The sequence below is a fragment of the Pelmatolapia mariae genome, linkage group LG18 (assembly GCF_036321145.2).
Source record: "Pelmatolapia mariae isolate MD_Pm_ZW linkage group LG18, Pm_UMD_F_2, whole genome shotgun sequence".
Lineage (NCBI taxonomy): Eukaryota > Metazoa > Chordata > Actinopteri > Cichliformes > Cichlidae > Pelmatolapia > Pelmatolapia mariae.
Window position 1 is genome coordinate 31395700 of NC_086243.1, and position 144179 is coordinate 31539878.

A 144179-nucleotide genomic window follows, 5' to 3' on the forward strand; every position below is an offset into this window, starting at 1 on the left:
TCAGATGCGGTTTGAAGTGTCTGTGTTGTGCAGCTGGTCTGGTCTGTCTCTAGACAGCTCAGGCTGCACCCATCAGTAAATGGTGGAGGCTCACAAGGACATAGTCAACACACACAAGTTTCTGGCTTTCTGAACTCCTCTGCACGAGGGTTTCTTCAACGAGGGGAGGGCAGTGAGGCACAGCCCCCCGTCCCCCGGTGACCCTGCTATGCCCCCCTTCTTTGGGAAACCCTCTGCAGAGGACGCGAGAGAGCCAGGAACTTGTGAGTTGTGTACGTCCACTCAGGCATCATTCATACTTGCTCTGTAGGCAGTTCCTGTCAGAAGAAAAAGGCAGAGCAGGAGCGCCGGGGGGCGGAAGACGGTGCCTCAGTGCCTCTCTCCTTCTGACATTGTGAAACAACCCCAACAAATTTCGAATTGTTTATATGTAGGTAATGTCCTCAAGTTCTTGATAACCACTTTTGCTCTGTCTTACGGAAACCCTTTGCAGAGAAGCTGTTTGAGTTAGGAATTTTATAGTTTTTTGACCTCTACATCATATTTATATTAAACTAAATTTTCAGTGAACATTTGAACCCCACTCGGTCGCGACAGATGACCACCCCTTTCTGAGCCTGGTTCTGTCGGAGGTTTCTCCCTGTTAAAAGGGAGTTTTTCCTCCCCACTGTCGCCAAGTGCTTGCTCATAGGGGATTTTGGGGCTTTGTTAAAACAACCGCTGATAAGTTCACTGGCATCAAATTTAGGACACAGCAAATATGTAAATGGGTGATTTGTCATCAAGTGAGGAATCATCCATTTAAAACATATTCGCGAGTCATATTTAGTTGTGTATAAATATGATTTTAGGTACACTAAGGCCAAACACAGACTAATTTGTACAATTTTGGGGAAAATAAATACAAAATTTGGTGGAAATAGATTTGTCATTGTGTCATTGTGCACACCATTTGATGTCAACACATCTTTGTTACATATGCAGTGATGGTGTAATATTCTTAAGATTTTGTTCATTTGATGAGTATATCTTTCTGCCTGGCTTCACATATTTACTGCTCCTTGGCTAGCTGTGGTCATGCTTGCATCAACACATTTAGAAACAGATACACATCAGAGAATCACAATGCATCGGCCTGTCTAAATGCAAATGGAAAACGACAAAAATCTAAATATAAATACCTTTTAGATTACTAAAGCTATCAATGGATCCACAGTTCCCATAGTGAAAAAACATTCATATTATGTTCAAGTCAGTTGTTATCCAATTTTAAAAGTATAAAATAGAATAAACACTATTTTTAGTTTACTTATTTAATAAAGAAATTTCTTAGAATTTTCAGAAAAACTAAAGTTATATATAGCAAATTAAGTAAGTACAAAGTAAGTAAAATTTTATTTGTATTACACTTTTCAACATAAACATCACAGAGTGCTTCACAAGAAACTAAAACATAAAAAAATAACCACAAGGAAATTTTAAAAGATGAGTTTTTAGCTGTTTTTTAAACGAGATCACGGAGTCCCTAGATCCCAAGTTCAAAGGGACAGAGTTCCAGACTCTGGGGGCCACAGTTTTAAAAGCTCTGTCACCTTTTGTTTTCATCCTCATATGATGGACAACCAGCAAGCCCAGCAAGATCTCTAATATATGTTGGTACCTGTTCATGCAGAGCCCTTAATGTCAAAGTCATATTCTTAAAGGGGACTCTGAATGTAATGGGGAGCCAGTACATCTGGATCAGCAGGGGTGTGACATGTGACATACTTGGAAGACAAGGTCAGAAGCCTTGCAGCAGCATTCTGAACACCCTGCAGACGTTCCAATGAGGCATTATGTTACGGGTCCCGAGGATGAAGACCACGATGACAAATATGTTACCTGAAAAAGCAGGTGAAGAGCGGAGTAATGAAGACACGATGCGTCTCTGCTTTCCTCCAGAACGTGTCTGAGTCTGATTTATTTCACACAAATAAATGCTATGTAAAACTAAACATGAGCTTTCAATATTCTTCTCAGCTGGTTCCTCATTCACATAAACTACATTCGCTTGTTTCTCAACCTCATTGAAATATGCTCTCTTTAAACTGGTTCAGTTTCTCAGATTCACACTTCTTTCCATAACAGTTACATTCCTTACTCATATCAGTAAACACATCACTCCACTTACTGCACCCCGAAACCCTGGAGCAACCACTAAAGTTCCGCCCTCACTGCTTTCTAACATAAAATGAATCCCTTTACATGGATTTTCTATCCTTTTAAAGAAACTGAAAATAAATACATATAGTAATGAAAAATGTCCCGTTACACGAGTGTTTTACACAAAATAATATTAATGTGGCCATTCCCTCACAGGGGTGCCACAATTACATAAAAAAGTGAACAAAGAATTGCAATAGTCCAAACGAGATGAAAGAAATGCATGTGTGACAATTTCAAGTTCTGAGCATGACACAATGGACTCAGCTTAGCAATGTTTCTTAAATGATAATAACAGGAGCAAACCAGAGATTTAACATGAGCGTCCAAAGTCAGAGCTGAGTCAAAGTTTACTCCAAGATCTCTAGCAGAGGATTTGGCAAATGTAGCAAGAGGACCTAAATTTTCCATAGCCCTGGGCACAAATTTATCAGGAGCACAAACAAGGACTTTGGTTTTCTCCTCATTAAGTTGAAGAAAGTTATCAGCTATCCAACCTCTAATGGAGTCTATGCGCCTATCAGAATTAGAAAGACTTTATTTATCCCCAAGGGGCAATTAAGATACAGCACAGAAGCATGTCGTTGAAGATAAGGACAGGGCAGAAACAGGCAATAAGGGTGAGATAATAAATATACAGTATATACAGTATACACAGTTTTAAAATTACAGTTCTAAAATTAAACTGACTGAAAGGTGAACTGTAAGTGACTAAAAGTGAGTAAAGTGTCAGCAGTATAAAAAGAGTGTAGAGTAGTTTATGTTTCTGGTGTGGGAAATGGTCTTATCTGCTGGAGTTAAAAAGCAGGGTGGCTTTGGGGACAAAAGTGGCTCTCCTCTTCTCAGTCCTGCAGGAAATGCAGCGGAGGCGTCGCCCAGAGGAGAGCCATTGAAATGCGGGGTGAAGAATGTGAGAGGCGTCACTGATGATTTTGACTGCCTGTCTAAGGGCCTGTTGACTGAAAACCTGTGCCAAAGTTTTGACAGGCAGGCCAATGATTTTAGCTCACACTGATGCAGTGTGCTGCGGTCTGTTCCTGTTCTAAAGGCTGAGGGAGTGGAACCAGCAGGAAATGCAGAAGGTCATGATGCTTTCCAGGAAGGCATAGTAAAAAGCAGGGCTGGACTGGCCATCGGGCATACCGGGCATTCGCCTGGTGGGCCGCTCGTGATTTTTCGTTTTTATGGGCCTATGGGGTTTTATTTCTTTTCTTTTTTTAACAGTATAAATGAATGGTGGTGGATTGGCCAGTTGGTCATGATCGATTCTGGGCTGGACCAATTACAGCCAAGTTGAGGTAAAAAGAAAGTTGCTAATTGAATCATGAAACTGATCAATGATCAGCTGATCGGCTTTTCTCTCTGCGCCAGAAAGAGGAAACCAGCGGAGGTCGCGCTAAACAACAGCAGCACGTTTAAGCTTGATCAGCTATTGTTAGAATTTCTTTAATATTACTTTCTAGTATCAGCTGATGTTTGCTGGAGCCACAGCTGTAAAAGCTGCTGGTCATGATATCCGTTTGGATATGTGGTGAGAGGGAAACATGAAGATGAAACCAGAAGATGTCCTTACTGAATCATCAGAGCTGAACAGGTGATGGAGAAACAGGTTTACCTTTTAGGTGACGTGAATGAATTCAAGGGAAGTTATGAACTGTTTCTGAGAGACAAATAACACCAGGATCTTTTTCTAAGTAGCTGACAGTTACGTGTGCAGGGGCGGGTCTAGCAAAGTTTTGCCAGGGGCCCAGGTAGGGCATTAACAGGGAAAGGGAGGCACAAAGAAATACTTTTCTTTCTTATTCTCATTTAAAATGTCTGGCTGTTATTAAATAATTATCTGAATCTTACAACCAAAGTTTTAATCTGATGTAAAATATATAGAAATCCATTGTTGTATTCAGTAAATATTAAGTCTGGTATATACCCTAGTAAGTTATAGTATACTTTCCTTTGGGAAGGTACCACCTGTGCAGTCTGCAATTCTTTTGAAGAAAGATGTTGAATCTATTTAATTACTGGAGAAAAATAATAGATTTCTGTGCATTTGTTTTATACGTGCATTAAATTAAAATTGTTTTTGTCAGTTAAGCATCTTGAGGCAGTGGGTGGGGGAGTCGTTCCCTATTTTTTCTTTTTTTGCTGGGAGTTGGCAACCCTATTAGTTAGGTATATTTAATTATAAATTAGGTTGTTTTATATTTTTTGCTAAGTACTGTTTAGAATACCAGAATAGGGAGGATGGTGTAGGTTTAAGTTTATTATAAAGGCTTTATGGCTTTTCCTATAATACCATGGTGGGCCGGTCACTAGTCAAAATGCCCGGGCTGATTTTTTGTCCCAGTCCAGCCCTGGTAAAAAGTCATCATGATGGGTGTGCTGACTCCAAAGGAGTTGAGTTTCCTAAGGAGGTATAGCCGTTGGTGGCACCTCCTGAGAATCTCATCTGTGTCGGCAGAGAATTTGAGGAGGTTGTCAAAGATGGTTCCCAGGTATTTGTACTCCTCAACTACCTCCACTGGCTTCCCATGGAAAATGCAGATTCTGTAGTTCGGAAACATCTTGGGGCTTAAAGGAGATATACAACTCAATATCATCTGTATAGCAGCGATAAGAAATGTCCTTAAGAGTGCTCAGAAGGCGCTGAAGAGGACGTAAATACAACAAAAACAACAAAGGTCCCCAACAGAACCTTGTGGCACACCTGACTGTAGCTCAGGCAGGTAGAGCAGGTCATCTACTGATCGGAAGGTTGGTGGTTCGATTCCTGGCTTCCCACTAGTCTACATGCCAAATATCCTTCGCAAGATACTAACCTTTTACATTACATTACATTGGTGCATTCATGAATGCACTGACAACTTAGGAAAAAGTGCTTGTGTGAATGGGTGAGATTGGGTGAATGAATTAGTTGTATAAAGATCTTTGTGTGCTCAGATAGAGTAGAAAATCGCTATATAAGAACCAGTCCATTTACCATAGGTAAGAGAAGTAGAAAAGGACCTATATTTAAAGATATGAAATAATCCAAAGCAGACCCAGGACACCCACCCAGTGTCTCGGCCTATCTAGCAAAATGTGATTAGCTACAGTATCAAAGGCAGAGGTCAGGTCCAACATCAGCAAAACAGAGCATTCTCCCACATCATATCTCATCAAGATGTCACTGGAGACTCTGAGAAGTGCAGTTTCAGTAGAGTGAGCTCTATGGAAGCCAGATTGGAATTTATCCAGAATGTTGTAGTCATCCAGAACAGCTATTAGCTGCTTAGCCACAACCATTTCTAAAATCTTAGTGATGAATGGTAGTTTTGAAATTGGTCTATAACAGCTAAGCAGAGAAGCGTCAAGCTTGGTTTTTTTTTTTTTTAAACAGTGGGTGAATGACCTGACCAGAAACCAGTGAGGTATTGATAATTGTAAGCACACAGGGACAGATAGACTGAAAGATATTTTTAAACAAAGATCCAGGTAAAATATCAAGAGAGCAGGATTATGCTTTCATCGAACTATCTAATTTGAACAGCTTAGATAAGGACACAGGTAAAAATCTTTCTAAAATAACAGGCCTAGCTTGCGTTGGAGAAGACAACAGAGACACAGAAAGAGAGATATTGTTCCTCACATTACTAACTTTTTCAATGAAGAAAGAAAGAAAAGTTTTACAATCTTCATTCAATGAAACTGGGCCAGCAGGTGGAGCAGGAGCAACAATATCACTAATGATGTCAAATAACACCTTGGTGTTACCTCTGCTCCTTGAAACTAAGTCTGAGAAATAAGTAGCCCTTGCATCTCAAACTGATGCGTTAAATGAAACTAAAAGGTCCTTTAAATGAAAGAGATTAACATGTAGGCAAGTTTTCCTCTATAATGGCTCAACTTTACAACAGGAATGCTTTAAACAGCAAATACTGTCATTTGTTCATGGGGACAGTTTTGAGAGGACAAACATTGCCTAAAATAGAAAGACAAAATTATTAAAAAGATTTGTTAGTAAATCAACATCGTTATAGGAAGGTAAAACCAAATTCAAAATATCAGAAATTTAGCAGCAGTAGAGGAATTTAAGGTGCGAGAGCTAACCACATGTCGAGCAGAAGAGAGGAACAGATGGAAAGTCAAGTTAAAAATAAATGTTTATTGAATCTTGTTGTTTTTTGGTTTTTCACTATGGCCGAATGTTAAATTAACTTTTCAATAGTTGATTGAGTGAGTGATTTTATTTTTGCATATTTGTCCATTTTGGATGTTTTTTGTTACTTTTCTGATTTAATGCCAAAACAGCCTATGGGACTTCTGAATTGATACCGTCTCCTTTTAGAATATTGAACTTGTTGCGCAACATCTACAGTTAAATCTGTTTTGTAGATATTTGATTGACCTTGAATAATGTGTATTAGCTTTATTGCTAATTTACTTTACCTTGATGGGACCCATGTGAATGTTTTTCTATAATATTATTTTGAATGAAATTCATTATAAAAATTAGATATTATGATTTGTTTGGTTATTGGTTTATTGATTGTTGTATGAAATATGGCAGGGCATACATGGAACGCCATAACAAAGTGGCCGGCATAGTATACAGAAACATCTGTGCCGAATATGGCCTGGAAGTTCCGAGGTCAAAATGGGAGATGCCCCCAAGGGTGGTGGAGATTGACTGAGCTAAGATCCTGTGGGACTTCCAGATACAGACGGACAAAATGGTGATGGCTAACCAACCGGACATAGTGGTGGTAGACAAACCGAAGAAGACGGCCGTAGTGATTGATGTAGCGGTTCCGAATGACAGCAACATCAGGGAGAAGGAACACGAGAAGCTGGAGAAATACCAAGGGCTCAGAGAAGAGCTCGAGAGGATGTGGAGGGTGAAGGTAACGGTGGTCCCCGTGGTAATCGGAGCACTAGGTGCGGTGACTCCCAAGCTAGGCGAGTGGCTCCAGCAGATCCCGGGAACAACATCGGAGATCTCTGTCCAGAAGAGCACAGTCCTGGGAACAGCTAAGATACTGCGCAGGACCCTCAAGCTCCCAGGCCTCTGGTAGAGGACCCGAGCTTGAAGGATAAACCGCCCGAAGGGGCGTGCTGGCCGTTTATATATATATATATATATATATATATATATATATATATATATATATGTGAACCAAATGAACCAGCTGCTAGTTAACGAGAGACACCCGGAATGGCTAACCGAAGGTCGGACGGTCCTGATCCCCAAGGACCCCAAGAAGGGACCGGTCCCATCCAACTACCGACCAATAACCTGTCTCAGTACTACATGGAAGCTCCTGTCAGGCATCATATCAGCTAAGATGAACAGGCACTAGGGTCAATACATGAGCGGGGCACAGAAAGGGATTGGCAAGAATACCAGAGGCGCAAAACACCAGCTACTGGTAGACAGAACAGTCAACCGAGACTGCAAGACCAGACTGACCAACCTGTGCACAGCCTGGGTTGATTACAAGAAGGCCTATGACTCAATGCCCCACAGCTGGATACTGGAATGCCTAGAATTGTACAAGATCAACAGGACCCTAAGAGCCTTCATCAGGAACTCAATGGGGATGTGGCGTACAACACTAGAGGCCAACTCCAAGCCCATAGCACAAGTCACCATCAAGTGCGGGATCTACCAAGGAGATGCTCTGTCCCCACTGCTGTTCTGCATAGGCCTGAACCCCCTCAGTGAGATCATTAACAAGACTGGCTACGGATACCGACTACGAAACGGAGCGGTTGTCAGCCACCTCCTGTACATGGATGACATCAAGCTGTATGCCAAGAGTGAACGAGACATCGATTCACTGATCCACACTACCAGGCTATACAGCAATGACATTGGAATGTCTTTCGGACTGGAGAAGTGTAGTCGGATGGTAACAAAGAGAGGGAAGGTAGTCAGAACTGAGGGGATTGAACTACCAGTGTGTGTGTGTGTGTGTGTGTGTGTGTGTGTGTGTGTGTGTGTGTGTGTGTGTGTGTGTGTGTGTGTGTGTGTGTGTATGTATATATATATATGGGGACATATTATGTTATGTCCCCATAAGATTTTTTTTTTTTTTTTTTTAAAAGCCTAGAAAATAATAAAATCTTCTTATGGGGACATAACTGCAGAAATTCACTTTAACAGAAATTCATTCTAAACGGCTTTAATGAGCATTTTGTTTCTTCAGGATCTCTATTTGAATCTTTATATCCAGATTTAAAACAGCTTAATCAACAGGAGGCTCTCTCTGCAACCACTCAAACCGAATCTGTGGTCCAACCCTTCAGTTTTTCTCGTCTAAATGTTTCACAGAGCTTTAAATCTCTTGGCTCTAAATAAATCTGCAGGACCAGATCAACTTGATCCCTATTTTCTTAAGTTAGCTGCAGATTTTATAGCAGAACCACTAACTTACATTTTTAATCTTTGCCTCTCGAATGGTGAGATCCCTGTAATATGGAAATCTGCCTATGTTCTCCCTTTGCTGAAAGGAGGTGATCCTTCAGATGTTAATAACTACAGGCCCATATCTAAATTGTGTGTTTTAGCAAAAGCTCTAGAAAAGTTCATTAGTGAACAACTGAAAGACTTTTTGGACAGAAATTCAGTTCTTTCCCAACATCAGTCAGGATTCAGAAAACAACACAGCACAATAACTGCTGCTATTAAAGTGGTTAATGACATCATTGATTCAATGGACTGCAAAAAATACTGTGCTGCTCTTTTTCTTGACTTTTGATACAGTTGACCATGCTATTTTATTAAATGGACTAAACAATATTGGTCTATCCGTAAATGTTGTAAGCTGGTTTTCAAATTACTTGTCAGAAAGAAAACAGTGTGTCCATGCCACTGGTCTTCTTCCTCTTTTCTCCCAAAGGAGTTCCGCAGGGCTCCATATTAGGACCATTGCGCTTTTCTCTTTATATAAACAACCTTTGTGATAATTTGACAAATGCTGCATTCCATCTTTATGCAGATGATACAATTATCTGTTGTTCGTCTCCTTCAGTAGCACAAACCCTGCAATTTCTGCAGTCTGCCTTTGATGTTGTTCAGTCCCATTTTAACCCAACTTAAGTTGGTGTTAAATCCAGAGAAATCCAAGTTCATGTTATTCTCAAATGGCAAAGAGTTGTTAGCCATGTCTCCTAAGATTAAAACAATTCAAGGAACTGAAATTGAAATGGTCACATCTTACAAGTGTCTAGGGGTCATTATAGATCAGAATTTGTCATTTAAAACTCACATTCAAAGGCTTGTGTCGAAGTTAAGGCTAAAACTAAGTTACTTTTTAGAAATCAATCCTGTTTCTCCCTCCAAGTGAGAAAACACTTGATTATGCAACTTTTTTTTACCTTTATTGGATTATGGTGACCTGCTTTTTATGAATGCACCTGCCCACTACCTAAAGAGGTTGGATACTGTTTACCATTGTGCTTCACGTTTTATTACTGGCTATAGAAATCGTGTACATCATTGTTCTTTGTATGCTGCTGCTAAATGTCCATCTTTGCATATTCACAGACTCTCCCATTGGTTGATCTTTATCTATAAATCTCTCTTTGGGCTGGTTCCATCTTATTTATGTGTTTATATGTGTAAAAACCACAACCAACACAGCCTTCGTTCTCACAATCATCATCATCATCATCATAGTTTATTTATATAGCACTTTAAAAACACACAAGGCTGACCAAAATGCTGAACAATAGAAATATAAGAGATACAATAAGAATAATAAATATGATAAAATAATAAACATAGCAAACTCAATAAAATATAAGTAAATACAAGTCAGTTAACCACTGAGTCAAAAGCCAGCAAATAAAAATGCGTTTTCAATCTGGATTTAAAAACCAGCACTGATATCGATTGCCTAATGTGAAGAGGAAGATTATTCCAAAGCTTTGGAGCCACGATAGAGAACGCTCGGTCTCCTCTCAATTTCAGCCATGATTTGGGGACTGAGAGCAAAAGCTGCTCAGCTGACCGGAGCGAACGAGTGGGGACATAGGGCTTCAGCAAATCAGACAATTATGCAGGTGCCAGACCATTTAAGGATTTAAAAACCAATAAAAGAACTTTAAAATGAATCCTAAATTCAATTGGAAGCCAGTGCAGGGAGGCCAGAACCGGAGTAATGTGCTCAAATTTCCTTCTACCAGATAAAAACCGTGCCGCAGCATTCTGTACTAATTGCAGGCGTGTCAGAGTGCCCAGTCCAACCCCTATTAAAAGGGAGTTGCAATAATCCAAGCGTGAGGTTATAAAAGCGTGGATAACAGTCTCCAAATCACGCCTTGAAAGAAAAGGTTTAACCTTCTACAGACGCCTGAGTTGATAGTATAGTAGATCCCTGTGGATTTCGCCACCCCATTCACGTGGCCATCAAAAGTAAGTGCAGAGTCGATTTTTAACCCAAGATTGGTAATCGAGCTCTTCAGGTGAGGGGTCAGAGCAGCAAGGTCAACATCAGGGATATCAGAGGAACGATTCGGGCCAAACAGAATTGCTTCCGTTTAACGTTCATTAAAATTTAAAAAGTTTAGAGCCATCCATGACTTAACATCGCTAAGGCAATCAAGCAGGAGTCTAATTGGGGAGCTATCAGAACGACTGAAAGGAAAATAAAGCTGGCAGTCATCAGCATATAGATGAAATGAAACTTTGTATTTACAAAAGATCGCACCCAGTGGCAGGAGATACAACGAAAACAGTAATGGCCCAAGAATAGATCTCTGTGGTACACCCCATGGCAGAGGGGCCACAGAGGACGATGACGAACCCAACTTAACACAATATCATACAATTGATTGTCCCAAAAATCAGAACAGAATTGGGGAAGAAGGCTTTTAAATATGCTGCCCCTGCTTCCTGGAATAATCTGCAGAAGGAACTGAAATGATCAGAATTGGTTACCTTGGGAGAGTTTAAGTCTGTCTTAAAGGAACGAGAGAATTACTCTTTTACTCAGTGTGATTGTTTTTAATGTCGCTCTTAATTTGATCTGTTATTGTATATATTTCACATGTTTGTATGGGATATTGTTTTGTTTTAAAGGTTATATACTTATGTGGTACGTGTATTTTGGCTTTTGTTGCCATGATGCCAGGTCTCTCTTGGAAGTTAGATTTTTAATCTCAATGAGATTTTTTTACCTGGAATAAATAAAGGACTAATAATAATAAAAAAAATATGCATATTTGTTTTTTCTATATCTGTCTATACATTCCACATCATCCTAACATACATAATATATTTATTTTTGAGCTCTATTTCTGTTTTCTGTGTTTTATCCACACACACTTCTGATTAGCTTATTATCCATCAAGCTGCAGCCAGGCGCTCTGGTCCTTTACAGCGTTACACCTACATTTTTGTAGAACTATTTTTAAAGGGTGGTGAAAGGGCTTTAATCATTTATCAGAGAGATGAAGTGATCAACTATTCATGTTTTGACACTTGTCAAAAAGGTTTGATTGTTAGTGTCTTTTGCACAGGTGAGTCTGTATTATAAACAGGGATGCACATAAGTGGTCCACAGGTGCGCATGCGCTGTCAAAATAAAAAAACGCGCACCAGATAAGAAGTTGCAACACGCGTTTGTGTACATAAGATTTTCTGGAGGAGGACAGACATTTATTTAGAACTCTTAAAGATGTCGAAGAAGCAAGCTCCTTTAAGCAATTACTTTGGTGTTCCTCCACCTCCAAAGAAATGTCAGGAGTCCGAACCGCAAAAGAAGCGCGTATTCTCGCAAAAGTGGTTGCAGGAGGTGAGCTGGCTTCAAAGTTTGAAGTAGCTGGGTAGCTGGGTAAAAAGGCACTGCAGCAGAGGACAGAATGGCTAATAACTGAAGAGGAGGAAATCAAAACTAAATAACACGGGTGAGGTGAGTGGCTTACTTGAATCTGCAGGCAAGTGGACGTGAGGGCACAGAAACTGAGTGTCTGGGAGAAAGCAAATTCCAACCTTTTTTTGAGGTCCAACTGAAATCTGTGGGCAAGTGAGACGGTGAAATCCAGAGGAGTGTGATGCCAGACAGGTGAGTATTCCAGAGTGAGATCAGTGGTCAATAGAAAAGGTAAGTAACTTAGTGTGATATCGGCTTGTGGCGTGACTGATCAGAGGGAGAAGAGATCAAAGTTTTGCTTCTATCAAAACATAGAATTTCTACATGACCTGGTGACAGCCATAAGGTAGCTGACGGCCTGGTGGAGAATTGGTGAAGACGCTGTTTATTACTACACCTTCTTATTGCCGGTAATGACAAACAGGTGGACAAGGCAGGTGTGGACTCAGGGCTCCACCCAGAATGCCAAAGGAGGTTGGTTACACAGATCTAATTCACTATAATGCCACAGAGGTAAGTGACGTGCAGGCTGGATGGTGTAATAAAAATAATAAACGTTATGAATTAGTCTAACACCTCTCAGATATTTCTTTTCAGGACTGGCCTATTTTTTTGATTTTTTGAACCCTTTTTGATTTGCTGCCTCAGATGTGGTCTGGAACCCATGTGACGGTAAGATTAGTGCTTCCAGTGACTGTGAAGATTGAACCTAACTCAGACACCAGTGTGGTTTAGACGATTCCTGTATTTTGATTTAATAAAGATTTTGATACAAATTGGTGTTACTCAAGCTCTGAGAGGGAGAGGTGTGTTATTTAAATAAATTGCACACTTGCTTAAATTCATGTTGGGTACCTCCTAAGGAATTGTGGACTGCATTAATTAAGTCCACTGTAATGTCTAATCAGCTAACTTAATCTGAAAATACCATTGCAAATTTGTTTGAAAAATCTGTTTTCACTTCAGTGATGGTGGTATAGAAAAGTGAGGTCTCAGACGTGGTCTTGGCCAAGAGAGGGGAGGTGTGTGTTTGATGTTTGGCATTATGTGCCCCACTTTTGTTCTTAAAAAACACTTTGGACAACATTGAGGGAGTATGGTTGAGGACCTGGAAAGTGAAATAAAAACATAGGCAGACATGATATAAGTTAGGAAAAAGAATCATGAAATTAGAAGATTTAAGTAAGAAATAAAAGAATAAAAATACTACAAATTCATTCTGATTTACAAGCCAAGGAATAAAAGTTGGTTTTCAGACAGGTTTTGAAACTGTCCAATGTTGGGGAGGTCCTGATGTCAAGGGGCAGTGTCACACGCACCAACCTTTCTCCAAAGCATACACCACACAGGATGGTCGATTTGGGCAGTAGCCCTTTTATTTGCCACACACATATACACTGTGGTTTTGCCTGGGACACAGACACTCCCCTGGTGGCTCACTGCTGCCTTCTGTGTCTCTGCTCCTCACTGCCAACATACAACACAACCCCACATTAATCACCTGGCCAGGCACACCTACTCTTCGCTCCGCCCCGCGTCACCCCTCCTCTGCAGCAGGCCAGAGACCACGCCCTCACCACAGGCAGTTTGTTCCATAATTTAGGAGCAGTCACAGCAAAGGCCCGATCTCCTCTGTGCTTTAATCTGGACCTCGGGACAGCCAGGAGCATTTGATCCGCAGACCTCAGTGATCTTACAGGAGTGTATCAATTTAAAAGATCAGAAAGGTATGAGGGAGCTAACCCGTGCAATGCCTTAAAAACAAATAATAAAATCTTAAAATTAATTTGAAAACTACCTGGCAGATAGTGTAATGAGGTATGGGCGATATGTGTTCTGGCTTGTGTCTTCAGGCCAGAAAGATGTTGATTCAGGCTTTTGGAACGCAATTTAAACCCAAACACAAAATTTACAGGAAATAAGCGAAGTTTGATATCAACAGTTTTATTGAACATATCAGATAAACAAAAATTTAGTAGAAAGCAAAGCCCTTTCTTGGCTTTCTTCCAATGACCTCTTCATCCATCACTTTTATAGTTTTGTTTTTTTTGGACAGGTTTATGGCCCGAGGTCAGCTCATAGGGTCAGGAATTATGACTGTTATGCCAGCCTTACAGTAAGAAGCAATTAATACTACAGATTTTTTATGCCTTTAAACCATGGTGTTTGCTGATACTGTGTCCCTGCTGTTTGTTCTCATCAACAGTCCTGTTCTGTTTTTAACATTCTATGCTGAAGCTGAAGGAAATGTTTCTACAATGTTAGATGATACAGCTCCAAACTAAATAAGTTACTAACTAATGATGCTTTGATCCAGTTTACCATGATCTATGACACAATGCACATTATGATAAAGGCTTTATTCAGCCTACAAACATGGCAGAATGTAAAACATGTGGACAAACTGAGCTGAGGTGCTTTAACCTCCTCTACATCCCTGTTAGCAGGATGAAGGCGCCCTCTTGTGTTGTGCATCACTTTCAGATTTCACTTGTTAACCTGCAGAAAGACAAAACTTCACTGAGCCTTCAGCAGCTTCAACATCATCAGTAAAGACAGATTTAAATATGTGTAACATTACACTGTGTCCGTTTGTTCACAGGAGTCACAACCTGTAACACTGATGCTGCATTCAAGGACCATTACAAACATCTGAAAGGACTTAAGAACATCAAGACAGAAGAAAAGACTTTGTTCAAAGTTTGATTTATAGTTAAACCTTCCAGTTTATTCACACAATAAAACATCAAAACAATATATGAATTCATTAAAATCACAGTTTTTCCTCATTTGATAATTTTGAAAAAACAAAAACACACAGTCTGCCATACTCAAAGAGAAATGTCGACATTTTTCAATACAAATATTCAAGAAACAGAGGAAAGAGAACTATTTTTGTAAATCAAAATCATGATGAGCAGTGACAGCCTCCATAAACAGTCACAGGAAAGAGCTCCTTTAAAAAGTCCAAAACATCAAGAGAACAACTAGAAGATGTGGAGGTACCACCCATAATGTTTGACTGACAGCTGATCTCTGTGCAGAAATGATGGAGAGAAAATGGCTGCAACCGACGTGTGTAGATCAACAGTGGAGTGTGGGAGAGAGTATGACCACGTAGCGTTTAAAGTATGGACGTACTTATATTACTTCAAGTTTTATTCGGTAAAAATAAGTGTATAAATGTCATTTAAAAAGAACAAACCCAATGGGAGTTGTGGCAGGGTGCAAGCGAACAGTTAATGGAACCGGTCCTTTAAACACCTTCAAACTGTGAACTTCAGAGAGAAAACTGATTTTAATAAAGGCTACCTCCACATGTACACGGGCAGTTTTTTAAAACAGTGATTTGTCTGAGTTTGTTTTTAAGAAATAGCTCTGACCACATGAAGACACAGAAGAATATCTCAAGCACTGTCAGGACCATGCCTTAAGCAACATTGTGGCGGAGGTGGACTCTGGCTCAGCTGCAGGGGAGGGGTAGTGCAGTGAGCTCAAGGGGCAGTGCGAGGGGGGTGGCAAGGAAAGGTGCACACGATGAACTAATGTTTCTCCCCTTTTTATAGTGAAGTCGGAGAGCAGAAGGAAAGACAGCTGGAAAGCTGATGGACCTAGGTGCTGAACCTGGAGAACAATAAACCAGTGTTGAAATCAATAAAGACTGTTAAATAAACATGGAACAGTGTGTCGGGTTGCGGTCCTTTCTAAAAACATGAAGAAATGTCAACCAATCAAAAGCCTACAAATAATAAAACAATGACTTTAGAAAAAAGTGATGAAGGCGAACAGAGGACAAACTCATTTTTTCAAATGCTTTTTTTAATCCACACGTAAACAAAAACTGAGCTTTAGAAAATCTTCACCTCTCATTTAAGGTGGATGAAAAGCAATGACACATAGAAAAAGCTATGTTTACCAAATGTACACGTGCATGTAGCGAGAGACACCATTAACATTTTCTAAGAATGAAACTTAGCATGTAGCATCGTTTTTCATATGCATTTTCAACTGTACCGAAGAACTGAAACTTTTTCCACATGTGCTACAACAATAAGGTTTTTCACCTGTGTGGCCTCTCATGTGTCTTATCAAGCTTGAGATATGGATAAAGCCTTTCCCACAGCCTCTGCAACAGTGTGGTTTCTCACCTGTATGACTTTTTATGTGACTTGCAAAATTTGCTGCGTCGCTAAATCTTTTCCTACAGGTGCTACAGTAATATGGCTTCTCACCCGTGTGAATTCGCATGTGTCTATTCAAATTTGTTTTTAAATGAAATCTTTTCCCACAAGTGATACAGGAATGTTGTTTTTCACCTGTATGAAAATCCATATGCATTTTCCAATACGCCTTCCACTTAAATCTTTTCCCACACGTGCTACAAGAATATGGCGTTTCACCTGTGTGAATTCGCATGTGTCTATTCAGGTATGTCTTCTGACCAAAACCTTTTCCACAAATGCCACAAGAATGCAGCTTCTCACCCGGGTGAATTCGCATGTGTCTATTCAAATTTGTGTCTAGATGAAATCTTTTTCCACATGTGCTACAGGAATATCGTTTTTCACTTGTATGATATTCCAGGTGCATTTTCAAATATTCCTTCCGATTAAATCTTTTCCCACAGGTGCTACAAGAATGTGGTTTTTCACCTGTGTGAATTCGCATGTGTCTTGTCAAGTCTGACTTCCAACTAAATCTTTTCCCACAGTAACTACAAGAATGTGGCTTCTCACCTGTGTGAATTTGCATATGTCGTTTCAAGTTTCCCGTCCTATTAAATGTTTTTCCACAGGTGCTACACGAATGTACTTTCTTGGAATTTTTAACCATGAGGTCTGCTATGATTTGATTCAAATTATTTCTGTGTAAGTCATTGTCCTTGCTTTCGCACTGATTTGTGTCAGGAGAGTTGTGAGAAAGGAGCTGGACACTGCTTGGTTCTGGTTCCCTGTAGTCACTTTCTTCACGAGAAGGAAAAGTTTCAGTCTCCTGCTTTCGTTCAAGCGGTTTACCCTCTTCAGTGGTACTGAGTTCCTCGTGTTCCTCTTTAATCTGTGAAGGATCCACCTGGTCCAGACTGGAGTTCGTCTGGTTGCAGACGTGCTGATATGTGAGCCCCTCCTCGTCCTTACAGTCATGTTGTGGAAAATCTGAAAGGACAGATCAAAAAACACACATTTGAGAAATTACAAGGTAACCTTAACCATTAGCAGGTCTCCACATGATAAGCATGTTATTCAGATATACCAGTGAAAGGCATGTTGTGGAGAGAAACTATTTTGCTGACTCAGTGAAAACCATTTTGGCTGCTCATTTACAAACTATATGAAAAAACACTCTTCTTCTGTAATCAAGTTAAGTTTAGAATCATATATTTCAGAAAGCCGAATATAAATATTTACCATACTTAACCCAAGCCGAAATCTGTTTGAATATTTTTTCCCTTCCCTTATTTTTTCCCTGCAGAGCAAACCTCAAATTCTTGAAAACCGGCAGAACAAAATCTACACCCAAACTTTGTTGGGTGTAGATTTTATCGGAGAAGTGGGTGGACATTTTAAACTTAAACTGACACTCACTTAACCCTAGAACACTATCGCAGGGTGATTTTCACCTGAGCAAATACATTTACATGATTTCCCTCTCCTGCAGCTGTTAGTGTGTCGAGGAGATTGTGCCTTCACCAGGGAAGTCTCAAATGTCCCAGGAATGGGTGTATCAAAGACCAGCTTTCCAGCATCTTTTTTTTTTTTAGGAATTTTTTGTTCTTGAATTCCAGATTTTTCTGTAATTTTGGAGCATTACTTTAGCATCCCCCCCATGACAATTTTTTCATTTTGTTAGACATGGCACAGTTGAAAGTAAAAGCTGACCACTCTGATTTGTCATGTGTTTGATATATTTTGATGACAAGTACTTTTAGTTGGTCATATTATATCGGGTAAAAATCACCCAGCGTTAGTGATTGTGTTACTATTTATAGCGATAGTGTTCTAGGGTTAAACTGACTTCTTACTTTCGCCTCAGTTTCTACATCAGTTAATAGTGGAAATCTAATTTTTGTAAACGCAACAATCACCTATCAGGGGAGATTTCAAAATAGCACAAAAAAAATCAGAGGTAAAAAAAATATTACTGTGTTGTACTTTCTGTGATATTAGGTGACTGTTGAGTCTTTGTTTAAGAGTAATCTATTTATATGTGTATGTAATCTCAGTGCTATCTAAAATCGGTTCAACTGACTTAAACTCTTGCCTTGAACATCTCACATGTGTTTCACCAAGATTTTTGCTCCTGTTCAAAACCTTATGCTCATCCCCAAAATGTCACATGAAAACTTTCTGCGTAAAACTGATATCAGACCATCTACCTCTTTCTTCTAGCTCCTCCACGGTTATCAACCTGCCTCCATGTGCTCCCAACAGAGAAGATGCCATAACCGACAACACAACACTGTGTGTTTGTGGTGGGGATTAGGGCTGAAAGATTCATATATTTATAACAGAAACAATCAAATATCAAAACTGTGCAAGAACAAAGATCAAAGAAAACATAAACAGATCACCAAGGATGAGAAAATAAAGGTGATTTGTAACAAAACAAACAAAATGTAGGAGAAAACAAAATACTTGATATATAAAGGCTTGTATTAAAGGTTAAACGGCAGAAAGCATTTAAATGTTTATTTAAAAATTAGTCAAAACCTTTACATGACACCTACTGCAGTATTTTTTTTATTTAGATTAACCATAAATTGCCTGAGCAGGCAATCAATAGGATTAGGCTGCTGGGGGCTTCCCATGATGCCTGAGTGTTTCTTCTTCACTCACCTCTTTTTGCTCTGTGTGTTTATACTATACCACTATCACATTTTATAGAATTTAACTCTGGCACTCTCTGCTTTCCTCCCCCTCCACTCATCTCCAACTGGTTGCAGCAGATAGCCGCCCCTCCCCAAGTCTGCTGGAGGTTTCTTCCTGCTAAAAGGTTGCTTTTCCTCAAAATTGCTCTTGGAGACTTTAAAAAAGCCAATGTGAGTCAGGAACTTCCCAAATATAAACAGTATATTACATACCCGACCAGAGAGGAGAGGACATTGAATCACAGTTACAGCACGATTAGTGAAGCCTATCACGCTGTGCCATGTGCTGCACTCGGACTTTCTGACCACGTCATGGTCATTCTGATGCCCGTGTACAGACAGAGGCTGAAGCTCTCCAAACCTGTTGTGAGGACTAAAAAAATGTGGAGCAACGAGGCTGTGGAGGAGAGTCGCACGGCTTGGAATCTACAGACTGGGACACATTGAGGGCTACTTCTAAAGGCTGGGATGAGTTTATGGACACTGTCACCTCCCATATCCACTTCTGCAAGGACAGCATTGTGCCAGGGTAAGTTTTAATAATGGCAAATCCTGGTTTACTCCTAAACTCAACCAGCTGTGGCTAGAAAAGAGAAAGGCGTTCAGTAGTGGGGACAGAGACTGCTACAGAGAGGCCAAGTACAGGTTCAGAACAGAAGTGGACATTGCTAAACACCAGCACTCTGAGAAGATGCAGCAGCAGATCTTTCCCGTCGTGTGGACAGCGAACCCGGAGCCTTTTTGAAAACGATGACACATTTTAGTCATGTGGTGCAGTCATGTGACCAATTAAACTATGATAGCGGAGCGCATTGTACAGCAGTTGTTTTGTTTGCTCTCAAGCCCTATTAAAGATTAATATCAGTCTGTACATGCTCCAGATAGCTTTTCTTTAAATTCTTTAATTCTCACTCGCTTTTGCAACTTTGGACTTTTGTGTTACTCGCAGCAACAACTCCACCTCATTGTTAGTCCATTTAAAAAACTCGGTGCTTTTCCTCAACATTTTGCCACGACGTTTCAAAGAGCTGGAAAGTAAATAAACGGCAGACAGAAATGAGGTTGGTTGAATCGTCTTGTGTTTCACGCATGCGCAGTACTGGAACGTAAGCGTTTTTGGCCGTTTCAATGTGGACACACAACTCTGTGAAAACGACCGAAAACGATAGCGTGGACGCGGAGCATTTTCAAACCAAAACGCTGTTTTCAAATTTATCTGGGCTAGTGTGGACGTAGCCTAAGAGCCTGAATGCCCGGAAAGCTCCCGCCACAGACTGTGTGTCTCCTGCCACTCTCAGACACTGTGCAAATGAGCTGGCCCCTGTTTTCTGGCATTTTGAATTCCTCACTGCAGGCATGTCATGTGCCTACTTGCTTCAAGTCCTCCACCATAATCCCTGTCCCCAAGAAACAAAGGATCACTGGACTAAATGTCTACAGACCTGTGGCTCTGGCATCTGTGGTCATGAAGTCTTTTGAGCGCCTGGTTCTATCCTAACTCAAGACCCTCACGGCCCCCCTTCTGGACCCCCTGCAATTTGCATACAGAGCCAACAGGTCTGTAGACGGTGCTTTCAACATGGCTCTACACTTCATCCTGCAGCATATCTTGACTCCCCGGGAAATCTACGCCAGGATCCTGTTTGTGCACTTCAGCTCTGCCTTCAACACCATCCTTTCAGACCTTCTCCAAGGCAAGCTTTCCCTTAGATCCCATCTGCCGGTGGATCACTGACTTCCTGATGGCCAGGAAGCAACATGTGAGGCTGGGGAAGAATGTCTTGGACTCCTGGATCATCAGCACCGGCTCCCCTCAGGTCTGCGTTCTTTCTCCTCTGCTCTTCTTCCTGTACACTAACTGCTGCACCTCCACCCACCAGTCTGTCAAGCTGATTAAGTTTGCAGATGACACCACCGTTATTGGACTCATCTCAGACGGGGACGAGTCTGCCTACAGGATGGAGGCTGAACGTCTGGTGTCCTGGTGCAGCCGCAACAACCTGGTGCTGAACGCCCCGGAGGACAGTGGAGATTATTGTGTACTTTAGGAAGCGCACACCCAAATTTGGGTGCACCTAACTTTTGTGCTTATGGACCTAAAAGAAAAGTTAGGCACACCAGTGCACTGTGGCAAAAAGTTAGTCTAGAGCCCTGATTAAAGTTTTGCATACCTATTCTTTGCAACTTTACTTCAGGGTTCCACATGATGCCCAGCTCCTGCCCAGTTAGGACGATGACATCTTTGGTTTTTGGCTTCAGTGAAAGCTGCTCTCTTTCCTGATTGAGGGAGATTTCCTCTTGTTCCTCTTTAGTCTGTGGAGGCTCTGGGTCCTGCTGGTCCAGACTGGAGCTCCTCTTCTGGTCACAGACCTGCTGGTCATCCAGAACTTCATCTTCAACTTAAGGACACAATAAAATAGTGACTAATGTCATGACAAGAAAATGTTGGTCATGTCATAATCAATATTCTGACCCTGAGTCTCCCTAAGCTTTAGCAACTTGACCTACTTCTTATATTTAACAAACCAAACATTTCACATTCTGCTTGCTTGTAAGCGAAGAGAGAGTCAATGTAATGGATGTCTGGTGGGAAGGAGTTCCAGAGGCCCACAATAACAGTGGAAATTTAATCAAAGAGATCTCAGGAAAAATCTCTTGGGAACACCGCATTGGAAATGAGAATTCTTGGGAATTTACATTTTATGACTTGGTTGAACCGACAGGAGCCAGAGAGAAAATATTTAAACCAGTTTAAGAGTTTGTCAGTGATTCTAACAGAGGCTAAACTGTCGAGAAGGGTGTTAGAGAGTGTTAAAGGCTGCTCTTAGATCAAGAAGGATGAAAGGGGTCACCATCCAGAATCAACCTTGTGTTTTCACAGGACTCTTACATTCTTGAAGACTGCCAAAAAAATCCCCATTCATTCAGAGTCATTTATTCATCGAGTCATTTTGTTAACCCTGCAGCTGTCCACCTGGGGTCTAATTTTTATGACTGCCAGTGATTAGCACACAATATAAAAAAAACAGAAAAAACATACAAAACCACACAAACAAATTAACAGCAGGATGATCTGAATATGATCATGAAAGCTAATCTTTTAATATTTTACTAATAACTATACACTCACTGGTCATTTTATTAGGTACACATTGCTAGTACTAGATTGGAGCCCCTTTTGTCCTCATAACTGACTTAATTCTTTGTGCAGATTCAGCAAAGTGCTGGAAATATTCCTCAGATATTTTGGTTTATATTAACCCGAGAGCTTCACACAGCTGCTGCATATCTGTCATCTTCACATCCATGATGCAAATCTTGTGTTCTACCACATCCCAAAGGTGCTCTATGAGGTTGAGAGCTGGTGACCTCCTAAGTACAGTGAACTCACTGTCATTTTAAGGTAATGGTGTTGTAACCCATTATACTAATCAATTGTGGTATCCCATCTGCTTCAAGATTCAACATGTTATGTGTATTCAGAGATGCTCTTTTACATATCTTAGGTGTAAAATGTGCTTATTGGACTTAATGTTGCCTTCCAGTCAGGTCGAAGCAGTCTGTTCATTCTCCTCTGACATCAACAAGGAGTTTTCACCCAAAGAACTGCCCTCACTAGATTTTTTATTTTTCGGACTACTCTCTGTAAATAATACAGATGTTCATGCTGGAAAATTTCAGCAGATCAGCAATTTCTAAAACACTCAGCGGAGCCAGTCTGTCACAAACACCCACACCGCGATCAAAGTGATTTAAATCAGGCCACACTTTGAACTTCAGCAGGTCATCTTGATCACATCTACATGCCGAAATTCATTGACTGCTGCAATGTAATAGGCTGATTACATTTTGGATTAAAGAGTAGCTGAATGGGTGTAAGTGTGTTCACAAAAATTTAACTGCATACATTTTACTGTGGTATAAAAAATACTGTAGATCAAAGCATTTATTGAATACTATTGAATACTAAGTTACACTGTGAGCATGTCTCTCAGATATGTGAGTGATATTTAAGGTGTTTTAAATATTCTCTCTCATGCGCTGAACAGCAAAGAATTCTGTTCATATGCAGAAAGTCATCATTTACGAGGCGTACAAATCGCTAGTCCAACTTGGTCCTTGTGGCCAATAATGCACATTTTTCATTGCCTCAACGTTTTTCCTACATTCTGCGTACAGAACAACATGACTTAAATCTATATGCAGGAAATAATATATAGATTTAAAACCCAGTTTTTATTTTACTGTACTAACACAAAACATGTCTTCAGTGAGGTATTATGCCAGGCGGAAATGCACACCGCCTGTCTTTGTGAACTCTTTTCATGAGGAGTTAACTCCGATATCATCATGTGATGTTTTTATATGAGTCATATTCATTTCTGAATTATGAAATCTGTATATTGCAGTTTTGCATACCTGTTGTGGTCAGCTTTACTCCAGGTTTACACAACAAATCCAGCTCTTCCCTTGTCCAGACATGAATGCCTTCAGCCTCCTGCTTCAGTTCAAGCTGCTCTCCTTCCTCACTGCTGCAGATTTCCTCCTGTTCCTCTCTAGTCTGTGGAGGCTCTGGGTCCTGCTGGTTGAGACTGGAGCTCCTCTCCTGGTCACAGACCTGCTGCTCATCCAGACCTTTGTGTTCAACAAAGGGACACAAGAAAATAGTGACAATAGTCACCTATTGAGAATTAAGTTTATGGTTTCATGGATTCTTCCATTCTTGCAGACTTTGCCAGAGAAACGTTTACTCATAGTCATTTGTTGATTGGGTGAGGTTGTTAACCCTGCAGCTGTACAACTGTGGTCCAATTTTTAGATGTGACTGCCAGTGATTACCACACAATGTAAAAAAAACATACAAACAAATGAACAACAGGATGACCTGAATATGATAATGAAAACCCAAAGTATTTTAAGAAGGCAGGTATATGTTAATGCTAATTTTCTAATATTTTACTAATCAATATACACTCAGTGGTCACTTTATTAGGTACACAATGCTAGTTATGTGTATTCAGAGATGCTCTTCTGCATATCTTAGTTGAAAAAAGTCATTATTGGACCTACTGTTGCCTTCCTGTGAACTAACAGCAGGTCATCTTGATCACGTCTACATGCCGAAATGCATTGACTGCTGTCATGTAATTGGCTGATTACATTAAAAACTATTGTAAATCAACGCATTAATTTATTACTAATGACAGAAATCCCCACACCTCCACAGGTTTACACACCGGTATTGTGTGACTTTATCCCGGGTCTGATATCCAGCAGTCTAAGCTGACTGATCTCCTCCTCATAGCGGACGATCGTTTTTTCAAACTCTGAGAAGATTTGTTCTGCAGCAGAAGTTAATCTCTCCTTGATAAACTCTCTCAGATACTGAACTGAATACATTATTGCTACAACAACCGATACATTCAAAATAAATTCTTCAAACAAAACTGGATCACGATGCAAGCTCTCAGTGGCGTCATTTCCGCTATTCTTCTTCTATTGAACTTCCGGTAGACTGGAAGTATCAAAGGCGCATTGCTGCCCTCATCAGGTCAGTCCAACAAAAATCAAGTCCTGACATAAAGTCTGGTACTTTCCAGAAAATAATTTATGGTTTCAAATGACCAATTCATTGTGCATAAGGTTTCTTTCTGCAGACCATCAAACCATGCTTAACCCTTTCTGACTTACATGCCTCACACTGTTGCTTTATTTTCATCACAGCAGCAGTAAAGTAGGAATGCTTTGTTGATAGAAAGATGAAAAAAATTTAAACATTTAAAGTCCCCCCCCCCCTTTGTTTACAATTTTTTGAGATTTTTAATGTGTTCAGGTTAAACCGTAGCTGCGTGATGTTACTGTGTGCCTGCTGTTTTCATCAACAGTCTTGTTCTGTTTTAAACACTCAGATTCTCTTAGCCTAGGTTGATATTTTTGCCATGCGGTTATAAGTGATATCCTGGAATAAAGAAAGAAGAAAATTCATTGATTAAAGTTTGATTTAATGGAAAAATCCTTAGTTTTTTCCAACATATAACATAACAAAAAATGATGTCCTCATTGATTATAATCATAACTATAATTATTTACAATCTGTTTGATAAAGGAGTGTCTCCTGATTTCTCTGTTAAGTCCATGAAGTGGAAGTGAAATAACAACATACAAATACATTAATATGAATATTCTACATACATTTAGAGCACAGAAATTTACATTTTCATGTGGAGAAGGATTTTTGTAATTAAAAAGATCACAAGCAGTGTTAGCCTCCACGGCCAAACAGACATAAGAGTTCCACCTAAAGCACTCAAAAACACCCATAATGTCTGACTGACAGTTGATGTATGTGCACAATATAAAACCTTCATGAATTAGAGTGTTGTTTCTTTCTTCAAACTGAAATAGACAATGTGTGGTTGTTCACACTACAAATAAAATGTGACAGCAAACGCTCTCTAGTGTGAACGGTTCACGGCCCTCAAAGCGGCCTGCATGTGCAAAAGAAGACGTCACACACAACGCGCTCTGTTTACGGAAGTAAAAATGGCGGCTACAGAGCTAGTAGGTGTTCTTGCAGCAGTATATCAATTTCTGCACAGTCGTAACCGACAGAATTTTGACAAATTAAATAGAGAAAGAAGGACACTGAGAAAAAAAGAGAGACTGTGCTTTAACAATGGCCTTGTTTGGAGCAGTGGCTGCTACCTCCGTGCAGAGGTATATATGGACACGGAGTCGGAACCAGGAGTGGTGGGGTTGGTTTGTCTTCTCCGGTGCTGATAATTGGCTTCTGTCTTTTGTCAGTGACGTAAAAGACGGATTTAATGTGACATGACCATTCAAACAGCAGTCCTTTCTAAAACATCAGATATGTATCGGATTCAGTACCAAATATGAAAGTGACCTAGGTCAGATTTGAAAATATCAAATTTGTGCTGTTCAAACTGTCATACCATGATTGGATATAGGGTCAAAGAAGCCTGATTTGATGTGCTTTTGCCTGCAGGGTGAACATAGCCTTAGTCCATATCCATGTCGATTCCCTGCTCTGCTGATATTCTTGTACGCAATTGCTCCCTCTCTCCACCTCCCTGTAGACACGTCCAGTCAGTGTCACAAAACGGCCAGAGGCCAAGTACCAAAACTGAACCCACGTGCAGAGAACCAAAGCGGAGGCTGAGAAAATGTTTTAACAGTGTTTTATTAACCAGCACAAGGATAAAGTTTACAATGGCACTCGACTAAAGGCTTGATAAACAGGGCGTGGGGTCTTGGCTCAGAGAGAGAGGAGTAAAAGCAGAGTGACGGGTCCAAGAAAGCAACGGGAGCTGGACTGGTGATTAGGTACCCACTGGAAGAGAGGAGAGCAGCCAGTGAGTTAAAATGGTAGCCAGTGAGGAGTTCTGGAGAGAGTGGAGGCTATGAATTTCTTTGTCTTACTGTGCAGGTGGGAGATGAAGCGTTGAAGGAGAGGTGTTGTGGTCCAGGTGGGATTAGTGGTGTGTGTCAGCTGTCCTGAGTGTTAAAGGTTTCGTGGTAGTGTGAGGGCAGGCAGGTGAGGCAAGGACATAATTCCAAAAAGCAGGCAGGTGAACCAGATTTCCAGGATGAGTTGTTCAGCACTGTGGAATATCCAGGAGCAACTAGAACACAAGGTAGGTAAAGCACTTGAGAATTACTGGCATGAAGCGTGAGGCCTGGTTACCAACATAGGGTTGTTGGTGAACTGGTGAGGAAGCAGCGTCAGGAAGGAGCTTAAATCTCCAGCCTAATTGCCTCAATCAGCTCCAGGTGAGGGAGGCTGCAGGCCTTGCCCATGGCTGGATACCAGGGAAGCTCAGACATCCAGTGGAATTTTACAGCCACACACCCAGACCATGACAGTCAGACTCTCTCTACTAAATATTGGACGTCAGATAGATGTGCAGATCATGTTTATATTGGGTCTGTCACTCCATGAAAAATTCTCTGGACATCTGTAGACATTTGAACTTGGTCGACAATTTTGACGTCCAACCATGACCCAACCTGGATGCCAATGTTCAAAATTTGAACGTCATTTGAACTGGATAATTTCTTTCGGACATCATGTGGATGTTTATGACAAGTGCTGTTTATTTACATGATTAATAAATGTGACATTTATTTTATTTATAATATAAACATTGTTGTTATCAACATGATACATATGAATATAGGTTATTTGTAAATAAACAGGATTTATTATGTGTTAGCCTATTGATTTATTCAATAAACGTTTTTTGTTTTGTTTGTTAGTTTACATTTTCCTGTTTTTCTTTAATCGATTTAATAATAATTCTTTGTAACCAGGTTAAAAATGTAATTTATTAAAATGTGTTGATATAATAAAACACTGAAATCCATGTTAAAATATAAAATAATAACGGTTAAAGTCTTTAGAAAAATTTTGATATTCCTTTTAAAAGGAGTACAATGTGTTTTTTATGTTTGAAAGAGCATTTGCATTATATATGGTCAGTGTTGGGAAGGTTACTTTTAAAATGTATTCCATTACAGAATACCGAATACATGCCCCAAAATGTATTTTGTAACGTATTCCGTTACGTTACACAATGAGGGTAACGTATTCTGAATACTTTGGATTACTTAATATATTATCATGCTGTTTACAACTACGTGAATGTACTATTGCTGTGATTTATTACTGTTACTGAAGGTCCGCGGCTCCGAACCGTAGTAAAGGGACATCTGGCTAATACGTCGGGTTCCATGTCGGGCTCGTAGCCGAAAACTAGCTTTACTTTGTTGTCTGGGTCAACTTTGCTAGCGAGAGACAGAGAGAGGCGTTGAAAGGCTGCTCCAACGGAACTTATTTTTTCTGGAGGAAAACACGAACACAGTGTACAGTCGAGTCTTAATAGCTTACTTACAACTGGGCTCGTCAGGCACTCTTCTTGGCTGCAGTGGTTATTATTATATTTACATGCTTCCAGCTCCCGTTTTTGCTCCGTGGCAGCTCGGACTTTTCCTTTCTCTCCCTCCCTCGCTCACAGACACATAACGTGTATGGTAGTCCATTCTCCCTGCAGCACGGACTACACTGCCCATGAGGCTACATTCTTTAGAGCTATGCCTGTAGCATTCTGCCTTTTAGCTTAGCACAACAACAACAACAACAACAACAACAACAAAGCGCTCTCTCACCCAGGAAACACGCAGAGAGAGAGAGCGTCACCCTGTAACCATGGCAACCGTAACGCTGCCGCCTGGAACAACAGAGCGTAGCTGTCAAACAAACCCAAACAGTCCTGACCCGCGACAATATGAAACAGGAAAGTACCGCCGTGTAATCCATTTATTTCAACAAAGTAACTGTATTCTGAATACCACCTTTTTAAACGGTAACTGTAACGGAATACAGTTACTCATATTTTGTATTCTAAATACGTAATGGCGGTACATGTATTCCGTTACTCCCCAACACTGTATATGGTTCTGTCCTGGTTCTGGGTCTTTTGATCCAGCATTTTGGGTTTTATGCCTTTTTGTATTATTATGTTCTCCAGGTTTCCCTATTTAGTTCTTGTCTGTTTAGGTTCCTTCCATGTCTGTGCCTTCCCCACTATGGTGGTTATAGTGTCGTGTCTTCAGTGTTTGAGTCTATCATATCCCCTGTGTTTAAGTCTTCCTCATCCTTTGTGTGTCTCAGTGATGGCTTTGTCTCTCTTCGTGTCTCTCTCACTCCGTTTGTGTTTTGTCTCCTCTTCTTGTTTACAGGTTACCCTTTGTGCGTCATTCCATCTGTCATGTGTGTTAATTTCGCCTTTGTCTTTTCTTTGTATGTTTTTTTTTACCAGCCTAAATAAACAACTCCCTTTTTGTTAAGTTCAGTCCTACCTCTTGTGCGTCTGCTTTTGGGTCCACAACTCACTGGCCACTCGGCCATGAGAGTCTGTAGACTCACTGAGTGCTGACAGTGAGGAGTATCCTTGACCATCTCCACCCTATTATCAGGCCAGATCAGGATCCCCTTTAGTTTGCTTACCAGCCATGCTTCAGACCTGAGGACGCAATCATCTACATGCTCAGTCGTGTCTATGCCTATCTGGGCCAGCCGGCGAGCACTGTGATTGTGACTTTCTGATGACTCCTCGGTGGTTGGATGCATCAGTGAGAGTGATGAGACAGAGTACCAGGCTGTGGTTTTTACAAATCTTTTGTGGCCAGTGCCATCCTCTATGCCAGCGGTCCCCAACCTTTTTTGTGCCACGGACCGGTTTATGCCCGACAATATTTTCACGGACCGGCCTTTAAGGTGTCGCGGATAAATACAACAAAATAAAACTAGTACCGGTACCGAAAAAAAGATTTATTCATAACACACGTGAAAAGACCCAGGAAAACCGAGTTAACGATAAAAACGATAACAAAATAACGCTGAAAACCGATAAAAACCCTGAAAACCATACATTTCACACCTGAGCCTCAACTCTCGCGGCCCGGTACCAAATGACTCACGGACCGGTACCGGTCCGAGGCCCGGGGGTTGGGGACCGCTGCTCTATGCTATAGCACGCAAGGGCAGCAGGTTGAGACATGGAAAGTAGGATGAATGCGAAGAACTCTAGGCAATTTAAGTTTAATGGCTAGTGGGTTGATAAAGTTAATAAAGTTGAAAGAAAGTTAATAAAGTTAATAAAGTTACGTTGAAACCAAGCACACCATTGTTTTTCTTCTGACATTACCAATAAGTTTGATGTGTCACATGGCCCTCTTCCTATTGAAAAAACAAAAGTTGTATCCAAGATGGCCGACTTCTAAATGGCCACCATGGTCACCACCAGTGTTGGGAAGGTTTAAAATGTATTCCATTACAGAATACCGAATACATGCCCCAAAATGTATTCTGTAACGTATTCCGTTACGTTACTCAATGAGGGTAACGTATTCTGAATACTTTGGATTACTTAATATATTATCATGCTGTTTACAACTACGTGAATGTACTATTGCTGTGATTTATTACTGTTACTGAAGGTCCGCGGCTCCGAACCGTAGTAAAGGGACATCTGGCTAATACCTCAGGTTCGTGTCGGGCTCGTAGCTGAAAACTAGCTTTACTTTGTTGTCTGGGTCAACTTTGCTTGCCAGAGACAGAGAGAGGCGTTGAAAGGCTGCTCCAGGAACTTATTTTTTCTGGAGGAAAACACGAACACAGTGTACAGTTGAGTCTTAATAGCTTACTTACAAATGGGCTCCTCAGGCACTCTTCTTGGCTGCAGTGGTTATTATTATATTTACATGCTTCCAGCTCCCGTTTTTGCTCCGTGACAGCTCGGACTTTTCCTTTCTCTCCCTCCCTCGCTCACAGACACATAACGTGTATGGTAGTCCATTCTCGCTGCAGCACGGACTACACTGCCCATGAGGCTACATTCTTTAGGGCCATGCCTGTAGCATTCTGCCTTTTAGCTTAGCACAACAACAACAACAAAAAAGCGCTCTCTCACCCAGGAAACACACAGAGAGAGAGCGTCACCCTGTAACCATGGCAACCGTAACGCTGCCGCCTGGAACAACAGAACATAGCTGTCAAACAAACCCAAACAGTCCTGACCCGCGACAATATGAAACAGGAAAGTACCGCCGTGTAATCCATTTATTTCAACAAAGTAACTGTATTCTGAATACCACCTTTTTAAACGGTAACTGTAACGGAATACAGTTACTCATATTTTGTGTTCTAAATACGTAACGGCGGTACATGTATTCCGTTACTCCCCAACACTGGTCACCACCCATCTTGAGGATTTTGCCCCCTCACATATATACTAATGTGCCACAAACAGGACTTTAACATCACCAACCATTCCCATTTTATTACGGTGTATCCATATAAATGGCCCATCCTGTAGTTTCAATTTCAAAAGGGCCTATGTAACGGGGTGCGTACTTGCATGACAGTGCTTTGACTTCGTTAATACCTGGGAGCAATGTTCCCTCTAATTTTTCATGTGTCTGAGCGAACACACAAACTCCCTGAGCGAACCCTTGGACCACTGTGAGCGACATCAGACGTGTGCACTGTGGTCACGCCAGCATCTAATCCATCCAAGTTACATGGTTTATTAAAATAATCAAATTACAGCATTTACATTTATGTTAGACTACTTTTAATTAACTGCTTTAGCCCACTTATAAATGAAAATTTAAAAAATCTTGTTCATGACCTGTGTAGTATGTTAACACTATTGGAAGTAAAAATAACTTGAACTCCGATTTTGAAAACACAACTTTCTTTTTTTCTTTTTTTTATAAAGCTCTGACTTGTATTATGAGTCTGTGGTCTGGGAGAGAGTCCTGTAACTCTCTATCTGAAAAATACAGTATATAATGACCAATGTTGGGCAATTAATTATATAGTTACTTCTTCAAAAACGTTACTGAGTTTTGCAAACAACAAAGTTTTTTGCAGCTATTTTTTTTAATGCAGCCAAGGCGTTTTTAAATAAACATTTCATCATCATCATCATCATCATCGTTTATTTATATAGCACTTTAAAAACACACAAGGCTGACCAAAGTGCTGAACAATAGAAACATAATAGATACCATAAGAATAATAAATACGATAAAATAATAAACATAGCGAAAACAATAAAATATAAGTAAATACAAGTCAGTCAACCACTGAGTCAAAAGCTAGTGAATAAAAAAAGTTCAACTGTAAAGTGAAAAAAAGTTGTAATTTTAATTTCAATTCAGGTTAGATTTTTTTTGTGCGCAACACAGATTTTCTTTGCGCAGAGACCGTGCCAGCAGTGCGTAATTGCGCACGTGCGCAGCTTAGAGGGAACATTGCCTGGGAGCAGGCCTCGAAGCATGGAGCAAAGGCTCCCAGGCACACACCCAGATACGCTGAGTGCATTTCATATGGTGTTGCACGGATGGAAGAGCTAGATCCAACTCGTTCTCTGGGAACAGTGGTGATTGGTATCCAAAGGTTATTTCAAATGAAGAAAAAACAGTGGCAGAGGAGGTGAGTGAATTGTGGGTGTATTCCACCAAGGGAGGTGTGAGGACCAAGTGGCCGGGTTATAGGAAGTGACACTTCAGAGAATGGTCTCAAGCTCTTGATTTAACCTTTCGGTTTAAACGTTGGTCTAGGGCAGAAGCTGGAATTTAAACTAACCTTGGTACCAAATGAGGTGCAGAAGGCCTTACAGGTCTGGGAAGAGAATTGTGGGCCGTGGTCAGAGACTATTTTATGTGGAATTCCATGGAGCCTAAAAACATGATGGATGAAGTTGCTGTTTCAGTGACAGTAGGCAATTTCTCCAAAGTTAATACTGCTTCCTCTCCGGAAACTTATACCTTACATTTGGTAGTTTAAATTGTTTTAAAGGAATAAAAATCTGAAGTAGTATTAAGAAGCAGTTAATACTACTTCAGATTTTTATTCCTTTAAAACAATTTGCACTACCAAATGTAAGGTATAAGTTTCCGTAAATAGGCTATTCTATAACTTTGGACAGTTTGGACCTCCAAATGACCCATATAGATAATTACTAACCTGTCAAAATGGAAAACAGCACTGTCAAAATTACACATTTTTTAGATCCAAATTATTAAAGCTCAAAACAACAGCTGGGTATCAACAGGTGCTCACATAAAAGTATGATATAAACATAGATACTAACTGACATAAGTATATGGGTCACAAACAATTCGAGTAAATGGATCAACAGCTTAACAGTGTCATTTCCTATAAATTCCCCTTCCATATACATCAATCCAGTGTATAAATGTAATAAAAAAAGAGTTTTCTTCAGAGAAAAAACTAAAGGCTACCTCCATATGCAGGGCAAGTAGTGACAAAACGAATTAATTAAATGAACCATTAAATAATTAATTAAATGTTTCAGTAATTAATTAAAATTGGAATTAATAAATTAAATAAATACCTAAATAATTAATTAAATGCCCATCTATTTGATTAAAATTGTTTAATAAATTATTTATTTATTTATTTTCAAATTTTATTTAATTAATGACACATTTAATTAATTACAGTAATTAATTTATTATTGACGCATTTAATTTATTATTTAATGATGTATTAATTTAATTAATTTTGGCATTCCTGAACCTGCGGCTGTCTTCAGGAATTCATTTTATCTGTCAGCCTCGCCCATCAAATTCAGGGGGCGGGTTTAATGTTGCCATGCAACTTGTCTAACATCGGATTGGTTACCTTGCAAAGTAAGTCAACACAGGTCGACCTTAGATAATCGACTGCAATGAAATGGTGGTATTGTGGACTTGGGGCAGCCAGGTATCCCAGAATACATTTCAAATCACAAGCAGCAATGGTCGTGGTGCTCTAAACTGTAAGTAAAGTTTGAAAATACCCCATTTTTTCTGTCACCAACTACACTTTTGCAAACGTTCTATATTGACAAGCTGACCAGACGTGAAGATTACGTCACTACATTTGCGGCTAAAACATTTTTAAAAGTGCTCCGATGTTTTCAGAGATGTCGCTGGCTCCACTAACAGTCCGCAGACAGAGTGTACCGAGCTCACAGCCCCGGTGTTCCAGGTTAACTGTTTTTTACGTTAACCAGTTAGATTTGTTTACATATTCCACTCTCGGTGTTCCAGATGTTGCATCCGCTGATTCTCATTTTCACTGAATGGTCATCTCTTGCTGTTAGTGTGTCATCATGTGGTTTAACAAGATTAAAGACCTCAGGAAAAAAGGTCTCCATCCTCTCCAGTTCCTACAAATGCATACATGCATCAATATTATGTTCAGAGAGCAATGAAATTATTTTAATTAAAATTCTGCCTGTCTCGCGTCTCTTTGTTTCTGTAACATAAATAACGAGCCAACATTTTCCTCAACACACCACCAAACAGCTCTACCTCGCCAGACCCTCAGTTTACCTGCATACATCACCTCACCTGTCAGCTGTTTAACACCTGCTGCTAATTCAAGAAACACGCCCATGTTACCTGGTGACAGTCACAGTTAAGCGTGAGCAGCTGCCTGCTCGATATAACATAATATCGGTGCAATATTGTGCACAAAATAAGTAAATGTCCTGAGTGTAGAGCTGCTCGAGCTTGTGTTTCCCTCAGAGTGACTGACCTGAGTTAAAGAGGACAAACAAAATTTAAAAGAAGGAGATGGACACGTAGAAAAACAGAGCAATTTGCCGGTCAGGGGCACTCAGGTTTAAAACCTCTGCTGAGTTTTAGCTCTCAGTGGTTAAACACTGGATTTAATTCACTCAGGTTTTGTCTGTCGGGTCACATTTACTTCACTGTTTTACAGTTTTTCTCAGTTGCTTTGGTGCTTTTCTCAGATCACAATGAAAATTCTCAAAACCATTAGTGCAACCTCCACATTCAGTCATTTGTGCACATCATAGTAGCAATTTCTCCTTCCTCTGAACAAATTGCAAATGCTCTTGGACATGTATCGGTTGCTTTCATACAATTCTCTACCGTTTTATCACATTATCATTTGCTTATGTCATGTCAGTCAAAATGAACTATACTTTTGGATGCTGAATAGTCGTTCCCAATAAAACTAATAGTTTTCATTTCATTGCTTGAGTCATTACATACAAAATTGTTGAATTAGTTATCAAATTCTGTCAAACACATTTTATATCCTTTGTTATTATTTTTTCCTGGAAATGTCTCCTAAATCCTCAGGTGAACTTCAGCTTTCACTGACGAGGAGATGTGTGAAGTATTAGTTGTAACCAATGACAAGCCACTTGTTCACAATCACTCATGGATCAATCCCATGCACCCTCAATTGGCAAGCATATATGAACTGAGCAGGACATAGTGTTTACCATTTCTACAATTCTGTGACACAGAAATGGAAGGTCAGGGGGGACAAAACAGGGGAAGAGGAAGAAGACGCCAAATACAGGCAGATTCCTAATAAAATTAGGGCAACACTTGTTGACCATGTTGTCAATCACGGCCTCACAATGGATGAGGCTGGTCGGAGGGTGTAACCAAATGTTGGAAGAACCACTGTGAATTCAATCATTCAAACATTTCGTAGGGAGAACAGGTATGTATAGTACTGGACAGTAATCCAACATCTCATAATATCTCATTTTTAGCATACATTACTGTAATTTTACTGTAATCTGCAACACAAAGGATTGAAAGACAACCTCACAGAGGTGGAAGAGGGCTCCTTTTTACCCCGCAGCAAGAGGAAGCCATTTGTGCAATGGTGAATGCAAACAATGCAATAAAGAAAGAAATTCAAAGCGCTGTCATAGAGGATAAAGGTGTATTTGGCAATATTGGATCTGTGTCAATTGCAACAATTGACAGAGTGCTCAAGAGAAAAGAAATGCACATGAAACAATTGTACAAAGTGCCATTTGAACAGAACAGTGAAAGAGTGAAGGAGATCCGTCACCAGTATGTACAGGTAAAAATCGTCTTCTATGTATACTCTAATGTTCAGCACTATAAACTGTTTTACTTTGTGTAGTTTCATGCAATAGACTAGCAATTCTGTATATATATTTACAGAACATACAAAATGCATTATGTTACACAGGAAAAGTTGTTACATTTCTCTCTCGCTCGCTCTCTAAAGCGTGTACTGGAGCTGGAAGCCAGGGAACCACTGCACACATTTATATACGTTGATGAGGCGGGTTTCAATCTGGCCAAAGGCAGAAGGAGTGGAAGAAATCGCTTTGGACAGGAGGGAATGTTACAATGTGTGCAGCCATCTCAGACAATGGCATCCTCACCCATATTCCTCTTCTTGGTCTATAAAATACACAACTTTTTTAGACACTCTTTACAGGGACATAGTGCCTGAGAATGAGAGGGGTGGAGGCCAACTCAACAAGTATGTTGTTATGTGGGATAATGTCCGTTTTCACCACTCACATCTGGTCAGACAGTGGTTGCAGCACATTCCTTAATCTGATAGAGGAGTTTTTCTCTGCCTGGAGGTGGAAGGTTTATGACCGGCATTCACATGCGCAAATGGTCCTGCTAGCAGCCATGGGTGCAGCATGTGACGACATCACAGAAGAGTCATGCAGAGGGTGGATTCGCCACTACAGGAGATACTTTCCTCGCTGCATTGCAAGGGATGATATCCATTGTGATGTAGATGAAAATATGTGGCAGACAGACAGGAACGTCTGGATGTGCCAGAATGATTCAGTTACAATATGTACTGTTATATTGTTCACATTTGTGCACAGCTCTACCAAAAGGGTGTTTCTTATGTTTATTCTAAATAAGTGACTGTAGAGTACTTTTCTTTTGCAAAATGTTGTAGAATTACAAACATCCTACACAGTAAAAATGTGAAACATACGTATTCAGTGTCTTGTACTCACTTACTTCCCTTATTACAGGAATGTCTAACTTTACTGTAGATCTTACTGTACATGGCTGTACAAAAAGTGTATAGCGCTGTCTTGAGCATTTTCAAGTAGTGTCACAAAGTTCTGACCTTTTTTTGCATTGAAAAACACACAGAATACTGTACACTGTCATTATGAAAACATGACAAAGCCATTTGACTATCTTGTTCATAAAGATGGTGTCACGACTTCTCATTTTGATGACACTGGCAGTTTCATTGACATCAATACTTGCTTTTGAGGAATGGATTACCGATTTTGAGCAAGTGACCTGCTTTTGCAGGTTATCCACTAGGTTTTGCAGTTTGCACCAATTGTTTTGAGAAATACAGTAACTGCTGTGCAAATGTTAATAGTGATGTGAGAAAAGCACCAAAGCGACAGAAAAACTGTATTTACAACTGAGCAAATCGGTTTGGCTCAGATTAAAGTTAAGTTTCATAACTGTATAGTCTTACTGAAGTTTAATGTCTCAGTGGAGCACATGTTAGACTGAACCATTTGCTTTTCTTTATTATCTGGTGTTCATATGTGTTGGATTTTCTACAGTGAAATTTGAGTTAAAACTAACATTAAAAACATGATTTATGTGAGGTGTTATTTTTTTAATGTTGGTGTTACTGTCATGTTACGTTCAACTGTAAAAGGCTTGTTAGAAACTATGAAACATGTAGACATCTGGATGTTAGAAGAAAACTAATAATGCTCAAGAATGAGACTAAAGGCAAGAAGGTGTCTTTTATAACTAAACATGTTAATAGCATCACCACAGTTATATATTAATTTATTATATATCACGTGTATTTCAGTAATAGCCTATTTACTTCAGTATAGTGGTTTAAAGTCACACAGCTCACGTAGGCATTATCGTTGATACTCCTAAACTATAATTTATCCAAGTTAACCAAGTCATACAGTTCTTTTGCAATGAAAAACAGAAACATTCATAAAGTTACCGCAGTGCCAGCTGTTTAATTCACAGTAGCTTATGCAGTAACCATGGTAACCTCAGGATCTAAGCAGCTATTTTACATATATGATCTTAAAAACAGGACACAGACACTGTAAGGGCTGACCTCATATCAAATGTGTACGTAGACTGAGTCTATGTTTGACGTTTGTTTTATATCTAATCTTTGCTCTCAAACTTTTAAACAGCAGCGAGTCTGCAGCTGACAGAACACAAACTTAAACTGTCGGAGCAGGTTCGATCTTTTCTGTTGAAAATCAACTGGAAGCACCACATTTTGGAGGAATGTGTTTTGAATGGGTATCGTTAGACTGAGGCAGCACCTGGACTACCTGTTTACCCTCATGATTAATATTCACAATAAACAATACTACATCATCAAACATCTTGAAGTCTGTATGTGTTTCATAGTGTCTAACAAGCCTGGTGCAGTTAAACCTAACAGTTACTACATGAAGGAAACACCAATGTTATCTCTTTTAATAGAGTTTATGCTTCATGCGCTTGCAAGGCGAGCGGGTCTATCACAGGCTTTTCCGTGAGACTGGGCTGGGCGGACATCTCCGAAATCATCGAAGGCATTTTGCAAACTGGCTCTATCTTGACAAACCAGCCGTATATCTGAAGATTAAACCACTACATTCTCGGCTAAAAAAAATATTAAAAGTGTACTTGGTGACACACAAACAGGGTATTTCAAAGTACAGTTCAGTTAGTTTCCACATGCCAGTTGCTGGTGTGGAGAAACGCCCAGAAAAAAAAGAATGGCAACCCGGCCAAAGCAATGGTTTTGACTCGAACAGTGTTTACCCCAACCCCCTGATTATTGACACATTGAATTTAATTATTTAATGGTGTATTTAATCAGTTCATTTTGTCACTCCTATCCCTCCATTCCTCGATATGTACACAGACATTTTTTTAAACAGCTATTTTCTAGTGTTTTCTATTTTTGAGAAATCTTTTGCATCAAGACACACAAAATATCTCAAGCACTGTCAAGGCCATACCAAAGAGAGTCTTTAGCCAAGACAAAGCCCACAAACAACAAAACAAGTTATAAAAAGATCCAAACACTTTGTGTTTTACCGTCAAAATTTTCTAACAATGAAACTTAGCATGTAGCATGGTTTCCTATATGCATTTTCAACTGTACTGAAGAACAAAATTTTTCCCACAGGTGCTACGACAATGTGGTTTCTCACCTGTGTGAATTTGCACATGTTTATTCAACTGCCCCTTCTGAGTAAAGCTTTTCCCACAGGTGTCACAAGAATGCGGCTTCTCACCTGTGTGAATTCTCATGTGTTCATTTAAATATGCTTTTAGAGTAAATCTTTTCCCACAGGTGCTACAAGAATGCGGCTTCTCACCTGTGTGAATTCTTGCATGTTCATTTAAATATGTTTTTAGAGTAAACCTTTTCCTAGAAGTGGTACAGGAATATCGTTTCTCACCTGTATGATATTCCATGTGCATTTTCAAATGTTCCTTCCGATTAAATCGTTTCCCACAGCTGCTACAAGAATGCGACTTCTCACCTGTGTGAATTTGTATGTGTCTAGTCAGGTGTGACTTCCGACTAAATCTTTTCCCACAGGTGCTACAAGAGTGCGGCTTCTCACCTTTGTGAATTTGCATGTGTATTTTCAGATTTGTTACTGCATTAAATCTTTCCCCACATATACTACAAAAATATGGCTTCTCACTTGTGTGAATTTGCATGTGACTATTTAACTGCCCCTTCTGACTAAAGCTTTTCCCACAAGTGGTACAATAATGTGGCTTCTCACCTGTGTGAATTTGTATGTGTCTAGTCAGGTGTGACTTCCTACTAAATCTTTTCCCACAGGTGCTACAAGAGTGTGGCTTCTCACCTTTGTGAATTTGCATGTGTATTTTCAGATTTGTTACTACATTAAATCTTTCCCCACATATGCTACAAAAATATGGCTTCTCACTTGTGTGAATTTGCATGTGACTATTCAACTGCCCCTTCTGACTAAAGCTCTTCCCACAAGTGGTACAATAATGTGGCTTCTCACCTGTGTGAATTCGCATGTGGGTTTTCAAACTTGATTTTACATTATATCTTTTCCCACAAGTGCTACAGGAATATCGTTTTTCACCTGCATGACATTCCATGTGCATTTTCAAATGTTCCTTCCGATTAAATCTTTTCCCACAGGTGCTACAAGAATGCGACTTCTCACCTGTGTGAATTTGCATGTGTCTAGTCAAGTGCGACTTCCGACGAAATCTTTTCCCACAGGTGCTACAAGAATGTGGCTTCTCACCTGTGTGAATTTTCATATGTCGATTCAAGTTTTTTGTAGTATTAAATTTTTTTCCACAGGTGCTACATAAATGTACTGTCTTGGAATTTTGAACTGACAGGCCTGATACGATTTGCTCCGACTTATTTCTGTCTGATTTACCATCCTTGCTTTCGTCCTGATCTGTGTCAGGATAGTTGTGAGAAAGGAGCTGGTCACTGCTTAGGTCTGGTTCACTGTGGTCACTTTCTTTACGAGCAGGAAAAGTTTGAGTCTCTTGCTTTCGTACAAACGGTTTTCCCTCTTCAGTGGTACAAAGTTCCTCCTTTTCCCCTTTAATCTGCGAAGGATCCTCCTGTTCTTTACAGTCATGTTGTGGAAAATCTGAAGGGACAGATAAAAAAGCAAAACATATATTTGAGAAATTACAAGGTAACCTTAGCCATTAGCAGGTCTCCACATGGTAAGCATGTCGCTCAGAGCCTCCCCACCTCCTTTTTTCAACCCAGACACTTTTTGTTACTTTCCCTCATCCCCCGGACCTTTTAGGGAAACGTAACACAGGGTGTTGTGTGTGATTGTTGTGGTTTCTTTCTAATATTGTAGAGTCTTTACCTCACAGTATAAAGCCCCTTCAGGACACTGTTGTTGGGATTATTTCCCTATATAAATAAAACAGATTGGAAATGAGTGAAAAAGGTTGTGTTACACAAGCTAAAGAATTATTTATCCACAAATCATAGTGGGAGTTGAGTGCTTGTTGATAGAGCTGTAGAAGCTGGTGATAGCCTAGCATACTGAGCAGGATGGTGGACATGTACGTTCTCATGCAAGTTAATCGTGTTTAAGTACTTTGCTCGCACGACACGTCTGCACAAGCAGCACACAGCTTTGGTTACATCCTTAGGTTTACCTCTTTCATCTTGTTTAAAGCCTTTATATTTTCTAGTGTTGTCAAAATCCCTGAAATGTCTCTGTCAACGCACTTTGGGTAGTTTGTCCAAAGTTTGTTCATTTTGTGCTCCAGATGGGTTGAGCGAGTTAAAAATTTTAACCACGTTAATCGCGATGACCGTGTTAACGCTGCATTAATGCTGCCATCCCTAATTTTTAGGGGGAAATTACTTTGTCCATGTTTGGACTAAGTCTGTGTTGTAAAGGTGCAAATCAGTCTATGCATGATTACATTGCTCTGCATATCAAAAACTCTGCGCATGCGTGAATATATCGCCCATCACCCTCAGGAAGTCCACCAATAACATCACTACACAGGGCTTGTGCTGGAATCCAAAGGGACAGAAGAAGAAAGAAAAACCCAGAAACACATGGCACAAGGACACACCTATCATAGTGTTGTGTGGTTTGCTAAAAGCTTAGTTTCAAATTGATATATTTTATTTTTAAATTGATCGTTCAGCCCTAATGGGGATAATTATGTTAGCCACAAAAGGTTCAGTGGATGTACTCAGTCATAATGTACAGGGGCGGCTCCAGAATTTTTTCATATGGGTGGCCATATGGGTAGGGATGGGTATTGATAAGATTTTCACGATTCCGATTCCATTTTCGATTCTGTATAATGATTCGATTCTTTATCGATTCCTTTTTTTTTTAAAATGGAGAACACTAAGGTCGATTAGCTTAAAACTTTGTTTTATATCTTCTCTTTGAACAAGATAGAAATTTGGGAGTAACATGGCCTTACAAACCCAACAGTGAGATCTTAAGAGATCCTTAAGAGATCCAGCCTATGGCTCTTCAATGGGGTGTCACAGGGTCCCCGGGGAAAAAAAATTGTAAATGTAAAATAATAAAATAAATATTCTTCTGTAGCAATAACAAAGTATAAAATAAATTATTTTGTAGCAATTACACAAGAATATCCAGTAATGTCCCTGCCTACAATTAAACACATTCACTTACCGAAAATCGGGGGCATCTAGTCTGGCAAATGCCTTTAACCACAAACTTAGTCACTGCTCGGTGACATTTGTCTGTCCTGGCCTGAAAGGAGACGCTACCGGTAGACTGCAGCGACAACTGCCAGCATCTGAGCCAGCCAGACTCTGTCTCTCTCATCATGGTCACCTAAATGCACAGTAATGGCAGGTTTTGTAATAAGGCAGATCGCGCTAACATAATATGCACTGTTAGTTGATTATTTACCTGCCGCATTAACGGGAGAGGACGTGCAAACGTTACCGCTGCTGCTGGGTTGAGATTCACGAGTCCGGAGCGGAATTAAAAACACGACGTTCATTTGAGGTCATCGCGTGTTTTGTGAGCAAATGCTTTTGCATATTCGTAGTGTTTCCTCCCTTAAATGAAATATCTGCTTTGCAAGTATTGCAAGTTGCCCTGTTGTCATCCGTTCTCGTAAAGTATGACCAAACTTTTTAGCGTTTGAGCCGCCATGTTTCCTGCCAGGTAAATGACGCTCCGAACGCGGTGACGTCATTCGGGGCGACTGGAATCGATAAGGGAATCGTTTGCAAAAATGGCAAACAATTCCAAGGAATTGAAACAGTGGGAACCGGTTCTCAACAAGAACCGGTTTTCGATACCCATCCCTACATATGGGGGCTACTGAAAACATTGAGATAGCACGCCAAAAACATAATTTAGAGTTTTATTTTATTTTTTATATGCTGTTGTCAAATATAGGTCACTTGAAAAATGTGGCCAAAAAAGAAAGAAAAGTATTACATGCCTAGTTTATTTCCTGTTATTAAATTTGATATTCACAGTAAATGTGCCTGCAGGTGCAGGGGCGCAGCACAGGCGAAGGAGTGACGACTGCAATTCGTGAGGGACAAACAAAGTGACACTATGAATGGCAAAAATGTATATGCAGGAATAAATAACAAGCTGATGTTTCAACTCAGTGTAGGGTGTCTTCCTCTTGTACTCAATTTAATTATTTCCAACATAGGACAGTCCTGACAGGGGCGACACTGTGAGGGCTAGACATTTTGGCTCTTAGAATATTACATCATGTTTCCTTATTGAAGTTGGACCTTAGATTCTCCATGTGTCTCTATAACATACTTCTGAGGTCTGATAAGGATCCAACAGGAGTTAGATTTCTTAACACAAAACTGAGTCTGTCTATTAAAGTTTTGCATACCTATTCTTTCCAACTTTACTTCAGGGTTCCACATGATGCCCAGCTCCTGCCCGGTCCAGACGATGACATCTTTGGTTTTTGGCTTCAGTGAAAGCTGCTCTTCTTCCTGATTGAGGGAGATTTCCTCCTGTTCCTCTTTAGTTTCTGGAAGATCTGGGTCCTCCTGGTTGAGACTGGAGTTCCTCTCCTGGCTACAGTTTTCCTTACAATCATGTTGCTGTGGGAGGTCTTGACGGACACAACACACAAGAAAAAAGTAACACTGTGAGCAGGTCTCTCAGATATGTGAGCGATATTTAAATATTCTCTCTCATGCAGTGAACAGAGAAGAATTCTGTTTACATGCAGAAAGTCATAATTTATGAGGCGTACAGCTCGCTACTCCAACTTGGTCCTTGTGGGCATTTTTCTACATTCTGCGTACAGTTCTGGGTCAACTTGACTTAAATCTATATGGAGGAAATTTTTGTTTTTTTTTATTAAACAACAGAAGATTTTAAACCCAGTTTTTATTTTACTGTGCTAACAGAAAACATGTCTTAGGTGAGGCAGTATGCCAGGTGGTAATGCACGTGTCATTGTGAGCTCTCTTCATGAGGAGTTAACTCTGATATCATCACCTAATGTTTTAATACGAGTCTTATTCATTTCAGTATTATGAAATCTGTATATTACAGTTTTACATACCTATTCTGGTCAGCTTTACTCCAGGTTTCCACAAAAAAATCCAGTACAAACAAAATAAACAAATCAAAAGCAGCATGAACTGAATATGATAATGAAAGCGATTGACCAAGCATCCAACAAATCCGTGATGCAAATCTCAAATTCCACCACATCCCAAAGTTGCGCTATTTTGAGCTGGTGACTCTGAAGACCATCTGAGTACCAGTGAACTCACTGTCATTTTGAGGGTATGCAGAACACTGTAGCCCATTACACTATTCTATTGTTGCAGCCCATCACCTGACTTTTTGATACGAGTCATATTAATGTCTGTATTATGAAATCTGTATATTACAGTTTTGCAAACCTGTTGTGGTCAGCTCTACTCCAGGTTTACACAACAAATCCAGCTGTTCTCCGGTCCACACATCAATGTCTTCAGCCTCCTGCTTCAGTTCAAGCTGCTCTCCTTCCTCACTGCTGCAGATTTCCTCCTGTACCTCTTTAGTCTGTGGAGGATCTGGGTCCTGCTGGTGGAGACTGGAGCTCCTCTTCTGGTCAAAGACCTGCTGATCATCCAGACCTTCGTGTTCAGCAAAGGGACACAAGAAATCAGTAACTAATGTGATGATAAGAAAGATCAAGAACAATTAAAAGGGAGTTGAGAACCAAGCTTATGGTTTCACGGCCTCTTGCGTTCTTGCAGATGTTGCCACAGAAACACTCACCCCTGGCCATTTTTTCACTGGGTGACGCTGATAACCTTAAAGTCGTCTGGGGTCTAATTTTTAAAAGTGAACGTCAGTGATCATCACAAAATGCGCAAATACAAACAAAATAAACAAATGAACAGCAGCATGATCTGAATATGATAATGAAAGCTATTGACCAAGCATCATTTAGGCCGCCTGGTAATTTTTGGTCATTTTGGCTGTAAACGGGCCAGAAATCAAACTAAAAGTAAATTCTTTTGCCCCCTTTTCAGAACAACCTCAGCTTTCAATATCTGGCACTCATTTTACATTATCGTATTGTTATGGCAATGAAACAACAGTTTAAAGTGAAAAAAAGGGGACTCTGTTTTTTTCAGATTTATAGTTAAGTGGAAACTGATATTCAACAGGAACAAAATGTAACACAACATCAACTTTAAACATGAACTATACTAAATATGTACAATAAAGTTTTTGAGCAATGGCCACTCAGTTTTCTAAATTTCGAGGCCTTTTTGGAGCGTTGCCACTTTTCCATATCCGCCTCTCTTCTCCGTGCGCCATCAATTCTTACATGTGATTGGACCATCACTGCTCGTGTTTTCTAATGATGCACCGTAAAGTTTCGTAAAGCTCTTCTTCTTGTCTTTCAGTAACCGTTTGAAATGTCTCCCTTGCCCAAATGGTCGAGGGATTAAGTTAGTGAATCTTGGTTCAGGCAGCAGTAGCTTGCGAGCGGTTTGTGCTACCGTAATACACCAAATATCCCCGTAAAACTCAGCCTCTCTTCTTTCAGTAACCGTGTAATTTCTTTTTCTAGCTTAAATAGTCGATAAGTTACGGTAGTGTGAAGCGCACATTGTAAAATCTTAGCAGAGTTGAGTTCCCGCGAGGATCCCGCAACCCCCATTCCTCCACAAGTTTACATACCTGTATTGTGTGACTTTATCCCGGGTCTGGTATCCAGCGGTCTTAGCTGACTGATCTCCTCCTCATACCGGACGATCGTTTTTTCAAACTCTGAGAAGATTTGTTCTGCGGCAGCAGTTAATCTCTCCTTGATAACCTCTCTCAGATACTGGACTGAAGACATTATTGCGACAACAACTGATACCGCCAAATTAAAGTCTTCAAACGTAACTCGCGATGCAAGCTCTCAGTGGCGTCATTTCCGCTATTTTCTTCGATCTTAGGCTGGAAGTATCAAAGGCGTAATACTGCCCTCATCAGGTCAGTCTAACAAAACCCAAGTCCTGACATAAAGTTTGGTACTTTGGAGAAACCTGGATAAATTTATCATTTAACATTAAAATATAGATCAAAGCTCAAAACATTATGAAAGCTTCGTGAATTAGAGTGTTTTCTGTTTCTTTGAAACACAGACAATAGTATTTTTAATAAATAGAAAAGGATCTCATTTCATTTTAATGAACTCAGCAGTGTCTCCAGCATTGTAACGAGAAAGTCCAGCAGACTCTGTGGAGGAGAGTCATGGTTTCAGAGATGCTGTAGAAGGAAAAAATACCTGCTTTGTTATCCAGGTACACTCCTACTCTGGAGAACTGAGGACCTGAGACAGGACTTTCAATGTTGATGCGCATTGTCCACATTGATTCCCTGCTCTGCTGATATTCTTGTATGTGATTGCTACAAATTCTCCCCCACTCCACCGCCCAGTAACAACATACAGTCAGACTCCCTCTACTAAACACTGGACATCGTTCAATGTTTATATTAAGTCTTTAAGTCCATGACCAATTCTGTACATATCCAAACTTCACTCAAAAAAATGAAATGTTGACTTTAAAATTATTTTGTCAACAGGTTTCACGAAATTGCATTGTGTTAGTTTAAAGCAAAAAATCTTTAGCTCATCTAATTTAAATAAACTACTTAAGATTAACAAGAGGTATTTAATACTACCTAAATCAAGTTATGTTGTATGAACATAAATAATATATTTACAGGTTAGATAGTTTAGATTAGTTTTTTTAAACACATTTCTTATTTGTGGCAGTAAAATGTTAAATTTAAGTTAGATTAATTCAAATATTATATTTTCAGCCACCTTGTGATTTACTAATTAGTTTTACATAAATCTATTTTGTCAACAGGTTCCACACAAATGAATTAAGTACATCCAACTTATTTTTTTAAATTTCCTTTATTGCCAACACATTCAGTGAGCATTTGTCTAAACCCAGTCCAAAATAAAACACAACAGCTCATTATGGTTAGTAACTAACAGTATGTAGACAGATGCAACATCAAGACTTTAAATTAAATGTCTGTATCTGCCAGAAATAGAAGAAAAAAACATTGAAGACCACATAACATGTTGATAAGATGACACTTGAGTTATGCACATGTGATGCTAGTAAGGTCTGTGGAGTGTTTTTTCTTTAAGTGTCTAAAATGGATAGCAAAGTTGCTATTTGCAATGATTGCTTAGGGTCAGTCCAGTAACACAACGCCAATGAAGTGCTTTCCTTTAACAATGCAAAGTGAAGTGTCCACCTCAACAGCCACAATTTAAAAAAAAAAGAAGTAATAATAATAATAATAATAATAATAATAATAATAATAATGATGATGATAATACTAATAATAATGATGATAAATAGTCCACTGATATTAGCAATCAAAGAAAATTATATCACCATCCCAAATAAAACTTTAATAAAACATGCCAGCATTATGGTCTAACAATAACACAGCTTGTCAGCTTTCAGTTTTTTTGCAACAGCACAACAGTAACTATTTAACACTTGCCACCGTCAACGTTTATTTTACCAGTGTTTGGGTAAAAAACTTGAATTCATCAACACTGGTTTTTTACCAGTGTTTGGGTAAAAAACTTGAATTCATCCTGCATTCCTAACTTACCCTTATTCTTAGTATGTATTGCAATTACCTTTACAATGCACACAATGTAGCACAAACAGATATATGAACATATTTCCACCTCATAACAATATGCCTTGAACGCTAATATACACACCACCCTTCAACATCTCTGGTGCAGTATCATCTCTCAATTAAATTCTTTAAATCTCAATACTTTTGATTGTCTCTTACTAGCCCCCCCACAAGAATAAAATCTCTCAAATTGTAGTAGTTTACAAACTTTTCAAAATTAAATTTCTCTTAAATGTAGTTTTTCCCTTTATCTGTCATTTTCAACAAATTACCATTTTATTCCCATTCAGCCTCCGAAAAACTTCTGTCCATCTGACAGAACATTAATCATCCAAATTAAGGGTTTGCTTATTCATTCAGTTTATTCTTGAGCATCTGTACCTTGGTCAAGAGTCTGCTGACATACAGATGAAGGAAGAGCTTCTGAAGTACTTCAAAGAAAGCTTTCAGTCTTGAGGTTAACTGAGAGTCAGTGCATATATCCCACCCATTAAGAGTGCACATGCAGAGGCCATGTCTTCCAGGTCATGCAGAACACCCTAGATGGTTATACCCACATCGGCTGGAGGAGTGTTGGCATCAGCTCTTTCAATGGTGAAGATAGCAAGGGTAATTTGTTCCAGCTCCCTCTGAACAGCTGTAGCTGTAGGTTAGACACAAAAACATAGAAAAATGGCGTCCAGTTAAAAAAAAAAAGAAAAAAAAAAAGCCAAAGCTACCCTTTAATGAAGTAAACACAATATTAGGAACATGCACCCCAGTGCGCCACTATTTTAGACTACAGATTCAACAATAAATATAAATAGTTTGGGTATACAAGAAGATTCCCCACAACATTTAAACAGGTTCCATGCAAATTACAACAACAACATTACAACATGCAACAACATTAGTTATTCAAAATTTGGTTTAATACAGATAAAAAACTAAACTAAAATTACCAACCAATTATTCTTTGAAGAGGATGCTTGGGTCTTCATTCAGGTAAAAAGGTAGTGCCCCAAGGACACACTCCCTCCCCTTTTCAATAGTTTGCTTCTGTAGAGAGTGGCAGAGATACAGGAAGAGGAAACAGATATACTTTAGGATGACACAAACTCACATTATACGCAAAATGAATGACATATCCACTGCACAGATAGACATGTACACAAGACCAACTAATCATCACATGGACATGAATAGTTAACCTGTTGGGCAGGGTTTCCACCACATTATATATGTCGATAATGGAGGTAAAGACAAACTAATACATCATCTTTTTTGCATTCAAAAACTGATCTTTAACATAAAAACATTCACTTATGGTTTAACCCGAAATTGAGGGATCAGATTTTACTTATGTTTAGGTCATTTTAATTTTCCAAAGTTTTGAGTACCAAACTTTGTCTTGCTTAATATAAATGTAAGTACACTGTGCAGCTACCATACACTAGCTGTTAAATTTGAAAGTGATCTTATTATCCATAATATTTTGCTACCAACAGAATAACGCACCTGTGTGGCTGGGGCCAAAATTTGTCTAATTTTCTTCCCTGCAGCGCCTCCTTTTTTCTTGAAGACTTTTATGAGCTTGTCAGTGTTTTGTTCAGGTTGTGCAAAAAGCCTTGGAACAAGTGGAGCAGTAGTAATCCTCACAAATTCTGCTTCCACCTGAAAACATGTCAACAAACACAACATACTGTACTGTAAATATACATACTATATGTACACAAATACATACTTTATAACTAAAACTGATGTAGAAAGACCTCATTAAAGCTATAATTTTAACACAAACATTTACACAAAATGCTAATGGAGCCATTACAGCTTTTATTGTTATTTATCAAGTTCCAAAAAATATTGATCACAGCTGATCTGAAAAGAATTTCATACCTCAGGCCCTTGAACTGCAACCTTTACAATGGTTCAGATCTGGAGAAGAAATAACAGGGGCATGTGATGGGTCACTAAAGAAAACTTAACTTATAAAACAGTTTTGTTTTTAAAAGTATAACAGTTCACATACCACATACAAGCTCAGCAGTACCACATACACCACATCAGTACAGGAGGGAGCAGGTAAAGGCCCGGATCTGAAATTTATAAAGTAAAACAAGAAATTCATTACTTAATTTCAAGAAGCAAATTATTGATTGAATTACAACTAAATAAAATACTACTCAGAAGAAAAGCAAGAGATTGACACTGCCATGTGCTAACTTTCTATAGAAGCAATTATCACCAGGTCTGTCGACCTCCATTGTCTGCCCACTCATATGTCGTGAATAATTTTATTTAAAAAATTAAGTGTGTGATTTAACAAACTGTAATTTATAACTATGTTATGTATAACTCCGCTAGGAAACATGCTGTATTTACAGACCATTTTTACATAATACAGATTACTGATAGAGCATAACAATTGTGTCACAGTGGCTTTCGCCCTCGACGTTTTGGATTTTAAATGTCACTTTATGCTATCCTTGCTATCCTCTTCGATATTTATGACTAGGGTTGCCAACCGTCCCTTAAAAAACGGAATCGTCCCGTATTTAGAAACAAAAGTACATGTCCCGTATTGAGCTAATAAGGGACGCACTTTGTCCCGTAATACAGTGAGAATCAAAAGTAGTCTATAAATGTTAATGGAATTAACGCTTTGTTTGAAAACATAATTCCCAGCCCCTTCCTGCTTTGTGACCAATGAGCTGACAGCACACTTATGACAATTCGAGTATGACAATTCAGATTACCGCTTGTCTCATTGGTCGAGGAAAGGTGACCACAACAAGAAGCATGGCCAACAGAGAAACAAACGCCGACACTGCGGTGCAAGTCTCGGACGACAGTACTTAGACCAGCAATGTTTGTTCCCCTCAGAGAAAGAAAAAAAAAGGCTGCAAAAGTACTGGGAGGAATGGGAAAAGGAAAACACCTGGCTGGAAAAGTGCACGATAACACCTATAAAGCGCACTGCACTGTGTGCACTTTTTCAATAGGTGTGCTTCTAATGGTGGGCACATGAAGAACATGAGGGGCGTGAAAGCTCGGGGAACCCTTAACCAATTTTTTGTCCACCAGGCCACGGCAGAAGCAGATATGGTATGTAAACACTGGTTTGTTTGTTTTTTTAATATGGGCATGTGCAGTGAATATCAGCGCTATGTGGCCAGAAGTGTGATAATATAATTTATTTTGTGTAATAAACAACTGCAAGGATAGATGATTACAACAAGTAGATGACTAATACATAAAAGTAATACATAGATGAATAATAATGATGAGTTATGATGCGTAATCATGGGAACAAGCGGGTTTACAAACGGCAGCAGCTGATTAGCATTAGAAAAGCTGAAATAATACCTCAACTGAAGTCAATTGTACTAAAAGCACTATATGTGCACTGTTACAAGAATGTTTTTCGTTCTATTGTTTTCTATTAATTTATATAATTTTAAGTTAAGCAGGACAGAGTTCTTTTAAAGAAAGATTTACTTATATTCTCAAAAGTTAAGCATGACAGGCTTCTGTTTAAGAAAGAGACCTGTTTTATTGTGTTAATGTTGTCATTTTGAGCTAAAAATAAATGGCTAAATGATCATTTGTTTCCCATATGGTCATATCACAAAGAATATGCATCTACTTAAATCAACTTCAAGTCAAATGGTTAAAAAATAATTTCACACACAAAAAAAAAGAGCTACAAAATTCACCACACTGGGAAGTAGTGGTGCAACGGATCAAAAATCTCACGGTTCGGATCGGATCACGGTTTTAAAGTCACGGATCGGATCAATTTTCGGATCAGCAAAAATAGAAAAAAAAGACAAAAATTCTACTCGCCGTTAACTTATTTAAATATTTTTTGTCTATTAAAAAACATTCAACTGAAGACTCATTCCACACACTTATATAAAAACAAATTAAGGTGCAATATGGACATTATGGACCATGCTGGGCATCCTCTGCACACGGCCATAAACAACCAGAGGAGTCTGTTCAGTGACAGGTTGCTTCTCCCAAAGTCAAGGACCAGCAGACTTAAAAAGTCCTTTGTCCCACAGGCCATCAAACTGTTTAACTCCTCGCTGGAGGGGAAACGGGGACAGAGGAGGGGGGAACAAGTAGCTGTAGTGCCTTTTCACTGTGCAATAGTTTTTGTTAATATCCAACGGTGTAATAGACTCACAATACTTGAAATGTGCCGTTCCCTTGTATTCTTATTCCTATTTATTCTATTTATCCCTTTTGTATTCTCTGTATTTATATATATATGTGTAAATATGGTATATTTCTGCTCACATTCTGCAACTTCTGTTGGTGCTGTGCTACTGGAAACTGAATTTCCCGGAGGAACCCACCCGAGGGACAAATAAAGTTTCATCTAATCTAATGTAATCTATAGGGCAGTGCAGGGCTTTGTATCTACCACTCCGCTGTGATATAACGAGCGGTCACGGTCACGTGGCTTTCCGTTGACCTGGAGCTCCACCCATTTGTAGTTTGAGCAACAGAAGATGCCTGGGACAGTTCAGCCATAACTTTAAACTTCTCCTGCTCATACATGCTTGGAAGGATCTTGTCACTGAAGTGGACGCGCAACGAGATATCATAGCGTGGCTCCAGCATGTTCATCACAATTTAAACTCCTTGTTTTGCACAACAGAGGACGGCCTCCCGTCTGCAGCTAAACACCCCATTAGCTTTTGTAATAGCTTTAGCCCGGTCGGACTGGGCAGCAAAGGGCTGCTTAAATGCCACAAACTCCTCTGCTCCGCTACTTGGACTGAAGCGCTGACCATAACTACCGCTTGACACACTGACCACCGCACCATACACATACTTTTTTCTTTTTCGAATCTTCGGATCACGTGCGTACCGAACCGTGGAGTGGGATCGGTTCGGATTTCGGATCAACCGTGATCCGTTGCACCACTACTGGGAAGGGTGAAGACAACTGGGTTGCCCTCCTAACTGGCGTTTAGATCAACTGGCGTTGGTCGAACAGATGTGTGGCAGACTTGCGTTTCAGGAGCTGCTACCGACAAACCAGCAAAAAAAAAAAAAAAAACCGCCAAATGTGTCATCTGTGACACTTGTGAGGTTATCTCAAACACACTCCGTCAGTCTTGATGCTGTTGAACAACAAAATGTTTAAAAATGTCGCGAGTTTACCTGGTGATAGTCTCATGCGCGACGCGATCGCGAAAACGGCAAACAATTAACACCACGCCGATGTTGTTCACAGGACAGCAAGAGTAAACGATCGGGAGACTCTTGTCGTCGTTATCGTTCCCCTCGCACGTTTTATTTCTCCGGTTTCAGCGTTTTTGCTTCACAACTAAAGCGTGCAGTTTACTTTGTGTGCACTAACATGGACTCGAATCAACCAGCGCCACCTCTGGCCAAGTGCCACAGCCTACAGCCAGATCAACTTGTGACACACATCTGCACCTGCTTCTATGATCACATTGAGTAGAGGCTGAGTGGCTGCACTTACACCTGGTGCATTCAAATCCACCTACAAACATGTTAAAAGATGCAATGCCAGCAATGTGGATTGACAACACTAAAAACAATCATTAAGCAAAGACAACAGGGATCTCTTTTTTCATGTTTATTTGGCATGCACAACATTTGTAGTTGCCTTCTTTACAGGTGAAGTCCACGAACACTGTATGGTACCAATTTGCACAGAAGGTACATTCAATCTGCAGGAAAAATTAGATCAGAGTCATTCATCTGACGTCAGGCTGTTGAGTGAAGCAGTTAAACATGTTCAGATGTGCAGGTACTGTAGATTTCTGTGCAAAAGCCTTATCTGTGAATCAGTCTATGTTTTCATGCGTCTTTTAGGTGCTCCAGTCTCTTTAAAGTGCAAAGGCATGCAGGTTACGTGAACTACAAGTTTTCTGTTGGTGCATCAAAGTGACATTTCACCCAGTGATGTTTAAGTAACCCATTCAAGGTGTTCCCGTCTTAGGTATCGATTTGGTGATCTTACACACTGATCAGTTTCTGCACCTGAGCTTCTCTCACCACTGGCACAACATACCTGGGAAAGGTCATTGAAAATATATTCCACAATAGGGATAGACATGCTGACTGTGCTGACAGAATGTGTTGTGAGAACAGTAGTCAAACATTAATGTGTAATATATTTGTTGAATACATATGTCTTTGCTGTGAAATGATATAAACAAAAGGAGCGCTGATTTTGGAATCTTCAAGTGTATGATAAGCTCAAAATAAGCAAAACTGCATGTCATGTAGTTGAACGGTTTTTTGGAAAGGATGGAAAACAATGCCAGTTACAAATGTATTGTGCATAAAACGAATTCAAATGTGGTGATAGAGCCAGCTACAGATGTGTGTCACAAGTTAATCTGGCTGGATAATAAACAGAAACAATTGATCCCTGTTGTCTTTGCTTACTGATTGTTTTTAGTGTTGACAATCCACATTGCTGGCATGTTGTCTTTCAACATGTTTGTAGGTGGATTTGAATGCACCAGGTGTAAGTGCAGCCACTCAGCCTCTACTCAATGTGATCATAGAAGCACGTGCAGATGTGTGTCACAAGTTAATCTAGTAGTAGGCTATGGTTCTTGGCCACAGGTGACAGCAGTGGACTCACCTCCATTGGAGACTGCTCCAGCTGCTATGTGATAGTCAGTAGATGGATTCCAAATTGAAGATCATATGCAAGTTTTGGGGACTGTTTATTACTAATTTCATTTCATTTCATTTATTTATTTCACACTTGGTCAACAGTTTCCACAGTTAGTTCTTTCAAACAAACCAACTACACTTTCTGTCAGTAAAGCACTGCAACCATGTGTGAAAAGGAGCAGGCAGAAGAATATATTCTTATTAAACACCCCCCCCATCTACAATCCAACTTATATTGCAAGTGGGCACCAAAAGTCAAGGAACAAACTAACATGAACACTTATTTCCAGTCCTAACTCAAACCAAACAACAAATTTACAATCAGAATATACCACTCCACATAGTAACAAGGAGAAAAGATAAGTAAATAAAATAAATGAAGCAAAAAATAATGGATCCTTATTCAATTAACTCCATTTTCATTCACATTCTTCATATTGAGTTATTGTTTTAGACATGTAACATTTTTTAAAACAATGTAAATTTATACAATTCTTTGAATTATAATGAAGAGAGTTCCACAGTTGTATACCCCTCACTGTTGGACTCATTAATCTTTGTGTTGTCCTAGCTAGCTGATGCTTAAAATAAAATTTCCTTCTGCTGTCTTCTCCCCCCGAACATGTTAAAAATACTCTTTCTAACTTAGAAGGCAAAATATTACTTTTAGCCTTAAACATAATTAATAGTGTCGGTAGTTTCACTAAATCTCCTAATTTTAATAATTCTGATTTTTATAAATAATTTATTTGTATGTTCTCTATATTTAACGTTATGTAACTGCTGTAAATTCACAGTAACTGCCATCTCCTTACAAATGTTTATTGGATTAACCACACTTATACAGACTGTATATAACTACCACCTCTAAAATGTTTGTTTGCAGAGAAAAGACAGACAGACTATGCTTACAGGATGTGATGTGACAACACTAATGAAATATTGATGTGTCATTTTTGTTCAAGACGTTTTTCTTATGGGCAAAAATATTAAGATCATGATGAACAGGGGTGGTGATTCCTATGACTTTGTGTATCTAATTTGGAATTTTTTACAAATGTGGTCCAAAATAGATACATGATATCATTTCATTCAGTTCAAAGGTTTATTTGCATGACGCACAAACAGACAAAATTGAAAAGGTACAAATGTATTGTGCATGAAACGAATTCAAACGTAAGACTGCCACACATCTGTTCGACCAACGCCAGTTGATCTAAACGCCAGTTGATCTGGAACACCGGCCCTGGCCACGAGGTGTCCCTTATTTATTTTTCAGGGAGTTGGCAACCCTATTTATGACTCTCGGATTACAGTAAAGGAATCCCAAGAAAGCAAATGAAACAATAACCCCTTGAACCCCTGTAGTTAATCCCTTAATAAAACAAAAAACAATAAAAATGTTTCTTACACAGTCCACAAAATAAGCATGTCCAGGACCCAGTAAAACTAATGTAGAACAAGCGCACGCAAACGATATAACATGTCTTGTAAGACAAACGCAAAATATAACCATGCTCGACATGTAGATAGTACACAGCATAGTCAAAGAAAAAAGTGGTCTTACCTCTCAAAGAAACAGCAGCTTGGCGCCAAAACAACGTTTTTAAGTTAAATTTGAAGTCTTGCGCATGAGCAGGCCCAAGCCGAGAAACCTTGTTGTTCTTCGCAGTTTCATTACAACTGTTTTTGCATTACTGCCACCTTGTGGATATACGAAGTATATCGATCCTAATTAACTTAACTTAAATGTTATGCCATCAAGTAACACATTAGTATTATGTACAGAGAATAATAGACACAATTACCCAGACTTGATTAGAAAAACATATGTTAACTTAACAAAAACATATATTTTAAGTAAAATGAAAATAAATAATTAATATACACTGAACAATCCACCTCATTCATTTTTTTGAGTGTTGGTCCACAGTTTTGACGTCCAACCGTGAAGTCAATATGATGTTCAACATTTTAACTTTGGACTGGTTAATCTTTTATGCACTTTTTATGCAAACTGAAGGTGAGCAGTAAAAATGTGATGTTTTGAGATTTACCCAGGTCTTAAAAATGAAAGATACCCACATATTTAACAACGTCTAACATTTTTAGTCATATTTGCTCAATTCAGCATACAATTTGAAAGAAACTAGCCTTTTCTTCAATTTTCTTACGAAGACACTTCATGTTAAAAGGTTTGGTACATATGTTATTTTCATGAGTTGTCCTATGCAGTTCCCCATAGTCAGGCCAGATCAGGATCTCCTTCAGTTTGCCTACCAGTCCCACCTCAGTTGTGTCTACACCCATTTGGGACAGCTGGCAAGCAGTGTGAGGGTCATTTTCAACTTTTCCAGTGCATTTATTACCATCAGGCCAACCGTCCTGGGAGATAAGCTGACTGAGATGCAAGTGGATGCCTCTCCTGTTTCCTGGATTTTTGAGTATCTAACACAAAATGTGCTTCTTCAACATTATGTGTCTCACAAGGTGATCAGCAACACAGGGGCACCACAAGGGACTGTCCTCTCCCCATCACAGAGTTCAGCCACTGCACAGAGACCTGCCATGTTCAGATGTTTTCTGATGACTCTGCGGTGGTTGGATGCTTCAGTGAGGGTGATGTGACGGTGTACCAGGCTGTAGTTGACTCCTTTGTCAAGTGGTGCAAGCAGAATCATCTGCAGCTCAAAGTGACCGAAGACCAAAAATTGATTGTGGACTTTAGGAGGACCAGGAAACCTGTGACCCCTGTTTCAATCCAGGGGATTGATGTGGACGTTATAGAGGACTAAAAATACCTTGGAGTATACATGGATAATAAACTGGACTTGGTTAAAAACATCACTACACTCTACAGCAGGGGTCAGCAACCTTTAAGACCCAAAGAGCCATTTGGACCTGGTTTCACGGAAAAGAAAACACTGGGAGCTGCAAATACTTTTTGACATCTAAAATGAAGATAAAACTGTGTATATATATTTTTTTACTTTTATGCTTTGCATAAACAACTACAGTGTGTTGCTTATTAAATCCATGAAATGCTAAAGAGAAAATTACATTTTATTTATGTAATGAATACACACATTTTGAACTGTTTAAAGAATTATAACGAAAAAGAAAGACACCCAGTTGAAAGTCTCTTAAATGAATTAAAATATCTGCATAAATGTTTATTTTACATGGTTAATGTGTGTGACGGGGTGTGGTCTGCAGTGCTCTGCAGTGGATGCGAACGTGCCTGAGCAGCATCCACAATCACTCCTCGCTGGCTTAAAGTCTGTGCTCTCTCTGCTGTTGTGTTGGTATGTGTCGGGCTGTGAGCTGGAAAGCTACAGCCGGGTGTGTGTGCAGCAAACGTGTGGGGAAAGTGGTCAATAAAGGGGTGCTGAAAAGCATGTTCATGCGAACACTTTCTTTTCTTACATTTCTTTCTTTTCATTTCTTCAATTTATTTTCCCAAGCCATGTGGAGCCGCAGTATAAGGATGAAAGAGCCGTATGCGGATCCGGAGCCGCAGGTTACCGACCCCTGTTCTAGAAGAACACATGGATTGGTCAACATTCAGTTCTTTTAGTTTCCTATATTTTTTCTGCATTTTTGAGTCCTCAGAGCTTCAGAAGTAATCTACTGGAAATTCAGGGGAGCGTGATGCCAGACAGGTGAGTATTCCAAAGAGTGAGCTTAGCAGCAAGTGGAAGAGGTGAGTAACTCAGTGTGACATGGGCTCGTGTCATGACTGCTTGGAGGGAGAAGAGATCAAAGTTAGTCTCAATCAAAACATACAACAGAGACTTCATGGCCTGGTGACAACCATAGGGTAGCTGACAGACTGGCGGAGAACTGGTGAAGACGCTGATGTTAAATACACCTCCTGATGATTGCCGGCAACAGAGATGGGCAGTAACGCGTTACTTGTAATGCGTTGCAAAAACGGTAATAGATTACAGTTACTTTCCCGTAAGAACACTGCGTTACTAAAACGAGAATGCGAGAATGTCTCATGACAGTGACGTAAGCGAGTGCGACGTTCGTGGCAACAGCTGTGTGCAGATCAACAATGGATAATATATCGAGTGCGGAGAGAGTTTGACCGTGCAGCGTTTAAAGCGTGGAAGTACTGACCTTACTTTAAGTTTGATTCCGTAAAAAGTGACAAAAACATTAGTGTCCGCTGCTCACTGCGTGGGAAGAAAACTTCTTTTTACAGCGAAAAAAACCCCTAAACTTCCAAACAAGCACCCAGTGCGCTACGACGTAATGGGAAATTCACAGAGAAACTCGCGGATTCTTCAACTGACTGCTGCGGCACACCTGCACCAGGGTAAACCTCCGCCTACCCCACTCCTGCTTTACAGGTGAAAATAGAACAACAGGACCGCTAGTCTTTGATTTTATTTATTTTCTGCTGTGTTTTACTTGCATCTATTTGAAAGAGTGAGTGTAAACACAAAAAAAATATTTTATTTTATGTGCTGGAATGTGCAGAAAATAGGTTTAAATGTTAAACAAATTTCTTCCAGTCAGAGAATGTTGCATATAATTACATTTTTGCTTGATGCATAAAGTTAAAAGATTAAAACTAATAAAACAAGTTTTAAAAAGAGACTTTTCCATTTGATTACATTTTGTATGATGGATTATGCAGAAAAAGTATAAGTGGGCTGAAAGATCTATCGCTTTATTACATATTCAGGTTGTAAATCGTGTTTTTAAAAAGTAACTAAGTAACTAAGTAATTAATTACTTTTGAAAATAAGTAATCAGTAAAGTAACGGGATTAATTTTTGGGGGAAGTAATCAGTAATTAGTTACTGATTACTTTTTTCAAGTAACTTGACCAACACTGGCCGGCAATGATGAACAGATGAACGAGGCAGGTGTGGACTCCGGGCTCCACCTGAACAGACCAGGCCGGAGCGGAAAAACACTGAACACTCACACAGACCGTGACATCAAGGACTTTGCAAAGAACCAGATGCTGGAAAGTGAAAAAGATACTGTGGAGGTATAGTACAGACGACACAGGAGCTATAACTCTTCACTCTGACTTTATTCATCTCCGCACAACAACTGAACAAGGCAGGTGTGGACTCCAGGACCAGGCTGGAGCAGAAAAACACTGAATACTCACACGGACCATGACATCAAGGGCTTTACAAAGAACCAGATGCTAGAAGGAGAAAAAGAGACACAGAAATGGGCAAAATTGGGACAACAATGAACTATGGAAAATGTGGGAAAAAGAAGGATTTTCTTCCACATATCCATGAGCACCACTCCCAACTAATGATACAACAGAAGCCCTACATCAAAAAGCAAATGAGGAACATGATAAGGAGGAGGAAGAAAGGCAAGTGGTCTAGAAGAAGCTGACATGGATTAAAAGAGAGATCGTCTGGTGAAAATAACAACAATGTGTCAAACGATGGTCAAAAGGAAGAGACAAAATCATGCAACACAAAGGCAGTGTTAAGGAAACTGAGGCCAGACTAGGACCACTCCTTCTGCATCCTTGCCAATTACTAAATGAACTCACCTCAACCAAAGAGAAAAGCAGAATAAAAAGCATTGAAGGAACTCCAGGAGCTTTTAATAGTTTAACAAAAGAGAAACTGACCAATTGATACAACAGTTGGAAGAAGAAGCAGCTCAAACACTGGAGATGGTTCAAAGACAAGATCAACATGAGGTTGATGAGGTTCAGCAGGTTCTAAAGTAACTGTTTACAAGATGTTGTATCCTATCCAAAGGTTCTTTGCAATTTTACATTGAGAAACATTATCCTTAACACGTTTGACCCGCATAAAGTACTATGGCCATCACACCGTCATTTAGAATTGTTTAAATAACTCGTGTCTTAAGTCTCATCATACAGAAAATAAAAAAGCCGCGTGGTTCACTTTTACATCACAAAATGTTAGAAATATAAGCTGTTCATAACAACCTGAAAGGTTGGGAGTTTAAAATGCAAACCAATGGAAGCAGAAGTAGAAGACTATAATGTCACAGACCACATGGTGTCTATTATTGTGTAGACATTTATAAATAAGAGCTTAATAAAGACGCTTCATTTCTTAAGAAATATGCAGGTGGAGTGGTCTTTATCAAAAGTAGAAGTTACATCTGTGGCTAAACCATTGTACCCAAAAATTTAAAAAATCTACTGTGTGAGGCTGTGTAAGTAAAGCTTGCCCTTCTCGCCCGCGTGTAACAAACCATCTGTTGGGGTTGTGGATTTGACACCTTAGTATTGTGAAAGTGGGGAAACACGCTTCTGGCTGTGCCGAAGATTTCTGCTTACAACTTAGAATCTCAGTTCTAAATGAAATTCAGATGTTTTTTTTGTAAGTATGGCTAATGTATTATTTGACTTCTAAGGCGCACACACACACACACACACACACACACAAAGAACAACAACAACTACGCATCATAAAAAACACAATCATTCATCTTCCAACTGTATCTTTCTGTTCTGACTTTAGAGTCCTTGTTTGTTTAGTGAGCCGTACTTTGGGAGTCATATTGTTGTGATACTGGGGAGAAAAGGGTAAGGTGTGAGAGACTAAACCGTTGCACACAAAACTTCAAAAATCTAGAGTGTGTGAGACTGCTAGCTGTGTTGTCCAGCAATAAACTTATGTACAATGTGTTAATAAAGAGTGACTTCTGTCCTGTTGAGCAATGGTTTAACAAATTTCACTGCAAACTATAAAAGGAATCTGGATTTAAATAGAACATAGAACATGTTTGATGTAAGTGCAGGAAACACTAGTATAAGGTGTCTATGGAACAAATCTCCTTCAACGTTCACAATGACCAAAGTGAGGACTACAGACATTTCTCTCGGTCAACTGATTGTGTTTAGGGAAAAAAGCAGCTAAATACGTTGAGATTGCTCCACATTGTTAGTGAGTTAACGCTAGATGTCTGTAGGTTTTGTCAAACTTGGAATGAACAAAAACAGAAAAACAGTAAAAGATGCAGACAGCAAAATGCTGGTTTATTTAATGAATACAATGAAACATTTTACAGTCTACAGAGCAAAGTAGCATACATGATAATGGATACTACAACATAACACGGACAGTGAGAAGTAAAACTCATCGTCTTACCAGATGCTATATTCTGTAAACTTAAAATAAACCTCTGAAATTAGAGTTTGGTGTTTTAAGTCATCCATTAAAAAGCATGAGTCAACACTTCTTTTTCCCAGCAACATTACTGAAGTGACACTTTAACGATGCTTCATATCACAGTCTTTATGATGATAAAACATGTTCTCTCGTTAGCAGATGTCTGCGCTGTCACTTGTCATGAAAATGTCCAGAGCCTGGGTTCAAGCTTCTTCTTCAATTACCATTGATCATTAATAGGGCCCACAAAAGATTTGTCACATTATCCCCATAAACAACATGTTTTTATAGAAATCACTGTGACACAAAGATTTATATTCTTGTTTCACAATGTGCATGAACTCAAAATCTTTAGAGTTTCATATTTATAAAGTATTGAAAAGAACACATTTATACCAATGTATGAGCTACAATTAGAAATTGGAAATGCATTTGAAAAAGCTCCTGCCATGACCTTCCTTCTGCGAGCGCGCACGCACACACACACACACACACACACACACACACGCACACACACACGCACACGGGAGAGAGAGAGAGGTCATTAATACAAAGGATTGCAGCAGGTTTTGGATTTTCAAATTCGTTGTTGGATTTAATATGAACAGTCAAATAAAATTCATTCCAATCTTTTGCCTTTGCTTCAATTAAAATGTGTCTTTAAATCTACCATAAATAAAGAGGATTTCATCATCTGCAGTTTGTGGGAAAAAAAAAAACAAAAAAAAAAACAAAACACGGACACGGTCGGGGCTCAAAGCCGACAGCTCACTGATTCTGATGTTTCGGTGGGTCAGCGCTTTGTGTTTACACCCTTTTTGCGCTCGATTCTGAAGCTGCAGGTTTTTATCTCTCTCCAAACAATATTGACTGAACCAACAGCAAAAGAAGATCCAAACTAAGCTTCACATAAGCATCGTCATGAATTCCCGTTGATTTTTGCTGTTTCGCTTCCAGGACGATAAAATCTCACTTCACGCACAGCTCTCTCTCTCTCTCAGTGTACTTCAAGAAAAGTTTCCCATCTAAACATCTCTGTTTTCTCCATTCTGCATTATTCGCTTGCTTATTATTAGGGCTGGGTATCGTCACTGATTTCTAGGATCGATTCGTTTCCGATTCACAAGGTCCCGAATCGATTCGATTCAATTCGATTTGAATCTGGGAAATTTTGACAGTCAGAAATATTATAATTCAGATCAGTACATTTACATATTTTTGTATCTATAAAAAGGAAGCTGACACACGCAAGACTTTATCAAAGGTGTGAGCATCACAGCAGATGCCTTTGTGTCAAAGTAGCTGAAGATAAAACACAGAAAAACATGAAGGTGGTTTTCCTGGCCTGGGATTTTATAAAAATATTCTGCAGTAGATCAAAAACGAAAGAAAACCATTAATCAACATATGAACCTTACTTCTGACGTTACAGCGGTTTTATTAGAGACACGGCTAAGCGTTTTGCATTTTGCATAATTTTAAAAAGTTTAAATTTGTTCAGTATTGAACGGCAGAAATTAGGTTTTCTTTTCGGAAGTATGTAAAACAAAACAACAACAACAAAAAAAACAGCGACCGACAGCGCTGTAAACAACGGTAGACTTGTGCGTAACAAGCAAGCGAATAATGCAGAAAACAGATTTTTAGACGGGAAACTGTTCTTGAAGTACAGAGAGAGAGAGAGAGAGAAAGAGAGAGAGAGAGAGAGAGAGAGCTGTGCATGACGTGTGATTTTATCGTGGTGGAAGCAAAACAGTAAAAGTCAGAGGGAGTTCATGACGATGTTTATGTGAAGCGTAGTTTGGATCTTCTTTTGCTGCTGGTTCAGTCAATATTGTTTGGAGAGAGATAAAACTAACAGCTTTAGAATCAGCGCAAAAAGGGCGTGAACACAAAGCGCGGACCCGCTGACAGATCAAAATCAGCGAGCTGTCGGCTTTCAGCCCCGACCGTGTCCGTGCTGTCAGGTGAGAAAGGCGATATCTCACTGATTCTGATCCGCGGGTCCGCGGTGTGTGTTTACGTCTTTGTGCAGAATCCGTGTTCCTGCTCTCATTTACTGTCTTAGCTGTTTGGTGGTTGTTGAAATTTTGTGAGGTTTCACCTGAGATTCTGGCATTTCGGGCAAAATAAATTTATATTAAAAAATCGATTCAGGATTTTAATGAATCGATTTCACGTTATCCAAGCCAGAATCGATTTTAATCAATAAATCGATTAAAAAAAACCCACCCCTACTTATTACTCAACAAGTCTACTGTTGTTTACAGCGCTGTCGACCGCTGTTTTTTTGTTTCCCTTTTACTTACTTCCAAAAAGAAAGCCTAATTTTTTCTGTTCAATAGACTACTGAACAAATTTAAACTTTTTAAAATTATGCAAAATTGCAAAATGCTTACCTGTGTCTCTAATAAAACCTCTGTAACTTTGCTCTGCTTCATTTCAGCAGTATCAGCTAATGTTCATATGTTGATTAATGGTTTTCATTCATTTTTGATCTACACAGAATATTTTTTTTTTTTTTTTTTTTTTTGTCTGTCCCATTTGTACACAGAATATTTTTAAAGGTCGTCTGCTATAAAATCCCAGGCCAGGAAAATTGCCTTCATGTTTTTCTGTCTTTTATCCTCAATTACTTTGACACAAAGGCATCTGCTGTGATGTTTACACCTTTGATAGGGTCTCGCAAGTGTCAGCTTTCTTTTTATAGATACAAAGATATGGATATGTACTGATACGTGATCAGAATAATAATATTTCTAACTGAGGCAAAATTTCCCAGATTCAAATCGAATCGTGGATCGTATCGATTCTAGAAATCAGTGACAATGCCAAGCTCTATTAATACTACGGATTTTCATGCCTTTAAAACAAGTTGCACTACTAAATGTAAGCTATAAATTTCACTAATTAGGGGATTCTACAACTTTGGACAGTTTGGGCCCTCTCTGTGACTCAGACTTCTCACCTGTGTGAATTCGCATATGTCTCTTCAACTGTATGTTTAGACGAAATCTTTCCCCACATGTGCTACAGGAATATGGCTTCTCACCTGTGTGAATTGTTATGTGGGATTTCAAACTTGATTTTACATTAAATCTTTTCCCACAAGTGCTACAGGAATATTGTTTTTCACCTGCATGATATTCCATGTGAATTTTCAAATGTCCCTTCCTAGTAAATCTTTTCCCACGGGTGCTACAAGGATATGGTTTCTCACCTGTGTGAGTTTTGATGTGTCTAGTCAAGTCTGAAATACAATGAAATCTTTTCCCACAGGTACTACAAATATGTGGCTTCTCACCTGTGTGACTTTGCATGTGTCTATTCACGTGTGACATACAACTAAATCTTTTCCCACAGGTGCCGCAAGAATGTGGTTTCTCACCTTTGTGAATTTGCATATGTCGATTCAAGTTTTTTTTTGTATTAAATTTTTTTCCACAGGTGCCACATAAATGTACTGTCTTGGAATTTTGAACTGACAGGCCTGATACGATTTGCTCCGACTTATTTCTGTCTGATTTATCATCCTTTCTTTCGTCCTGATCTGTGTCAGGAGAGTTGTGAGAAAGGAGCTGGTCACTGCTTGGTCCTGGTTCACTATGGTCACTTTCTTTACAGGCAGGAAATGTTCCAGTCTCCTGCTTTCGTACAAGCGGTTTTCCCTCTTGAGTGGTACTGAGTTTCTCCTGTTCCCCTTTAATCTGCGAAGGATCCTCCTGGTCCAGACTGGAGTTGTTCTTCCGGATACAGACCTGCTGATCTGTGAGCCCTCCCTCATCCTTACAGTAATGTTGTGGTAAATCTGAAGCAACAGATTAAAAAAAAAAGCAAAAAAACCAAACAAAAAACATAGATTTGAGAAATTACAAGGTAACCATTAGCAGGTCTCCACATGGTAAGCAGGTCGCACAGATATACCAATTAAAGGCATGTTGGGGGGACAAGCTGTTTTGCAGAGAACGCTCCTCTTATGTGATCAATTTAAGTTTGGAATGGTACATTCCAGAAAGCAGAATATAAAATCTGTTTAAATCATTTTTTCCATTCCATGCTGCAGAGAAAACATGTAATTCTTTAAACTGCCCAAAGAAAATGAGAATCGATTGGGTGGAAATTTTAAAGTCAAACAATTGTTTTCTTCCTTCCTTCTTCTCATAAATATTACTCTGTTGGAATTTGTGTGATATCAGGTGACTGTTGAGTCTTTGTTTTAATGTGCATGCGTCATCTCAGTAAATATCTAAAACAATTGAACTCTTTTCAAACTCTGACGTTGAATTACAGATATCTCACATCAATTAATATAAACAGATCATCTACAATGAGAAAATAAAGACAATATACAGTGAGGAACATAAGTATTTGAACACCCTGCGATTTTGCAAGTGGCTCCTCCCTGAGTCTGCCAGAGGTTTCTTTGCAAGTACTCCCACTTAGAAATCATGGAGGGGTCTGAAATTCACATTGTAGGTGCATTCCCACTGTGAGAGACAGCATTAAAAAAAAAAAAAATTTAGGAAATCACATTGTATTATTTCTAAAAAAAAAAAATTGTTTGTATTGCACTGCTCCACATAATACATAGACACCCTCTCTAATCTTAAGATTAGGTTCTGGAGTGGCCTAGCCAGTCTCCCGACCTACAGTGGCTTGCAAAAGTATTCGGCCCCCTTGAACTTTTCCACAGTTTGTCACATTACAGTCACAAACATGAATCAATTTTATTGGAATTCCACGTGAAAGACCAATACAAAGTGGTTTACACGTGAGAAGTGGAACAAAAATCATACATGATTCCAAACATTTTTTACAAATAAATAACTGCAAAGTGGGGTGTGCCCTTGAGTCAATACTTTGTAGAACCACCTTTTGCTGCAATTACAGCTGCCAGTCTTTTAGGGTATGCCTCTACCAGCTTTGCACATCTACAGACTGAAATCCTTGCCCATTCTTCTTGGCTAAACAGCTCCAGCTCAGTCAGATTAGATGGACAGCATTTGTGAACAGCAGTTTTCAGATCTTGCCACAGATTCTCGATTGGATTTAGATCTGGACTTTGACTGGGCCATTCTAACACATGGATATGTTTTGTTTTAAACCATTCCATTGTTGCCCTGGCTTTATGTTTAGGGTCGTTGTCCTGCTGGAAGGTGAACCTCCGCCCCAGTCTCAAGTCTTTTGCAGACTCCAAGAGGTTTTCTTCCAAGATTGCCATGTATTTGGCTCCATCCATCTTCCCATCAACTCTGACCAGCTTCCCTGTCCCTGCTGAAGAGAAGCACCCCCAGAGCATGATGCTGCCACCACCATATTTGACAGTGGGGATGGTGTGTTCAGAGTGATGTGCAGTGTTAGTTTTCCGCCACACATAGCGTTTTGCATTTTGACCAAAAAGTTCCATTTTGGTCTCATCTGACCAGAGCACCTTCTTCCACATGTTTGCTGTGTTCCCCACATGTTTGCTGTGGCAAACTGCAAACGGGACTTCTTATGGTTTTCTGTTAACAATGGCTTTCTTCTTGCCACTCTTCCATAAAGGCCAACTTTGTGCAGTGCACGACTAATAGTTGTCCTATGGACAGATTCCCCCACCTGAGCTGTAGATCTCTGCAGCTCATCCAGAGTCACCATGGGCCTCTTGGCTGCATTTCTGATCAGCGCTCTCCTTGTTCGGCCTGTGAGTTTAGGTGGACGGCCTTGTCTTGGTAGGTTCACAGTTGTGCCATACTCCTTCCATTTCTGAATGATCGCTTGAACAGTGCTCCGTGGGATGTTCAAGGCTTGGGAAATCTTTTTGTAGCCTAAGCCTGCTTTAAATTTCTCAATAACTTTATCCCTGACCTGTCTGGTGTGTTCTTTGGACTTCATGGTGGTGTTGCTCCCAATATTCTCTTAGACAACCTCTGAGGTCATCACAGGGCAGTTGTGGAGCTGTTTTACAAAGAAGAATGGGCAAGGATTTCAGTCTGTAGATGTGCAAAGCTGTTAGAGACATACCCTAAAAGACTGGCAGCTGTAATTGCAGCAAAAGGTGGTTCTACAAAGTATTGACTCAGGGGGCTGAATAATTATGCACACCCCACTTTGCAGTTATTTATTTGTAAAAAATGTTTGGAATCATGTATGATTTTCGTTCCACTTCTCACGTGTACACCACTTTGTATTGGTCTTTCACGTGGAATTCCAACAAAATTGATTCATGTTTGTGGCTGTAATGTGACAAACTGTGGAAAAGTTCAAGGGGGCCGAATACTTTTGCAAGCCACTGTAAATCCTCTGGAAGAACCTTTGGAGGGAGCTGAAACTCTGTGTTGCGCAGTGACAGCCCCACAAGCTGACAGATCTAGAGGAGATCTGTGTGGAGACCTGTACAAACCTGGTCAAGAACAACAGGAAGCCTTTGACCTCTGTAATTGCAAACAAAGGCTTCTGTACCAAAGATTAACACTGATTTTCTCAGGAGTTCAAAAACTTATGTGGATGGTATTGGCGCCATGGGTGGCTTCAAGCAATCCACAATCATCCCTGTGCCCAAGAACAACAAGCCCTCATGCCTGAATGGCTACTGAATGGCTAATGGCTACACCTTCATTACCACTGACTTCAGTGGTAATGAAGGTGTTCGAGAGGCTGTTGAAGAACATCGTCTCCTCCTCCAACCCAAACATCACAGTTCCACTTCAGTTTGCCTACCGAGCCAACAAATCCACAGAGGAAGCCATTGCCCATGTCCTGCACACCACTCTCAGCCACTTGGACATGAAACGGGACAATTATGTGAGGTTGCTGTTTGCTGATTACAGTTCAGCATTCAACACAATAGTGTAGACTGTTCACAAAGCTGAGGGACATAGGACTCAACAGCAGTCTGTGTGCATGGGTGTTGGGTTTCCTCACTGGCAGAACTCAGGTGGTGAGTAGATGGTGGGTAAGTGCGTCTCTTGACAGCACGGGAGCGACAGAGGGGGGTGTTCTCTCACCACTGCTCTACTCCCTCTATACTTCAGACTGCATGGCCACCCATGGATCCAATACCATTGTGAAGTTTGCTGACGACATAGTGGTGTTGGGCCCCATTTCCAACAACGATGAGGCGGCCTACATGGATGAAGTGAAGAATCTGGCATCGTGGTGCCAGGATAACCACCTCCAGCTGAAAGTCTGCAAGACCAAGGACCTGGTGGTGAACTTCAGAAGGAGTCAGCACACACTACAAGCCCATTATCATGGGCCTCTATCCCCAAACCATCCGGGTCCTAAATCAGAACATGCCGCGTGCCTATACTATACCACTATCATATTTAACTATCAGTAACTTTCACTCTGATACTTTTTGCTTTCCTCACACCCTAACTGGTTGAAGCAGATGGTGGCTCCTCCCTGAGTCTGCCAGAGGTTTCTTTGCATTAAAGTACCGCTTTTCCTTCCCCCCTTTGCCAACTCCTTGCTAACAGAGTGTTATGGCCCTGGAGGGACCTCCTGTGAATTGACCCTGTGTGGGCGTGTCCTGCCATCTCTCTGGTGTTAGGGGCCACCTTTGTTATACAGATGACTCTAATCAGCAATCAAGAGTATTTAAGGTGAGCTCTGACGCCAGAGAGCCTGGTTGGTTTTTATAACTAGTGAGCTGTGTGTATTAGTGATGGGATTTCCGGCTCTTTTTAGAGAGCCGGCTCTTTCGGCTCGGCTCACTAAAAAGAGCCGGCTCTTTCGGCTCCGAACCGGCTCTTCAGGTTGTTTTGTTGCCTTAATTAATTTATTATTACAATAATATAAAATTATGCACAAAAGGAATTACTAATGTAAAAAAAAAAAGTGGTTTTATTTATATATGTTTATATATAAATATATACAGTGGCCCCTAGAGACAAAACACGTACAAACTCCAAAAAGCACGTACAAACTCTAAAACACATTTCTAGCGTTAACTGAATTTCCAAAACAGAGCTACCTAGATCACTTAAATTACACAATTGAAAGCATATGTGTATTGTTTGTGTATTTATACACAAGCACTCATATATATTCAAATAATTAAAAAGCTTGTGTAGCCTCTAGGTAACAAAAGCTCAACACTGCGCCTAGCATTCTGGAGCACTTCTGTTGTCTTTAGTACATGTTTTGGAGTTTTTACGTGCTTCTGAGGCTACGTCCACACGTACACGGGTATTTTTGAAAACAGAGATTTTCTGTTTTCGTTTTAAAAAATAATCCCGTCCACATGTAAATGCAGAAATGAAGGAAAACGCTGCTAGGAGCATGCCAAAGCAACAGGTGCTGATATATTCCTAAACGTGTAGAAATGTTGGCCAATCAGAAGTCTAGAAGCCTCGGTGGGAAATAGTAAACAAAGACGGGGCGTAGAAGCAGAACCGAGTCGTATGTGTGGAGGGACAGTAACTGTGTGTTTATATGTAAGCATTTAAACACTGCACAGAGTACAATTAACAGTAACAGTATTGTAGAAATTCCTTTCACCGAAACAAAACGTGGCGCACAGTGTGACGTCAAAAAAGGCGCACATCTTTGACGCTGCGTTTTCTCCGTTTTCCTCATCGTAAATGTAAAAATGGAGTTTTCGAAAATATCCACCCTGACAGGCATTTTTAGAAATCTCCGTTTTCAGTGACCGAAAATGCCGTTTACGTGTGGACGAAAGGTGCAAACGCATAGAAAAATCTCCGTTTTCAAAAATACCCGGGTACGTGTGGACATAGCCTGAGTTTTTACGTGCTTCTGAGTTTTTACGTGTTTTGGAGTATGTACGTGCTTCAGGGTTTGTACGTGTTTTGAAGTTTGTACGTGCTGCTTTGTCTCTAGGAGCCACCGTAAATATACTTTTATTTATTCACTCCACATAAAATGTAATAAATAAATCATATAATACAAAAACTAACTAGTCACAGTTCAACTTTTAACTATTTATATTTTCAGCTTTTTCCTTTTAAACAAATTTAAAATGACACAACACAAAACACTGCAAACCACAACACAATTAAATATAAATTAAAATATGAAAAAGAAGATGCATGTTCTCTGTCATATGGGCCTGCATGAATAAACTTTCTGAATCCTTTATCATCTGCAACTGAAAATAGTTGTGGATGATTACTATACCTTTCTAATGTGACATTGTTGTCCCTGGCTCTCTTTTTCTCTCTCCCTCCCGCTCTGTTCCTGTGCTACTGTGACTGTAACTACCACCCCTCCCCCCTCTGCCCAGCGCAAAGCACAAGGCTCGCGTGCAGAGTGAAGTGGAAAAAAAAGTGCAAGAGAGAGGGTGAAAGAAAGAGGGAAAAAAAAAAAACAAACAAACCCACGGCTCGCGATAAGGAGCCGGCTCGCATCGTTCACGTCAAAGATCCGGCTCTAAGAGCCATTTCGTTCGCGAACGACCCATCACTAGTGTGTATGGTGGCTGGTTGCTCCTGCTCGGTGGAGATGAGTGTGTGTTTGACAACTAACCCTTTTTTATATTTTCAGTTTAATGACTAACTCCTGGGTTTTGTTGTTTTCTAAATGTGATAGTGGCTTGTCTCTCTTTTAGTATTATTAATGTTTCTATTCATAGAATCCTGCCTCCTTTTTTCAACCCAGACACCTTTTGTTACTTTCCCTCATCCCCTGGACTTTTTAGGGGAACGTAACATAGGGTGTTGTGTGATTGTTGTGGTTTCTTTCTAATTTTGTAGGGTCTTTACCTTATAGTATAAAGCCCCTTCAGGACACAGTTGTCCCCTTCAGGACAATTAAATAAATAAAGCTGTATTGTTGGGATTATTTCCCTATATAAATAAAACAGAATGGAACAGAGTGAAGGAGGTTATGTTACATAAGCTGAAGAATTATTTATGCACAAATCCTACAACGAGTTGATGAAATAGGATTATAGGAGACTTGTTCTAATACTACCATAAGACCTCACACAAGCAATGAGCGTTTCATGACTCTTAGTGCAATGGAACCCTGTTTGTATATTTTCTTGTCTCCTATGCATTCATAAGGTCAGTACTATTGGGGCAGTTAACACTCTCTTAAAGTCTCTGTGTGTTTTATTGTCTGGCACCTTCTTGTTTTTTTATATTATGGTTTTGTTTAAAAAAAAAACATAATTTAAACAAAACATGTTTGAAGCTCAAGAGTGGTCAGAACATCCACCAAGCTGAGAATTTTTAACATCATGGTCAAACCTATACTTTTCTATAAGTTTGTAAACATGGAGCAGGACAAAGGCAGTGCTCTGTATGTTGCAGACATTCATCAACAGCTGCAGAGGATGCAACAAATCCTCTGTATCTAGTGGCCAGAGAAGATTACAAACTGTGGACAAGAACAAACCAGGAACCAATAGCAATACCAATAAAGAGAAGAAAGTGGTGCTGGATTGGCCACACCCTCAGGAAGTCCACCAATAACATCACTACACAGGCCTTGTGCTGGAATCCAAAGGGACAGAAGAAGAAAGAAAGACCCAGAAACACATGGCAGAAGGACACACTTATAGTGTTGTGTGGTTTGTGAAAAGCTTAGTTTTAGATCGATATTTAATTTTTAAATTGATCGTTGAGCCCTAATGGGGATAATTAGGTTATCCACAAATGTTTCACTGGATATACTCAGTCATAATATACAGGAGCGCCTTCAGAATTTTTTCATACAGGGCTACTGAAAACATTAGGGTGGAACACCAAAAACAGCATTTACAGTTGTTTTTGTGCTGTTGTCAAATAAAGGTTACGTGAAAAGTATTGCAAAAGGACAAAAAGGATAGTTAATTTCCTGTTATTAAATTTGATATTCACTGTAAGTGTGCCTGCATGTGCAGGGGCACAGCACAGGCGAAGGAGTGACAAACAAAGTGACAATATGAATGACAAAAATGTATATGGAGGAATAAATAACAAGTTGATGTTTCAACTTATTGTAGGGTGTCTTCTCCTTCCTTGGGCTCATTTATAACAATTATTTCCAACATGTCTGTGAAGGTTCTCAGTCATCCAGGTCATCATAGTCTAAGGAGCTTGGAAAGAAAAGCGTCTGGACTTCTTTAAGTTGCCTGAAGACGTTTCACCTCTCATCTGAGAAGCTTCCTCAGTTCTAAGGTCAAATGGTGGAGAGTCCCAGATTTAAGTCCTACGGGACTGTCCCCCAAGAGGGTCATGAACCCCTTGTTGATCCTCTAATAGGGCTGCCACAAACAATTATTTTGATAGTCGACTAGTCACCGATTATTTTTGCGATTAGTCGACTAATCAGATCATGCATCCACTGAACGTAAAACGTACAGCTTATTGCAACAGCATACATCTGCTCTTATATAACTATCATTAGCTTAGAGCTTGAAGTGTTTAAGGTATGTGCTAACTAAAATTAAAGACAAGATGATAGTTTATTAAACCTTTAATGAAACTTGCAGATTGTCTCAGTGGCGTTTAATAAACTCAGCCGTCTGCTCCTTGCTATCTAAAATATAACAGGACACTGGAGTAAATTCTCTACCATCTCACATTTCTGTTTAATCAGTTTTCTGTTTGATGGTTATTTAGCTGTAAAAACTATAACTTTAATCTCAGCCAAACCGATTTACTGAGGAACAAATAAAACACTGAAAAAAGCCAAACAATAACTTTTTTAAAGTTATTTAAGTGAGTTATATAGCATGTTTAACCTGAGCTGTAGTGAGCCTTGAACCCCGGCTAGCTATCAAGCTGGTGGGTAACAGAGGTCTCCGAAAACGTCGGAGCACATTTGCAAATATGTGACGTCTTGATAAATCGAGCAGAAATTTGAAGTTTACAAAGCTACATTCTCACTTGAAAATATCTTAAAAGTTTATTTCGTCAGCCAGAAAGAGTAATATTAAAACTAAGTAGCTGCCACCATTGTTGGAAACTGGATTTGGCTGGGCCGCGCTACGAATTCTAGGATATGTTGGGCAGTGTTGGGACTAACGTGTTATTAAGTAACGCGTTACAGTAACTACGTTATTATTGTAGTAACGAGCACGGTAACTAGTTATTATGCCAAAATCAGGAACGCGTTAATCGTTACTGGGATTTAGATAGGCTCGTTATTCGTTACTTCGTGTGGTGGCTGTCGTGGAGCTTCCACAGATTCAGTAACATTAGCAAGTGGTGGAGGCCAGCAGGTGGATGAGGGAAAGGGGACGCAGGAGGAGGAGAGACCTGAGGGGGCCGCCGGTCCAAGTGTCAGGTGAACTGAACTTCAGGTAAGAAGTTATGACCTGCAGTCTATCTGGGTCAGATATAAACCAAGTTTAGGTGGAGTTTATTTTCGTTATGCTGACTTTTTCGTGCTGGGTACTAGCTAGCATGACGGAGTTTCTATACAGCTGGGTGGGTGCTATGATGTTAATGATGTTGAACTTTATTTTGTTCATAAGGTTAATGATTAGAGTTGCCAACCATCCCGTAAAAAACGGAATCCTCTCGTATTCAGAGAAAATATTACGCATTTCGTATTGAGGTGAAAAGGAACGTGATTTGTCCCGTACTTCAGCTACAATGAAAAAGACACAAAGCTAGAGTTAATCCGCGTCTTTACGCTGCAGCTGCCTCTTCTTCTCTCATTCTCTCCTCCTCCCTCTCCTGTTGCTACTTCAATCATGAAACTGATCAATGATCAGCTGATCGGCTTTTCTCTCTTGTTTGTTTATCGCCCACTTTGCGCCAGAAAGAGGAAACCAGCGGATGTCGCGCTAAACAACAGCAGCACGTTTAAGCTTGATCAGCTGTTGTTAGAATTTATTTAAAATTAATTTCTAGTATCAGCTGATGTTTGCTGGAGCCACAGCTGTAAAAGCTGCTGGTCATGATATCAGTTTGGTGATCTGGTGAGAGGGAAACATGAAGATGAAACCAGGAGATGTCCTTACTGAATCATCAGAGCTGAACAGGTTATGGAGAAACAGGTTTACCTTTTGGGTGACATGAATGAGTTGAAGGGAAGTTATGAACTGTTTCTGAGAGACAAATAACACCAGGATCCTTTTTTTTAACATAGCTGACAGCTGGTAACTGTGCAGGGGCGGGTCTAGCAAAGTTTTGCCAGGGGGCCAGGTAGGGCATTAACAGGGAAAGGGGGGCACAAAGAAATACTTTTCTTTCTTATTCTCATTTAAAATGTCTAGCTTTTAAAACAACAAATGATTGATAGATTGTTGCATATATACCATCAAAACAGTGTACATCACTGTCACAACAGCGTTTGTTTTCATTCAAAGGCTTTACGATTTTTCCCATAATGGCGGGCTGGTCTCTAGTCTAGTCTAGCCCTGTATGCAGCTCATCTGCAGTCTGGAGTTACATACATCTTCCTATTCGGAAGGCAGAATTTCCGAGTTCTGAGTACGTCCCAGGCGTGGGATTTCTCTCGTGGAAATATGCACATTATTTTTTCCTTTCTATTGGTAGGTGGCACAGTGCGCTTGTGGCAAGTAAGCAAGCTAGAAGACTGGCAATCTTGCTGGGTATCCAGTTACGGAAGCAACACATTAACAAGAGAATTCTGAGGAAAACCAAAGTTACTTTCCCTAGTAACTAGTTACTTTGAAAGTAACGAGTAACTTTAAGTAACTGAGTTACTTTTGATAGTAACTAGTAATGTAACTAAGTTACTAATTTGAAGTAACTTACCCAACACTGATGATGGGCCACGAAATATACACCCGACCCATCCTTCAAATCTGGGTAAAAGGAGGACACATTTGTAGGACGCATTGGAGTTTCTTTGACATTGGAGAGACCAAGCAACCACTTCATAAATGCATGGCTCTAAAAAGAGCCACCTCGACGGGACAAGACTTGGCTGGGAGGCCAGAAATTTTGGCTCTTAAAATATGTTTCCTTATTGGAGTCGGTCCTTAGATTCTTCATGTACCTCTATAACATATCGCTGAGGTCAGATTAGGACTCAACATGAGTTATATTCAGTTTTGTATTAAGAAATCTACCTATTACAATTTTGCATACCTATTCTGGACAACTTTACTTCAGGGTCCCACATGATGCCTAGTTCCTGCCCAGTCCAGACGATGCCGCCTTTGGTTTCGTGGTTACGTGCAAGCTGCTCTCCTTCCTGATTGGTGTACATTTCCTCCTGTTCCGGGTGTTCTTGGTTGAGACTGGAGTTCCTCTCCTGGCTACAGACCTGCGGGTCATCCAGGTCCTCATTTTCCTTACAATCATGTTGCTGTGGGAGGTCTTGATGGACACAACACACATGAAAAAGGTTACACAGTAAGCGTGTCTCTCAAATATGTGAGCGATATTTAAGGTGCACAAATGTTTCAAATATTATCTCTCATGCGGTTAGCAGCGAGGCAGAATGTCTGCGTAACTTCTGAGCTCCTCAGGGTCGAGCAAATTTCCCCTTAAATTCAAGTTCTTTTTACTACTTCTGTGTTTAAAAAATGCCGGGGGGGGGCAAAGACAAAGAAAAAGAACAAGATACATGAACCAACTGAACAGTATTTTCCAGAAGAGAGAGAGAACAACCATGCTGATATGGCTAACTCAGATAAAGAAAATGGCGAGGGGGCCAAACTTGAATCTTTGCAAGAGGGCATTAAAAATATCAGCCAACAAATCTTTGACCTCCGGACGGAGATGAAAGCTGACTTCAACGCATTCAAAGAAGATTTCAGGCGTTAGTTGAAAGAAGACCTGAATAAATTCAAAGAAGACACAAACCAGCAGCTAAGGGCTAATAAGCTAGCAGTCCAAGAATACGGTGAGAAACTTGAGGAAGCCGAAACACGCGTGGCGAAAAGCTAGAAGACCTTCAGTCTAGATCGAGAAGAAATAACCTGCGAATTTACGGAGTCCCAGAAGGAGAAGAGGGCAGCTCTGTAATAAGCTTTGTTGAAAATGTGATCAGAAGAGAGAGGCTAATGCCTGATGGCACTGACCCACAAATACAACGGGCTCACCGGTCTCTCGGTCCAAAGCCAGGTGCTGATGCCGCTCCCCGTTCCATTGTTGCCCGTTTTCTTCAGTTCAAAACAAAGGAAACAGTCCTCAGAAACGCACGGCAGAAGAAGATCCTCGTCAAAGACAAACCCATCGGTTTCGAACATGACTATACTGCTACGGTAGTATAACAGCACCGTGCATATAGAGAAATGAAAAGCGCACTTAAACAAAAAGGCAAACAATTCCAGTCTCCATTTACAAAACTCCGGATACATTCGGACACAGGCCCTGAGGTGTAACATAGTCCAGGGAGGTGGTACGAGAGATGCAGTGGAGAGGATTTATGATGGAGGAGGGACATGCGAAAGGGGAGGATTTGACTCTACGTCTCTACTAGAGCAACTGGAGCTAATGTCCCCATGGCAACCCGTGACCTGGAGAAGCAACAATGGAGCCATTCAGAGAGTGCACAACAGACTACAAGTGTTCTAGCGCAGAACAACTTAATTTCAGAGAAGGATTTGACTTTATAGATACTCTCTCAGTGTGGGGACAGATAACTTAAACACTCCAAATAGGTATCTGGCTCTCCCGAATAATTATTATGTTCTTTATGGTTCAAGTTGTATATAATCGCTCTACTTTGAGGTGGCCAATAACTTAAGATAGGATGAGTGTGACTCAGAACGGGGTTCTCACTGATTCAAAGAGAGGGCCCTCAATTTTTTGTGAGGCTTTCCCTCTCATCATTGTGTGGGGATGTCCCTTTTACCTCATATTGGGAGTCATACTGCAGTGTTGTTCAAGTTTTGGATTCTACAGTTTTGTTTAATTGTTCACCTATTTGTTCTACCACGGTTTGGTTTAGGTTTTGTTTATGGTGGAGGATCATTTTATTTTATGTTATCATTGTGAAGGGCAAAGCTTTAAATAGTATTTTGACTCTTGTCTGTATATATACACCACACAATAGCCCCAAATCATTCTTTAAAGATCTCTTTGACTTAATCTCAGTGGAGGCAGAGGGAATTTGTATTTGTGCAGGAGACTTCAATGTAATACTGAATTATAATTTGGACACAACTAGTCAAACTAGATACAAAACACATAAACAGACACTTAAACTTGAGGAAACGGTACTAATGGATGTCTGATGACCCTTCAGAAAGGGATTTCACACATTACTCAATTCTGCACTGAGTGCACACCCGGATTTATTATTTTTTAATGCAAAAGTAAGAATGTCACAGATTGTTACACAGTAAAATTGGGGTAGCGGATGTCTCAGATCATAACGCAATTTTTCTGACAATTCAGTTGGAATCACTTCCAAGGAACACGGTTTGGCGCCTTAATGTAGGGCTTTTTGATAATGAATCTATTACATATGATATTAAATAAGAAATAGATACATTCATTAAAGAGAATGACAATGGAGAAGTGAACCCTCTAATTCTTTGGGAATCAATGAAAGCTAAGGAAATAACAACAGAAGAACTGAATAAGGCAATCAGCTGACTGAAAGCCAACAAAACCCTAGGCAGTGATGGGTTCCCTGCGGAATGGTATAAGGTATTTCGGAAGAAACTAGACCCTATCTTCCTAAGAAATCTGAATTGGATAATAAAGAATACCCCCATCATGGAATGGTGCTATTGTGCCTTAATCCCCAAGTAGTAATAAATGGGATGCAGCTCTTGTTAGTTTGGATGCCGAAAAGGTTTTAAACAGGGTTGGGTGGGAATTCTTGTATCAGACTTTAGAAAGATTTGCTTTTGCTCAAGACCCAATAAAATTGATAAGGGCATTATATCACCAACCTGTACCTAGACTTAAACATGGAACAAGGCAGGGATGTGGACTAAGTCCCATACTTTTCGCATTATATATTGAACCTCTGGCTCAAGGAATACGACAAGAGTTAGAAATTAAAGGGGTCTTTAAAGGAAAAAGGGAACATAAAATAGGATTATTTGCAGACTATGTAATATTGTATCTGAGGGACTTGAACACCTCCCTTCCTAAGCTTTTGGAAGTAGCAGCAGAATTTCATGAATGCTCTGGATATAAACTGAATATCGCAAAAACACAAATGATTCACTTCAATTATGTACTGAGTAAAGAAATTAAAGAATGCTTTAATATCAATTGGAAAATTTAAAAAATCAAATATTTGGGAGTCTTCATAACAAGAAGTCCAGATTCATTGTACAGTTCAAATTATTTTCCGATCACAGATGATATTAGCTTCGACTTGTAGAGCTGGTCAACATACCCGTTAGACTTAAGCAGCAGAAGAAATGTGATAAAAATGAATATAATGCCAAGGCTACTGTACATTTTTCAGGCACTGTCGGTTGAAATTCCATCTCAACAGCTTGAGGCCTGGGATAAAATGTTGTCGGGATTCATATGGGGGGGGGGGGGGGGGGGGGGGGGCAAAAAGGGAAGAATACGCTTCTCCGCTCTGCAGTTTCCAAAGGACAAAGGGGGTATGGCTTTGCCTAATTTTAAATTATATTTTCAGGCAGCACAATTACGCCCTTTATGTCTATGGTGTGATAATTCATACACTGCAAAGTAGAAACAGATTGAGACACATGATAGCACGGATTATAATTTCCAAACACTGTTAGGAAAAGATACTTTAACTGACATTGTTAAGTCAAAACTCAATCCCATAACCCAGTTTTCACTTCAAATGTGGTATTCTATCGTCAAACATTTAAAACTGAAAAATGGTCACAAAAAGTTGAGATGGATAGCCTTGGACAATAGTTTTAAACCAGGACAATATGACAAGGCTTTCAAAGAGTGGACTAACAGGGGCCTGACTGCTTTCTGTTTAATTACCAAAAAGGACAAAGGTAGGAGCTTTCAAGAGCTTAAAGACATGTTTGAATTGAAAAAACAGGATTTGTTTCAATATCTATAACTTCAAGACAACTACAATAAAGAGATAGCTGAGGCTGAGATGATTAACCCTTCAATTAAAATGATGTGCAATGCCTACCAACAAAAAACTACCAAACTAGTATCTAAATTATACCTCAAATTGATGAAGAACCAAAGATTTACCTCATTATATGTAAAGACAAAATGTGAACAGGAACTAAAACTATCAATTACAGATGAAATATGGTACCAGATATGTGGTTCACTTCAAACATCTACAAATTCCCTACAGTGGCAGGAATTTAATTGGAAATGCTTTATTAGGTTTTTTATCCCTCCTCACATAAGGAGTAAGCAGGTGGGCATACAGCAGTCTTGTTGGAGTAACTGTGGTGCACAGCAGCTAACCACTCTCACATCTTCTGGTCTTGCTCTAAAAGTTACTCACTCTGGAAAACAGTGGGTGATACTCTACAAAAGGTTTTAGGTTACAAGGTTCCTGAGGACTGTACTGCATTATTTTTAGGAAATATTGATGATAAGTTTAAAAGAGAGGATTTATATTTAACCAAGATTCTTCTCACTGCATCAAGAAAAGCCATTACCAGGCTGTGGCTTAAGCCTGAGACTCCAACCTTCCTTCACTGGACAAACATAATTCAAATTTTTTGTTTTTTTATTAAACAAACAGAAGATGTTAAACCCGGTTTATATTTTACTGTGCTAACAGAAAACATGTCTTCAGTGAGGTAGTATGCTAGACGGTAATACACGCCACGTGTCTTTGGCTACGTTCACACTGCAGGTCTTAATGCTCAATTCCGATTTTTTGATCAAATCCGATTTTTTGTCTGCTTGTTCACACTACAAATAAAATGTGACAGCAAACGCTCTCTAGTGTGAACCCTCAAAGCGGCCCGCATGCGCAAAAGAAGATGTCACATACAACGCGCTCTGTTTAGACCCAGAGCAAATAATATTGTCTGACTGATGGCCCTTAATATAAAGACTTCGGACTTTACGTTTCCCAATTTTTGCTTTAAGTTATTTTGTTATTTACATAATAATGTAGATAACCTAATAATTATCCTTATTGCTGTTTTAGAGGAGCGGTGCTTCAAAGGATAGTTGCAGATTTCTGTCAGAATCTGCAGGTTATACAGTACAAATAAAATGTTCACGTTTCTCCAACGTTGTCTTCCCAACAGTTTCACTAACATCTACACTGGATGGCCAGGAAGCGTTCGCGATGTCTTCTCGGGCGCTTCTCCGGCGCTGATAATTGGCGTCTGACTTGTGTCAGTGACGTAAAAGACGGATTTAATGCAACATGACCGTTCAAACAGCAGTCGCTTTCTAAAACATCGGATATGTATCGGATTCAGTACCACAAACGAAAGTGACCCAGATCGGATTTGAAAATATCGGATTTGTGCCGTTCACACTGTCATACCATGATCGGATATGGGTCGCATAGGGTCAAAAAAAAATCGGATTTGATGCGCTTTCGCCTGCAGTGTGAACGTAGCCTTTGTGATGTCATCACCCGACCTTTTAATATGTAATCTGTATATTACAGTTTTACATACCTACTGTGGTCAGCTTTACTCCAGATTTCCACAACAAATCCACCTCTTCCCCAGTCCACACATTAATGCCGTCAGCCTCCTGCTTCAGTTCAAGCTGCCCTCCTTCCTCAGTGCTGCACATTTCCTCCTGTTCCTCTTTACTCTGTGGAGGCTCTGGGTCCTCCTGGTTGAGACTGGAGCTCCTCTCCTGGTCACAGACCTGCTGATCATCCAGACCTTCATCAACAAAGGGACACAAGAAAAGTGATCATCACACAATGTGAAAAAACAAACAAATAAATGAAAAGTAACATGATCTGAATATTTTAAGAAGGATTTTAAGAGGCAGATAACGAATGCTGTTAATTCTAATCTTTTAATATTTTACTGATAAATATACACTGACTGGTTACTTTATTAGGTACACGTTGCTAGTGTTAGTGATAGATAGTAAGTGATGATTCTGCAATGAATCATCACTTGTTATTAATCACTGGCTCTCTTCCAGAGCATGTGTATGTTTCCGTCTTCCTCTCTCACCCCAACCAAATGTTCCTCAGATACTTTGGTCCATACTGACATGAGAGTTTCAGACAGCTGCTGCATATCTGTCAGCTCCATGTCTGTTATTCAAATCTCATGTTCCACCACATCCCAAAGGTGCTCTATTTTGTTGAGAGCTGGTTACTCTGGAGACCACCCGAGTACAGTGCGGTGTCATTTTTAAGTGTGTGCGGAAAATATCTCAAACACCATCACGCCATCACCTGGTGTGGTAGCCCATTACACTATTCTATTGTTGTAGCCCATCACCTGGCTTTTTGATATGAGTCATACTTGTTTCTGTATTATGAAATCTGTATATTACAGTTTACTGAGCATGAACATGAACATGAAACTGAACATACCAATTCTGGTCAGCTTTACTCCAGGTTTACACAACAAATCCAGCTCTTCCCCGGTCCAGACATGAATGCCTTCAGCCTTCTGCTTCAGTTCAAACTGCTCTCTTTCCTCCCTGCTGCATATTTCCTCCTGTTCCTCTTTGGTCTGTGGAGGCTCTGGGTCCTCCTGGTTGAGACTGGAGCTCCTCTCCTGGTCACAGACCTGCTGATCATCCAGACCTCCGTGTCCAACAAAGGGACACAAGCAAATAGTGACTGTATGTGATGATAAGAAAGATCAAAAAGAATTAAAAGGAAACTGAGAATCAAGCTTATGGTTTCACGGCCTCTTGCATTGTTGCAAATGTTGCCACAGAAACAATCACTCATCCAGGATCTAATTTTTAGATGTGACTGCCAGTGATTATTACACAATGTGAAAAAACAAAAACAAGCAAATGAACAGCAGCATGATCCCAATATGATAATGAAAGATTAAAGTGTTTTATGAAACCAGGTACCACTGTCTGTAAATCATACAGGTGTTTGTGCTGGAAAATGCAAACAGATAAGCAGTCTCTAAAATAGTCAGATCAGCCAGTGCAGCACAATCACCCACACCATGATCAAAGTGATCACCGTAATTGATCGCCTACACGAGCCGAAACGCTAGAGTATTTGAACACGTCTACCAAAGAAAGTTGTCGGTAAGTCTGTTTACACAGATGTAACTTCATACACTTTACTGTGGTGTATTACTATTGTAGATCAATGCATTTATCCACACATTCCAAATGCTTCCAAAGCACTTGCAGGAATTGTCCACATGCCCACCAGTGTGGCCAACTCCTCAGCAAGGAAAATCACTATCCGGTCTTTAAGTGATGACGTGATAAATCCTGCTTCCAGTTTTCCAGATTAACTGGGTTTGGTCGAACAGATGTGTGGTAGACTTGCTTTTCAGGAGCCGCTACCGACAAAACAGCAAAAAAAAAACAAAAAAAACACCAAATATTTCATCTGTGATATTTGTGAGGTTACCTCAAACACACTGCGTCAGCCTTGTTGCTCTTGAACAACAAAATGTTTAAAAATGTCGCGAGTTTACCTGGTAATATTCCCACGCAGGAGGCGATCGCGAAAACAGCAAACAATTAACACCACGCCGATGCTGCTCACGGGACAGCAAGAGTCAACGATTGGGAGAATCTTGTAGTTGTTATCGCTCCCCTCCTACGTTCTATTACTCCGATTTCAGAATCACAACTAAAGCATGCAGTTTACTTTGTGTGCACTCAAATGGAGTCGAGTGAACTAGCTCCACCTGTGGCCAAGTGCCACAGCCTACAGCCAGATTAACTTGTGACACACATCTGCACCTTTCTCCATCGCCACGTTTGAATTTGTTTCGTGCACAATACATTTGGAATTTTCTATTTTGTCTGTTTTTGTGTCTTGCAAATAAACCTTTAAAATACATGAAATGGTATCATGTATTTATTTTTGGCCTACATCAGTAAGAAATGCCAAATTATATACACAAAGTTACATAAATCACCACTCAATCATGATGATTTCAGTATTTCTTCCCATAACAAAGAAATACGTCTTGAACAAATATATGACACATTCATATTTCACCAGTGTTGTAACGTCACATCCTGTAAGCATAGTCTGCCTGTGTCTTTTCTCTGGAAATGAACATTTCCAACCAAGGCTCAGAGGGTTGGGAAGCGCATCTGTAACCGGAAGGTCGCCGGTTCGATCCCCGGGCTCTCTGTCCTGGTCGTTGTGTCCTTGGGCAAGACACTTTACCCTCCCGCCTGCTGGTGTTGGCCAGAGGGGCCGATGGGGCGATATGGTAGCCTCGCTTCTGTCAGTCTGCCCCAGGGCAGCTGTGGCTACAAACTGTAGCTTGCCTCCACCAGTGTGTGAGAGTGAACGAATAGTAGCATTGTAAAGCGCTTTGGGTGCCTTAAAAAGCGCTATATAAATCCAATCCATTATTATTATTTTCAGCCAATATAGGTAATACATCAACATGGCTGGAGAGAGTTGGTAGTTATATGCAATCTGTATAAGTGTGGTTAATATAATAAACATTTGTAAGGAGATGGCAGTTACTGTGAATTTACAGCAGTTACACAGTGATTAGTAATAAACAGAGTCAGTGAGAGTGAGTGCATTTAAGAAAGTGAGTGACTCAGGTGTGTCAGTTGGTTTGTCATCTGTTTTTGAGTGTGGAGGAGAGTTACAAATATCACAGATGAAATATTTGGTGTCTATTTGCCGTTTTGCTGCTCCTGCTCCTGAAAAGCAAGTCATCTGTTCGACCAAAGCCAGTTGATCTGCGACGCCAGTTAATCTGGAACAAGTCTGCATTTAACAAAGCTGTTTTTTTTTGTTTTTGTTTTTGTTTTTTTTAACATTTTTTAATGCTTTGTATCTTGTTCTATTTAATCTCAACAAGCCCCTAAAAGCAGTCAGTGATCACTGTCGGCTTCTCTCGGTCACCTTAAAGTTCGATTTTTAAACCCTTATGATACAACTACACCCCAGCCCATGGCAGGAGTATATTAATGACTAACCTCGTATTGTGGATTGCTTATCTCGGTGGTTCTCCTGACTGACGTTTGGTCCGTTTACAGCATCCTGCCATGCGATTACCCTCACATTAACTTTTATCGAGTGGAAAAACGTCCTCCTGCGTTAGCGTTCTTCCTCCAGCTTTATTGTTAATGTTATGCTAACATAACATAAACATAGGACCGGCAAAAGTAACCCGAAATAGGCACTCTGGTGGCGTTACTTTGTGTGTGTGTGTGTTCCTGTCTAGCTATCTTTGTGAGGACCGAGATCTGCATTCTACTATACTTGTGAGAACCAACAGTCACTTGTGAGGACATACTCACCGGTCCTCACAAGTTTAAAGGCCTTTTTGAGGCTCAAAATGTTGTTTTAGTGTCAGGGTTACAATTAGGTTATGGTTAGGTTTAAGGTAAGGGTTAGGCATTCATTTTAAACGGTTAGGGTAAGGGGCTAGGGAAACCATTATGTCAATGAAGGTCCTCACAAAGACAGCTGAACGGGGTTGTGTGTGTTTATAAGTAGTTTTAAACCTTGTGATCCACAAAACAACAACAACAGTAAAAGAAGAACTGCCTGCGTTACAGTCCGTGCGGGAGCAGCGGCTTCGCTCATGCTCGATTCATTTGCAGTTTGGACGCGTAGGTGGCTCCTGCCCTGATAGCAGCTGGGAGACGACTATCCTCCGCCCGTGTGCGCTTTGGAACGGGCAGCACCCGCTGCTTGTTGCGAAGAGCGATACGCGCATTCATGTCAAAAATCGTCATAAATAAGTCTCCAATAACATCAGAAAAAGTTGCCAGATTTGTCGCTAGTCGCTTTTTAGAAAAAAAAAAAAAAGAAAGTCGCTAAAGGGGTCTGAAAACTCGCCAAATATAGCGACAAAGTCGCTAAGTTGGTGCTGATGTACAGATGAATCACACAATGATCCCGCAACCGCCACAAGTTTACATACCTGTATTGTGTGACTTTATCCCGGGTCTGATATTCAGCAGTCTTAGCTGACTGATCTCCTCCTCATACCGGACGATCGTTTTTGCAAACTCTGAGAAGATTTCTTCTGCAGCAGAAGTTAATCTCTCCTCGATAAACTCTCTCAGATGCTGAACTGTAGACATTATTGCAACAACAACCGATACCACCCAACTAAAGTCTTGAAACATGACCCCTCTTGCAACGCATTCTCATTGGCGTCATTTCCGCTATTCAAACCATCCTACTTTGGCAAAACGTCCTACCTTAAGTAGTTTATGCACGTTTCTGCTGTCACAGAGTAACTCCACCACAAATTCAAGTAGGTATGACGGTTTGCCACTTAACTTTGCTTGTAGCTCATATTCATAAAGTCAGGACGGTTTGCCACTTCATTTTACACATTAAAGTGTATGTTTGTAGGTCACATTCAAAGGTAGCATGGTTTGGCACTCAATTTTACCCCTCAGAGTATGTTTCTAGCTCAGATTAACAATGGTAGGACGATTTGCCACTTAATTTCGTGTTGTGCGCATGGGCAAAAACAACGGGTAGGATGGATTCCCAGAACAGAGAGCCTTGTTTCTTTTTTTTTCCTTTTTCCTTTCTCTCACCTTTCTCGCTTCACGCCGCACGTGAGCCTTGTGTTTGCAGTGAGGTGAGGGGGAAGGAGCGCAAACGCTGCCTTATGTTTGCCGAGCAGAGGGGGGAGGAGCGCAAACACTGCCTTATGTTTGCCGAGTAGAGGGGGGAGGAGCGGTAGTTACACTCGCAGCAGGAACAGAGCAAAAAAATTTATTTAATTTATGCACACATTTACAATCTCTCATTGGGAGACAACATTGGTGCAACAACATCTTGAAATGTTGAGTAAGAAACCAAACGAAAAAGAAGACAAAAAGAAAAAACAAAACAAAAAAAACCCCATATAAATATGTGAAGGCCATTCTTATGACATTTAACAGTTTCCTTTCTGTGAACACTTTAACATACATGTGGCTTACTTGGTACACCAAAACAAAAAACACATTCATTAAAAGGATAGAAACTGGGTCCCATTTTCACATATCAAAGCAGCATCATTACATGAATCCTTTAGTAATTCTAAAGATGACAAAAAAGATTTTAATTCAATCTTCAATGCAGTTAGGAAGGTCTTTTATTTTGCCATTTACTCTTGTGTATGTGGTATTTGCCCATAATTATTACCACTTTGTGGAGCATGGAAAGTTCCTTAGATGGATCACCATTATTGTATAAAACTTGTGTTAGAGTCAGTGGGGTCATCCCATCTATTCTTACACTCAACCAGTCTACCAAATCCTGCCAAAAGTCAGTCGTTACTGAGCAGGAAAAAACAAATGATCAATACTTTCTTCATTTTGTGAACAAAATCCACATGACTCCACCTCAAACCCAAACCTTTTTTTAAGCATTTCAGCTGCTGCGTAATATCCATTAATTATTTTAAATTGCATTTCTTTGACTTTGGGGGGGATAGGCCATTTTAAAAAGTGTGTATATTTGTTCGTTATTTTAACGTTACTCCCTTTTAATTTTGTGTTACTGTTAAAATCGTGAAATAATTCATTTTTAAATATTTTGTTTATGGTTTTATTATTACATTTTTTATCAGTCAAAGGAATCTGATTTAGCTGTAAAGAAGGTAAACTAATTTGTCCCTTAGAGTAATATAAATAGCCTTGTATCAAACTCAGAGGTAAGGGGCCTTACAAACCTTGTCATATTCTCTAAGGGAACACTGAATGTTAAACTTTGCATTAAAAACACCCACTGAGAGAAACTGTCCCTTTTCATCAAGTAAATCTGTTATAAAGATGTTTTTTCATACCACTCTTTAATGAACAATGACTTCCTATTAATTGTAATGGTCCTGTTATTCCACAAGGTGGAGCAATGTGGTGAAAAGTTATGGGCAAAAACCATCTTCCAATAAGACAAGACCTGCTTAATGATATTCTGACAGTTTCACAGGCAACTTCAATATATCAAAATCACATTTCAGGAGAAAATCCAACCCTCCCACCTTTTTGAAAATATTTTTAGGGATATGGAACCATATGGAGTCAGGTTTCAAGAGGAAGGCTTTTATCCAGTTTATTTTAAATACTCCAACCATTGATTGAAAATCAATTGTCTTTATACCACCTTTAGTGTAATCTTTCACAAGTTGTGATTTTTTAATGTAATGTGTTTTATTGCGCCAAATGAATTGATAGATTATAGAGTTAATCTTTTTAATACTTTTCGGGGTAATGTATAATGAGTAAGCTGGATAAACCGTCTTTGAGACGCGCTCTGATTTGGATAATAGATTGCGTCCAAAAATTGTAATATCTCTCGTTAACCAATGATTTAGTGTTTTGGACATACCATCAATTTTGTCTTTTAGGTTTTTTGATTCTCTAGTGTTGATGTCTTTGTTTAAATAAATGCCTAGATAATTGACTTCATTTTTCACTGGAATTGTCCTCATGCTATTTTCTAAACAATCATAAAGTGGCAAAAGTTCACACTTCTTTAGATTCAGACACAAGCCTGAAGCTTTAGAAAAAATTGAAATTACATTCAATGCTTTCTCAAGTATTGATTTATCCTTTAAAAATATTACTGTGTCATCTGCAAACTGACTTATTTTCAGTTCAATATCAAAAATATTTATTCCTTCGATGTCTGAATGGTTCACAATGAGGTAGGCCATTAATTGAGTGCAAAGAATAAATAATTTTGGAGAAATTGGGCAACCCTGTCGAATTCCACGGAATACGTCTATCCTAGGAGTTATGTTTCGCTCAATCCAGGCATAACTATAAATCTGCTTGTAGAACAGTTTTATCACTTTGCAAAATTTGTTTCCAAATCCGAAAAGTTCTAAAGATCTAAATAAAAAATTATGGTCTATTGAATCAAATGCTTTAAAGAAGTCAATATATAATATTAAACGTTCTGAATTAATAAAGGATCGATAGTCAATCATATCTAATATTAATCTTATGTTATTATGAATATGCCTTCCTTTAATAAACGCTGATTGGCACTCATCAATTAATTTGGTTAAGACGCTCTTAATCCTATTTGCATATACTAAGGCTAATAATTTGTAATCGTTACATAAAAGTGTTATGGGTCTCCAATTGTCTAGCACTTGTAAATTTTTGTTTGGTTTGGGCAATAAGGTTATTAATCCTGTTTTCATTGTTGGGGATAGTTCTTCATTTTTTAAACAATCCAAAAAGCCATTAAATAACAAATCTTTAATGTCTTGCCAAAAGGTTTTATAAAATTCAATCGTTAGACCGTCAATTCCAGGCGATTTTCCATTTTTCATTTGTTTTAGAGCTGTTTCTAATTCGGATATATTCAAATCTTCTAACCATATTTTATCATCCTCTTCCAATTTTTTTACCTGGTCTTTAATCATATCAAAAGAGATGTCTGCATTCTCTTTTTCGGTTCTTGGTTTATACAGATTACTATAAAATCTGTTAATTTCCTCACTAATTTGGTTTGGTTCCTCTATCATAGCGCCATCCTTACTCAATTTAGTTATTTTTTTCTTTGTTTGTTTTGTGGCTCCTCCAACCAAAGGCCGCGGCAGGCTAAACATGAGGACACAGATGACGCGCAACAATAAACGCATAAAATACACTTCTGTACCATTTGCTCCTTTTATTCCGCATGCAACTGTCCAATATACAAATCAGCACATGGGAATAACAATCAAACAAATGCACAGACTGCACAAACAAATAACTGCAACTCATAAGAACTGCACTAACTACTATGCCAAACTACAACTTGGCCTATGGCATCAATTAGTGCATAAATATACAAAAACCATCACGTTACAGTCAAAATACATCAAAATCGCTCAAGCTGCGGTCAACAGAAGGTTTTGCCTCATGCTCACCCTACCTTTCTGCTCATCAACATCAGGTGCGGTGAACAGGTGAGTGCAACCACATTTTTCATCTAACACACCCATGAGACACGCCCCACACCCGTGCACCAATACAGTGAGTCCATTTAAACCAACCCACTTAAACAAAAAAGAGCAACTCATATGGCTCCTACAGTTTGTCTACGCTTCTCTAGACTATAGAAATAAGATGAATTTTTTCCCCATGCTCAATCCACTTGGCTTTAGACCTTACATATGCTCCTTTAGCCTTAATCAAGTACACCTCATCTAGCTGGTTTTGTAAAGATTGTGAGCGTTCTGACTCTTCTGCAGTCATAGAAGGCTTACCACATAATAAATGTATTTGTTCAATTAGATTTTTCTGTTCACGTATGCGTAGGGCAGACACTTCCTTTCCCGTTTCTATAGCTAGTTGTTTAACACTATATTTAAACCATTCCCATTTACTGACATTAGTCATCCTCATATTGTTAATTTCTAATTTAAGTTTTTTAACTTGTGTACAGAAGTCTTTGTTTTGTAATAAACTATTGTTAAATTTCCATATGTTTTCAGATCTTTGTTGTTTACGTAGAGATAATAAGAGACTTATCAGACAATGATCAGTAAGTGGGGTTGATTGGGTCTCACATTTCGTAACATATGATGACACTGTTTGGGAGACAAGCCAATAATCTAATCTTGAACATACGTTTTTATTTGATGGACTAAACCAAGTGTATTTCTTCGTATTTGGGTTTGTCATCCTCCAATAATCCATCATATTAGTTGTACAAAAGTCACAAATAATGCTATCATGTTCTGGTTGTTTCCCTCTCTGTGGTTGCCTGTCAAGCCATGAGTTAGGAGCCAGGTTAAAATCGCCTCCAGTTATTACCTGGGTAGAACCATATGTATTACTCCAATTTGCAATTAATTCACTTAAGTTTGACATAATGTTTCTATTTAGAGACCTGTTATTGTATCCATACACGTTAATAAGAATAATTTTCTGTTCACAGACTTCTACCAACACCATGATCCAATGTCCCATTCCATCGCTTTTATGGTCAATAACTCTCCCTGAAAATTTGTTAAATAAAATCATCACTCCTGCTGAGTGAGTAGTACCATGTGAATAAAGAATACTTTCTCCCCATTGATGTTTCCAAAATGTTTCCTCTTCCTTACTAGAATGCGTTTCTTGTAAAAACAAAATGTTTGCCTTAATTTCCTTGCAGAATAGAAACATGGCCTTACGTTTGACATTGTTTTTTAAGCCTCGAACATTTAAGGAACTTAATAGAACAGCCATATATAAGATGAAGAAAAAAAAACAAGAACAAAATACAAAACAAGAACAGTATCGGCTTCTTTGGCACTTACTAGAAGAAAAGAGTGCTTGAAGCAGGAATAAGCCTAGTGTCCTACCTATGTAATCATAACAGTACTCAGACTCTATCACAGTACTACCCCCTTTATATAAGTAGCAATTTTAGCTCTCTATAACTCACATTTAACTAAGACATTGCTTTATGACCCTCTCATATTTTTTATTTATGTATTTTTAATATATATATATATATATATATATATATATATATGTACATATATACACACACATATATACACATACATACCCACATTTTTTAGTTAACTTGTAGTGACTTCTTCAAGTGCATCTCACGGATCGATTCTTTTACCGTCTATTATTGCATAACCCTCCTTCAGGAATGCTCTTCTGCCATTGTTTTGAGCTTCCTGCACCTTGGGCCACAGCTTGATCCGAGCTTCACGGTCTTCTTTGGAGAAGTCCTCTTTAAATTTTATGTTCAGTTTTTTGCAGACCCTGGCCTCTTTGGATTTCCTCCATACTTCATCCCTTGCCATCCTCATGCTGAACTGTATGATGATTGGTCTTGGCACCTTGTTGCTCACAGCATTGTCTTTCTTCCCCAGTTGGTGTACTGTATCAACCATGAGCTGCAATTTTTCCACTGACACAGGAACCACTCTTGTTAGAATGCCGATCACTGTTTCACATGTATTCTCGTTTTCTTTTTCTGTCAGACCCAGGAAGGGCTTTGGAGTTGACGTCACGCCGCAGTGCATTGTGGGATCGTGGCGCCATGTCAGTAGGCCAGAAAGCAAAACAAGCACACAGTGTTGGAGTGTTGGAATCGGGACTGCCAGAACCATGCTCAAAATCAGCGCAAAAGACAAAGGGCTTTATCGCGACCGATTGCGCCCAGATGCCAAGAGATGATACTTTGAAAAAATTGCATGCATCGGTAATGTGGACCCATATGAAATAAGGAAGTGGAGTGGAAACCCAGACGACCTACCGCCTTTGTCCTATCCCGATATCTTCGCATACCTTGTCTGTGGAGTCAGCGCATACACAGCAAACAAGTTTAAGAATTATAAATCCCTGGAGGCCCACATCCAATTCACAAACGGCTGGGTGCAAGATTTGTCCATCTTTAAGCCTCCACGCTGCGAGTACGTTGTCGTTAAGACAAAGGTAAGTCGGTTTGAACTTGATAACTTTCTAAACAACTTCCTTGTTACAGTTTTTGATTTGCACGTACAGCCAACCCATCTATATTAGCCATGGTTCATTACAGACCTTTTATTAAAAGTGGTTTTTGTGTGTTTCAGGTACTGCACTCACAACGACTGAATGAAACTGCATTACAGCCATGGGTCATTGTGAGCACCAATGGGAGGGTTGAGGCTGCTCACTGCACATGCATGGCCAGAGTTGCAGAGACCTGCACTCATGTCGCTGCTCTTTTGTTTAAAGTCGAGGCTACAGTGCGTATCAGAGGCACCAGAACTGTAACAGACGAGCCAGCATATTGGGTATTGCCCGGAATATGACCAAGATACAGCCCGAGGTTGCACATAACATTGACTTCTCCTCAGCAGCTGCCCAAAAACGTGGTCTTGATGAAAACATAAACACACCCTCCTTTTGCCTTTGAGAGGCAAAAGGAGGCGATCGCAAAAAAGGCAGATTCCTATTGCAACGCTGGAGGATTTGTCACCATTACTCGATACACTACTGTCAGGTACAAACACAAATCTTTGTTACCGGCGCCAACCACTGTGGCCTCGTTGTGTGGACACAGAGAGATCTTGCTGTGATACGCATCTTCCCTGATGTGGATTTCTGGGAACCACGTTTAAAGAAAGCACAAGACTTCTTTCTTAAAGTGTGTCTTCCTGAACTTGTTGGGAAATACTTCTCCAAACAACGTGCTGCTCTCAATAGCCTGTAATGTTTCATTTTGTGGTTCAAGATTGATGCCAGCTGTGTGTTGCCATGTAAATAGTTTGCATTTCATTTTTATGTACTTGCTAAGTACATGTGAACAGATCAAGAATAAAAAACAAACAAACAAATATACTATTCTTTTCTGTTTTATTGAAACTACTTCACGCAAAGTACAATTATTTACAATGAACTACACATGCAACACAACAGCTTTATGAATGCTCAACAAGAGCAAGTTTCATTTGGCCCTGGTTTGACAACCACACTGGGGCACATATTCACCAAAACACAGCAAACCTTAACAATCTTATCAAGCATTGTTGTGTTTATTTCTGCTCTGCCCTGTTCATTGCACACACAATACTTCGTCAGCTTCCGTGATGCTGTCTGTCCGATCGCCACTGTCCACATTTGCAGCTGGTACCTCAACCTCCACTTGTCCAACACAACTGCTGTCCACTGCCTCCATGACATTGTGATTTTGTTGTTGGTCTTCTGTCAGATCTTCATCGATCACTTCTGCACGGGGCACACCTTCAGACTCTGCAGCTGCATAACAAAAGCCTGTAAGATAAAATTAGTGCATACACATAAGGTAAATGTACACCAATATTCCAATGACAGGTGTGTGATTCATCTGGAAGTTATGTGCGGATTAGTGTACAATGATAGCAATTTAGTATGTTTTTAGAGGCCCATGTGCAGTGTTGGTGCCCAGTCTGGATTTGTTACATCCATTTCATATGCTGGTTTGCCTGCAATAATGCTAAATCATAAGCTACTCAGTCGACATGATGACATGACGTGGTTCTGCAGCATCACACATTAGAATAGAATAGAATAATCCTTTAATTGTCAAGGGGAAATTTGGTTGTAACAGCAGCAAAAAGACACATATACAAACAAACAGGACACAGAACAGAAACATACACAATTTTTCTTAAATATTTACATTAAGGACAATGGTTACTATATACAGAGTATTGTACAGTTATTAAATTAAATAAAAATAACTACAAGTAAGAGGCAAACCAGGTTGTAGTGCGAATCAGTTGGTTAACTTATTGCAGTTAGTGCTGATGTAAACATTATGTTTGTTGGGAGCAGTTCTGATTGTACAGTCTGACAGCTGCAGGGAGGAAGGACCTGCGGAAACGCTCCTTCATGCATCTAGGTAACATTAGCATGTTTTATCTCATTATCTGTGACCTCAGCACATTGAAAATAACACTAAAAGCCTTTTAAGAGTGATATGAATTAATTTAGAACTCACCGGAAAGAAAAGGCGGAGAGCAAACCAACAAAAAGCTGGGGATTGCACAGAACTCGATATCCGCTCGTCTCACCGCTGCAATGCAAGCCTGACGTCTTTGTTTAGTAATATCGGATACATGGGATCCCTCACGTTGCCTCCAGGATGGAAAACGATGAAAAGAGAGCCCATTATCCAGCTTCTTGCCTTCACGATCGTGTGATCTAACGTTGCAACTGACAACACAACACGTACGAACCATAGCTGAAGCTGTATCCTGTGTCTGGCCTACTGTCATGGCGGAAGGGGGTGTGACCCACCTCCCGTGACATCACGCTCCAAAGCTCTATTCTGAGGTCCCATCTTCTGTGGTACGGTGCACTCTCCAGACAGCTCTCCTTTAATTCTTTGTATTCCTTTATCAGTGACTCCATCTTTGTCTTTAGCTTGACAATTTCCTCTCTGTTTTTTTGGGTTGCTTGTGTGTTTACTTCAATGCGTTGTTCAAAGGCTTCCAACTTCTTTTCAAGCTAATCAAACCTTTCCTCGCATCTCTTTGTGAAGCCAAGTAAAACTTCATATATATTCTCGATGCACACCTGCTTCCCGGTAGTTTTGCTTTTCATTTTTTTGGGATTGGGACTTGGTAACGGAGTGTGGTCACCCATGGGTCTTGCGATCTCTTTCTGAAGTTCCATCTCTTCTATATCTTCCTCCTCACATGCTTCTTGCATAGCAGCAAGGTTGTAATCGTGGTTGGAAAGGCTACCTGCTAGCTTGGGGTTAGCCATTTTTATCGCTCTAAATTTATCTTTGTGTCCGTCTGAGGGTCTTTCAAAGTAACTTCCAGGGGGTTTCGCTTGCGTTCTACTTCCTTTTGGAGTAACTGTTTGTCAGTAAAGTATTTTTCAGGACATCAAAATCACGTTTCCTAATCAGACCCGCAGATTGTGCAACCGCTTATTCCGCCATCTTGGCCCTCCCCCTCCAATTCAGGGTCTGCATGCTTGAAGTACGCATTTTAAGTGCGATTACGTCACCGCCACGCGACAACAGCTGTCCCAATCCGAAGTGTACTTCAAATGCGTACTCCAAATGCGCTGTCGATTTCCCCAAATATTTTTTTTTTCAATTTCCCCAAATATCAAGCGTGGTCCGGTGCACGCTTCGTGGTCCCATATATCCCACAATTCATAGCGCAGCGGTGGGTGTGGATAATTTTGCCGAAAAATACGCCTAAAGCGGAGCGGCCGAAGAGTAAACTTTCAAAAGTAAGTACTGAATATGATGTCACTTATTTATGCGCAAATGTTTAATAATGAAGAACATTAAAACATTACTGTTGGCCACATGTCGGCAAAGTTATGTGACATTAGCGATGTTTGTACTTTCAGCGTCAGCTTGGTTTTAAAGCCTTTACTTTAAAATATACGCCGTTCAATAGTTGACCTTAATCTTACAGAGAATGTGATGATTTATGGATAATTAAAGTCAGTCATATATCCACAAACACAACAAGCTGAAAGTCAGTGAATGCTGCTCGGTTTGCAGTCCTGAATATCACGGCACAAGCAGGATTCACTGCACTGTTAATGTTAGCTATGTTATATTGCTGCCTCTGTTCGGTGGTGTCGAGCCAAACGGACTTTAACGTGTGTTTGAACGAGCTGACGGTTCACTCGTTAAGCTGAAAGAAAGATGCTTTAATCACAGGAGTCACACATGTGTCCACTGTACCATCTGGGAACGCTTCTTGTTTAGCACTCGTAATAACACAAACACTAAATCCTCCTTCTCTTGTGCTGTTTTGTAGCAGTGTATACACCTGAGACTGTCACCTGTCTGTCTGTCCTGCACTCTCTCTCTTTTCCTTTCTCTCTGATTGTGTAATAAAAGTATGAACATGTATTTATTAGGGGTGCAACGATACACAAAATTCACGGTTCTGTTCGGTTCGATACTTTGGCGTCACGGTTCGATATTTTTTCGATACAAAAAAATGTTCATGCCTTTTTGTCACTTATTAAAATTACAAATATATATTTTAACTCAAAAGTACAGTTTTTAAATTTAATGTTGCTGAAACAACAAAGTAATAAAAAAATAAATATCTGATGGAGAAATCACTCATCTTTGGAAAAAGAGAGTTTATTACAGAGAAATGGCTCTTTCCAAAATAAAAGCTATACTATACGCTTCTTCTGGGGTATACTCTCAGCAGCATATTAAACATATCAGGTCCCCATAATGAGAATCATGTGCTAACGGCTGTCTAAATGACTCGGGTAAAGTTTGTAGCATGCGTGCTTGTTGTTTTTGTCTGCTTCCACTTGTCTTTGCACTAGGATGATGTCGGAGTAAATGTGCAGTGATATTCGTTGTGTTCCCACTAGTGCTGTCAGCGTTAATCTCGTTGAAATGACGTTAACGCCACAACACGGCAAATCTCCGTTAACGAGCTACCGCGGATTGCCCCGTGTGTGGGGCTGGACGGCGTCAACACGTTAATGAGCTAACTGCGCTAACGCAGTAGTTCCCACCAATGTAACTGAGCATTGTGTGGCACATCCGACATACTGTTTTACTTTTGTCCATGACGCGCTTACCTTCAGGGTCATACTTCACATGAAGACCAAAATAGTTCCAAACGCCAGATCTGAATTAGGGTGGGGGAGGTTCAATTTGCCATGTTGCAACAGCTTAACTTCTGTCTCGCTAGCTTGCGCTGCGCTCAGTGGATCTGCGCTCGACGGTGCAGCCTAGGCGGATAAGTCGAACGCAGATCCACTGAGCTCTCAACACAGACAGCATCGTCAGAAGAAAAGTTGATAAAATAAATTAAAAATTTTGTATTGTTCGATACATATGCGTACCGAACCGAAAGCACTGTATCGAACGGTTCAATATCGATACGAGTATTGTTGCACCCCTAGTATTTATAAGTTACACTTGTGTTTGAATCCTGCAGCTTATCACACATTTGATTTCCATGTGTGACAACTGCAAGTGTCCAGAGTGAGGACAGACTGAGGGACCTGCTGCTGCACATCATCTGTGAGGCTTTGCACCCCTGATGATCCACCAGGACAAACTCAGCAGTGTGTGAGGAAGACGAGGAGGAAGAGCCAGCAGCAGCTGACAGATGGAGAGAATAGACAGACTGTTCCATGTTTGTGAAGGACTGCTAGAAAAGTTTAACATAACTGATTGTCTGTCCTGATTCAGTCTTATTAGGTAATGTTCAAATAATTTTATCATTCCAGTGTTTTCAGTGTGGGAGAAAGTACTCAGGGCCTTCAAGTTAAACACTATGAAAGGCAGCAACAAGTTTAATATTCAGAAACCTAAAGTATGTATCAGCAGCAGAATGGACCTAAAAATAAATGTTTGTTTCAGTTCTATGAAGCTTTGAGTATTTTGGATTAGTAGCACTGCTGTGTTTGTTGCATCATATTGCTGTACTTGTTTATATGCTTTATATATTCTGAGCTAAGTTGATCTATAGTGTTACATCATATTCTGTAAGGATGTTATGTGTTTGTATACTTTCTGCCCAGTTTGACCCATTTAGCAGAAGTCAGCCTGTTTAAGGCTCTGATATCTATTCTGTATGATTGAAAGCAGTTATGACATGGTCTGATTTTCTCACCCAATAAAGGAATATTTAATATATCAGTCTACTCTTCATTCTATCAGAAACAGAAACTAGCGAAATTTCATTTTCTTATCGTTGCCTAGCATTGTACCAGTATTACCGTGAACGGTATAATATGGCCCAGCCCTATGTGATATCAAATAATATAAACAGAATATCCATGATGAGAAAATAAAAACAATATATAATCAGTCTGTGAAGTTTCTCAGTCATCCAGGTCATCGTGGTCTAAGGAGCTTGGAAAGAAAAGCGTCTGGACTTCTTTAAGTTGCTTGAAGACGTTTCACCTCTCATCCGAGAAGCTTCTTCAGTTGTAGGGTCAAATGGTGGAGAGACCCAGATTTAAGTCCTGTGGGAGTGTGCCCCCGAGAGTGACAAAAGGACCCCCTAATGATCCTCTACCTAATCACATGAGCTAAGGTGTGAAAGCGGGTGTAGGTCACAATCAGCCAGGGTTTCGGGTCAACTCATTGTGAAACCTAACCCCACCCAATCATGTGATTTCCTGAGGTCAGATGGCCCAGGATGTGAGTGGGAGTTAAGGCGTCTGGGAAGGGATTTCAAAATTGGATGATACATGGCAGACAGTTGGTGTCATAAGCCACCACCTCTGTTCAAAGATGGTCACTCACAGTGGACATAAATGGCCTCTTTTACTCCTCTTTCAAACCATCTGTCCTCTCCATCAAAATGTAAACATTGGCATCCTTGAAAGAGGGACCTTTGTCCTTTAGATGCAGAAGGACTGCTGAGTCATGTCCCGTGGAGGTGGCTCTTCTATGTTGTGCCATGCGCTTGTGAAGTGGCTGTTTGGTCTCTCTAATGTAGAGGTCTGGGCATTCCTCGCTACACTGTAAAGCAGGGGTGCCCAATCCCAGTCCTCGAGAGCTACTGTCCTGCAGCTTTTAGATGCATCCCTACTCCAACACAGCTGAATCAAATGGTTTGATTGCCTCTTCAGCATGCCATCAAGTTTGGCAAATGCCTGATAACAAGCCATTCATTTGATTCAGGTGTGTCGGAACAAGGATCCATCTAAAAGCTGCAGGACGGTAGCTCTCGAGGACTGGGATTGGGCACCCCTGCTGTAAAGCATACACTACATTGTTAATTTTGTGTTTAGGAGTTTTGTCAAACTTAATGTTATGTTTGTTAAGGCGCTTTTTTATGTCTGATACAGATATCATTAATTTGGATATCTGCTGATACCAATATGAATCTGATGTAGTGTATTTTATAATCAATAAAAACTTTTTTTTAAATATCTTGCTGCCTTTCGTACAAGTTCATACTGAAATTTTAAAAAACAAAACACAAACTATTCTGTTATACCTTTATGCAAAAAAATTAATGTCAGTTCAAACAAACCATTATTTGTCACATGCAAGTTTGCACCTGCAGTGAAATTGGACACCCCCCCCCCACCCACACCCACACACACACACATCACATCACATCACATTGGAAGACAGGTAGTAATTGGAAGAACATTGAAATGTACAATACAATGGGCAAGTGGAGGATGAAGAAAAACAGACCTCTACTCATACTGGGCTCCTTGTGGGAGGTCCGCATGAGAACAAAAAACAAAGAAGAAAAAACTCCTCTGCACAGACATCTTCACATCACAACACCATAAACCACATGACAAGCAACGGGGGTGGGTAAGGGAGTGAGAAGTGAGCCGATGTAGACACAGCCATCTTGCCAAGCAGCTATTAATCCAGCACTGGGCCCAGACCCGCCGTCTGGCCTTGGCCTTGGAGATAAGTGTTCGAAGGCGTTTGGAGTCCAGGATGGGGACAAAGAGTCTAAACAGTCTGTGATCAGGGAAGAATTTTGTTGTTCAGCTCCAGCCTATAGACCACGGCTGGCGCTGATATGGTAGCTGCATGAAATGATGGTGGTTTCCTTTAGTGCGAACAACTGCATGTTGATTTTACAGTCAATCTAAATGTCCATCACTGGTCTTTCATTCTCCCGTTGGAGAGCCGTGAGCTTCTCCAAGATGTTATCAATTTTGCGCTCAAAGAGCATAGTCTGACTCACTACAGCTTCGAGCTTCTCCAACATCTTATCTGTACTGCGTTCAATGAGCACATTTTGAGAAGTCACGACTAGTCCCATCGTTTCAATCACAGCAGGGAGCCTTGTGGAGGTTTTTGAACAGCCGTTTCCGCTTTCTTTAATTTTCGATAAGCCAGGGCCAAGCCAGCTCCGATCAGCAAGAACCCTGTCATGTTTCTGAAAAGGTAGGTGTCTTCAATGTCCTCGATTGACAGTCCCACCAGGCACACGACCCTCCAGTTCCTCCAACCGTCCATCGTGTATCCAGCAGGGAACGTCCCTCCCAGACATTCGGGCTCTCCCGAACCTAGGCTTCTCGTTGAGAAGAGGCTGTCAATTGCATTCAGGGACCACTTGATCAAATCCATAATCCTCTTTTAGGTTTTAGAGAACAGGCCGTGAAAGTCTTCCAGAGTAAAAAGTATAAGTAGACAAGACTAACCAAGGACATGAGAAGCCAAGCAGGAAAGATAAGGAAGAGGGAGAAAACTGCACCACCAGAAAACTGTCACAAACTGTTTGTAAGAAGGCAAACAGTTTGTGACCGCTGCACTGTTATGTTAAAATCTTGTTGGAATAACCACCAAAAATGACAAGATGAGAAGTGCTAAAGTTATTGGACTGTTTAATTAATTCATGTATACCAGTGACATCGCCCGCGTTAACAAGATTACAAGATTATTAAGATTCACATAATTATTTATTAAATATGGAGGACCACAAGAGCCACGCGCATTGAAATAAAAAATGATGTGCTTAATTAATGAATTGTAGAATAAAATCTGCATTTGTAAATTCATTTTTGAATTCCAATTTAATAAACTGATTTTTAAAATGCTTTTTAAGTCTTCATTTCAAAAACATTTTCGAATTCCACTTTAATAAACTTCATTTCAAAAAACATTTTCGAATTCCACTTTAATAAACTGCACTTCAAAAACCTTTTTCGAATTGCACTTTAATAAACTGCATTTCAAAATCCATTTCCCTTTCCTGTTCGCTCAGGGATTAACATGTGGATTAGCAGTTGGATTAACAACTTCATTTTAAAAATCCTGCTGCTATTCAAATTAGCCACACCGTGGGATGTAAGGAGCTCTCTGATTGGTTGGACAGACACGGGCTGTCTGCCTGGATTTTTCTAGCTCATAGCTTCGCCCTGCTAAGAAGCGTGTGTGCTTGTACAAAGGCCGTTCAGCCTCGGGATTTACACTCGGCTCGACACGGATATGTGAAGAATGAAGGGACCCTGCAGCGAAACGGAGAGCGCAACCTCTGACTGAGTGCCTGTTTACGCAGTCTGACCACCTGTTGAAGGTAACGTGCTAACGTGGCTAACGTGGCTAACGCTAGTATCACCTCACGTAGCCCCGTTATTTTAAAGTCATTTTAGCTTATGAAAATTTTACGTCGCAGCTGTACGAGCTAGCTGCGTGTTTTGTAAGCTGCTGTGCTCTTCACAAATAAAGCTGGAAGCAGCTCAGACTGTTAGAACCAGCACTGAGGCCTGTTACATTTATACAGTGTTAGAGCAACGGCTGCAACCTACAGCCTTTAAACTAGCGATTAAAATGCTGACAGTAAACTCGTCAGTCCAGATGTTACCACATTACTTTGTGATACTAAGAGTTAAAACAACTGAGACAGGCTGATTAAAATAACAGCTGTCAGTTCTCTCATTCCTTATATCAAGACTGGAGATCACACTACTGATTTCAGTTCATTTAATATGTGAGTGCACAGATTCATTCTCAACTGGACATAAATGATGATCAAAGGTTGTATATATGATGAATTCATCAAATCCCAGCCTCTAACACAGTACGCTGAATCTTAGCTTTGAATGTCCAGTATATTCTAATCAGTGCAATTTAAGCATTCACTGAACCTACAGTATCTACACCTGTGTGGCAAATGTGTGGTAAAGACACAGATAATGAAGTTTAATTATTAATACAATATACATCATGAGAAACGAAAGCTGAAATTAATTCAGTTTAGTACTTTTCTCTGTGTGCTCTGTGATTATAGAGGCCTTAAATTCTGTGATATATACTGTAAATGATTTTCACAGAGGTCTTAAAGTACTTAAATCACTGCTGATAGTCTGGTTGTTTATATTTTCACGTTTTTGTGTCTGTAGGGCTGTTTGATGACGATTTGGACTCCTCTGGGAGACGAGGACACACCCACATCTGTTCCATACTGCAGCCATGGATGGTGTTACGGCTCGGAGTCAGCTTTAGGCCATTAAATGCACACACTGGAAAACCAGCACCTTCATGCAGGAGAGACGGCCTCAGTGATTTAGGTTCATAAGCTAGTTCAAACATTTCTGGCCTCTTATCACTTAGATTCCTTAAGCTTAAATGTGAATGCATTTAAAGCAGGAACTGCACACCTAGCCATCAGAAGTTTGGCAGCATGAGTACTGTAAAGTTTTGTAGGGTCCTTGTTAAAAATTCCACAAGCACCACACCACATTTGTCATATATAGTTCCATTTTGTACAGGACATTGTTGAAATTATAAACTATATATTCTAGTTGTCCACTTGTCAGTATTTTTTGAGTAAATGGATGTCACTGATAAATCAGTGGTGATTCACCTGCAAATGTTTTTAACAAACTTTGTTTTTTGTAGAATTCATCAGCAGCTGTGGAGAGATGCATTTGAATATCTTCTGGTTCCACTTTTCCTAACCTGGAAGCTGAGGATGGCTTATTCCTGACAAGGAAACACACCTCAGCGCTTATCATGGGTGTTACATCCTCTGTGCAGCAATTCCAGAGAAAACGAGAGAGCAACGACCACTCATTAAGACCAGCCAGAAATCTGTCCCTTTCTGGCAGCTGTGAAAACTTCCAATAAGAAAGTTTGCATTCTTAGAACAATGCTGGGTCGTGTGTGATGTGTCATCATATGAGGATATTACATTTTGCCTTAATTCTGCTCAATTAGTGTTTTGATCGTTGATCCAGTATAGCAGCTTTGTGTTGTGCTGCAAGTTAAAACTCATTGTCCTCATGAGCACAGCATCAAACAACTCTGCTTAAAAAAGTCGATTGACTTTAACTGGACACAATGGTTTCCAGTGGGAGATACATTCATCACTCATCCGTGACACTGGAGAAGTCACCTGAGTGAGTGATAAAACAATTTTCCATGGAAAATCCAGAGGAACTAAACTTTGTTGTTGTTTCTTTGGGCTCAATTTCAGCTCTAGCAGCATCTCTCAGAAGAAAACATTTTGCCAATAATCAGATGATTATTGGCAAATGAACTTCAGTTCATTTAATATCACATATTAAATGAGCTGAAATCAGTAGTGTGATCTCCAGTCTTGATATAAGGAATGAGAGAACTGACAGCTGTTATTTTAAATCAGCCTGTCTCAGTTGTTTTAACTCTAAGCATCATAAAGTAATGTGGTAACATCTGGACTGACGAGTTTACTGTCAGCATTTTAATCGCTAGTTTAAAGGCTGTAGGCTGCAGCCATTGCTCTAACACTGTATAAATGTAACAGGCCTCAGTGCTGGTTCTAACAGTCTGAGCTGCTTCCAGCTTTATTTGTGAAGAGCACAGCAGCTTACAAAACACGCAGCTAGCTCGTACAGCTGCGACGTAAAATTTTCATAAGCTAAAATGACTTTAAAATAACGGGGCTACGTGAGGTGATGCTAGCGTTAGCCACGTTAGCACGTTACCTTCAAAAGGTGGTCAGACTGAGTAAACGGGCACTCAGTCAGAGGTTGCGCTCTCTGTTTCGCTGCAGGCTCCCTTCATTCTTCACATATCCGTGTCGAGCCGAGTGTAAATCCCGAGGCTGAACGGCCTTTGTACAAGCACACACGCTTCTTAGCAGGGCGAAGCTATGAGCTAGAAAAATCCAGGCAGACAGCCCGTGTCTGTCCAACCAATCAGAGAGCTCCTTACATCCCACGGTGTGGCTAATTTGAATAGCAGCAGGATTTTTAAAATGAAGTTGTTAATCCAACTGCTAATCCACATGTTAATCCCTGAGCGAACAGGAAAGGGAAATGGATTTTGAAATGCAGTTTATTAAAGTGCAATTCGAAAAAGGTTTTTGAAATGAAGTTTATTAAAGTGCAATTCGAAAATGTTTTTTGAAATGAAGTTTATTAAAGTGGAATTCGAAAAAGGATTTTGAAATGCAGTTTAATAAAGTGCAATTCGAAAAAGGATTTTGAAATGAAGTTTATTAAAATGCAATTCGAAAAAGGTTTTTGAAATGCAGTTTAATAAAGTGGAATTCGAAAATGTTTTTTGAAATGAAGACTTAAAAAGCATTTTAAAAATCAGTTTATTAAATTGGAATTCAAAAATGAATTTACAAATGCAGATTTTATTCTACAATTCATTAATTAAGCACAGAATTTTTTTTTTCGATGCACGTGGCCCTTGTAGTCCTCCATAATTAAAAGCTAGACATGTTAAATGACAATAAGAAAGAAAAGTATTTCTTTGTGCCCCTTCTTCCCTGTTAGTGCCCCAGCAGGCCCCCTGGCAAAACTAGACCCGCACCTGCACAGTTACCAGCTGTCAGCTTCATAGAAAAGGATCCTGGTTTGGAAAGTAACATTAAAGAAATTCTAACAACAGCTTAGCAAGCTTAAATGTGCTGCTGTTTTTTTATCCGCTGGTTTCCTCTTTCTGGCGTAAGCAAACAAAAGAAACAGGACTCGTGACAGAAAAGCCGATCATTGACCAGTTTCATGATTGATTTAGCAACAGGAGAGGGAGGGAGAGAAAGAGGCAGTCGCTCCATATATCGGTTGTTAAGCTAAACGTGGGAATGCTTTACAAACATTCAGAGTTGAACTTAAACACTTGCTTTACTTCTCTGGTATAGCTTTCTCGGAGATGAAATGCTGGTTTGGCAGCGAGGCTCCAACCAACAACCAGACCGCCGACAGGTCTTGCGCGCCACAGCTGCTCTATCATGTGACGCATACTGCTCCGACGTGCTAAAGTCATGAGCTGGGTTACGCCATGTCGCAAGTTTTGTGAGGTGCTTTTGTGATATTTAATGGATCGGATTACATTTTTTATTTCTCTCCGATATCTGATCCAGTAATTTAGGTCAGTATCGGACTGATACCGATACGTAATATTGGATCGGTCCATCCCTATTACAGACATTCATCAACAGCTGCCTCCAACAAGTCCTCTGCTCTATTGACCAGAAAAGATTACAAACTGTGGACAAGAACAAACTAGGAACCAATAGCAATACCAATCCTGAAAAGAAAGTATTGTTGGATTGGCCTCACCCTCAGGAAGTCCACCAATAACATCACTACACAGGCCTTGTGCTGGAATCCAAAGGGACAGAAGAAGAAAGAAAGACCCAGAAACACATGGCACAAGGACAACTATCATAGTGTTGTGTGGTTTGTTAAAAGCTTAGTGTCAAATCAATATTAGGGCTGGGCCATATTATACCGTTCACGGTAATACCGGTATAATGTTAGGCAACGATAGGAAAATGAAATATCGCGATAGAATATGAGTAAAACGCGCATGCGCAGTGCCTTTGTTTTCATACGCACATGGCCGATTGTTGAGTGAAACAGATGAACCAGAATTGGTTTGTAAAAATGGTGCAACTTCAGTGATGTGGAACTGGTTTGGAGTTTGTCCGTCAGATACACGACAAAGCACATTTTTTTGCAGAACATGCAAGCGGGCCGTCGTTATTGCCGTATTTGTCGGACTAAGATGCTCTTAAATCTGGGAGTAATCTGGGTCCTAAACTCCGTATGCTTCAGGTCAAACGAACACTGCGGCATCACTGAGAGTTAAAAACTGTCTAAATTCTTTCATCTTTAATAAAACGATCAGCGTTGCTGCTTTACCAGGTGTAACTATGAAGTTTAACTTCCAGGCATCCATGAAAACAGAATTTATTACATTTAACGGAGTTAGAAGTTAGCAGGAAGCTAGCGGAAGTTAGCTCGCTAGTTTCGCTAGTTACCTAAGCATGATATAGCATGTTCTGACTGAGAGATTTCTGAAAAAATTCAAACGTACAGCTCTGCTATCACGTCCAACATAAATGAAGACAGGAAACTAAACAGCAGTGACGTTTGTAGGGTTACTGAAGTTGGACTAGCTGGTATATAATGATGTGCTACGTTAGCATAACATAAACAGTGAATCTGGAGGAATCAACGCTAACACTTTTCCACTCCATAAAAGTTAACGTGAGGGTTCCTGATGGCTAGAGACAAATGCAATCATGGCAGGATGCTGTAAATGGACCAAACTTCAGTCAGGAGAACAACTGAGATAATCCATCCACAATATGAGGTTAGTCATTAATATACTGCAACAACATGGGAATAGAGCAGCTGTGATAGAATACAGCATTAATGAATCAATGGTACAGAAGTGGAGGAAGCAAGAAGAATGAGTTGAATAAAGTTTGATTTATCTGACTGCTTTGTTTCGCTTAATGTGCCTTATAATCCCGTGCACCTTATGGTCCGAAAAATACGTACTGCACACTGCAGTTTAATGTTGCAAAGCACCTCTTTTTAACTGCAGTGGATATTATACATGGTTATGCTCAGGATATGTCAGCCCATTTCTACTGGAAATGCCTTTTGGTTAAACTTTCAGCAAGGAATTTGCATTTACACTGTTAAATTTTTATATAGCTGTAATGCACATAAAAACCAGCTTCTTGTTTAAGTGAAAATAAATGGAAGGTTGTCTTTTTGCGCTAGTAATGTTGTGGAGATGTATTTTGTCTCGCATCAATTATATCGTCAGTTATATCGTTATCGCAAATTTTCAAATATATATCGTGATAAATATTTTTGGCCATATCGCCCTGCTCTAATCGATATTACATTTTTAAATTGATCATTGAGCCCTAATGGGGATAATTATGTTATCCACAAAAGGTTCAGTGGATGTACTCAGTCATAATGTACAGGGGCGCCTCCAGAATTTTTTCATGTGGGTGGCCATATGGGGGCTACTGAAAACATTGAGGTGGCACACCAAAAGCACAATTTAACGTTTTGTTTTTGTTTTTTCTATATGATCTTGTCAAATATAGGCCACTTAAAAATGTGGCCAAAAAAAGAAAGAAAAGGATTACATGCCTAGTTCATTTCCTGTTATTAAATGTGATATTGCCTAGTTTGTCCCTCGCAGCTGCAGCTCGTGAGGGACAAACAAAGTGACAATGCGAATGACAAAAAATGTATATGCAGGAATAAATAACAAGGTAATGTTTCAACTCATTGTAGGGAGTCTTCCTCTCTCTTGGGCTCAAGTTTATTACAATTATGACCAACATAGGTCAGTCCTGACAGGAGCGACACTGGAAGGGCTAGACATTTTGGCTCTTAGAATATTACTTCAGTTTTCTTATTGCAGTTGGTGCTTAGATTCGTCATGTGTCTCTATAACATATCTCTGAGGTCTGATTAGGACCCAATATGAGTTAGACTCGGTTTTGTATTAAGAAATCTATCTATTAAAGTTTTGCATACCTATTCTGTGCAACTCTACTTCAGGGTTCCACATGATGCCCAGCTCCTGCCCAGTCCAGATGATGATGCCCTTGGTTTCCCGTGTCAGTGCAAGCTGCTCTTCTTCCTGATTGCTGCACATTTCCTCCTGATCCTCTGTAGTCTGTGGAGGCTCTGGGTCCTCCTGGTTGAGACTGGAGCTCCTCTCCTGGTCAAAGACCTGCTGATCATCCAGACCTTCATCAACAAAGGGACGCAAGAAAATAGTGATTAATGTGATGATAAGAAAGATCAAGAAAGATTAAAAGGGTAATCTATTGAGAATCAAGTTTATTGTTTCATAAGCTGGGGTCTAGTTTTTAGATGCGACTGCCAGTGATCATCACACAATGTGAAAAAACAAACAAGCAAACAAATGAAAAGTAAAATAATCCGAATATGATAATCAAAGCTTAAATGATTTTAAGAAGGTAGATAATGACCGCTGTTAATTCTAATCTTTTAATATTTTACTAATAAATATACACTGACTGGTTACTTTATTAGGTACACGTTGCTAGTATTAGTGATAGATAGTAAGTGATGATTCTGCAATGAATCATCACTTGTTATTAATCACTGGCTCTCTTCCAGAGCATGTGTATGTTTCACCCCAACCAAATGTTCCTCAGATACTTTGGTCCATACTGACATGAGAGTTTCAGACAGCTGCTGCATATCTGTCAGCTCCATGTCTGTGATTCAAATCTCATGTTCCTCCACATCCCAAAGGTGCTCTATTTTGCTGAGAGCTGGTTACTCTGGAGACCACCCGAGTACAGTGTGGTGTCATTTTAAGTGTGTGCGGAAAATATCTCAAACACCATCACCTGGTGTGGTGGTGTAATGGTGTTGTAGCCCATTACACTATTCTATTGTTGTAGCCCATCACCTGGCTTTTGAATACGAGTCATATTCATTTCTGTATTATGAAATCTGTATATTACACTTTACTGAGCATGAACATGAACACGAAACTGAACATACCAATTCTGGTCTGCTTTACTCCAGGTTTCCACAACAAATCCAGCTGTTCTCCGGTCCAGACATGAATGCTTTCATCCTCCTGCTTCAGTTCAAGCTGCTCTCTTTCCTCACTGCTGTAGATTTCCTCCTGTTCCTCTTTAGTCTGTGGAGGCTCTGGGTCCTCCTGGTTGAGACTGGAGCTCCTCTCCTGGACACAGACCTGCTGATCATCCAGACCTTCGTGTTCAACAAAGGGACACAAGAAAATAGTGACTAATGTGATGATAAGAAAGATCAAGAAGGATGAAAAGCGGTCAGCTATTGAGAATTTAGCTTATGTTTTCACAGTCTCTTGCATTCTTGCAGATGTTGCCACAGAAACATTCACTCATGTTCATTGGGTGATGTTGATAACTTTACAGCTGTCTGGGGTCTAATTTTTAGATTTGACTGCCAGTGATCATCACACACTGTGAATAAACAAACAAATGAACAGCAGCATGATCTGAATATGATCGTGAAAGTAAAGTATTTTATTATGGCAGGTAAGATATGCTATTAATGCTAATCTTTTAACATTTTACTAATAAATAATAAAGTGCTGAATCTCCGCGAAGAGATATTTGTTCCTCAGATATTTGTGATCTATATTATCCGGAGAGCTCCACACAGCTGCTGCATATCTGTCATCTTCACATCCATGATGCAATTCCGCCACATCCAAAGGTGCTCTATTGGATTGATAGCTGGTGACTCTGGAGACCACCCGAGTACAGTGAACTCACTGTCATTTTAAGGGCACTGCATATTTAGTCTTTTTCGGACTACTCTCTGTAAATCATACAGATGTTTGTGCTGGAAATTTAAACAGATCAGCAGTTTCTGAAACACTCAGACCAGCCAGTGTGGCACCAACACCCACACCACGATCAAAGTGATTTCAATCACCGTCACTGATTGCTACATGCTGAAATGCATGGGCTGCTGCCATCTGATTGGCTGATTACATTTTGGATTAAAGAGTAGCTGAACAGGTGTACCTAACAAAGTGGCCGTAAGTATGTTTACATAGATGCAGTGTTAGGACGTAATGGCATACATGTACCGGCGTTATGCATTTAAAATACAAAACATGAGTAACTGTATTCCATTACAGTTACCACTTACATTGGTGATAGAATACAGTTACTTTGTTGAAATAAATGGATTACACGATGGTCTTTTCCTGTTTCACATGTTAGGTTATCCCCTCTCTAATTTTGTGAATTTCACACATTGCCGGAAACTCAAACAAAACATGCAATAAGAGGCTCTACTGCAAGTGTCCCGGTAATGTTGTTGGCTTACACAATGGACCCAGCAAAACAAGCTGCTATCTGCTCTAAAAGCTCCACCTCCAACCTAAAGAAACATCTGTAAGTAAGTTCTATTTTAAAGACTAAGACCAAAATCTCATATCCCAATATAAGACATTTCTCATGATTATTTGCAGCTAGCAGGTTGTTAATGTTATCCATCAAGTCTAACCGCCTGAAGTCTATGAACAAACCTTAGCTCACGCCAGCTAACAATGTTAGCTCGGTGGCGAGTAGCCTCCATTAATAGTAATAAATCCCACAGCAATAGTACATTCATGTAGTTTTAATAAGCATGGCAATATATCAAGTAATCCAAAGTATTAAGAATACATTACAAACGTTGAGTAACTTAACGGAATACGTTACAAACCCCATTTTTGGCCCTGTATTCTGTAATCTGTAGTGGAAAACAATTTAAAAGTGATCTTCCCAACACTGGATAGATGTAACTGTGGTGTAATATTATTTTAGATCAATGTATTTATTCTCTACTGATTATCAAATGTCAGAGCTCTGTTCTCTATCCTCACATTCCAAATGCTTCCAAAGCACCTCCAGGAATTGTCTACATGCCCACGTGAATCAAACGATGATCCCGCAACCCCCACACCTTCACAGATTTACACACCTGTATTGTGTGACTTTATCCCGGGTCTGATATTAAGCAGTCTTAGCTGACTGATCTCCTCCTCATAGCGGACGATCGTTTTTTCAAACTCTGAGAAGATTTCTTCTGCAGCAGAAGTTAATCTCTCCTTGATAAACTCTCTCAGATTCAGAACTGTAGACATTATTGCAACAACAACCAATACCGCCAAACCAACGTCTTCAAACTTCACGCAGGGTCGCGATAGAATCTCTGAGTGGCGCCATTGCCGCTATTCTTCTTCTTCTGTTCTACTTACGGTAGACTGGAGATACCAAAGGCGTAATACTGCCCTCATCAGGTCAGTCCAACAAAATTCGAATCCTGACATAAAGTCTGGTACTTGATTTAACCATGGTACTATAACCATAAATATAAAGATAAAGAATTTATGGTTACCAATGATCCAAGTTGAAGAATGACTGTAATGCCCATCTCTCACAATTCATTATGCTTAAGGTCTCATTCTGGGGACCATCAAAACATGCTTTTCTGACTTACATGCCTCACATCACACTGTTCCTTCATTTTCATCACAGCTGTAGTAAAGTACAGATGCTTTGTTCATAGTAAGGATAAGAAACAATTAAAATAAGTCATTAAAAAAAAACATTTTATCTGATTTTTAATGTGTTCAAGTTAAACAATGCTGCTTGGTGATTCTGTGTCCCAGATGTTTGTTCTTATCAACAATCCTGTTCTGTTTTAAACACTCAGATTCCCTCAGACTATTTATATTGTTGGCATGAGATTATTAGTGATATCCTGGAATAAAGAGAAGAAAATAGTTTAATTTAGGTTTGTCTTGATGCATTCTCAATCATCCAGGAAAATAAATCTCCAAAAGTTGATTCTGTTCATCTGGACGTAGCGTTTTGTGGGAGAAACGTTTCGTCACTCATCCAAGTGACTTCTTCAGTCTCAGCTGACTGCAGGTCTTAATCATAATTATGCAAATTCTTGCATAATTATGATTAAGGAAGTCACTTGGATGAGTGACGAAACGTTTCTCCCACAAAACGCTACGTCCAGATGAACAGAATCAACTTTTGGTAATTTAGGTTTGATTTATTGGAAAAACCTTTAGTTTGTTCCAAGACTCCTGATTTCTCTGGTACGGTGCATGAAGAGGAAGTGATAACAATTACAGTATACAAATACATTAATATGAATATCCTACACATGTTCTAAATTTTAATTTTCATGAGGAGCAAATGATCATGGACAATTAGAATAAGGCTGTTATTTAATTGTGGTCACCTTTCTCTTCCCCTCTGATAATAACAGCTGTTTGTGTGCTGTCTTCAGGATCCAGTGTGATTTCACATGAATATTTTAAGAATCCAGCTCTGGTCTTTGGCTCTGGTGGATCTGACAGTAAAACATCCACTTCAGTGACTGTCAGTGAGATGTTTGTCCATTCCTCTCTCAGAATGTCCTGTAGTTTATCTCTGACCTCTGACACAGCTGCTGTCACATCCTCAAAGTAGCTCAGAGGACGGATATTGATGCTGGATGAGTCTGTAGACTCACTGAGTGCTGACAGTGAGGGGTAGTTGTGTAGAAACTGGATGTGATCCTCTGTGTGTGAGAGCTGCTTCAGCTCAGCATCTCTCCTCTTCAGCTCAGTGATCTCCTGCTCCAGCTTCTCCTGAAGCTCTTTGACTCGACTCACTTCAGTTTCCTGCTGGGATCTGATCTGCTGCTTCACATCAGAGCTTCTTTTCTGGATGAGATGGATCAGCTCAGTGAAGATCTTCTCACTGTGCTCCACTGTTTGATCAGCAGACTGATTGATGGCCTCCACCTCCTGTTGAAGCAGCTTCGCATCTTTCTCTCTGTCCTGGATTCTCTGCTGGATGGTTTGTTGACTCACCTCCAGCTCTCTCTGCCTCTCAGTCCTTTCTGCTGCAGCTGAGACTGTGTCGTGTCCTTAACGTTCATCCACATCCACAAAAGAGATAACAGATAATCTGCTGATCAGTACGGCAGAACACCTTCATCACCTCATCATGATGAGAGCAAAATACTGGCAGATGCTAGTGCTACCCTTCAGCCTCCTTGTAGATTCACCTATTCACCTATGGTATAAATTTGAAAATCCATGGTGACTTACTTCTTAAGTTATTGCATTCAAATGATTTTCAGAAATTTTATTATTAGATGCACCTCTTGTATGAATGTCAGAATCTTACCCTTATCCTTATCACATTCACAATCTTGATAAATGGACGGGCATTAATGGGTTAATTTTCAAAACAATAATCTTCAAAACTACTTGATGTATGAAGATACAATTTCACAGCAATCACTGTTTATGTTCAAACATTCGACCATAACTTTTTATGCAAATTGAAGGTGAGCAGTAAAAATGTGATGATTTGAGATTTACCCAGGTCTTAAAAAATTAAAAATACCCACATATTTAACAGCATCAATGTCCATTCACTCTTAACAACAAGAGAGAGAGAAATTACAATGGCAACTAGTATCCCTGCAACATTCAAAGATGATGACCCAGCACTGCCTAGCAATATGAGACAGCTCAAGTATTAGTGCCAGGTGGCCGGAGAGAGAGAGTCTGGCCCCAAATGCGAGGCACAGCAACAGAGGAGAGAAAAGTTAACGACTGGAGGGGAAATCTGAGTGAGTGACCAGGAGAAAACAACTTCTAATCTGTTATCCAGGCGTAATGGAAACCGGTGGGCAGGAGAACCAGCAGGTGAGATGGTGGAAATCCAGAGGAGTGTGATGCCAGACAGGTCAGTATTCCAGAGAATGAGATCAGCGGCCAATGGAAGAGGTGAGTAACTCAATCAAAACATAGAACAGAATTTCTGCATGGCCTGGTGACAACCATAAGGTATCTGACAGATTTGCGGATAACTGGTGGAGATCCTGTTCTTAAATACACCTCGGAACTCCAAGCTCCATCCTGGCGGACACTGCAGGACCAGGCCTGAGTGGAAAAACACTGAACACTCACACAGACTATGACATCAAGGACTCTGCAAAGAACCAGATGCTGGGAACAGAAAAAGAGACGAAGAAATTGTCAAAATTGGGAAAACGCCTCGAAATGAGAAATATGGAAAATGTGGGAAAAGAAGGATTTTCTTCCACATATCCAGGAGCACCAGTCCCTACTAATGATGCAATAGGAGCCCTGCATCAAACGACATGTGCTGCCTGTGACGGGGAGCCATTGTACAGTGAGGGGGGGCTAACTTGTAAGACAGGTGAGTAGCTCTGTGGGGGGGAGCCGAAGAAGGTCGGGGTGTCGGTGATCCGAGACGGGGGCGTCCTTCCAAGCAAGCAGGAGGGCAGGCAGGAGTAAGTAAGTAAAATTTATTTATATAAATATATATAAATAAATATATATATATTACAAAGTGCTTCACAATACAAAGAATGAAGTACAACATAAAACAATGTAAAACAATAAAATGCAACATAAAAACAGTTATAATAAATAAAATAAAAATAAGAAAATAAGAAATAAAAAGAAATTAGTTGAAAGCTTGTCTATATAAAAATGTTTTCAGCTGCTTGTTAAAAGAACCAATGGAGTCTGTACAGTGCAAAAACAGTGGAAGAGAATTCCACAAATGTGGTGCCACTGCTTGAAGGGCCCGATCGCCATGAGTCCCTGGGGCCACCAGCAGACTCTGACCTGATGACCTTAGAGCTCGGGAAAATGAAGGAGGTTTCGGCAAGTCAGATATAGGCTGTGTCCAAAATCAGGGGAAGGATGCTTCAAATGCCCTATTTGGAGGCAATGACGTCAAGGCTGTCCAAATTCGAAGAGTCCTCCAAATGTGGCGACAAATGCGTCCTTCCTTTCCCTAAAATATGAAAGATGGGTCGGGTGTATCCTTCATGTCCTACCGTATCCCAGGATTCATTGTGGGTCATACAGGAGAATTTTTCACACAAGCACCTCATGGATGAGTTGATCAGACAAAGCCCTTCCATTAGGCCTCCTGTCCTACTTTCCTCTGTCCCTGAGGACACTCCAGGGCCAAGCGCAGAAGTGGGTGACCAAAACGAAAGCAATGAGGAAGATATTTATTTGATGACAATAAAGTTAATAACAATAACAATTAAACAAGAATATTTATAATACACCAACAATATCTAAAAAAGGAAAAACAACATTCACAGTTGTTCACACAGGATTAACCTGAGTAATCTGTTGCTGGACCGTTTCTTTAACAACTGTAATAGATTACAGGAAGTCTCTAGCAGTGTCGCTGAGTCTGCTGAAGCAAAATCAGACATGGATGGGGTGCTGCAACTGAGACCTGCGGTTTGTCTTTTCTGGTCAGTGAGTGGAGAATCACACAGGGTGGTTTGCAAAGAGAGCTTTAGGATGCTTCCTCCCAGCCCTGCAAACCACTGCATCGTCCATCCACAGGGTTTGCAGGGCTGGCTCAATCGACGGCTGCCACAACACTAAGATGTGGTATGCAAGAAATATGCAAGCAGGAGATGATGGATGCTATATTACTACTAGTACAATACTTATAACTCTGTAGCAGACCACAGTTTGATAAAGTGCTGTGTAAAAAAAAAAAAAAAAGTGACCAAAAGATTAGATTCTATAAGTTTCAAAGACATTTAGTGTATATATTTTATATAATACAGTAAATGTGTACGAATGACCGGCGATCATTCAGTCAGTGAAATTATCCATGAAATTAGCTAAGTAATTTCCACACATGTGTAGATTAAAGAAAATTATTTTACCTGGATAGGATTGTCTCTGATGAGCCTAAGGTACTGTTAGAGTGAATTGTTAAATGTTTGTCATTTTTAAGCTTACTATCGGTGCATTGTTTAACTGTGTGAGGAAAGGAATTCTTTCCGTCCTCCCCTCCCCAGATTCTCGAGACTCTGGGTGGGGGCTGTAGTGTTTTTATCACAGGCAACATCCTTGTGAAGGTTTGTTTGATGTTTGGTAAAACTTCCTGCCCTTTGTATGGTTTCACTGTGTTATCTATGGCAAAAATCAAATCAAATCAAATCAAATCACTTTTATTGTCACATCACATGTGCAGGTACACTGGTACAGTACATGTGAGTGAAATTCTTGTGTGCGAGCTTCACAAGCAACAGAGTTGTGCAAAATACAATAATGTAAAACAAGCAAAATATAAAAATGGCTAATCTAAAAAGTAATAAATATATGTACAATATGTAAAGGTATATACATTACTGAATGTGTATACTAAATATGTTTTTCTACGTGTGTGTTTGAGTGTGTATATAGTATGTATATACATGTTTTACAAATGAAATAAAGTAAACAATAAAATAAGATATATAAAATATACAGAGGTTGGTATGTGCAAAACAGTGGTATTTATATACAGTATGGAGTGCATAATGTTGAAGTTCCAGTAGTGAGGGTGAGGTGTCTATGAAGTGTTCAGCAGTCTGATGGCCTGATGGAAAAAGCTGTCTCTCAGTCTGCTGGTACGGGACCGGATGCTGCAGAACCTCCTTCCTGATGGTAGTAGTCTGAACAGTTTATGGCTGGGGTGACTGGAGTCCTTGATGATCCTCCCCGCTTTCCTCAGGCACCGCTTCCTGTAGATGTCTTGGAGGGAGGGAAGCTCACCTCCAATTATCCGTTCAGCACACCGCACTACTCTCTGGAGAGCTTTGCGGTTGTGAGCGGTGCTGTTGCCGTACCAGGTGGTGATGCATCCAGTGAGGATGCTCTCAATGGCACAGCGATAGAAGGTCCTGAGGATGCGGGGGCTCATGCCGAATCTTTTCAGTCTCCTGAGAAAGAAGAGGCGCTGCTGCGCCTTCTTCACTGTTTTGTTTATGTGTACTGACCACGTAAGATCCTCAGCCAGATGTACACCAAGGAAGCGGAAGCTGCTCACTCTCTCCACAGCGGCGCCGTTGATGGTGATGGGGGTGTGTACTCCTCTGCACCTCCGGAAGTCCACTATCAACTCCTTTGTCTTTGCGACGTTGAGGGTGAGATGGTTGTCTTGACACCAGTGGGTCAGGGCGCTGACCTCCTCCCTGTAGGCCGTCTCATCACCGTTGGTAATAAGACCCACCACTGTAGTGTCGTCCGCAAACTTCACAATGATGTTGGAGTTTCTAGTGGCCGTGCAGTCGTAGGTGTAGAGTGAGTACAGGAGAGGGCTCAGTACACACCCCTGTGGAGCACCAGTGTTCAGTGTGATGGGGGATGAGGTGGTGCTGCCCAGCCTGACCACTTGGCGTCTGACAGACAGGAAGTTAAGGATCCAGCTGCCGAGGGAGCTGCTCAGTCCTAGATCCTGCAGTTTCCTGTCCAGCTTCGAGGGAACGATGGTGTTGAATGCTGAGCTGTAATCTACAAACAGCATTCTCACATACGTGTCTCTCTTCTCCAGGTGTGACAGGGCAGCATGGAGTGTCAGGGCTATGGCATCATCAGTGGACCTGTTGTGGCGGTATGCGAACTGTAGAGGGTCCAGTGAGTCGGGTAGTGCAGAGCAGATGAAGTCCCTGACCAGCTTCTCGAAGCATTTGCTCACGATGGGGGTCAGGGCTACGGGTCGCCAGTCGTTCAATGAGGAGATGGTGGAGGATTTGGGTACAGGGACGATGGTGGCCATTTTGAAGCAGGCTGGGACTACAGACAGAGAGAGGGAAAGGTTGAAGATGTGTGTAAACACTCCAGCCAGCTGAGCCGCGCATGACTTGAGGACGCGGCCGGGAATCCCGTCCGGACCAGTAGCTTTGCGTGCGTTCACCCTCCTGAAGCACTTCCGCACATCCTCCTCAGACACAGTGTGCGCACTGACGTCATCCGCAGTGCGCACACTGTCCGGTCTCGTGGTGTACGCTGTGTCGAATCTAGCGTAGAATACGTTTAGATCCTCACACAGAGAGGCCGTGGTCTGCGGTGTGCTGGTTTTCCCTCTAAAGTCTGTGATCGTGTTTAGTCCCTGCCACATACTCCGAGGGTTGTCAAACTGTTGCTCCACCCTGTCCCTGTACTCACGTTTGGCTGCTTTGATCGTCTTCCGGAGTTGGTAATGTGTGTGTTTGTAGTCCGATGTGTTCGCGGAGGCAAAAGCGGTGCTCCGTGCCGCCAGTGCTGTGCGAACATCTCCGTTAATCCAGGGTTTTTGATTTGGGAAGGATTTAACTGTTCTGGATGGGACGACATCTTCCACGCATTTTCTGATAAATCCGCAGACTGAGTCTGTGTACTCATCAATGTCTTTAGCAGGCACGTGAAACATTTCCCAGTCCGCGTGATCAAAACAGTCCCGCAGCGTAGACTCCGATTGGTCCGACCAACGGTGCACCGCCCTCAGGGTTGGAGCTTCCTGTTTCAGCTTCTGCCTGTAGGCGGGCAGGAGCAGGATGGAGCGGTGATCTGATTGGCCGAATGGGGCGCGGGGGAGGGCTTTGTATGCATCCCGGAAAGAGGTGTAGCAGTGGTCAAGAAGCCGGTCTCCACGAGTGCTGAAATGGATGTGTTGGTGGAGTTTTTGTGAGACTTTCTTCAGGTTACCCTTATTAAAGTCCCCGGTCGTGATAAACGCCGCCTCTGGGTGTGCGGTTTCCTCACTGCTGATCGCGCTGTACAGTTCCCTGAGTGCTCGGTCAGTGTCGGCTTGTGGGGGAATGTAAACCGCCGTAATAATCACTGCTGTGAATTCCCTCGGTAGCCAGAATGGCCGGCACTTAATCATCAGGTACTCCAGGTCCGGTGAGCAGAAAGATTTGACCGGGTGCACGTTCGCATAATCACACCAGCTGTTGTTGATCATGAAACATACACCACCGCCTCTGCTTTTCCCAGTAAGCTCCTGTGACCTGTCCGCGCGGTGCACAGAGAACCCCGGTAGTTGTATTGCGGAGTCCGGTACCTTGTCCGATAGCCAGGTTTCTGTGAGGCAGATCACGCAGCAGTCCCGCATCTCTCGCTGGAATGAGATCCGTGCCCGAAGCTCGCACAGCTTGTTCTCCAGAGACTGCACATTAGCCAGTAATAAACTGGGTAACGGTGGTCTGTTAGTGCGCCGTCTCAGTCGAACCAGAACGCCAGATCTTCTCCCTCTGCGTCGGCGTTTGCGGCCTCCACGGGCCCAGAACAAAGGCGTCTCAGGTGAGATGAATGGGGGGTCTGCAAACGGAGGGTCCGTGTTGCAAAACTTGAACTCCGGAAAGTGATGAGAAAGTCCATCTTTTATGTCCAGTAAGGTTTGTCGGTCGTACACAAGGAGACATGTGCTACTCGTGAAAAAATAAAGAAAAAGTAAAATTAAACACAAAAAACAGCTGTTGCTTGGGGGAGCTCGCGACGAGGCTGCTATACTCGGCGCCATCTTGAACATATGGCAAACCATACATTGGGTGTGGGGGAGACTACCCTCTTTATGACCAAGGATGTTGCCTGCTGCTCTTTATGACCAAGGATGTTGCCTGCTGCTTTTATGTTTTATGACCCTTTGATCAGCAGGAGAACACACACACACACACACACACACACACACATATATACATAGTGCCTTGTCTTTGTAACCAAGGGGGGTTATGAGGGGAGGTGTTTGTAAACTATTGTTTGAACTGTTTTCAATAAAAGGCAGCGAGAGGAGGCCATCGTCAGGGTCATTTGTGATGAGCTGAGATACCGACGAGACCTCCCTTGCAAATAAAAATGATCGAATGCTGTTGCCTTGTTTTTCTTTCACGGGAATAAGTCCTGGATACAGCGGGGTCTGAGTTTAGACCCAACAGGTACAAAACCTGCCGGCGACGACAATCAAGTTTTTCTAGCTCCTCGAAAATTAAAAATGTACAAAATAAAAACGGAGCAGCCTTTCTGGGTCCATTTTAAAGTTTTCGCACTGTGGCGCTAGCGACCGGAAAAACACTGAAGTAAGGGTGGACTTGAACAATGGCTAGAAGGACGTCCAGTTTCACAGCTGCTCACTTCCGTCCTACCTGGCGGTCAAAGGATCCTACATACATGATACAGGAAGGTAGGATCCTTGGGAGCATCATTCCCCTAAATGTGGGCACAGCCATATACCGGGGAGCTTGACCATGTAGGGCCCTAAAGGTTAGAACTAAAATTTTGAAGGGAGGTCAAAACTGGAGTGTTATGTGATCTTCTGTTGGTGCATGTTAAGAGTCTTGCTGCAGCATTCTGCACAATCTGAAGACAATTTAAAGCTGAATTGTTAAAACAAGTATAAAGACCTTTGCAATAATCCAAACGGAAAGAAATAAAAGCATGAATAATCATCTCAACTTCAGCCTTTGACATAATTAGTCTGAGTTTTGAAAAATTCCTTAGATGATAAAAACTGTTCCGGACCAGCCGTTTGGAATGTTGCTCATGTGACATCGAACTGTCAAATATGACACTGAGATTTCTAAGGCTTGATTTAACAGAAGGGTCTAAGAAGCTGATATGCTGCCTAATTTCTGAAATCATATAGTCGGGAGCAATAATTACAGTTTCTGTTTTATCAGAGTTAATCTGGAGGAAGTTGTTTAAACATTACTTGATTTCTGTCAGGCAATTACTTAAACTACACAATTTATAAAACTCAGAAACTTTGAAAGAACAGCATAACTGTCATGGTCTGCGTGGCAGACCGTGGGAGTGTGGGGAAGGAAGACCCAAAATGCAGGACTCTGTGCGATGAATGCAGTGCGTTTATTTATAGTGAAGTAAATGGTACACAACATTAAATCCCCGTGCTATTCCAACTCCTGTGCCGTGTCCTCTTCTCAGTGCTCGTGCTCTGTGTCTCCGCTCCCCTGATACGTGAGCTCGCTGCCCTCCCGTTCCCACACTCCTGCTGGAAAATCCACAGAGGCAGCCATTAACACACAACTAAACAGCGACAGACTAGCACTCACTGATTTGGCTGAAAACACTGACGGGTAGTCACTCAACTATCCAACGTCGAGGAGCTCTCAGCCACACTGCTTTGTAGCTCCCCCCACGATGCTTGATCAGCTGCAGGTGTGTGTGATCATTTCCTTGGGTGTGGCCAGCCACCTGGCAGGGCACACCCGCTAGGCCTGAAGATGCCTGCAAACAAATGTGTGTCTGCCTGCATCCACACCCAGACACACATACCTGGAAGCAGGAAGAACGAGGGACAGCAACGCAGAGTAGCAAAAACACATAATAAAATACAAGTCCATAACTTCTCAGGGACCCTGGGTCGCTCAGACCCAACAATGGATAATATGGAGTGCGGGAGAGAGTACGACCACGCAGTATGAGTCTGTACAAAGTGACAAAAACATTAGCGTCCATTGTACATTCTTTTTACTTCTTTCTACAGCGAAAAATTAAACTTCAAATCTCCGAAAGCAGCTAGCAAGCTGCCACAGAAATGTGAAGTTCACAGAGAAACCCCCGGATCCCCCCACTGATATGACTGCTGCAGCATCAGGCAAACCTCCACCGGCCCCCCTCCTGATAAACAGGTGAAAATAGACTTAGTGCTGCTGAATCTTTGATTTCATTTATTTATTTTTTGCTTTGTTTTATTTGCATCTATTTGAAAGAGGGATTGTAAACAAAACAAAAAAAATTTATATACTGAAATGTGGAGAAAATTGGTTTAAATGTTAAACAAATTTCTTCCACTCAGAGAATGTTGCATATAATTTAATTTTTGCTTGATGCAATGTGCATAAAATTATAAGATTAAAAGTAATAAAACAAATTTTAAAAAGTCTTTTTCATTTGACTCAGTTTTATATCATGAAATATGCAGAAGAAAGATAATTTGGCTATTACTTTATGTAATTGCTTTAATGTACTCAGGTTGTGTACCAATTTTTTTTTAAAGCAACTAAGTAATAAAGTAACTAATTACTTTTTAAAAAGAAGTAATTTGTAAAGTAACAGGATTACATTATTGGAAAAGTAATAAGCAATTAATAACTAATTACTATTTTCGAGTAACTTGACCAACACTGCTCTTCACAACCACAAATCACGGCCCAGCTCCAGTTGCAGCTCTTGCCCCTCCTGAATATGCTGAATTATTTTAGTTGGAGGTTTCTGAAAAAGGTAGTGTTGTCACTGTCTGTCATGGTCTGGGTCAGTTCTGAGGCTTTCTATGCCATTAGCATCTTCGCAGCTCTTTTCCACAGACTGGCAACAGGCAGTAATTACACTGCAGGGATTTAAGACCAGCGCTCACAACCATTCCTCGCCAGATCGTCTGCCTGTTCTGTTTGTGTATATATGTTTGGGGGTGTTGGTTTCTTTGCTGCTGTTACAACCAAATTTCCCCTTGTGGGACAATTAAAGGATTATTCTATTCTATTTTCCTGTGCTGACCTTGTGTTTCTCTGCTCAGAGTAAACTTCTGGATGTTTGTTGCTCTACATAACCATAACATGCCTTTGTTCAGTTGCTGATCCACCCGCAGCTTCTCTGTTTAGGTTCACCTGCCCGCCTTCCTGTCCAGCACTCTGACATTCTTGGATTTTACTCCTTGGATTTCTTCTATGCCTCACCTGGATCACCTGACCCTCTATGCAACAAAGTAAGACTGTTTACTAATTGCAACCTACACTCTGGATCTGCAGCTGGAATAATTTCTAACACCTGTTTTCCTTGTTTTAGTGACTCTGAGAATTTCACCACGTAACTTCCCTCTGCCCCACTCCTCACGGTTCCTGCACTGCATGTTACCCAGTGTCGGGTTCCCAAGGCTCCCTCATGGACCCCCTCACAGTTCATGTAGTGATTACTTGCACCTTGTTTCACAGTTAATGTTTGTGACTTTAGTGTTGTTATAGTGTATCATAGTAGTACTCTCATTCGTAGTGATTCATAGAAGTGTTTAAGTTGTACTTACAGTTTTGTAACAGGAGCTTGTAGTTCCACAGTAGTATTTTCATTCACAGTGAAACATTGAATTGTCTGAGTAGAAGGTTCATGGTTTACTTATGCGCTTTAAGTTTACGGTCCTCTTGTTTAGTGCATCTTTCGGTTCACTTTGTATGTCTACACAAACTCTGTAATAAAAGTTTATTTTACTCCCAGTCTCTGTGCTTCCGAGTGCTGTCTGCATTTGAGTCCATTTTCTCACTTTGGCCCCTCGGCTGTGACACTGTCCTTTTTCTACAAAGGAGAAAAACAGAATTACTTTTACATGAGAAAAATCCAGTAACATTCCAGAAAAACCGACACCTTCAATATTTTGACGCAGCAACACTGTCATACCCTCGGGTGTTGGTGATTAGCATTTAGCTTTCCTTCCTGCTTTAAGAGCAGCCCACCACTGGGTGTTGTATTCAGGGCTCGATTCTGCTTCTCTTCACCTGCAGCTTATTTTACTAACAGGGAAACTTGTAGAGCCCAATTTCAATAGACTATTCAAAACCTAATAGCTTATTTTAAACTGAAAAAAATACTGTGGTGGCGCGAATGCGGGGTAACTGGGGACAGTAACTAAAATGTTGACAACGCCACCTGGGGGAGGGAGTTACACTCCAGGAAAGATTTCTCTAGCCAATGTAAGTGTTACACTGGCTACCAAAGCCCACAGACTCGTTATTAACGGCAGAGGTGAGACAGATGAATTTTACAAATCAAAGTTTATTAAGAAGAACTACTAAGAGCATAGAATTATAAAATCAAAAAGGCACCTAAGGTAGCAGGGTTGAGACGGCAAAATAGTTAATTAAAACACTTTATTAACAACCGATGATTAAAACGACCAGACTCCCTACCACGATGCTACCCTAAAAACAATCACAGCATGATAAAAGAATAACTAAAAAAAAAAATGGTGGAGACCGGCCACTTGAGGAGGCAACCTACAGGGAGGAGTGCCCAAGGGTGCCACCAATTACTCACCCGTGTGATTTCACTGCAGACCTCACTCACACTAAACTCTAAATGGTGCAATCTACCTATGCCCGGTGTGTACACTCGCATGCATCGGGGAGGGGATTCCACCTCACGTGCCTAGCCCCTCAACAAGCGGCCGCACCTCCACTAAAGCAATAAAAGAAAGCATAAAACGTTAAACAAATTAGTAAAAGATCTACATAAAACAAATACACCCCAAATTACTGTTCGTTATAAAAGCATCGCATAACAACAAAACAGCATGACAAGACAGCAGCAGTATAGTGCAAACCACTCTCTAAAGGGCAATACTAAACTGAGTAGCTTTCCTTGAGAGATCTGCAGCGCTTAACTGCCTAATGCTCACAGCCACCTTGGATGGACAAGACTGCCAAATGACTCCTTCTGGTAGTGAAGCGCAGCTGTTTCTTATAAGCCTGCTAATTGTCAACTGGGAAGGTGTGGATGTCAGTGGTGCGTTTGTGGACATCATGTAAAATCCTACCCCAGAATCTACTTCACTACAATACAATGAAATTAAAATCCTGAATTTAAATGACACTAAACTCAAAACAACAATTCTTAATGTTTCATATTCTAATATGAGTCAATATACAAAACAGGACTGAAAGGAAAAGCAGTTTCTGTTTTTTTCTCCTTCAGTTTTTCATTTTAAATAATTGCACTTTGGTTTCCTGCAACTGTGAATTTCCTAAATGTTTTTTCTGTTGTTTTGCTGCATTGCACTAGAACAGCATACAAATGTTGGAGGGTCAAATCCTAGGTCAGTGATTCAAGTAAAATCCCTGTCACTGAACATATATCATGCTTTATTAGTAACAAATTTAGAAACCCTGTTTTCATTTGTTTCTCATTTGAAGCCAAGGATTGCAATCCTGTGCTTATATCTTAAAGAAGTGAACTTCAATTTTTGACTAAGAAATTACTTGAATTTGTATATTATATCACAGATGAGCTTTTCTACAGTAAATTGTTACACCACGGCCTAGAGGAAACAGGAGCGCAACACAAAAAAACAAAAACGAAGGAAAGATATCGCCCCTGCTCCCAAGGAAAGACCAACGCTGCCACAGGATTGCGCTTTCAGAGCAACCAGATATTTTATTAATTTCAAAAGGTAGTGAGCGTGGGGGTGGGCATCAATGTTCCCTCTAAGCTGCGCACGTGCGCAATTGCGCACTGCTGGCACGGTCTCTACGCACAGAAAATCTGCGTCGCACACACACAAAAAAAATCTAACCTGAATTGAAATTGATACTTTAACAATTCTGTTTTGCAGTGTTAGTCTGTAAGTGACTGGCTGCTCCAGTATGGGATTAGAACGATGCCACCTTATCCCATAGTCCAGCCAATCACGCGATTCACATTCGTATATACGCAGCTAATCAATGTCGTTGACAGGCTATGACAGCATCCTTATGTGCCGACACCGGTGTTTTAGCTAGCAAAGCGGCTTGGCTGATGTGGAGTGAAGCCACGTTAATGACAACGTGTACAACCATTGGAGATGTGAGCAGGACAGACTGAACAATTGATGGAAAATGTGTGGACTTTATAGCAGTTTTTAAATTGTGTTGATAGGCCACGTAAAACCAGAGTTATGATAAAAATATTTGCAATGTTTGGTTTTCTTCCTGGATACTATCGTTGTTTATATTTACTGCAGGAAGAAATGGTAAAAACTGCGTTTTATAAGGAAAACGCTCAAAAAGACTCTCCGCCTGTGAGCAAAACCAAAACCAAAACCCCACCCTTTCCTATTGGTCGAAAAATGTACCATGTCGACCAATCAAAAAAATGATATGGCAACGTGGCATCTAGTTGTTAAGAAACGGGGGGAAGTTTTAGGAGTGACGGCGGTGTTTTGAGATGTGAGAGATTTGCGACGTTTAGTGCAAATCTTGTGTAGTCAGTGTGTTGTGTAGTCAATAGTTTTGTTGTGTGTGTCAGAACAATGAGGCAAATGCTGAATGTTACAGGAGTGAAATCTCCTGTTGTCAGGCCTGCAGGTATCAGGCTGTTGTTCTCCTTTATCTCATAGTGGACAAATTATTTTTTGGAGTGGCACAAATAATTTGTGTGGCATCAAATTTGATGCAGAACAGCTGATTGTTCTGTAAATAGTTTGAAATGTTTGTTTAAAAATGCATTGGCTGCATTAAAAAAAAATAGCTGCAAAAAAAATTTGTTTGCCAAACTGAGGTACTTTTTTGAAGAAGTAACTATATAATTAATTGCCCAACATTGGTCATTATATACTGTATTTTGCAGACAGAGTTACAGGACTCTCTCCCAGACCGCAGACTCATACTCATAATACAAGTCAGAGCTTTACAAAAAAAAAAAAAAAAAAAAGAAGAAAAAAAGTTGTGTTTTCAAATTTGGAGTCATTTTTACTTCCAATAGTGTTAATGTGGCAGCACGAGGTGGAAATAAAGTAAATACGCTTCACAGTTTAAAAGACAACGCCACCCTGGGAATTTCACCCAGAGGATACTGGAGGTAACACTAATCACCAAGAAGGCAGTTAGGTTTGTTATACTCAGTACAGAGACGAGGTTCAATGATAAAATAAGTTGACAATTTATTAATTATTTAAAACAACGTATAAAAGCACAATCATAAATATCAGTGTACAAATATGCTTAAAAAAAAGGTATTCAGAGCCGAGGCTTACCAGTGGAGGGGCAGGGATGCCACACACAAACTCAAAAAAAAGAAGAAAACACACCAAGACACAAGTGCAGCACACTATCACGCACTCACACTAATAAAGTAAACAAGGCAGGTGTGTACACTCAAAGGATCCCACCACCAAGGCACCCTAGTCTCCTCCACGTCGGCGCGCCGCATCTGAATAAAAGAAACAAAGAAAATTTTAATATATTACAACAAAACTAATATGCAGCGCTGGGGGATAACCCAACTGCAGGACCACACTGGTGATCTACAGCTAGAAAAAGGGCCTCACACCAGTGGCGTAACAAAAAGCCAAACTACAAATCAAAACAACAGAAAACAACATACAATCTGGATAAAACTTTAAAATCTGGGGCAAACGGAATCGCCGTATTGCTCCAACTTGCCGTCTGCACGACAATAAGTTAATCATCTGGTCAATCAATATGCACGCCAGCTGACGCCCATAACCGGCATGCATATGGCCGCTGTCCACGCCGACATCCACTTTAAAAGCTGGCAGCAGCAGGAAAAGAAACCTCGCAACGGGAACAGACGGTAAAAGCAAAGCAAAGCAGCAGCACTTCAGTTAGCGTAGCGTGGCGTAAAACTAAGGCCCACACTTCCTGCAAAGCATAATAAATAATTACTATAAAAGAAAAATAAAAGGCAGAGATCGTGACAAAATTGAATTACGTACCGAGTAAGCCGCGTCATGAAACACGAGCAGAAAGGCTCAAAGGAGGCTTCTACAGCTACGACCTACAAACAATATCTGTTTACTACCAAGTAAGGTAATGTACACAATACAATGAGTAAACACCTACCAGCCGCAATGGAGGCTTCAGAAGTGTAACCCGCAAATGATCTCTGCAACACCAAAGGGAAGTCAGGTGACCAAAAAGAAGATCACAGGTAAGCGATCCAGGAATGCTCAAATGGCCACTATTTATACTAGCGCCCCCTAATGCGCCAGGCTGAAAGTGGGTTAAACCAAGGAATAACATTCATCCTGCCACATTAACATACTCCACAGGTCATGAACAAGATTTGTTTTAAATTTTCATTGTAAGTGGGCTAAAGCAGTTAATTAAAAGTAGTCTAACATAAATGTAAATGCTGTAATTTGATTATTTTAATAAACCATGTGACTTGGATGGATTCGATGCTGGCGTGACCACAGTGCACACGTCTGATGTCGCTCACAGTGGTCCAAGGGATCGCTCAGAGAGTTTGTGTGTTCGCTCAGACACATTAAAAATTAGAGGGAACATTGGTGGGCATGGCGAAAATAACAAACAAAACACTCAAGAAATGAAACCGAACTGACTTACCTATAATGAGAAATGAAAAAAGAAAATACAGACCTCTTACCTATCTCTCTAACCTAAACCTAAAAGCTTTTTTTTTCTCTATTTTTTGTTTAAAAAGGCTTCCCAACCCTACAGCTCCTCGATCAAGAAGAAAAGGTCTATTTACACTTTTTACAATGTATACAAGACAAACAAGCTCTTCTCATCACCGAAATGTGGTCAAACGCAGCACACCACTAAACACAAGACACAGGGCTAAACGAACAGCTTGTTTGGAAGCAGGAAGTAGGCGGTGCCGCCGGTCTCGAAAGGTGCCACTTTATAGCCAGCTTCATTCCATCCTCAGCCAGTGGTCCGTCTCCATCTGGAACTTACATAAACACAAACAGAGAAAACGAACAACACCACCCTCAGGTGTGAGGAGCACAGGCAACACACAGCATCATGACCTGGGTCATAAAAAAGTGAATGGCATGTATCAGTTATCAGCCTATTTATTAGGTCAGATCTTGTCATATTACAATCATCATCAATAATAGATAGCTCAGTGAGGTAAGTGAAATGCAGCCTGCATGATGTAATAAAATAATAAACATTATGAATCAGCATAACACCTGTCAGTTACTTCGTTTCAGGACTGGCCTATTTTGGTTCTGTGGAGAAAAACACTTTTGAATTTGCTGTGTCAGATGTGGTCTGGAACCTGTACGTCAGTAAGATTAGAGCTTCCAGTGACTGTGAAGGTTGAACCTAACTCAGATATCAGTGCAGTTTAGACGATTCCTGAATTTTGATTTAATGAAGATTTTGATACAAATTGGTGTTACTGAAGCTCTGAGAGGGAGGGGTGTGTTATTTAACTAAATTGCACGCTAGTTTAAATTCATGTTGGGTACCTCCTGTCATGGTCCTGGGTCTGATGACTTTTTACAGTTTAGGTAAACTGTTTTTTACAGTTTAGGTTATGCTTAGTTTCCTACACACCTCCGCCGTTTCTGTTTGTATCTCCACCTTCTCAATAAAACTCTCCTGCATCTCAGCTGCCAGCATCTTGGGTCCTAGTTAAATTCCACACAGCTCACCCCACGAGCCATGACACTTCCTAAGGAATTGTTGACTGCATTAATTAAGTCCACTGTGATGTTTAATTGGCTAACTTAATCTGAAAATACCATCGCAGATTTGTTTGAACAATCTGTCTTCACGTCACTGATGGTGGTATAGAAAAGTCTTAGACATGCTCTTGGCAGACAGGGGAGGTGTGTGTTCAGTGTTTGCTATTATTTGCTCCACTTTTGTTCTGAAACACACAACTTCAGGAGACATTGATGGAGTACCGTTGAGGACCTGGAAAGTGAGGACGAGAATCAAGGAAGTTGGCATGATTATCCACTTGAATGTGTTGAATCTTTCTGGCCAGTTGATCACCAAAAGGCAGATCACACGAAGCCCTGTTTAACAGCTCGTTTGGAAGTACTGTTAGTTTTTCAAAGAGCAGCAGGATTTTGGGGTCGCAAATTTTAAAGGCTTTGCAGAATTTCTATAGGCTGGAAAGATGTTGATTCAGGCTTTTGGAACACAATTTAAACCAAAACACAAAATTTACAGGAGATGAGTGAAGTGTGATGCCAACAGTTTTATTGAACATACAAGATTAACAAAGATTTAGAAGAAAGAAAAGCACACTAAGGTGTTCGCCATAAGCACATGCAGGCCAAACGCCAATCAAGATAAATAAAGATGAAGACTCCCGGGACTCTTCTGAGGTCCTTTTACAAAACAACAGCTGGGTATCAACAGGTGCTCACATAACAGTAGTGCAAGTTATGTTAAAAATATAAATAATAAATGACCTAAGTATATGGGTCACAAACAATACGAGAACTTGGATCAACCGCCTAACATTGTCATTCCCTAAAATATTCCCTTTCCATCTACAAAGCACTTCGCATTAATGTCAATCCAGTGTATAAATTCATTAAAAAAAAAAATCCCAACAGGAGTTCTGGCAGTGTGCAAGTTAGCGAACAGTGCACAGTTAGTAAACTTTTTTAAACACCTTCAAACTGTGAACTTCAGAGAAAAAACTGATTTCAATAAAGGCTACCGCATGTATATGGGTAGTTTTTTAAACTGATATTTCCAAGTGTGATTCTGAGAAATATGTCAAGACCCAAAAATATCTCAAGCACTGTTGAGGCCATGCCAAAGAAAATGAAGAAACTTCAGTAAAGACAAAGCCCATAAACAAAAAAGAAAATGACGTCAGAAAAAGGTGATAAAGGTGCACACATTTTATGTTGTGAGACGAACAGTTCTTCTTGTCCATGTGTGAAAAGAGAAACTGAGCTTCCGAAAACCTTTTCAAAATGAAGGGTTTTTTTTTCCGAATGTTCATTTTTAAATGATCCAAACACTGTTTATGTGTTCTACCATCACCATTTTCTAAGAATGAAACTTAGCATGTAGCATGGTTTCCGAAATGCATTTTCAACTGTACTAAAGTAATACAGAATGTGGCTTCTCACCTGTGTGAATTTTCATGTGTCTCTTCAACGGACCCTTCTGAGTAAATCTTTTCCCACAGGTGCTACAGCAATGTGGCTTCTCACCTGTGTGAATTCGCATGTGCATATTCAAGTGACCCTTCAGAGTAAATCTTTTCCCACAGGTGCTACAAGAATGTGGCTTCTCACCTGTGTGAATTCGCATGTGCATATTCAAGTAACCCTTCAGAGTAAATCTTTTCCCACAGGTGCTACAAGAATGTGGCTTCTCACCTGTGTGAATTTGCGTGTGACTGTTCAACTGACTCTTCCTGGTAAATCTTTTCCCACAGGTGCTACAGCAATGTGGCTTCTCACCTGTGTGACTTTGCATGTGACTGTTCAACTGACTCTTCCTGGTAAATCTTTTCCCACAGGTGCTACAGCAATGTGGCTTCTCACCTGTGTGACTTTGCATGTGAGTCTTCAATGGACCCTTCTGAGTAAATCTTTTCCCACAGGTGCTACAAGAATGTGGTTTCTCACCTGTGTGAATTTGCACGTGACTTTTCAACTGTCCCTTCTGAGTAAATCTTTTCCCACAGGTGCTACAAGAATGTGGCTTCTCACCTGTGTGAATTTGCATGTGTCTCTTCAACTGACCCTTCCTAGTAAATCTTTTCCCACAGGTGCTACAAGAATGTGGCTTCTCACCTGTGTGAATTTGCATGTGTCTCTTCAAGTTAGCCTTCTGAGTAAATCTTTTCCCACAGGTGCTACAAGGATGTGGCTTCTCACCTGTGTGAATTCGCATGTGTGTTTTCAAATTTGATTTTACATGAAATTTTTTCCCACAGGTACTACAGCAATATGCCTTCTCACCTGTGTGAATTTGCATGTGACTCTTCAACTGACTCTTGTCAGTAAATCTTTTCCCACAGGTGCTACAAGACTTTGGCTTCTCACGTGTGTGAACTCGCATGTGTGCTTTCAAATTTGATTTTACATTAAATCTTTTCCCACAGGTGCTACAGCAATGTGGCTTCTCACCTGTGTGAATTTGCATGTGTCTCTTCAAGTTAGCCTTCCGAGTAAACCTTATCCCACAGGTGCTACAAGAATGTGGCTTCTCACCTGTGTGAATTTGCATGTGAATCTTCAAATGACCCTTCTGAGTAAATCTTTTCCCACATGTGCTACAACAATGTGGCTTCTCACCTGTGTGAATTCGCATGTGCATTTTCAAAATTTGTTTCAAATTAAATCTTTTCCCACAAGTGCTACAAGAATGTGGTTTCTCACCAGTGTGACTTCGCATGTGTTTAGTCAAGTCTGACTTCCAAAAAAATCTTTTCCCACAGGTTCTACATAACTTAGCTGCCTTGGAATTTTGAACTGTCAGGCCTGATACAATTTCCTCCAACTTATTTCTGTGTGAGTTACCATCCTTGCTTTCATCCTGATCTGTGTCAGAAGAGTTGTGAGAAAGGCACTGGTCACAGCTTGGTTCTGATTCACTGTGGTCACTTTTTTCACGAGATGGAAAATTTGCAGTCTCCTGTATTAGTACAAGCGGTTTTTCCTCTTCATTGGTACTGAGTTCCTCCTGTTCCCCTTTAATCTGTGAAGGATCCTCCTGGCCTAAACTGGAGTTCTTCTCCTGGTTACAGACCTGCTGATTTGTGAGCCCCTCCTCATCCTTACAGTCATGTTGTGGAAAATCTGAAGGGACAGATCAAAAAGCATACATTTTTTGCCTTAACCATTAGCAAATCTCCACATGGTAAGCATGTTGCTTAGAAATACCAATGAAAGGCATTTTGTGGGGAGAAACAGTTTTGCTGACTCAGTGAAAACCAAACTCTACAAATAATATAAAGAGACCATCTACGATGAGAAAATAAAGACGATATATAACCAAACAAAACAAAGTCGTATCCCTGAAGTTTTATAATCAAAGTGCACAAAACATTTAAAAGTTTATTTAAAATTAGTTAAAAACTTTACAGGACACTCACTGCAGGATTTTTTTGTTTATTTTTTAGATTAACCATTCATTGCCTGAAAGTTGGGGAGAATGGAAGGTAGAACCTTCACCTTTCAGGTCCCTCTTCTGTGGAAACAGCTGCCAGTTTGGATTCGGAAGACAGACACCCTCTCTACTTTTAAGATTAGGCTTAGGTCAGTACTGTTGGGGCAGTTAGCATTCTCTTAAAGTCTCTTTGTATGTTTTACTGTCTGGTGGCCTCTTGTTGGTTTACATTATGGTTAACACTAGAAATACTGACTTTCTAGAATCTAATGGTAAGTCCCTACCACTGGATTTACTAACCCCACGCAAATTTGCGTAAATTCCCTGAACCTAACACCTACTAGCACCCAAATATATATATATATATATATTAGGGGTGCAACAATACATGTATCGGTATTGAACCGTTCGATACAGTGCTTTCGGTTCGGTACGCATATGTATCGAACAATACAAATTTTTAAATTTATTTTATCAACTTTTCTTCTGACGATGCTGTCTGTATTGAGAGATCAGTGGATCTGCGTTCGACTACTCCGCCTAGGCTGCACTGTCGAGCGCAGCGCCACTGAGCGCAGTGCAAGCTAGTGAGACAGAAGCTAAGCTCGTTGCAACATGGCAACTGCCTCAACGCTACCCGAAATTGAACCTCCCCCACCCTCATTCAGATCTGGCGTTTGGAACTCTTTTGGTTTTCATGTGAAGTATGACCCTGATGGTAAGCGCGTCATGGACAAAAGTAAAACAGTATGTCGGATGTGCCACGCAATGCTCAATTACTTTGGTGGGAACTAGTGCGTTAGTGCAGTTAGCTCGTGGGCAGCACATTGAACACATATTATAAGTGGTCAGAAACGTGTAAATAACTCATGAAAGAATAAAGTTACGTTGAAACCAAGCACACCATTGTTTTTCTTGTGACATTACCAATAAGTTTGATGTGTCACATGGCCCTCTTCCTATTGAAAAAACAAAAGTTGTATCCAAGATGGCCGACTTCTAAATGGCCACCATGGTCACCACCCATCTTGAGGAGTTTGCCCCCTCACATATACTAATGTGCCACAAACAGGACTTTAATATCACCAACCATTCCCATGTTATTACGGTGTATCCATATAAATGGCCCACCCTGTACAATAAAACCCACGTCAGCCTCCCCCAGCACCAAAATGGCTGGAGAGGTGGTCAGGGTCAAAGGAGTGGCTTTGATCCTACTGCTTGAACTAAAACTTTACAAATTTAAGAAACACAATGAGAACATTCAACAATTTGACTTAACAAGTGATTTCTCGATCAGATAGATTTCTTTTTTTATTATTATTTTGTTGTTTCAGCAACATTAAATTTAAAAAACTGTACTTTTGAGGTAAAATATATATTTATAATTTTAATAAATGACAAATTAAAAAGGCATGAACATATTTTTGTATCGAATAAATATCGAACCGTGACACCAAAGTATCGAACCGAACTGTGAATTTTGTGTATCGTTGCACCCCTAATATATATATATATATATATATATATATATATATATATATATATATATATATATATATATATATATATATATATATATATACACATATATATATATATATACATACATACATATACACACACACACACATTTATACACAGGTCACAGTGATAATTGAACAAAAAGCACAAAGATCAGATGCTGACTGGATTTGTTTTTGCTCTATCTCCTCCTTAAACATGTTTTTAACATTAGTTATAATTCAGAATTGGCGATTGAAACAAGTATGGCACATACAAACATCAGAAAATAAACACTCGATAGATATATCCTCACTAAACCAAGTCTATGTTGAACCTCCGAGAGGTGACAGTCAGCAGGGGTTATGACAGTTGTGTACCGGGACCCACGCTTTGTCTGCGGCAAGCGCTTGTGAGCCGAGCAGGTCTGTCACACGTGTGTGAAGGTTCTCAGTCATCCAGGTCATCATAGTCTAAGGAGCTTGGAAAGAAAACATCTGGACTTCTTTATCGTCTTCACGGAAACTTAAAGTCCAGACGCTTTTCTTTCCAAGCTCCTTAGATGGACTATCACACACTTTGCTGTGAGACTAGGCTGGGCAGACATCTCCAAAATCATCGAAGCACTTTTACAAACAGGCTCTATCTTGACAAACCGACAAGATATCTGAAGATTAAACCACTACATTCACTGCTAAAAAATATTAAAAGTGTATCTGGTGACACACAAATAGGGTTTTTCAAAGTACAGTTCAGTTATTTTCCACATGCCGGTTGCTAGTGTGGAGAAGGACAAACGGGGCCACCAGGCTAAAGCAATGGTTTTGACTCGATCAGCGTTAACCCCGCCCCGAGTTTGATGGGTGAGGCTGACAGATAAAATAAATTCATGAACAGCCAGAGGTCAGGACTGTGAAAAAGAAATAAATAAATCATGAAATAATTAATTAAATGTGTCAAGAAAGAATTAAAATATGAAATAAATAATTAATTAAATGAGTTAAGAATTTATTAAATGTGTCAATAATTAATTACTTAAATATGTATTTAATTCCAATTTTAATTAATAATTGATACATTTTATTCATTATTTTATGGTGTATTTAATTAATTCATTTTGGCAGTCCTGGCATTCCACAGCACTGTCCACTTTTCTGCAATGACAATGCAGATTTTCCACTTGTGGGACTAATAAAGACAGATTTGCTGTGTGTGTGTGTTGTTGTGCAACATTTGCATTTCTTTACTAGTAGCTCAGATCCAAGGCAGGCCAAACCTCTGTGTTACAACCTTCAGAAATGCCTGCCGTATCTATACAAAAAACACACATTCACAATATATGGATACACAAGTCTGCTTTATTTTAAAGTGTTGCGAACTTTACAGCGTTTGCAGATCCCGTGTCCTTTATCCCTGCATTTGGCACAGGTGAATTTCTGACATGTTGCACAGGTAAACCTGCTGCGATTCCTGTTGCAGCTCTCTTGCACTGCGTTGTCTTTACAGTCCCTGGCACAGCAGCTGCAGCAGCTTCAGCAGGTTCAGCAGCCTGCCACTGTGCTAGTATTTCCTTGTGCTGCATGAATCGACAAGAAAGTTCCTTAGCTAGAAGACTCAGAAACAATCTTCCTTCGCTTGTCCATCCTGTACATGCCTTGTACAAAATGTAGGCATTCATCGCCGCCAGGTCCAGAATATTGTAGAAAACCACTACTGGCCGCCTGCGTGTTGCTGCTCTTACGGAATACATTCGCGCCATTTGGTCCAACAAGTCTACACCACACTGTAAAAGCAGAGAGAGAGAGTTCACAGTTCGGTTCATGAGTATATGGGTTAGGGGGTTAAGGGTTAGGGTTAGGTCTTTGCTGACGACACAAACATTTTTTGCTCTAGTGATGATCTGCAGAATTTATTGGAGGATATGATTAATGAAATAAGTGAAGTGAAGTTCTGGCTTGATAAAAACAGATTATCATTAAATTTGAATACATCTAAACTTATGTTATTTGGAAATAGTAGTTTAAATACAAATGCTAAGATTCAAATAAATGGTGTTGATATTGAAAGAGTCAGTGAAAATTAGATGAAAAACTTAACCATAAAACCACATTACATTCACTTTTTACTCTTCAAAAAAAAAAAAAAAAAGCAATTCAAATCATCCACAATGCAGGTTATAGGGAACATACAAACTCACTATTTTTGCAGTCTGAAATATTGAAAATTGACAATCTAGTAAAATTCCAAACAGCACAAATTCTATTCAAAGCAAAAAATAAAGAACTGCCAGGTAATATTCAGAGTATGTTTGTTTTGAAAGAAGGAAGTTATAATTTAAGGGGTTTTTGCAACTTCAAAACAGGGAAGGTACATACTACAAGTGTTTCTGTTCATGGAGTGAAACTGTGGAACAGTCTGAATATGGAATTAAAGCAATGTGCAAACATAAAACAGTTCAAAAAAAGAGTTATAAAAATATGATCTTCTCGAACTATAAAGAAAGGGAAAATATTGAAATTATGTGAACGTCCCTATTTAAAAAAATATATATAAAAAAAAATCATGATTTGATAGTATAGGATATAGTATATCAGAAATCTGTTCACTATTTTTATTACAAATTATATCAATAAGGAAGCTGACTAAATATTAACTGATAATTTATGGCAAAGGGGTGGGATCAAATAAGTGTTTACTTCTTCCCACTCCCTTTCAACATGTAAATGAATCAGAATGGTAGCAATATTGAAATGTATTGATTTTCGTATAGTATTTTTTTGTCTCTTATTTTCTTTTCTAAATGTACCTGTATATTGTTTACATGTTTGAAATAAATAAATAAAATAAAATAAATAAATAAATAAAATATGCTTTTTTTTCTCTATAGGCCTGTATAGCACACATGAGAAAACATTGTAGCACTGGTGTAAAATTATACACACATTCACATACCTTCATGTGGTTATAGTCAGTTATCGTGTTGGGTTTCCTCTTTCTGTCGTCACCGATCGTCATGTCTTGGTGCCTTGACCTTGAACACACAGTCTTGTTGTTTTTAGGTGCATAAATTGTCAAGCAGACACGGCCACTTCCAAGCACTGAAGTGGAGAATACCTCTCGCTGTGCAGTGTCACAGGGAAGTAAAGGAACTGTCCGTTGTGACATTTCTCCCATCATCCAAAAACGCCTCCATCAGTTTCATGACCATGTTCTCTGCCAGCCTCTCTCCCTTCTGACGACTGGGGTCCTTTCCCAAGTTAGGAGATGTATTGGAGACATATTTGGTCTCCAAATCCGTGGCCATCCAGAACTTGATCCCAGATTTGTCTGGCTCGTTTAAGATATACTGTGTGGATGGACAACGAACCTTGGTAGGGAACAGCTGTTCATCTATGGTCATGTGTTCTCCTGGAGTAAAACTCTTAGCACAGTTCTGGTTGAAGCGTGTCCAGATGTCGGAGATTGCTGCAAATTTGTCTGTTTTCACCCGTTCTGCCCGCGTGTCCTTGTCATCAAATCAAAGGTGTTGCATAATTGAAATGAATCTATCTCGGGGCATTGTCTCTTTGATTACTGGCACCAGAAAACTGTCTTACCAGCAATCCACAATGGCACCAATGAGACGCATGATTGCTCTTACAAACAGAATTGAAATGAATGCCATCAGTTCATGAATTGACAAATTCCAGTCCGGCTCTGTTCTGCGGGCTTGATGGACCGTACACTCCCTGATGGTCTGCCGCATTCCCACGTCTAACAGCCAAAGGACGCTTTGGAGCACACTTGTAATTTTACGCTGTCGGAAGATAAACAAATAGAGAATGGTAAATTTATATGAACCCCACTCTAAATGGCTTTATATAAATATCATACGTACTATGGCAATGACAGACCTTAGCAGACTCTGTGGGTCCAGCTTGCGCAGTGAAGCACGAGCGATTTGCTACTGCACTGGGCATTCCAATGTCCTCCTCTGCCCACACAGTGCCGTCTTTTGCCGTGTGGCTCAGGCAGGGCTTCCCAGTACCACGGTGCCTCATCTGTGGAGGCATGTTGGGTTCTTGTTCCGTCTCCTTTTCAGATTCTTCTGAGGAGGTATCAGTGGCCTGCTGCACAAATGAAACCTCTCCTCCATCAGAGTCTGCTTCATCCATTTCCTGAAGCAAAGCCAAAGCCTGTTGCGCGCAGAGGTTCTTCCTGCGAGGCAGCGATACGGAGGCCATCCTGATGTGCGTTGTCAGAAATGCGAAGAAGAAATGATTCTCCTGCCTGGGTCTGTCTGCTTTTATGCACAGCACTGTGCTGTAGTCATGCAATGCCACTCCCTCACATACACAGTCACAATGGAACAATGGAAGATCTGTGCTGAGAGTCAAGGAACTTCATTGCTGAAAGCTGCAAACAGACTATGACACAGACAGACAGACTGTGTGGGAGAGTAACCTAAGACAAAAGGCAGAGAGATGAAGAGATGAACCAACCTGGAACTGAGGGACAGAATTTATTTTTTATGCTTTCTTTTTTTAGGTTTTGCTAGTTTTACATGAACAGGAGAGAACATGCAAAGCTGGAGAGATCACACATGTCACTCATGTCATTGTATTGGCAACTTTTCATTCTGTTTTCACACATTTTTTAATAAATAAAACATTCTTGTGTTTCCATATATTGTGAATGTCTGTCTTTCATATTTGCAGGTCAGTCAATGTGTGGGATATTTTGTATAGATACGGCAGGCATTTCTGAAGGTTGTAACACAGAGGTTTGGCCTGCCTTGGATCTGAGCTACTCTGAGTAAACAAATGCAAATGTGCCAGGCCTCAAAGATAATGGGTGGTTTGCACAACAAAAGCAGGAGGAGAATCGAGCTGAACACCTGTGAAAATCTCAGCAGGGGTGAATAACACATCGGGTTAGTAAATCTAGTGTTAAAAAAAGAAAGAAAAGAGAAACAACACAATTTTTTTTTTTTTTTGTCTGTCCCATTTGGTTCTTTAGCCGTCAGAATTGTTGTCTGAAGACCAACAAGGATACCAAATGGATTTATTTTGCCAAATGGATCATCATGGCATTGCCGTATTGGTCCATTTGATCAACTTTTGTTGTTATTATTTATTTTATTTTCAGTAGTTACAGATGAGACAGACATGATTGGGGGATAGGAAAGGGAGAAAGAAAGAGAGGAAGGAAAAGAAAAACAGAAGGGAAGAGGGACAGTGAGAAAGGGCACTTACAAAGACAAAGAGAAAAAAAAAAAAAAATCTCCTGGATCACCTGTTGAGAGGGTCTGGGTGCCGTTTCCCCCTCTGGGGGCGAGGGTACCTGGACCCGGGGTATAGAGTATGTTTGGGGAGTGCGATTGTGTGTACATGTGCATATATGTCTATTCCTACGTTGGATGAGTGCTGAGTGTTTGTATATGTGTGCATGAGGGTGGGAATGCATGTTTGTGTCTGTGTGTGCCTGTTTGTCTGTGTGTATATGTCAGGTCAGGTCTTAGACTCCACCTCCCTGGGAACACCCAGGCCCTCCAAAGTGTGGAGGCCTATCTCCCCTCACCACACTCCCTGCCGGTAACTGATGCACTCAGGGGTCGGTGCATTGGTGGTTCTTGGTGTCCGGGGCTGGGCGCTCAGGTATACACCAGCTTACTCCCGGTGGCTACTTGGCGGGGCCTGGTGCCTGTCGCTCGGTCAGGCCTCTTCCGGGGCAAAGGGGGCCCTCGAACCTCCGGCCTCAGGGCCTGCAGCTCGGTTCACTCTGGCACAACTGGCTACCGGCAGAGCCGGCGGGCGCGCCAGTGCAGCCCCCTCTGGCTTCTGCTCCGTGGCTACTGGGTGACCCCTCGTCTGGGGATCTCCTCAGCCCTTCCCAGGAGGGTGGCACGGATGCCCCTCCGGTGGTACTCCTTGGGCTCTCGCACTATGGGGTCCCTGGATGTCTGGAGCCTGGATCTCCTCCATGCCTGCTTCATGCCCTGGGGGACGGGGCTATGGCCCTCCACACCCTCTAGCAGACCGTTACATGGGGAAACCTTCTGTATACAAGCGCGCTGATCCACACAGGTGTGCACATGGGTGTTCACTGTTCGTAGACATAAACTACACCTTTCTTAGCTGCTACTTCAAAGCACATTGTGCGCTGTCTGTGCTGCACAACAACATTCAATATTTAGTATTTATTGCTGTTTACACTTAGCTAGATTAACATGATGGTGTTGTGTTTAGTATGTTGCTTTGTTTTTTTTTTTTGCTTGTTTTCTATTCCTTTTCTCGAAACAACATAATTTTAAAAAATGTCTGAAACTCAAGAGGTCAGAAATTCCACCAAGCTGAGCGTTTTTAAAAATCAGGGTCACACCTATACTTCTCTATAGCTCGTAAACATGAAGCAAAGACAGCGCTCTGTATGTTGCAGACATTCATCAGCAGCTGCCTGCAACAAATCCTCCGTATCCAGTGGCCAGAGAAGATTACAAACTGTGGACAAGTACAAACCAGGAACCATTAGCAATACCACTTCTGACAGAAAGTGGTGCTGGATTGGCCACACAATCAGGAAGTCCACCAATAACATCACTACACAGGTCTTGTGCTGGAATCCAAAGGAACAGAAGAAGAAAGAAATACCCAGAAACACATGGCACAAGGACACACCTAACATAGTGTTGTGTGGTTTGCTAAAAGCTTAGTTTCAAATCTTCATATTTTATTTTTAAATTGATCGTTCAGTCCTAATGGGGATAATTATGTTATCCACAAAAGGTTTAGTGGATGTACTCAGTCATAATGTACAGGGGCGGCTCATGAATTTTTTCATATGGGTGGCCATATGGGGGCTACTGAAAACATTGAGATGGCACACCAAAAACATAATTTAAAGGTTTTTTTTTTTGTTTTTTTTTTTAATATACTGTTGTCAAATATAGGTCACTTAAAAAATGTGGCCAAAAAAAGAAAGAAAAGTATTACATGCCTAGTTTATTTCCTGTTATTAAATTTGATATTCACAGTAAATGCGCCTGCAGGTGCAGGGGCGCAGCACAGGCGAAGGAGTGACGACTGCAATTTGTGAGGGACAAACAAAGTGACACTATGAATGACAAATATGTATATGCAGGAATAAATAACAAGCTGATGTTTCAACTCATTGTAGGGTGTCTTCCTCTCTCTTGTACTCAATTATTTTCAACATAAGACAGTCCTGACAGGGCGGACTAGACATTTTGGCTCTTAGAATATTATGTCAGTTTCCTTATTGCAGTTGGTCTTTAAATTCTTCATGTGCCCCTATAAAGTATATCGGAGGTCTGATTAGGATCCAACAGGAGTTAGATTTCTTAATACAAAACTGAATCTATCCATTAAGGTTTTGCATACCTATTCTGTGCAACTTTACTTCAGGGTTCCACATGATGCCCAGCTCCTGCCCGGTCCAGACAATGCCGCTGTTCATTTCCTGCTTCAGTGCAAGTTGCTCTTCTTCCTGACTGGTGGAGATTTCCTCCTGTTCCTCTTTAATCTGTGGAGGATCTGTGTCGTGCTGGTCCAGACTGGAGTTCCTCTCCTGGCTACAGTCCTGCGGGTCATCCAGATCCTCATTTTCCTTACAATCATGTTGCTGTGGGAGGTCTTGACGGACACAACACACAAGAAAAAAGTTACACTGTGAGCATCAGGGTTCATACGCCTTTTTCAGGGTCAAATTCAAGCACTTTTTAAGCACTTTCAAGGTCCCTTTTCAAGCTTTTCCAGCACATCCCCCCCCCCCCCGAAAAAAAAAGAATGCATGTTTCAATTCGCATCACCTCAGTAAGACCATGTGAAAATTAAAACAAATCATCCTAGGTGAACTTAAACACCTTTGTTCCCCTTTTGTTAAGACAGAAAAACACACCAAACAAAAATACTGCAAAAGGAAACGGTCGCCTTATATACATAGTGTATAAACTCAAAATACACATTTCACTTAAAAATTAAGATGTGAAAATGTGAACAAATCAACTTATTAGAGATATTCTTCTCCTCTTGAACCCCCCCCCCCCCCCCCCCCCAAAAAAAAATAAGTAAATAAGTCTTCTCATCAGATATTGATGCTTCTTTCCTGTGTGACAAAAAATAGGAGGCAGATGTTTGTTTGTTTTTTAAGTTAATTCCCAATAAAACTGTTTTATTGCTAACTACATTGCTGTCTGTATTATTGCTGAAGTCCTAAATGATCACCTTTAAAGTGTTTGTGCTAATAACATCATGTACAGTCAGACAGGCATGGAGAACAGCACTGACTGGGAGAGGCTTTGAATAGATCACATAGTTCAATTCAACATATAAGACTTTAAGAATGCACAAGCATCTACTTAAAATCTATTTAATTTATCATCCGTGATATTATTATGTACAATTCTAATGTATTTTGTTCATCTCCCTTAAATAAACAGGCAGCCTTAAAGTATGAAATATTCATATACAAATACACATAAATGTGTGTACTGTCTCAGTGGCTGATAGTGCCCCACGGGCCTCAGTGTGAGCTTGAAGACATTTATAATGTTTAAGTAGTTTAATGTGTAGGTGCTGACCATAAACACATTTTGAATGAAAGCCGGGGAACTTTGGTAGCACAGAAATAAGTGGTTATTCTTTGTGACCATAGGGATCGGTCCCTCATATTACCATTATTTCACCCAAAGGCACCAAGTTAATACTCAAAAAAGCTGCAGCAATACACACAAATATAAACAGTACTTGGTGACAACTTTGCTTTTAGCCTTTGACCCTCTGGGGTCCAGGGTATAATTGGCCGTTTTTGACTACTTTTGATTTGGCCTCTATATTTCACCTTTAAAAACTGTTTGTCTTGCCAAACTGTTATTTTCTCATTTTGACATACTGTATCAGCACAATTTATCTAAATTCAGACAAAATTTAAAATACGAGTAGAAAGTGATATTTTTGACTGTAAAAATCACAAGCATGTTTAACGAATCATTTTCATAACTTGAAATGCAAATAGAAATTGTACATTTTTTAAAAAAAATATGCACAAGTTTTGCAAACAACAAAGTTATATGGTACTATTTACCTACAAATGCAGCCAAGGCTCAGACATTTTTTATATAACCATTTCAAACTATTTACAGAACAATCAGGTGTTCTGCATCAAAGAAGAAGGCACACAAATTATTTATGCAACTCCAGAAAATACTTTGTATCCACTAAGACACAGATGAGAACAGCACAGGGATAAATCCTGCAGGTCTGACAGCAGGTGTGTCACTCAGCGTTTACACTGCAACCTGCCTTTGGTGGCTTTTTTGCAGCAACTGTGACATTCACTAGTAGAACTGACACACAAAAACAAAACAACGACTACACTGCACACCAACTACACAAGACAACACACTAACTTGAGACTCCAAACACGGTAAACGTCACAAATCTCTCACGTATCAAAACTCTCTCTCTCTCTCTCTTTTGCTCACTCGCTCTCTCTCGCCGGTAACTCCTAAAACTTCCCCCCTCTTCCCAAGCAACCAAATGCCACATGTTGCCATATCATTTTTTGATTGGTCGACATGGTACATTTTTCCAGCAATAGGGAAGGAGTGTTTTTTCTTTTTTCACTCACAAGCAAAGCGTGTTTGCTAGCGCTCTCCTTAGAAAACACAGTTTTTATTGTTTCTTCCCGGATTAAACGCCACTGTTTTATTCAGAAAACAAAAAACATTGGTTTTACGTGACCTATCAACACAATTTAAAAACTGGTATATAGTTTGAAGTCCGCACGTTCGACCCAAGTTGAAATGGAGACTCTGGGTCCGTCGACCTCAGAGGGTTAATCAGAAAGCCTTAAGTTGGCTAGTTATGCATCGGGCTAATGTTTAAAGCTTTCACTTGAGTAAATTAACTCATATTACTGCTAAGTACTGTTAGCTAAGTTCACAGCATATTCCATAATAGCGCTGCCATACTGCATCACACTCAGTGCATTTCAATCATTTCTCCAGCGAGTTTGATAGCTAGCAAAATAATAATCATAATTTTTACAAATAGCATGTGTAACGTACACGTACTGGAAAATTATTTACTAGGACTCACCTATCATGCGACTGTCGTTTTCCATCAAACACTCATTAAAACAGCAACCTACAGGTATGTTAGCGCACTCATCACCGACTGACCGAGGGAGGGGCGGGGTCACACGTTGAAACAGACGCAAGGCAGCCCAGGCGGGGAAATTTTGCTTTTACATTTTGCGACTCATTTTATTTCTCTATCTGATAAGAAAACTATTCAATCAGAGAGTTATTTGTGGTGAATGAAATACAGTTACACTTTCAAGAACTTTTAAGCACCACATCTGAAATTCAAACACTTTTCAAACCTTGAAAAGAAAATATTAAAATTCAAGCATTTTCAAGGATTTCAAGCACCCATACGAACTCTGGAGCATGTCTCTCAGATATGTGAGCGATATTTAAATATTCTCTCTCATGCAGTGAACAGCCAAGAATTCTGTTTACATACAGAAAGTCATCATTTATGAGGCGTACAGCTCGTTACTCCAACTTGGTCCTTGTGGCCAATAATCCACAGTTTTCAGCGTCTCAACATTTCTCTACATACTGTGTACAGTTCTGGACTAACATGACTTATATTTGGTAGAAATTTTAGTTTTTATTAAACAAGAGAAGATTTGAAACCCAGTTTTTATTTTACTGTACTAACAGAAAACATGTCTTTAGTGAGGCAGTACCCCAGGCGGTAATGCACGCCATGTGACTTTGTGACGTTTTGTTACGAGTCATATTCATTTCTATATTATGAAATCTGTATATTACACTTTTACATACCTATTCTGGTCTGCTTTACTCCAGGTTTCCACAACAAATCCAGCTGTTCTCCGGTCCAGACATGAATGCTTTCATCCTCCTGCTTCAGTTCAAGCTGCTCTCTTTCCTCACTGCTGTAGATTTCCTCCTGTTCCTCTTTAGTCTGTGCAGGCTCTGGGTCCTCCTGCTTGAGACTGGAGCTCCTCTCCTGGACACAGAACTGCTGATCATCCAGACCTTCGTGTTCAACAAAGGGAGACAAGAAAATAGTGACTAATGTGATGATAGGAAAGATAAAGAAGGATGAAAAGGGGTCACCTATTGAGAATTTAGCTTATGTTTTCACAGTCTCTTGCATTCTTGCAGATGTTGCCACAGAAACATTCACTCATAGTCATTTGTTCATTGGGTGATGTTGATAACTTTACAGCTGTCTGGCGTCTAATTTTTAGATTTGACTGCCAGTGATCATCACACACTGTGAATAAACAAACAAATGAACAGCAGCATGATCTGAATATGATCATGAAAGCTTAAAGTATTTTAGGACAAAGGTAAGATATGCTATTAATGCTAATTTTTTAACATTTTACTAATAAATATACACTCACTGGTGACTTAATAATGTACACATTGCTAGTACTAGATTGGAGCCCCTTTCGTCCTCAGAGCTGACTTAATTCTTTGTGGAGATTCAGCAAAGTGCTGAAAACGTTCCTCAGATATTTGTGGTCTATACTGACCGGAGAGCTCCACACAGCTACTGCATATCTGTCATCTTCACATCCATGATGCAAATCTCATGGTCCACTACATTCCAAAGGTGCTCTGTTGGGTTGAGAGCTGGTGACTCTGGAGACCCGAGTACAGGGAACTCACTGTCATTTTACGGGCACTGCATATTTTCTCTTTTTTGGACTACTCTCTGTAAATCATACAGATGTTTGTGCTGGAAATTTAAACAGATCAGCAGTTTCTGAAACACTCAGACCAGCCAGTGTGGCACCAACACCCACACCACGATCAAAGTGATTTCAATCACCATCTGGTCGCTACATGCTGAAATGCATGGACTGCTGCCATTTGATTGGCTGATTACATTTTGGATTAA

The 144179-nt window shown here is 40.2% G+C and overlaps 5 protein-coding genes across 5 annotated transcripts; all 5 read right to left on the minus strand.

Annotated features, from left to right (window-relative positions):
- Positions 1–15854: 15854 nt before the first annotated feature.
- LOC134616968 (zinc finger protein 260-like) lies at positions 15855–24400 on the minus strand. The gene is made up of 4 exons (XM_063462103.1): positions 24159–24400; positions 23341–23556; positions 21093–21320; positions 15855–17209 (listed from the first exon to the last, which is right to left on the minus strand). Exons 1-4 carry the CDS (start codon positions 24319–24321, stop codon positions 16029–16031), a joined length of 1788 nt encoding a protein of 595 aa, XP_063318173.1. The 5' UTR covers positions 24322–24400; the 3' UTR covers positions 15855–16028.
- Positions 24401–37139: 12739 nt separating this feature from the next.
- LOC134616963 (zinc finger protein 260-like) lies at positions 37140–45232 on the minus strand. Its single transcript, XM_063462096.1, has 4 exons — positions 45018–45232; positions 43742–43957; positions 42709–42936; positions 37140–39965 (listed from the first exon to the last, which is right to left on the minus strand). The coding sequence occupies exons 1-4, from the start codon at positions 45178–45180 to the stop codon at positions 38452–38454; spliced, it is 2121 nt and encodes a 706-aa protein (XP_063318166.1). The 5' UTR covers positions 45181–45232; the 3' UTR covers positions 37140–38451.
- Positions 45233–63350: 18118 nt separating this feature from the next.
- LOC134616969 (zinc finger protein 239-like) lies at positions 63351–84805 on the minus strand. Its single transcript, XM_063462104.1, has 5 exons — positions 84630–84805; positions 81113–81364; positions 80226–80441; positions 74800–75030; positions 63351–64610 (listed from the first exon to the last, which is right to left on the minus strand). The coding sequence occupies exons 1-5, from the start codon at positions 84790–84792 to the stop codon at positions 63709–63711; spliced, it is 1764 nt and encodes a 587-aa protein (XP_063318174.1). The 5' UTR covers positions 84793–84805; the 3' UTR covers positions 63351–63708.
- A 7190-nt stretch (positions 84806–91995) lies between these two features.
- On the minus strand, positions 91996–109566 carry LOC134616996 (uncharacterized). The gene is made up of 4 exons (XM_063462136.1): positions 109324–109566; positions 107359–107574; positions 106354–106569; positions 91996–92412 (listed from the first exon to the last, which is right to left on the minus strand). The coding sequence occupies exons 1-4, from the start codon at positions 109484–109486 to the stop codon at positions 92195–92197; spliced, it is 813 nt and encodes a 270-aa protein (XP_063318206.1). The 5' UTR covers positions 109487–109566; the 3' UTR covers positions 91996–92194.
- Positions 109567–128715: 19149 nt separating this feature from the next.
- On the minus strand, positions 128716–129942 carry LOC135932169 (gastrula zinc finger protein XlCGF57.1-like). Its single transcript, XM_065469528.1, has 2 exons — positions 129249–129942; positions 128716–128996 (listed from the first exon to the last, which is right to left on the minus strand). Exons 1-2 carry the CDS (start codon positions 129940–129942, stop codon positions 128716–128718), a joined length of 975 nt encoding a protein of 324 aa, XP_065325600.1.
- Positions 129943–144179: the final 14237 nt, after the last annotated feature.

Coding starts and splice junctions, on each gene's coding strand:
- LOC134616968 (XM_063462103.1), bottom strand. CDS start 24,321: ATGTATTCAGTTCAGTATCTGAGAGAGTTTATCAAGGAGAGATTAACT. Junction 23,557..24,158: donor GATAAAGTCACACAATACCG/GTGTGTAAACCT, acceptor TTGAACACAAAG/GTCTGGATGAGCAGCAGGTC. Junction 17,210..21,092: donor AGTAAAGTTGCAAAGAATAG/GTATGCAAAACT, acceptor CTGTCCTTTCAG/ATTTTCCACAACATGACTGT.
- LOC134616963 (XM_063462096.1), bottom strand. CDS start 45,180: ATGTCTTCAGTCCAGTATCTGAGAGAGGTTATCAAGGAGAGATTAACT. Junction 43,958..45,017: donor GATAAAGTCACACAATACAG/GTATGTAAACTT, acceptor CTGAACACGAAG/GTCTGGATGATCAGCAGGTC. Junction 39,966..42,708: donor AGTAAAGTTGGAAAGAATAG/GTATGCAAAACT, acceptor CTGTCCCTTCAG/ATTTTCCACAACATGACTGT.
- LOC134616969 (XM_063462104.1), bottom strand. CDS start 84,792: ATGTCTACAGTTCAGCATCTGAGAGAGTTTATCGAGGAGAGATTAACT. Junction 81,365..84,629: donor GATAAAGTCACACAATACAG/GTATGTAAACTT, acceptor CATCACATACAG/TCACTATTTGCTTGTGTCCC. Junction 64,611..74,799: donor AGTAAAGTTGTCCAGAATAG/GTATGCAAAATT, acceptor CTGTTGCTTCAG/ATTTACCACAACATTACTGT.
- LOC134616996 (XM_063462136.1), bottom strand. CDS start 109,486: ATGTCTACAGTTCTGAATCTGAGAGAGTTTATCAAGGAGAGATTAACT. Junction 106,570..107,358: donor AGTAAAGCAGACCAGAATTG/GTATGTTCAGTT, acceptor TTGTTGATGAAG/GTCTGGATGATCAGCAGGTC. Junction 92,413..106,353: donor AGTAGAGTTGCACAGAATAG/GTATGCAAAACT, acceptor TTTATCTTACAG/GCTTTTGTTATGCAGCTGCA.
- LOC135932169 (XM_065469528.1), bottom strand. CDS start 129,942: ATGCACATGCGAATTCACACAGGTGAGAAGCCACATTGTTGTAGCACA. Junction 128,997..129,248: donor TCACGTGCAAATTCACACAG/GTGAGAAACCAC, acceptor AAATTCACACAG/GTGAGAAGCCACATTCTTGT.